General features: G+C 51.2%; 4 protein-coding genes and 1 long non-coding RNA gene across 5 annotated transcripts; 3 read left to right on the top strand and 2 right to left on the bottom strand.

Moving 5' to 3' along the window:
* The first annotated feature begins 13501 nt into the window (after positions 1 to 13501).
* LOC142908938 (protocadherin Fat 1-like) lies at positions 13502 to 45295 on the top strand. Its single transcript, XM_076059611.1, has 18 exons — positions 13502 to 13704; positions 14302 to 14354; positions 18277 to 21633; positions 21772 to 21896; positions 25675 to 25888; positions 26186 to 26247; positions 27149 to 27454; positions 27571 to 27787; positions 29994 to 30133; positions 30766 to 31062; positions 35992 to 36202; positions 36472 to 40197; positions 41074 to 41460; positions 41690 to 41892; positions 42588 to 42741; positions 42869 to 43111; positions 43931 to 44320; positions 44443 to 45295. The coding sequence occupies exons 3-18, from the start codon at positions 18393 to 18395 to the stop codon at positions 44646 to 44648; spliced, it is 10122 nt and encodes a 3373-aa protein (XP_075915726.1). The 5' UTR covers positions 13502 to 13704; positions 14302 to 14354; positions 18277 to 18392; the 3' UTR covers positions 44649 to 45295.
* Positions 45296 to 55943: 10648 nt separating this feature from the next.
* LOC142908939 (uncharacterized) lies at positions 55944 to 65802 on the bottom strand. The gene is made up of 2 exons (XM_076059612.1): positions 65590 to 65802; positions 55944 to 60081 (listed from the first exon to the last, which is right to left on the bottom strand). Exon 2 carries the CDS (start codon positions 60051 to 60053, stop codon positions 59301 to 59303), a length of 753 nt encoding a protein of 250 aa, XP_075915727.1. The 5' UTR covers positions 60054 to 60081; positions 65590 to 65802; the 3' UTR covers positions 55944 to 59300.
* Positions 64017 to 86661, top strand: LOC142908972 (uncharacterized). Its single transcript, XM_076059656.1, has 7 exons — positions 64017 to 64037; positions 70815 to 71453; positions 74712 to 74812; positions 82180 to 82216; positions 83766 to 83949; positions 85203 to 85309; positions 85829 to 86661. The coding sequence occupies exons 1-7, from the start codon at positions 64017 to 64019 to the stop codon at positions 86060 to 86062; spliced, it is 1323 nt and encodes a 440-aa protein (XP_075915771.1). The 3' UTR covers positions 86063 to 86661.
* A 4081-nt stretch (positions 86662 to 90742) lies between these two features.
* On the bottom strand, positions 90743 to 102174 carry LOC116937343 (rho GTPase-activating protein 5-like). The gene is made up of 5 exons (XM_076059657.1): positions 100811 to 102174; positions 98345 to 100699; positions 97718 to 97828; positions 92638 to 92796; positions 90743 to 91185 (listed from the first exon to the last, which is right to left on the bottom strand). Exons 1-5 carry the CDS (start codon positions 101981 to 101983, stop codon positions 91012 to 91014), a joined length of 3972 nt encoding a protein of 1323 aa, XP_075915772.1. The 5' UTR covers positions 101984 to 102174; the 3' UTR covers positions 90743 to 91011.
* A 35492-nt stretch (positions 102175 to 137666) lies between these two features.
* Positions 137667 to 140870, top strand: LOC142909003 (uncharacterized). Its single transcript, XR_012932058.1, has 3 exons — positions 137667 to 137764; positions 140488 to 140557; positions 140786 to 140870. It is a non-coding gene; the product is annotated as an uncharacterized LOC142909003 (long non-coding RNA).
* The last annotated feature ends 3309 nt before the right edge of the window (positions 140871 to 144179 follow it).

Consider the following 144179-nt stretch of genomic DNA (forward strand, 5'->3'; position numbering starts at 1 on the left):
GATTTAAAGCTTTCGTGACTGCAGGGATTCATCTTCTTGGTTCTTTCGGTAAAGTCACGTAGAAGGGAAACGATAAGATAATAAAAATGAAACAATAAAATAAAATTCTCACGACGTTTCGGCTGCTTGCGAACGTCGTGAGAATTTTATTTGATTATTTTATTTTTATTATCTTATTTCCCTTCTACGTGAATTTGTAGGTAATGTTTAGAATGTTATCAAGTTTTGACCGAGATGCCAGCATGCAAATGCAATAGTACGTTGTACATACACTGTTAAGCAGATGGTGCATATTTTTTTAAAAACAGCTTCTTGTTAATACGATGTAACCTGATGCAGTCTATTTCACTGCAGTAATTCAATTTTGTTAAAATGCCTGTCAATAATTTAGAATGAATACTTGTGTGATTGTGCGTGTGCATGTAACATTTTGTCTGAGGGTCAAACATTGAATAAGTGATGTTAGGACAAAGTGTGTGTGTGTTTGGAAGTAACCTGTACAGAGAACTCAGGTGAGACCCGTTGTTCTTGTGATGCAGGTCAAAGGGTACTTTTGTGTTTCACGAAGCGTCGGCCTCTGGAGCAACTCATTGTCTTTGAAATAGGGAGCACGCTCGGATCATTCATCAGTTACAAGGCATACCACTTAAAAGTTACACGTATAGGAGGAGGTACATTCTCTACAACACGAATTGTCTTACGTCTTGACGTAGATTTTGTCTAACTGGGACTAGAAATGCTCCTTGCTGATTGATGTCTGGATGTTCGTACCTATCGGTTGAAGCAAACCCCACTGCTGTTGTTGAGATGCTGTGCACCAATAAGGGTCCAAGCATTTTAGGGCCTTCGGCCAGGAAAGTCACAACGTTTACGGCACACGAAGGACGCATTCACGCAAGCGCCCCGTGCTCCGTTTTGAAGTTTAAAAATTAAACATCTTTGAATCGTGTTGTGTTTTGAATTAGATGATTGTTATTTCTTCATTTAAAAGCTTATTTCATTTTACATCCGGAAGGCTTCGTTGAGAAGGACATTTCGTGTGAATTTTCTCTCGTCGTTAAGTAGACGGCCTTGCCGGGGGTTCGGTTCGATGCGGACTTTCACCTGTTTGGGATTGCGGGATTGAGATGAGGCGACACGGAGCTGCTGGCCGTCTGCAGATCGATTCCAACGTAATCGAGCGTCTATCCCTGCGCGTCCGTCGTTGGTACAGGGGGTGCGTGTCTCCGTTGTGGAGTTTCTGTGTAATGTTTGGAATTGCCCCAATTTTGACCGTGACACCAACATGCAATGTCCTGTGCGTTGCGAATGACACAACGTTATATTTTACATCTGCCGTTTAGCAGACTGCGCATATTGTGGTGAATGTTACTGGGGTAGCCAGGTGTGCCTGTCGGATTTTAACCTTGAACCTCTGCAATAAATAGAGAATGTGCTACAACATTCTTGGTTCTTTCGGTAAAGTCACATAAATAGAAAATAAAAATAAATGCGTTTATTATTTAAATCGTCAATTTATTTTTTTCTTTAATGTAACATTTTAATTTACGGGACTTGACGGAAAAAAACCAAGAACGTTAATTCCTGCGGTCGCGAACGTTTTGAGTCAAAATAGAATGTGCCACCACTCGGCTCGCCTCAATCTGCATGGAGGCGTGGGGGTGGGGGTCAGCCTGAGAGAGTTTCTCACCGGCGCAGAACTTCGACGCAGAGGCTCCACTCAGCTTCGTGCGGAGCGACAGGCCAGGCAGCTCCCACACAGCGTGGTGCAGCTCGTTAACATTTATGGTCTTGCTTCTTTCGGTAAAGTCACGTAGATAGAAAATAACAAAAACAAGAAAATTGGAGAAATAATAAATTGATGAAAAGATGCCCATTGGTCGACTGAGATGACTGTACCCCCCACAGTGTACACACACACAGTGTACACACACAGTGTACACACACACACAGTGTACACACACATTGTACACACACACAGTGTACACACATTGTGTACACACACAGTGTACACACAAACAGTGTATACACACAGAGTACACACAGTGTACACACAGACACAGTGTGTACACACACACAGTGTACACACACACACACAGTGTACACACACACAGTGTGCACACACACAGTGTACACACACGGTGTACACACACACAGTGTACACACAGTGTATACACAGTGTATACACACACAGTGTATACACATTGTATACACACAGTATACACACAGTGTATACACAGTGTACACACACACAGTGTATACACACAGTGTACACACACACACAGTGTACACATACACACACAGTGTACACACAGTGTACACACACACAGTGTACATACACAGTATATACACACACATAGTGTACACACACAGTGTACACACAGTGTATACACACACAGTGTATACACACACACAGTGTACACACACAGTGTGTACACACACAGTGTATACATACACAGTATATACACACACATAGTGTACACACAGTGTATACACACACAGTGTATACACACACACAGTGTACACACAGTGTACACACACAGTGTATACATACAGTGTATACACAATAATGTCCAAGTTGTTGTAGCTGAGCCCACGCACCCAAGGGCGGGAGCAATGTAAAATGAATCTAAATCAACTTAAACTCCAATCCCGCTCTGTGACGTCACCACTCAGCATTACTTCATCGGCGTGAAACGCCAGGGGGAGGTGTACCTCGCTAGTGACGTCATGTCACCAAGGTATTCCACCGCGCTCTTGAGCGTGACGTCACCTCCGCTTGGGTCACTGCCGATTGCGGTCCAGTGCCAATCGTTATTTGGGCAAAGCTACGCCTAGTGACGGCAACTCATTAACATAATGTCTTCGTTAAAGCCGTCGCGAGTTTATTGCGACGGGTTCATTGCCCACGACATATGGGAGGTACATTAACATAATTGATTCATTCTCTAATTTATTTATTTACGGAGCCGCTCATTGTGGGAGGAGCGTGTCTCGTTCCCCGGAAGTGACGTCACGTCACCTGCTGCCGCGTGACGTCACGAGGTAACAGGAAGCGATAGCTTCCTGCACTGGAATCCGAGGTGAGAAATTCTCATTGCGATTGTGGTTGTTGTGGTGGTTGTGGTGGTGGTTGTTGTTGTTGTTTACCAAGGTAGAGCCTCTCTCTCGTAGGGATGTCAGTTGAGTAGCAGCGAGCATGGGAATCGATGTCCAGGTTGGAACTTTACAGCCCGGGGCCTAGCCACGCGGGGCCTTGCCTCCTGCCCTCGCCTGATTGCATTCACTTTAATTATATCGCTTAAGTTTAATTTGTCTTCACCCGGCTCGCCACTTTGTAACTTTATTTTATTGTAAATATTCACGCAGTTTTTATTTTCTTTTGTTAGCAGGCCAAGTCCGCTTGAGCTGCTATACCGCTCTTGTTATCAGAAGCGACCTGCCCACAACAACACAAGGTGAGGCTTTGTCAACGTGTGTGAATGTTTTGACTTAAAACTTTGGTGACTGCAGGAATTAATATTCTTGGTTCTTTCGGTAAAGTCACGTAGATAGAAAATTAAATGAAAATAACAAAAAAAATGTAAAAGCAAAAAAACTCACGTCGTTTTGATCGCAACACAAGTGGTCTTTATTTAATGTAATTGTATTATCTGTTATTGTTATTTTCTATACGTAACTTTACTGAAAGAAACAAGAATACGTGTGTCAATGTCTATCAGTCAAAGACGCTAAACGTAGAGACGCGCAAACTCCAAATATACAGCAGGCGTCAGGGTCGGGATCGAACCCACGACTTCCTGTATACCAGGTGAGGTAGTTAACATCTCACCACGGAGAGAGACACGCAAACTCCAGTTAGCCTCGGCTGTGTTCGTTGATCCTCAATTAATTACTTGGTGAAGTGAGGAAGCATTCATGCCGAAGCAGATGAAGGTGGCCAGGCATGATTCTAGACACGCCACCGCCTGTTTACCCAATGACAGTGTACAGTTTGTGTTTGCAGTAACGTCTATTAACTCTGTTGAACACGGAGGTTATAGCGTAATAATAGTTTATTTTTGTTTTCCTCTGGAACTCTTTGTAAGAATGGAAACAGGAAGTTAACACAGCACACACATTCAGCTGAAGTCGGAACTGTTCATCCCAGCATTTAAGGACATCTGAGCCTGGATTCACACCTCTAAGTTGTGATTGAACAATAATTTATGAATTTCTGCATAACACAAATAGTATTGTTTTCAACACCCTCTGCTATGTCAGCTGAATTGAGCTTTCATAAATATTCCTTTTGCAGCCAGACAGCTTAAATTGTGGGCTCGGAGTTTTGGGTGAACATTCATTTTGAAGATACGAGGGCTTCCCGGCATGTTTATAACCATTTGCCCTCTCATTGTGTGCCATAACAGCCCTGTGATGAATTTGGGACACTTTTTCACTACATCATGAATATATGAATAAGTATAGACGTGTAAGTCACATGTGACTATATATGCATTCCTCTGTGCCTCGATACTGTCGTGTAGATGGTGTGGATATTATTTTTTTCTGTCTGCAGCTGACGCTTTCTCTGACGCTTCCTCCGCAGAATTGGTCTGATGGAGCAAATGCACTCAGCGCAGCTCGGTAGGACAAGTCAACAATGCGACCAGCGTGCATACAGCACGGATCGTACTGGAGATTTCACACGGCACCAGAGAACTCACACAGGAGAGAAACCGTTCAAGTGCAGTGTGTGTGGGAAGGCGTTTTCACGGTCATCTGTTCTTAAGGAACACCAGAGAACACACACGGGAGAGAAACCCTTCAAGTGTACTGTGTGTGGGAAGGCATTTTCACAGTCAACTGTTCTTAAAAAACACCAGAGAACACACACAGGAGAGAAACCATTCAAGTGCACTGTGTGTGGGAAGGCATTTTCACTGTCATCTGTTCTTAAAAAACACCAGAGAATACACACAGGAGAGAAACCCTTCAGGTGCATTTTATGCGGGATGATGTTTGCACAGTCACCACATCTTCAAGTACACCAGAGAACACACACGGGAGAGAAACCCTTCAAGTGCACTCTGTGCGGGAAGGCGTTTTCACAGTCACCACATCTTAAAGTACACCAGAGAACACACACAGGAGAGAAACCCTTCAAGTGCAGTGTGTGTGGGAAGGCGTTTGCACAGTCATCTCCTCTTGTAACACACCAGAGAACACACACAGGAGAGAAACCCTTGAGGTACACTCTGTGTGGGATGATGTTTGCACAGTCATCACATCTTGAAGTACACCAGAGAACACACACGGGAGAGAAACCCTTCAGGTGCATTCTGCAGGAAGGCGTTTGCACATTCATAAAATCTTCAAGTACACCAGAGAACACGGACGCATCAGAAGATCTGCAAGGAGTGGAGTCTGAAATCAGCTTGTGAAAGTCAAAGTGGCACTATAAGCCCATCCCTCATGAAACACGAACCGGAAGAAAATCCCAGCTTGGACACTTTTCAAGGTATCAAGGTGAAATATGAAGAGGTGATGGTGAAGAGGGAAGAAGTGATGGTGAAGAAGGAAGAAGTGATGGTGAATAGCGAAGAAGTATAGGTGAAATGTGAAGATGAAGATTCAACTCCAAAATCGGACCTTCATATTGATGTCAAGCAGGGGGTGAATTCTGACTGTGAGGCAGAGCAAGGCAACTCCCAGCAGTTTGTGGAAGTGTGGGTGGAGTTTCTCCTAGACAATACAACGTCAAGTGGAGACCCGGTAGATGTGTAAGCCAGAGACGATGTCGCTACAATAGATGCACCTTTGTCACAGGCCTTTAATGACAAGAATTTGAAGTTGAACACTCAATTCCTAGATTCAACCTGCAGAGTAAGAGTGGCCAGTCTTTGTGGACCTGTGGGTTGGGTCAATCTCTCACCAGGAGCGAGAGCCAATAAGCTCCCAAGCATTCACGATGCTCTCATGATAATTGCTTTTACGCTTTGCTCGCTTAATCGCTTCGGCAACTCGGAGTTTTGTATCTCCTCTGAGACGCTCTAAGAGCATCCCCAAGTAGCAGCTGCCCCTGTGTGGCTCGGAGTGGTGGCCCTGCACCGGCCTGCATGTGGGCAAGAGCCTGTCAGTAGGGGGCGATGATTGATGCGTCATCTAGGTTGTGTAGTATGTCGGCAATCTTGATTCGAAGCTTTTGTGACTGCAGGAATCCACACTCTCGTTATTTCGGTAAAGTCATCACGTGGGTAGAAACATAACAGACCACGGCGTTTAGATCACAACACAAGCAATCGTCATCAGGTGGGACAACCACAGCAAGAAGAAGACGCTGAAGTAGTAGGCGCCTACTTCAGCAGTTTTGTCTTCTTGCTGCCGTGGTTGTCCCACCTGATGACGATTGCTTGTGTTGCGATCTAAACTACGTGATCTATTATTGTAGCTAATGTTTATAATTTGCTACATTTTTACCCAGAGGCCAGCATGCAATGGCCTACTCGTTTTGAATGACACTGCAATAGTACGGTGTACATACACTGTTAAGCAGGCGGTGCGTATTTTTAAAATAACTTCTTGTTAATACGATGTAACCTGATGCAGTCAATTTCGCTGCAGTAATTCAATGTTAATATGCCCGTCAATTATTTAGAATGAATACTTGTCTGACTGTGCGCGTACATGTAACATTTTGTCTGAGGGTCACACATTGAATAAGTGATGTTAGGACAAAGTGTGTGTGTGTGTTTGGAAGTAACATGTACAGAGAACTCAGGTGAGACCCGTTGTTCTTGTGATACAGGTCAAAGGGTACTTTTGTGTTTCACGAAGCGTCTGCCTCTGGAGCAACTCATCGTCTTTGAAATAGGGAGCACGTCCGGATCATTCATCAGTTACAAGGTATACCACTTGAAAGTTACACGTATAGGAGGAGGTACATTCTCTACAACACGAATTATAGTTTTGTCCTACGTGTTAACGTAGATTTTGTCTAACTAGGACTATAAATGCACCTTGCTGATTCACGTCTGGATGTTCGTTACCTATCGGTTGAAGCAAACCCCGCTGCTGTTGTTGAGACGGTGTGCACCAATAAGGGTCCAACACATTGACGGCCTTCAGGCCAGGAAAGTCACAACATTTGCACACGAAGGACGCATTCACGCAAGTAACCCATGCTCCATTTTAAAGTTTTAAAATGAAGCATCTTTGAAAAGTGTTTTGTTTTTTGAATTAGATGATTTTATCTCTTCATTAAAAGCTTGTATCAATTTACATCTGGAAGACTTCATTGAAAAGGACATTTCGTGTAAATTTTCTCTCGTCATTAAGTAGATGGCCTTGCCGGGGGTTCGGACACAAACAGTGTCACACACACAGTGTACACACACACAATGTACACACACAGTGTACACACACAGTGTACACACAGTGTACACATGCACACAGTGTACACACACACAGTGTATACACACAGTGTACACACACACAGTGACACAGTGTACACACACACAGTGACACACACAGTGTATACACACATAGCGTACACACACACAGTGTATACACAGTGTGTACACACACTGTGTACACACAGTGTATGCACTGTACACATGCACAGGGTATACACTGTACAGACACTGTACACACATACAGTGTATACACAGTGTACACACACAGGGTACACACACAGTGCATATACACACAGTGACACACACAGTGATACACACACAGTGTGCACAGGCAGTGTACACACACACAGTGTACACACACGCAGTGTACACACAGTGACACTGTACACATAGTGACACACACAGTGACACAGTGACACAACAACAATCGCCATTCGCCACTAAGTGGCGGTGACGTCACCACGACGCTTGTGCCAGGCACAGTGACACACACACAGTGACACACAGTGACACACAGCGACACACAGTGACAGTGTCACACAGTGTATACACATAGTGTACACACATACAGTGTACACACACAGTGTATACAGTGTATACACAGTGTATATACGTACACACAGTGTACACACACACAGTGTATACACAATAATGTCCACGTTGTTGCTGAGCTCACACACCAAAGGGAGGGAGCAATGGGAAATTAATCTAAATCAACTAAAACTCCAACTCTGTGACGTCACCACTCTGCATTACCTCATCGGCGTGAAACGCCAGGGTGAGGTGTACCTCGCTAGTTACGTCATCAAGGTATTCACCCCTACCCCGTCCACAGCGCTCTTGAGCGTGACGTCACCTCCGCTCGGGTCACTGCCTATATCGTTCCAGTGGCAATCCTTATTTGGGCAAAGCTACGCCCAATGACTGGCGGCTCATTAACATAATGTGTTCGTTAAAGCCGTCGCGAGTTTATTGCGACGGGTTCAGCGCCCACGCCCCAATCCCTCCACATATGGAGGGATTGGGGCGTGGGCGCTGACCGTTTGAGTCATCATCATGGATGATGATGACCGTTTGAGTTATGGTCGAAACGTCGTGAGAATTTTTTTATTGTTTTATATATATTTTGTTATTTTGTTGTTTCTCTTCAACGTGACTTTACCGAAAAAACTAAGAATATGAATTTCTGCAGTCACGAAAGCTTTAAATCAAAATATAATTTATTCAGTTACAGAGCCGCTCGTGGGAGGGAAGTGACGTCATACTACTTCCTGCTGTCGCGAGGTAACAGGAAGCTGCCGTGTGCGCGCTTGCACTGAAATCCGAGGTGAGAAATTCTCATCGTTGTGGTGGTGGTCGTTGTGGTGGTGGTTGTTGTTGTTGTTTACCAAGGTAGAGCCTCTCTCTCGTAGGGATGTCAGTTGAGTAGCAGCGAGCATTGGAATCGATGTCCAGGTTGGAACTTTACAACGCGGGGCCTAGCCACGCGGGGCCTTGCCTCCTGCCCTCGCCTGATTGCCTTCACTTTAATTATCTCGCTTAAGTTTAATTTGTCTTCACCCGGCTCGCCACTTTGTAACTTTGTTTTATTGTAAATATTCACGCAGTTTTTATTTTCGTTCTTTTGTTAGCAGGCCAAGCCCGCTTGAGCTGCTATACCGCTCTTGTTATCAGAAGCGACCTGCCCACAACAACACAAGGTGGGGCTTTGTCAACGTGTGTGAATGTTTTGACTTAAAACTTTGGTGACTGCAGGAATTAATATTCTTGGTTCTTTCGGTAAAGTCACGTAGATAGAAAATAAAAATAACTATAAAAAATAGTAAAAGCAAAAAAAAAACACGTTTTGATCGCGACAAAAGTAGTCTTTATTTAATGTAATTGTATTATCTGTTATTGTTATCTTCTGTCTACGTAACTTTACTGAAAGAACCAAGAATACGTGTGTCAATGTCTATCGGTCAAAGAGGCTAAATGGAGAGACGCGCAAACTCCAAATATACAGCAGGCGTCAGGGTCGGGATCGAACCCACGACTTCCTGTATACCAGGTGAGGTAGTTAACATCTCACCACGGAGAGAGACACGCAAACTACAGTTAGCCTCGGCTATGTTCATTGATCCTCGATTAATTACTTGGTGGAGTGAGAAAGCATTAATGCTGAGCAGATGAAGGTGGCCAGGCATGATTCTAGACACGCCACCGCCAGTGTGTGACAGTGTCAAGTTTGTATTTGCAGTCAAGTCTATCAACTCTATTGAACACGGAGATTATATCAAAACAATAGTTTATTTTTATATTCCTCTGGAACTCTTACTAAGGATGGAAACAGGAGGTGAACACAGCACACACATGCAGCTGAAGTCGGGACTGTTCATCCCAGCATTCAAGGACATCTGAGTTGCGATTGAACATTAATTCATGCATTTCAGCATAACACAAATAGTATTGTTTTCAACACCCTTTGCTATGTCAGCTGAATTTAGCTCTTATAAATATTCATTTTGTAGCCAGACAGCCGAAATTGTGTGCTTAGAGTTTTGGGTTAACATTCATTTTGAAGATACGAGGGCTTCCAGGCATGTTTATAACCATTTGCCCTCTCATTGTGTGCCATCACAGCCCGTGTGATGAATTTGGGACACTTTTTCACTACATCATGAATATATGAATAAGTATCGACGTGTAAGTCACATGTGACTATATATGCATTCCTCTGTGCCTCGATACTGACGTGTAGATGGTGTGGATATTCTTATTTTCTGTCTGCAGCTGACGCTGGTCTGATGGAGCAAAGGCAGTCAGCACAGCAGCTCGGTACGACAGTCAACATTGCGACCAGCGTGCATACAGCACGGATCGGACTGGAAATTTGACACAGCACCAGAGAACTCGCACAGGAGAGAAACCCTTCAAGTGCAGTGTGTGTGGGAAGGCTTTTGCATGGCCATCTGCTCTTAAAGTACACCAGAGAACACACACGGGAGAGAAACCTTTCAAGTGCAGTGTGTGTGTGAAGGCATTTTCACAGTCATCTGCTCTTGTAGAACACCTGAGAACACACACGGGAGAGAAACCCTTCAAGTGCAGTGTGTGTGGGAAGGCATTTGCACGGTCATCTACTCTTGTAGAACACCAGAGAATACACACGGGAGAGAAACCCTTCAAGTGCAGTGTGTGTGGGAAGGCATTTGCGCAGTCATCTGCTCTTGTAGCACACCAGAGAACACACACGGGAGAGAAACCCTTCAAGTGTACTCTGTGTGGGAAGGCGTTTACACTTTCATCTACTCTTGTAATACACCAGAGAACACACACGGGAGAGAAACCCTTCAGGTGCACGATGTGTGGGATAGCGTTTACACAGTCATAATCTCGTATTACACCAGAGAACACACACGGGAGAGAAACCCTTCAAGTGTACTCTGTGTGGGAAGGCGTTTACACTTTAATCTACTCTTGTAATACACCAGAGAACACACACGGGAGAGAAACCCTTCAGGTGCACTCCGTGCGGGAAGGCGTTTGCACAGCAACCACATCTTATAGATCACCGGAAAACACAGAAGCATCAGAAGATCCACAAGGAGTGGAGTCTGAAATCAGCTTGTGAAAGTCAAAGTGCCACAATAAGCCCATCCCTCTTGAAACAAGAACCAGAAGAAAATCCCAGCTTGGACACTTTTAAAGGTATCGAGGTGAAATATGAAGAGGTAATGGTGAAGAGGGAAGAAGTGATGGTGAAGAGGGAAGAAGTGATGGTGAAGAGGGAAGAGGTGATGGTGAAGAAGTGAAGGTGAAATGTGAAGATGAAGATGAAATTCCAAAATGGGACCTTCACATCGATGGAGGCAACGTGAAGCAGGAGGAGAATTCTGACTGTGAGGCAGAGCGAGGCAACTCCCAGCAGTTTGTGGAAGTGGAGGTGTGGGTGGACTTGCTCCTAGACAATACAAAGTCAAGTGGAGACCCGGTAGATGTGTAAGCCAGAGACGATGTCGCTCCAATAGATGCACCTTTGTCACAGGCCTTTATTGACAAGAATGTGAAGTTGAACACTCAATTCCTAGGTTCAACCTGCAGAGTAAGAACGAGTGGCCAGTCTTTGTGGACCTGTGGGTTGGGGAGATCTCTGACCAGGAGCGAGAGCCAATACGCCCCCAAACATTCACTATGTTATCATAATAATTGCTTTTACACGGTGGTTGCTTAACCGCCTCGGCAACTCGGAGTTTTGTATCTCGTCTGAAACACTCGAAGAGCATCCCCAAGTAGCAGCTGCCCCTGTGTGGCACAGGGTGGTGGCCCTGCACCGGCCTGCATTTATTATTTTTTCCGCCTGAGGACGACCGCTTGTGTTACGATCGAAACGTCGTGATCTATTATTATTTTGTCTACCGACGTGACTTTACTGAAAGAACCAAAGAGTATGTGAACAAGAGGCTGTCAGTAGGGGGCGATGATTGATATTTCATCTCAGTTATGTAATTTGTCGCTAATGTTTAGAATTCGCCAGCATGCAATGGCCTCGTTTTGAATGTCACAATAGTATGTTTTACATCCACTGTTAAGCAGACGGTGCATATTTCTTTTTTCAAATAGCTTCTTAATCAGATGTTATCTGATGCAGTATATTTCACTGCAGTAATTACATTTTGTTAAAATGCCTGTCAATAATTCAGAATGAACACTTGTCTTATTTTGTGTGTACATGCATCGCTTTATTTTTTATAAGGGTCAAACATTGAATAAGTGATGTTAGGACAAAGTGTGTGTGTGTGTGTGTTTTGGAAGTAACCTGTACAGAGAACTCAGGTGAGACCCGTTGTTCTTGTGATACAGGTCAAAGGGTACTTTTGTGTTTCAGGAAGCATCTGGAGCAACTCATTGTCTTTGACATAGGAAGCACACTCAGATCATTCATCAGTTACAAGGCATACCACCTTAAAGTTACACGTAGAGGAGATACATTCTCTGCAACACGAATTATAATTTTGTCTTACGTGTTGACGTAGATTTTGTTGAACTTGGACTAGAAATGCTCCTTGCTGATTAACGTCTGGATGTTCACAACCATGGCTTGAAGCAAGCCCCTCTGCTGTTGAGACATTGTCCACCAAAACCGGTCCACAGTTGGCTTTCACACACAGTGTACACACACACAGTGTACACACACAGTGTACACACACAGTGTACCCACAGTGTACACACACAGTGTACACACACAGTGTACACAGTGTACACACACAGTCTACACACACACACAGTGTACACACACACACAGTGTACACACACACAGTGTACACACAAAGTGTACACACACAGTGTATACACAGTATGTACATACAGTGTATATACGTACACACAGTGTACACACACAGTTTACACACACACAGTGTACACACACACAGTGTATACACAATAATGTCCACGTTGTTGTAGCTGGGCCCACGCACCCAAGGGAGGGAGCAATGTAAAATGAATCTAAATCAACTTAAACTCCAATCCCGCTCTGTGACGTCACCACTCAGCATTACTTCATCGGCGTGAAACGCCAGGGGGAGGTGTACCTCGCTAGTGACGTCATGTCACCAAGGTATTCACACTCCCCCAACCCCGTCCACGGCGCTCTTGAGCGTGACGTCACCTTCGCTTGGGTCACTGTCGATATCAATCCAGTGGCAATCCTAATTTGGGCAAAGGTACGCCCAGTGACTGGCGGTTCATTAACATAATGTATCCGTTGAAGCCGTCGAGAGTTTATTGCGATGGGTTTAGCAGCCACGCCCCCATCCCTCCACATATGGGCCGGCATCATTAACATAATTTATTCAGTTACAGAGCCGCTCATTGTGGGAGGGGCGTGTCTCTTACCCCAGAAGTGACGTCATGTTACCTACTTACCCACGTGATGTCGAGAGGTAACAGGAGGCTGCCGATCCGCGCTTGCACTGAAATCCGACGTGAGAAATTCTCATGCTGGTGGTGGTTGTTGTTGTTGTTTACCAAGGTAGAGCCTCTCTCTCTCGTAGGGATGTCAGTTGAGTAGCAGCGAGCATGGGAATCGATGTCCAGGTTGGAACTTTACAACGCGGGGCCTAGCCACGCGGGGCCTTGCCTCCTGATTGCGTTCGCTTTAATTATCTCGCTTAAGTTTAATTTGTCTTCACCCGGCTCGCAACTTTGTAACTTTGTTTTATTGTAAATATTCACGCAGTTTTTATTTTCGTTCTTTTTTCACCAGGCCATGCCCGCTTGAGCTGCTATACCGCTCTTGTTATCAGAAGCGACCTGCCCACAACAACACAAGGTGAGGCTTTGTTAACGTGTGTGAATGTTTTGACTTAAAACTTTTGTGACTGCAGGAATTAATATTCTTGGTTTATTCGGTAAAGTCACGTAGATAGAAAATAAAATTAAAATAACAATAAAATAAAAAATTGAAAATAAAGCAAAAAACCCACGACGTTTCGATCGCAACACAAGTGGTCTTTATCTTATTGAATTTAATCTGTTATTTTTATTTTCTATCTACGTGACTTTACTGAAAGAACCAACAATACGTGCGTCAATGTATCTTATCGGTCAAAGATGCTAAGCTTGTGCCGCTGCTGACTCTGAATGTGTGGAGGGGAACACCTTCACCACGGGGAGAGAGAGACAGAGACACGGATAGCCTCGGCTATGTTGATTGATTATCGATTCATTACTTGGTGGAGTGAGGAAGAATTAATGCTGAGCAGATGAAGGTGGCCAGGCATGGTGCTGGTCACACCACCACCTGTTTACTCATGGCAGTGTGTGACAGTGTCAAGTTTGTGTTTGCAGTAAAGTCTGTTAACTCTATTGCACACGGAGGTTATATCAAAACAATAGTTTATTTTTGTTTTCCTCTGGAACTCTCCAGATATACAGCAGGCGTCAGTGTCGGGATCGAACCCACGACTTCCTGTATACCAGGTGAGGTAGTTAACATCTCACCACAGAGAGAGACACGCAAACTCCAGTTAGCCTCGGCTATGCTAATTGATCCTCGATTAATTACTTGGTGGAGTGAGGAAGCATTCATGCCAAGCAGATTAAGATGGCCAGGCGTGATTCTAGACACGCCACCGCCTGTTTACCCAGTGACAGTGTACAGTTTGTGTTTGCAGTAACATCTATTAACTCTGTTGAACACGGAGGTTATAGCATAACAGTAGTTTACTTTTGTTTTCCTCTGGAACTCTTTATACAAATGGAAACAGGAGGTGAACACAGCACACACATTCAGCTGAAGTCGGATCTGTTCATCCCCAGCGTTTGTGGGGGCTCATGCCCCCCCCCACTCCCCATTACGTGGGGGCTGATCTCCCTCTCACTCACCACGAGCGGTGGGGGGGGGGGGGGGGGCGCCACGTCTAATGGGTGGGGGCTGATGCCCCCCCCACCCACCCACTCGTGTGTGTCTCACCGTTAACACTGCGGTGCACACACAGACACTAGTGACACTCGCGTGTGTCTCACCGTTAACACTGGTGCACGCACAGACACTAGTGACACTCGTGCGTGTCTCACCGTTAACACTGTGGTGCACACACAGACACTAGTGACACTCTCACGTGTCTCACCGTTAACACTGTGGTGCACGCACAGACACTAGTGACACTCTCACGTGTCTCACCGTTAACACTGCGGTGCACACACAGACACTAGTGACACTCGTGCGTGTCTCACCGTTAACACTGTGGTGCACACACAGACACTAGTGACACTCGCGCGTGTCTCACCGTTAACACTGCGGTGCACGCACAGACACTAGTGACACTCGTGTGTGTCTCACCGTTAACACTGCGGTGCACACACAGACACTAGTTACACTCTCACGTGTCTCACCGTTAACACTGCGGTGCACACACAGACACTAGTTACACTCGCGCGTGTCTCACCGTTAACGCCGTGGTGCACGCACAGACACGCGCCGGCACGGGCCACCGTTGGTATTTTAATATGCGCGCGCGTCACACCCCCACTGATTTATAGTCACCCACACACCGTCGTACGCTGATCGCTGTCCCACCGCTCTTCACACACACACATGCACCACGCGTCACAACGTCAGTCTGTGCTAAGATTTATGTCCCGGAGCGAATAGGGACCCTTGTTTATGGCCCCCTCCAGCCAGCACCCTTCGGACAGCGCCTAACCTCCTGTCACCTGGCCGTCGCAGAGTGCGTCTATCCCCAAAGCTCGAGCTGACTCAATTGGCCCCCCTTCCCGTACCCACTCACCTCTTCAGCTGCCCCATGGGGGCTGGGGAAGATGCTCGCCTCGGGGACTTTTTCTGTCCGACCGTTTCCAGCTCCACCCTGCATTGGTCGCACGGACGCTGAGGACGGCTGGTCTCCTCCGCCGCTCCAGAAGGACTCTGATTCAATCCGCCCCTCCGGCCCCCTTATGTCTCCAAAGCCCCTTAACCCCCGGGGCACATGACGTCATCCTGCGCATCCAATCGAATTCTCTTTGCGGCTGCTTTGAGCGCTCTGGCCGTTGGGGGGGAGGTGGGGGTCGCGTCATCCCCCCCTTCCCATTGTCTCTGTGCCTGCGTTCCTCGCCGTTGACTCATCGATAATCCCCTCGCTCCCTCCAACTTGAGTCAACTCTTATCTGCCTAGGGGCTTTTCCCTCCCACCCCACTGTTTACCCTGCTGCTGGGTACTGGCTGAAGGTCCCACCCCCCCGTGCTGTGTATGCTTCATCGCGGCCGGCCTGTAAAGCTCTATGCCCCCTTCTTGGGGGGGGGCGCCATGTAATCCGGTCTGGGGGGCTCGGCCAATTTCCTGGTCCGGGGAAACCGTGGAACGTCCCTGCTAGTGGGGTCCTCGGGTGAAAACCCATCGCACCAGGTGATCCCTCCTCGCGACCCTACGGGGGTGCATGCGGGTGTTTAGTGGGGCGTGCGTGCGTTCGTGGGATGGGGAGGGGGGTGCGAGGAGAGGGTAGAGCCGGCGGAGTTGCTCCGCTGTGGTGGCGCCACAGTTACGATGGCGATAGCAATATGACAAAATAGCAAAATATTTTTAATTTTGCGCGGCAGGCAAACGCAGCAGCGTGCTACGAGGTACGAGACTGTAACTTGATCATCGCCATCCTCCTCTTCCAACAACTAAGCTAATGTCGCCATCAACAACCTAACATCATTCAAGTGTGCAGACGACGGACAGAATCTTGGTGAGTCCAGTACAATATGATACGTTACGATACGTTCAATGCGTGTATGATAACATAGCTTTAGCGATTTCATTTTAGGGTTACTACGATACATACGTTTAATGCATGTTAAAAGTTTTTATAGCAGAGGATTGTTTCCTGAAAACACTTTCTATGAAATTGCAGTTCACATAGGCTAAGAATTTACCTTGTTTTTTACTTTGAATTTTACTGTGCAATACAGTATTGTAATTAATAAATACATACAGTATATAGTTTATACAGTACGATCCTGTAAATTGCTCTGTTTTGCTAAACTATCACCATTCTTTAAGACTCCTGGGTAGGCTAGGCCATTTTCGCCTTACGATATTTTCGACTTACGATGGGGTCGTGGTAACGCATCTCCATCGTAAGTCGGGGACTATCTGTATATATAATAATGTGGTGTGTGTGGTCTATATGGGGAGCGGTAGTGTAGCGGTTGGCGCGCTGCGCTATGAACCCAGCGACCCGAGTTCGATTCCCGCTCACGGCCAACACAATCAGTGACGATTATCTAAACCGATCCTGGGCCTCCCCTAGGTCGACTCAGCCTCAAATGAGTACCTGTTGCGGTGTGTAAACATCGCCACTGGGGAGACAAAGGCGGTTGGGCGTGGTTGCTGGCCACCCACCCCCTCGTGTACCGTTACCGGCCTTCATAGGCGCTCGCAAACAGCACTTGCCCCTACTGTCTGTTAAGGCTACACGGGGGGGTCTTTGTCTCTCTAACCTATACAATTAATTTTATCGTCTGTCTGTGTCCGTCTGCGCACGCGTGCTTGCGAGGGATTTGGCTACCAAACCGTGGGGTTCACGTGAGAAATGTTTCTGCCAGGAAGCACGCCGTGGGCAAGCGCTGTGCCGTCTTCCCGTCGCTCGCATTCAAAAGAGTTAAAGTTGAGTTGTGTTGGCGATTTCCCTTCAAATATTTAGTTAGGTTTGCGGCTATTTATTTATTTATTTCCCCACGCGCCTCGGCCCGGAGACAACGTCATCAGCTGCGCGCACGTGCACAACGCTCGCACGGTTGGCCCCTGCAAACTCTCACGCACCATCGACGGAGGCGTGCGTCCTTTTTTATTCGCCTGCACACTCTACAAGGCAAGTCGCACACATTGGTATCGTAAGCATTTATATAATTACACTTTGCACCGCTGGCAGGGGTTGCCCCTAGCAATGCACACACGATCGGCACACATTTTCATTCGCGTTAAAACTGCAACAAAAACGCACACAACACGCTGAGGTTGAATGTCCTCTTCTCCCCACTCCACACCAATGCGTCCTGTTACTACTATAGAGCCCCTAGATATTATTATTACTGCGCTTAGATAGTATTATTGTAGCGTGGCCGGGGGAGCGGCCCAGCCCACACCCTACCAAGGTGAGTGGGTCTCTCTGGTCTCGCAGTGGGTGGGTTTCTGTGGATCTCTGTGCCTGTAGAAACGTGCCTTTTCAAGTATTTGGCTGCTGCTGTAATTATAAATGTCCACGAGGTGACGACGACGATGATGAGCCACTTTGTTGAGCTATCGTTCACGACAGCCAATTCGGTTCTCAAAAAGCACTACCCGGTAGCTCAGCGGGGCGCCTTACCTGGCAAAATAAAATAGTTTGGTTTGTGTTTGGTCTTGATCTGACATGTTAGAGGAGGAGGAGGACCGACACCCCATTGGGAGCGCCAGACTTTGGCGTCGCCCACCTCTCCGACCGCGGCTCCGTGTCGTCGGCGGCTCTCGGGCGCAGAGCCTGACGCCCAACACGATGGCCTCGGCGCTCCTCCCGCTGCTGCTCCTGCTGCTGCTGCCGCCGTGCAGGAAATGCCTCGATGGGCAACGGGGCCGGCCGAAGCCCGCCCTGCGCTTCACCAGCTTGTCCTACAAAGCCACCGTCTACGAAAACTCCGCGCCCGGGACGTACGTGGAGAGCCACGACAAGATGGGGATCCACGTCGGCCGCTCGGCCCCCGGGGCCCGGTACGCCGTCGTGTCCGGGGACGAGGGGGCCGCGTTCGAGGCAGAGGGGCTCGTCGTGGGCGACTTTTGGTTCCTGCGCGTCCGCACGAGGGGCGTGCCGTTGGACCGCGAGGAGCGCCGCGGCTACGCGCTGGGGGTGAAGGCGTTCTCCGAGAACGGCCGCGGGGCGGCGTCCGCCACGGTCTTCGTCCAGGTGCTGGACCGCAACGACCTGAATCCGCTGTTTTCGGCTTTGTCGTACGCCGCGAGCGTCGCCAACGACGCGCCGGCGGGCACCACGGTCCTACGTGTCGCCGCCACGGACGCCGACGAGGGCCCCAACGGGCGCTTCAGTTACGCCCTGGCGCGGCACTCGGACGCGTTCGCCGTGCACCCGACGAGCGGCGCGGTGACGCTCGCCAGGAGGCTGACGGAGCCCGGCGACGCGGGGCTGCACGAGTTCAAGGTGATGGCCGTCGACGGCGGCGGGCTGAGCGGCTCGGCGCGCGTCGCGGTGAACGTGAGCCGGGCGAACGCCCACGCCCCGCGCGTCACGGTCGTCGCGACCCGCGGGCAAGGGGCGCCGTTCGCCGACCCCGCTGCCGCGTACGCGGAGCTCGCCGCGGTGGACCGCGACGCCGGCCCCGAGGGGGAGATCGTCGCCGTGGAGATCGTCGCCGGCGACCCCCTCCGGGCGTTCTCTGTCGCCCCGACGGACGGCGCCGGCCCCGCCTCAGCCTACGCGGTGAGGCTCTCGGGGCGGCTGGACTGGGCGGACTTCCCCTTCGGGGTGAACCTCACCGTGCAGGCTCGCGACGGGGGGAGGCCACCCAGGCACTCGCGGCCCGTCACGGTCACGCTCCGGGGGGGCGGCGCCGCCGGCGCGTTCGAGCGGAGCGTCTACGCGGGCGCCGTCGAGCGGCGGTCTCCGCCCCGCGCCGTCGTGCTCGCGGTCCGAGCCTCTTGCGGCGCGCGGGGCTGCCGGTACGTCGTCCGAGGCGGCGCCGACGGCGACTTCTTCGCCGTGAACCCCGCCACCGGGGTCGTCTCCGTCCGCGAGTCCCTGGCGGCGGTCGACAGACGCCGCTTCGAGTTCAACGTTGGCACCGACGCCGGCCCGGGCGTCGCCGGGGTCGCGATCGACGTCGCGGACTACAACGCCCACGCCCCGGTCTTCGAGCGGCCCAACTACTCCGCCTCGTTGAGCGAGGACGTCCCGGCGGGCACGTTCGTGCTCATCCTGCACGCCGCCGACGACGACGAGGGGGACGACGGCCGCGTGACGTACGGCCTGGTGGAGGACGAGCCCGGCCCCTTCGCCGTCGACCCCCGCACGGGCATCGTCGTCACGACGGGGCCGCTGGACCACGAGGAGACGACGGGGGCCTACCGGCTGCGCGTGCGAGCCTCGGACTGGGGGACTCCGTTTCGCCGGGAGGCCGAGGCGACCGTGACGGTGAACGTCACCAACGTGAACGACAACGCGCCCGTCTTCGAGTCCGTAGACTGCGTGGGCGAGATCCCCCGGGACCTCCGGCCGGGCGAGCCGATCTTCACCGCGTCGGCCATCGACGCCGACGAGCTCCGGCCGGTGCTCTACGGCATCGCGTCCGGGAACGGGGGCGGCTTCTTCGCGCTGGACGGCGCCCTCGGCGTCGTGACGCTCGCGCGCTCCCTCGCCGACGTCGCCGCCGGGCCGGCGGGGGCCTTCCGCCTTGGCCTCACGGCCACCGACGGGGAGCTCTCGGCGGAGACGGCATTCCTGAACGTCTCGGTCGTGGACGCCGCTCCCGGACGGGCGCCGTCATGGCGGTGCGTGGAGACGGGGATCGCCCGGAGGATGGTCGCGTGGCTCCACCGGGCAAACCAACGGCGAGACCGCCCGCGCCCCCTCGCCGCCAGCGCCGTCAATCGGCACGCGCCGGCGTTCGCCGCCCCGGCGGTCGCCGTGGAAGTCCGCGAAGATTTGCCAGTCGGGGCCGAGGTCACCCGAATGGAGGCCACGGATCCGGACGACGGCTTCGAGGGGAAGCTGCTGTACGCCCTGACGGATGACGGCGGGGCGAGCGGCCTCGCCGTGGACGCGGAGACCGGCGTCGTGAGGGTCCTGGTGCCGCTGGACCGTGAGGCCGCCGCCTCCTACCTCGTGAACATCGTCGTCCGCGACCTGGGCACGCCGCGGCGCTCCGCGAGCGCCGCCCTCCGCGTCGTCGTCTCGGACGTCAACGACAACCGGCCGGAGTTCTCGCGGCGCGCCTACGAGGCCCGGGTGCCGGAGAGCGCGCGGCCGGGCCGCGAGGTGCTCCGGCTGGAGGCCGCCGACGGCGACGCGGGCGCCGCGGGCGTCGTGCGCTACCGCCTGCTGTCCGACACCGATCTCTTCCGCGTGGACGCCGAGACGGGCGCCCTGGAGGTGGCGGCGCCGCTGGACCGCGAGCGGCGCGCCGAGCACGCGCTGCTGGTGGAGGCGTCGGACCTGGCGCCGGAGGAGAGCCGCCTCTCCTCCGTCGCCGCGGTGACCGTGACGGTGGAGGACGTGGACGACCACGCGCCCGCGTGCGCGCCGGCGCCCCTCCGCCTCCGCGTGCCCGAGGACTTCCCGGTGGGGGCCGTCCTCGGCTGGCTGGACGCTCGCGACCCCGACGCGGGGCCGGCCGGGGAGGTGCGCTACTCCCTGCCGGGCGAGGACGAGGACGGCGGCACGTTCGGGGTGCACGAGACGAGCGGGGCCCTGCGTCTGGCGCGGCCGCTCGACTTCGAGAGGCGGCGCCGCCACGACCTGACGGTGGCCGCGCGCGACGGCGCCCCCGGGGGGCCGCCGCCGGCCGCCTGCCGGGCGACGGTGGAGGTGGTGGACGTGGACGAGAACGACCACGCCCCGCGATTCGCGGAGTTCGCGGCGGCCGCCGCCGTGCGGGAGGACGCCCCCGTGGGCGCCGTCGTCGTCACCGTCACGGCCACGGATGAAGACCGGGGGATCGACGGGGAGGTGCGGTACTCCCTCGTGAATGAATCCGGCCTGGGCGTCTTCAGCATTCATCCAGAGAATGGTAAACCGCACCTACTCCCCCCCCTCCTTCCTCCCTTCCCCCCCCCCATCCTCCTCCTCACGGCTCACGACGCCGACTGACGGCTCACGCCGGCGCCCGTCTCTGCCGTGTGTCGTGCACGGCGCTCCGCGCCGGCAGGGATGATCATCACGGTGCAGCCGCTGGATCGGGAGACTGCTGACAGCTACTGGCTCACGGTGCGCGCGACGGATCGCGGAGTCGTCCCTCGCTTCTCCACACTGCACGTCTACGTGGACGTGCAGGTACGGAAACTCACACACACGTACAGACACACACGTATATACACACACACACACGTATACACACACACACGTATGCACACACACGTATACACACACACACGTATTCACACACGTATACACACGTATATACAACAACAACAACAACCGCCATTCGCCACTAAGTGGCGGTGACGTCACCACGACGCTTGTGCCAGGCTATGTGCACCCTGAGGCCACGTGAAGTGTCGAACGCCCGCTGGCAGGAGATCACGGGGCAGACCCAGGTGCCACGGGTCGACTGACTGAGATGACTGGCTGATGCACCACCTGTACCCCCTACTGTGCCAACCTGCTGTGCTTGAGCCACTCGGCGCTCCGCTCGTTGTTGTGAGCGTCGCTCCTCCGCCCTCCGTTGTTGTTGGATGGCGACTACCTCCAACTGCCCAGTAGCGTCCTTCACGAGCCTCCTCCACAGAGGCCGATCTTGACACCGTTGGTACCAGTCATCGGCAAGTCCACTCAGCTCCACGTCCTCCTGTACCACATCACACTATCTCTTCTCTAGCCCGTGCCGCGCCCGCTTAGCCCCCTCAATCCGGCCGGACAAAAGCTGTTTTGGCATGCGGTGGCTGGGCATGTGGGCTACATGACCCAGCCATCGCAGCCTTCCCCGCCGGAGGAGCTCACCGATTGGACCTTGCCCAGATCTTTCCAGGATTTGTGAGCTCCTCACACAATCCAGTCTGGTTAAACCCAGGATGGATCGTAGGCAGGCCAGCCTAAATGTTTCTAACCGGCGAAGATGTTTCATTAGGGGGGTCCACGTTTCGCAAGCGTAGAGAAGGGAGGGAATGACCGTGGCCGAGAAGACCTGAAGCTTAGTGCGGAGCGACAGACCAGGTAGCTTCCACACAGCGTTACGCAACCGATGAGTCCTCTGCTGTTAAACTGGAGCCAGTCATAAGCACACTGCCCAGGTATGGGAAACTCTCCACTCTCTCCACAACTGCCCCATCACCGATTGGGAGTTGTGGGGGTGGAGTGTCCGATGGTACAAAATACCCAGGCAGGTGCTTAGTTTTGGTGGGGCTGATGGTAAGGCCCCACCTCTTAGTGGCACGCTCCAGTCTCAGCAGCAGCGTCTCCAACTCCTCCTCTGAATGAGCAGCTATTACCAAATCATCAGCATACATAACGTGGTTGAGCAATAGGGAGCCATCCCTTGACCGCACCCGGGCATCGATCAGCCTCTCTTTATATCTGTACCATATGGAAATTCCCTCGGTACAGCTATTGAAGGCTTCACGAACTATGTGGTCAAAATATATGTTAAATAATGTGGAAGCCAGAGGACATCCCTGTCGCACCCCAAGGTGTACAGGGAATGGCTCTGACTCCCGGCCACGTAATTTTACCCGGGCCCACTCACCATCATGAAGGTCCTTAATGATCGTGAGCAGAGGGTCAGGTACTCCAAAAGCAGGAAGAACAACCCAGAGCCCAGGCCTACTGATGGTATCATAGGCCTTGACCAGGTCAATAAAGCAGATATGTAGGTCTTGTTGGAATTCCCTACACCTCTGCTGTAGCAGACGGACAGAAAATATGGCATTTGTGCAGGACCGCCCTTTCCTGAAACCGCATTGGGGCTCCGCAAGCCTCTCCTCAGCGTGCCTGGCAAGGCGATGCTGAATAATCCTTGCCAGGACCTTTCCCGGCACACTGAGGAGTGAGATGCCCCTGTAGTTGTTACAGTCTGTGCGGTCCCCCTTCTTAAAAAGGGGGACCACCAGGGCATCCTTCCAATCCTGCAGAACCCGTCCAGTGGTCCAGATCGTTGTTATGATGTCATATAGGGCAGTCTGTGCATAAACGCCACCCTCCCTCAGCATTTCGCTTGGGAGATCATCTCTGCCCGCTGCCTTTCCTGGTCTCAGACTCCGGATTGCCTTCAGGACTTCCTCAACAGATGGCACCTCAGCCAGCCACTCACAGGGGGTGACTTCTTCCAATATTTGAGGCACCGCAGCCTCAGCAGGGTCATCCTCACTTTGTGCCACGATGTTTTTCTGGCTGAGGGATTTTCCCTCCCCCAGGACCTCACAGAAATGCTCAGCAAATCTGAAAACCTGTTCCTGGGGGTCGGAGATTGGATCACCGTTTTTTCACCTAATGATGGTAATAGGTGTGGCGCTGCAGGTTACTTTTTTGATGGAGTTAAATAGAGATTTGTGATCACGGGCCACTGAGGCAGACTCCATCTCCTCAGCAACCCGCGACCACCACCCATCCTTGCAGTGCCTCACGGCTCTCCGAACCTCCGAGCGAAGGCTGCGGTAAGTCTCCTCATTCTCTGACGTGGGATTCTGTAGCCGATGACAGTGGGCCTGTCGCTTTTTCTCAATCATCCTGAACACCTCCTCTATCAGCCAGGGTCTCTGGGGAGGTCTGGACCGTGTACCCAAAGCAGCCATTGCAGCTGCATGAGTCACAGTCCTAAACCTCGCCCATTTACCCTCGACATCAGGAGGAGTCGGGGACGATGCCAATCCCAGCCGCAAGCGATGATGAAATTCTCGCTTGCAACTTTCATCAGATAACTGAGACCAGGCCACTTTAGGTTGGAAAGGGGTCCTGGGTGTACACCCACCACCGGAGTGGAAGAATGGCAGGCGCATCTTACAGATGACTAGTCGATGGTCAGAGGGCAGATCAGCTCCACGGTAGGTCCTGGTGTCAAGGACGAGGGCTCACATCCGCTGGTCCGTCACTATGTAGTCCAGCAGATGTTCTTGCTTGGACCCGGCATGCAACCATGATGTTGTGTGGATGCGCCGATGCCGGAACAGCGTGTTGGTAATTACAAGCCCATGGGCTGCACAAAAATCTTGCAGCCTCCTACCGTTGTTATTGAGCTGATCTGGCCCATGCCCTCCAGTCACTCCATACCAGGTGCCAGTATCATGACCAACTCAGGCATTGAAGTCACCCAACATGATGACTCTATCCCGAGGGGCCACTTTAGCCAGCACCTGTGACAGGAGGTCATAGAAGGCATCTGACTCATCGGCTTTGCCTGCATCCCTCCACGGATGTTCATCTTCGGTGGGGGCATAAGTAACCACGACCACCATGCCTTGCCTCCGGTTGATGGGAAGGCCAGCCCAAAGTAGCCTGGGGCTTACAGCTTCCCACACCTCACCGCCACGCTCCCACACCCCCTTCATTTTTTTGTTCAAAAGAAGAGGCACACCCTGTTGTTTGGCAGTCTGCTGCCACGAGTAGAGGACTGTCCACCCCTCATGGTGGCAGGAGCCAGAGCCGGTCCACCGGACCTCCTGAATGCCACATAGATCCAGGTGGTACCGGTCCAGCTCCCGACAGAGGAGTGGCAGCCTCTCCTCCGCTGTGAGCATTCGAATATTCCACGTGGCCACCCGTAGTGGCTTTTCGTTGTTTCTGGAGGACACACACACGTATACACACACACACACGTACACACACACACGTATACATACACACACGTATACACACACACGTATACACACACGTATATACACACACACACGTATATACACACACACGTACACACACACACGTATACACACACACACGTACACACACACACACACGTATACAAACACACGTACACACACACGTATATACACACACACACGTACACACACACGTACACACACACAAGTACACACACACATACACACACATGCGTATGCACCGCTGCATTTTAAAACGACACACAATGCGAGTACCGTGTGTCTCTCCCCCCCCCCCCCCCCAGGACGTTAACGACAACCCCCCGCGGGCATCGCGTCCGTGGTACCAGGCCGCGGTGGCGGAGAACTCCCGTGGGGGCGTCAGGGCAGTGCAGGTGGACGCCTGGGACCTGGACAACGCCGCCGCCATGTCCTCCAACGATGCCCGGGGCAGGGGCCTCACGTTCAACATCGTCAGCGGAGACCCACAGGGATTCTTCACCATAAACAACGCGACAGGTGGGGGTTGGTGGTGGTGGAGAGCAAATCCAGAACATTTACAATTATAGTGTAGTGTAGAAAGCAAATCTATAACATTTACAATTATAATGTAGTGTATAGTGTACACTACATTATGCACGACACAACTATACACTACAGAATGTGCCAATTCGTTACTAGTACAGCACTAACCGGTGTGTTGGTGAGCAAATCCAGCAACATTTACTATCCACGTTGGCCCCCACCCCACTGCGTGCGTGTGCCGGCCGGCGTGGGATGGTTGTTGTTGACCTCCGGTGAACGGACTCGTTGCAGGCGTCATCCACACCACCAGCAGGCGGCTGGACAGAGAGAGGCAGGCGGAGCACGAGCTGGAGGTGAGAGTCACCGTGATGGTGGTGGTGGTGGTAGTGGCCTTCAATAGCTGTACCGGAGGAATTTCCATCTGGTACAGATATAATGGGAGGCTCATCGATGCCCAGGTGCGGTCAAGTGATGGCTCCCTATTGCTCAACCTTGCCAATGATCTGGTAATTGCTGCTCACTCAGAGGAGGAGTTGGAGGCGCTGCTGCTAAACGTGGAGCTTGCCACTAAGAGGTTGGGACTTACTATCAGCCCCACCAAAGCTAAGCACCTGCCTGGGTATTTTGTACCATCGGACAATCCACCCCCACAACTCACAGGGCAGTTGTGGAAAGAGTGGAGAGTTTCCCATACCCTGGCAGTGTGCTCATGACTGGCTTCAGTTTGACAGCGGAGGTCTCACTCCGAATCAGTCGAGCGGCATTATCTTTTCATCGGTTGCATAACGCTGTGTGGAAGCTACCTGGTCTGTCGCTCCGCACTAAGCTTCGGGTCTTCTCGGCAAATCATTCCCACCCTTCTCTACGCTTGCGAAACGTGGACCCCCCCTAATTGAACATCTTTGGCTGGTTAGAAACATTTAGGCTCACCTGCCTACGATCCATCCTGGGTTTAACCAGGGTGGATTGTGTGAGGAGCTCACAAATCATTAAAACATCTGGACAAAGACCCATCGGAGCGCCGGGTGGCTAAAGCACAGTAGGGGGCACAGGTGGTGCATCGGCCACTCATCTCAGTCAGTCGACCCGTGGCACCTGGGTGTGCCCCGTGACCTCCTGCCAGCGGACGTTCGACACGTGGCCTCGACGTGCACATGGCCTGGCACAAGCGTCGTGGTGCCGTCACGGCCACTTAGTGGAGGTCGTTGTTGTTGTTGCGCGTGTGTCTGCGTGCGTCCCGCCCGCCGGCGCCAGGTGTCCATCGTGGACGGCGGCGTGCCCCCGCGTGAAGCGAGGGTGGCGGTGACGCTGAGCGTCTCCGACGAGAACGACAACGCCCCGCGCTTCCGCAGGAACCTCACGCGCGTTTACGTGGTGGCGGCGAAGGAGCCGACGGTGGTGGCCATCGCCCGCGTCTACGCCGCCGACGCCGACTGGGGCAACAACGGCATGCTGTTGTACACCGTCCGCGGGTGGCAACACAATTACTATTCCGATGAGCACGGAGTCGTCTACAGCCGGAGCGACTTGCACCGTGCGGGGACATCCCACTCCATCCTGGTACTGGGCACACTCCCCTCGCGGTCCTCCCCCCTCATCCTCACGGACACGCTTCACAATGTTGACCCCCCACCGTGAAGCAGAACTCGCCGATCTCGCCGTTGCCCGCCCCGCAGATCGAAGCCAGAGACTCGGGGCAACCGCCGACCTTGCCGTCGACGGCCGTCATACACGTGGAGTGGATCGCCGCTCCCCGGCCGCCGGAGACGCCCGCGGCCTTCGGCCTGAGCCGGCACGCGGTCACCGTGTCGGAGACGGCCGCCGTGGGCTCCGTGGTGATCGCGCTGCCCACGCAGAGCACGGCGGGGAGCCTCCTCTGGTTCAGCATCACAGGTCACGTGGTGCCACCACACACATTCCACATCCCACCCCACATCATGATGGTGTGTTAATGGTGACATCATGATGATGGGTTAACGGTGACATCATGATGATGGGTTAACGGTGACCTCATGATGGTGTGTTAACGGTGACCTCATGATGATGTGTTAATGGTGACCTCATGATGATGGGTTAACGGTGACCTCATGATGGTGTGTTAACGGTGACCTCATGATGGTGTGTTAATGGTGACGATGATGGTGTGTTAATGGTGACCTCATGATGATGAATTAATGGTGACCTCATGATGATGTGTTAACGGTGACCTCATGATGGTGTGTTAATGGTGACGATGATGATGTGTTAATGGTGACCTCATGATGATGGGTTAATGGTGACATCATGATGATGTGTTAACGGTGACGATGATGATGTGTTAATGGTGACCTCATGATGTGTTAATGGTGATATCATGATGGTGTGTTAACGGTGACGATGATGATGTGTTAACGGTGACATGATGGTGTGTTAATGGTGACGATGATGATGGGTTAATGGTGACGATGATGTGTTAGCGTTGACCTCACGATGGTGTGTTAACGGTGACATCATGATGGTGTGTTAATGGTGACCTCATGATGATGTGTTAATGGTGACCTCACGATGATGGGTTAACGGTGACATGATGATGGGTTAACGGTGACATGATGATGGTGTGTTAATGGTGACGATGATGATGGGTTAACGGTGACGATGATGGTGTGTTAATGGTGACAATGATGATGTGTTAACGGTGACGATGATGGTGTGTTAATGGTGACGATGATGATGGGTTAACGGTGACGATGATGTGTTAACGGTGACGATGATGATGATGTGTTAACGGTGACATCATGATGGTGTGTTAATGGTGACATCACGATGATGGCTTAATGGTGACCTCACGATGATGGGTTAATGGTGACGATGATGGTGTGTTAATGGTGACCTCACAATGATGGGTTAACGGTGACATCACGATGGTGTGTTAACAGTCACATGATGATGGTGTGTTAATGGTGACCTCATGATGATGGGTTAACGGTGACCTCACGATGATGGGTTAACGGTGATATCATGATGGTGTGTTAACGGTGACGATGATGATGTGTTAATGGTGACCTCACGATGATGGGTTAACAGTGACATGATGATGGGTTAATGGTGACATCATGATGGTGTGTTAACGGTGACATCATGATGATGGGTTAACGGTGACATGATGGTGTGTTAACGGTGACATCATGATGGTGTGTTAATGGTGACGATGATGGGTTAACGGTGACATGATGATGGTGTGTTAACGGTGACAATGATGGTGTGTTAACGGTGACATCATGATGGTGTGTTAATGGTGACGATGATGGTGTGTTAACGGTGACATGATGGTGTGTTAATGGTGACGATGATGATGGGTTAATGGTGACGATGATGTGTTAGCGGTGACCTCACGATGGTGTGTTAACGGTGACATCATGATGGTGTGTTAATGGTGACCTCACGATGATGGGTTAACGGTGACATGATGATGGTGTGTTAATGGTGACGATGATGATGTGTTAACGGTGACGATGATGGTGTGTTAATGGTGACAATGATGATGTGTTAACGGTGATGATGATGGTGTGTTAATGGTGACGATGATGATGGGTTAACGGTGACGATGATGTGTTAACGGTGACAATGATGGTGTGTTAACGGTGACATCATGATGGTGTGTTAATGGTGACGATGATGGTGTGTTAACGGTGACATCATGATGGTGTGTTAATGGTGACATCACGATGATGGCTTAATGGTGACCTCACGATGATGGGTTAACGGTGACATCACGATGATGGGTTAACGGTGATATCATGATGGTGTGTTAATGGTGACGATGATGATGTGTTAACGGTGACGATGATGATGTGTTAATGGTGACCTCACGATGATGGGTTAACAGTGACATGATGATGGGTTAATGGTGACATCATGATGGTGTGTTAATGGTGACATCATGATGGTGTGTTAACGGTGACATGATGATGATGGGTTAACGGTGACATGATGGTGTGTTAACGGTGACATCATGATGGTGTGTTAATGGTGACGATGATGGTGTGTTAACGGTGACATGATGATGGTGTGTTAACGGTGACGATGATGATGACGTTAGGGGGGCGCCGCGTGTTGACAGGCGGTGACGTGGAGCACAGCTTCCACGTGACGGAGCACAGCGGCGTTGTGGAGGTGGCCAAGCCGCTGGATGCCGAGCGGTGCTCCTCCTACCGGCTCACCGTGACGCTCACCGACGGGACCAACGCTTCAACCACCCTGGTGGGCGGGCACGCGTGTCTGTGTGTGTGTCTGTGTGCGTGTCTGTGTGTGTCTGTGTGTGTCTGTGTGTGTCTTTGTGTGTGTCTGTGTGCGTGTCTGTGTGCGTGTCTGTGTTTGTGTGTCTGTGTGTGTGTCTGTGTGTGTGTCTGTGTGTGTGTGTCTGTGTGTCTGTGTGTGCGTGTCTGTGTGTGTGTCTGTGTGTCTGTGTGTGTGTCTGTGTGTCTGTGTGTGTGTCTGTGTGTCTGTGTGTGTGTCTGTGTGTGTGTGTCTGTGTCTGTGTGTGTCTGTGTGTGTCTGTGTGTGTCTGTCTCTGTGTCTGTGTGTGTGTCTGTGTGTGTGTCTGTGCGTGTCTGTGTCTGTGTGTGTCTGTGTGCATGTCTGTGTGTGTGTCTGTGTGTGTCTGTGTGTGTCTGTGTGTGTGTGTCTGTGTGCGTGTCTGTCTGTCTGTCGCACAAGGTGGGCGTGACGAGGCCGTCAGGGCGACGCGGTGACGTCACGAGGCCGGGGGTTGCCGCGGTGGCCGCGTGAGACGTGCCGGGTGCATCGGCACCTCTTGCCAATTCCTCCTCACCACCACCACCACCGCCACCCGCATCACCACTTTACTCACCCCCCCCCCCCCCCCCCGCTAGGTGGTGGTGACGGTGCAGGACGTGAACGACCACCGGCCCCGCTTCTCCCGTGACCTCTATGAGGCGACCGTCACCGAGGACGCCTCTCCCGGCGCCTCCCGGATCCTGCGGCTGGAGGCGACCGACGCCGACGCCGGCGCCGCCGCCGCCCGGCTCTCCTTCTTCCTCGTCGGCGTGGGCGGCGGCGACGCCGTGGAGGGCCGGCGTCTGTTCCGCGTAGACCCCGTCACCGGCGAGGTCACCGTCGCCGAGAGGCTGGACCGAGAGGCCAAGTGGAGCCACGTACTCACCGTCATGGTGAGTACGTGGCTCCACGCCGGGTGTGCGCGTGTGTACGTGTGTGTGTACGTGTGTGTACGTGTGTGTGTGTACGTGTGTGTACGTGCGCACATGTGTGTGTGTACGTGTGTGTGTACGTGTGTGTACGTGTGTGTGTACGTGTGTGTGCGTGTGTGTACATGTGCACGTGTGTGTACGTGTGTGTGTGTACGTGTGTGTACGTGTGTGTGTGTACGTGTGTGTACGTGTGTGTGTGTCCGTTGAACTTCGTCCGCAACTGTACGTAGCCAACTGCTGATCGAAGGCGACGATGATGACGACGACGACGCCGTGACCACCGTCTTGCGTGGTGACCACAGTGTGCGGTGTACTTCATAGTAATGCGTATAGTGTAGTTTGTCACGTAAACAAGCCGTGTAACTAAATCGCCACATTTTGTTTGGGTGACACAAAACCTTGCCGACCGGCCGTGTCAGGCGGCGGTGGCACAGTCGGATGACGACACGTTGCACGCGACCAGCACGTCCCTCCACCGAGAATGGCGTCTGCCGCGAAAGCCTCCTGTCCGGGGGCGTTCGGAGCGAGCGCTCCGCTCAGCCCTCTCTCTCTTCACTCTCTCACTCTCTCTCACTCTCTATCTCACTCTCACCCTCTCACTCTCTCACTCTCTCACTCTCTCTCTCACTCTCTCACTCTCTCTCTCTCTCTCACTCTCTCACTCTCTCTCTCACTCTCTCTCTCTCACTCTCTCACTCTCTCTCTCACTCTCTCACTCTCTCGCTCTCTCGCTCTCTCACTCTCTCTCACTCTCTCGCTCTCTCACTCTCTCACTCACTCTCACTATCACTCACTCACTCTCACACTCTCTCACTCTCACACTCTCTCTCTCTCTCTGCGCATGCGTGGAGGAGGCTGCGTCCAGGTGAAGTTCCGCGCTGCTCACCTGGATCAATGGGGGCCTGATTTTCCATAAATTAGGCCAAGCCTGAGAGAGGTTACAATGGGGAGTTTAAACATCGCTCTTCCCCTCGTTTTGTAATGGTTTATTCCCTTTGATTTCTTCTTTATTTTTGCTCACTGAGTCGTCCCGGAAAATTTATTCCGAGCGGCTCGTGGGCTGAACAGAGAACGGCAACAACGACGACAACAACAACAACGACGACGACAACAACAGCGAACACGTGCGCAGGTGTGGCTGCTGCCGACCACCACCATGGTGCAGCGCACCGCGCTGGAGACTCTCACGAGGAGGAACGGTTTCGCCACCTTTCCGCCGTCCGGGATCGCCGTCGTCGCCGCCGCGGTGGCCGCGACGACGTCGGCTATGCCGGCGTCGTCGCGGCCCAGCGGCAGAGCGGAGGGGTCACGGTGTACGTGGCGGAGGAGGCGATGGCGGCGCGCCTGGTGGAGACGGGGCTCACCGTGGGTGAGCTTCACCTGCGGTGCGCCCCGCTCGCCACGCCCGCCGTCAGGGTGGCGCTCTCGGGCACGCCGCCCTTTCTGAGCGGCGCCGACCTGCTGCGGGACCTCCAACGCTACGGGACGGCGGTGTCGAAAGTCACGCTGCTGCCTCTACAAACGAGGGACCCCGGGTCGGCGCACGTATTGTCGCTTCAGCGCCAGGTTTTTATGGTCCTGAAGGACGGCAACACGGACTTAGACATTAACTTTAAGTACACGGTGCAGGGCCACGTGTACACAGTACACGCATCCACGGCGGGGATGCGTTGTTCCGGGTGCGGATGCAGCGGCCACGCCCGGAGGAACTGCCCGAACAGGGCGAGCGAGTCCGCCGCGCGTGCTGCTCCGCCCGCAACGGGGCGGGCGGAGCAGCAGCAGACACAGCAGCAGCGGCCGCAGCAACAGCACCGCCATCAACTACAACAAGAAGAACACCAAAATCAACAACAGCAGCAGCAGCAGGGAGGGCAGCGGGGTGATCTCGCCGTCCTGGCAGCTGACTGCGGGGCACGGACGACCGAGGACGAGGGAGACGTTTTCGTCCGCCCGTCCGCCCCTCCCTGGCGGAGGAAGCGGAGGGCAAGGAGCGACCCCGCGTCAGCGGGATGCGTCGGGGCCCCCGCGATGCGGACGGTGGTCGCCGGCGACCACAGCGAGCCAGAGGACCGCACGGAAGCGGCGACGGGGAGCGACGGCGAACCCGGGCCGCGGGACGGGATGAGCAACGACGGCGGACTCCACCTGCCGGACGACGTCGCGGTAGCAGAGCGACCGTCGGAGCCGGACCCAGCCTTGGCCGCTCCGGAATTGCAGACCAACAACAACAACAACCGCCATTCACCACTAAGTGGCGGTGATGTCACCACGACGCTTGTGCCAGGCTATGTGCACACTGAGGCCACGTGAAGTGTCGAACGCCCGCTGGCAGGAGGTCACGGGGCAGACCCAGGTGCCACGGGTCGACTGACTGAGATGACTGGCTGATGCACCACCTGTGCCCCCTACTGTGCCAACCTGCTGTGCTTTAGCCACCCGGCGCTCCGCTCGTTGTTGTGAGCGTCGTTCCTCCGCCCTCCGTTGTTGTTGGAGGGCGACTGCCTCCAACTGCCCAGTAGCGTCCTTCATGAGCCTCCTCCACAGAGGCCAATCTTGACACCGCTGGTACCAGTCATCGGCAAGTCCACTCAGCTCCACGTCCTCCTGTAACACATCACTCCATCTCTTCTCTAGCCCGTGCCGCGCCCGTTTAGCCCCCTCAATCCGGCCGAACAAAATCTGTTTCGGCATGCGGTGGCTGGGCATGCGGGCTACATGACCCAGCCATCGCAGCCTTGCCCGCCGGAGGAGCTCACCGATGGGACCTTTCCTAGATCTTTCAAGGATTTGTGAGCTCCTCACACAATCCAGTCTGGTTAAACCCAGGATGGATCGTAAGCAGGCCAGCCTAAATGTTTCCAACCGGCGAAGATGTTCCATTAGGGGGGTCCATGTTTCGCAAGCGTAGAGAAGGGTGGGAATGACCGTGGCCAAGAAGACCTGAGGCTTAGTGCGGAGCGACAGACCAGGTAGCTTCCACACAGCGTTACGCAACCGATGAAAAGATATTGCCGCTCGACTGATGTGGAGTGAGACCTCTGCTGTTAAACTGGAGCCGGTCATAAGCACACTGCCCAGGTATGAGAAACTCTCCACTCTCTCCACAACTGCCCCATCACCGATTGGGAGTTGTGGGGGTGTAGTGTCCGATGGTACAAAATACCCAGGCAGGTGCTTAGTTTTGGTGGGGCTGATGGTAAGGCCCCACCTCTTAGTGGCACGCTCCAGTCTCAGCAGCAGCGTCTCCAACTCCTCCTCTGAATGAGCAGCTATTACCAAATCATCAGCATACATAACGTGGTTGAGCAATAGGGAGCCATCCCTTGACCGCGCCCGGGCATCGATCAGCCTCCCTTTATATCTGTACCATATGGAGATTCCCCCGGTACAGCTATTGAAGGCTTCACGACCACCACCACCATCACCTTCACCGGCGCCGCCGTGCCTGACGGTGCCGCGGCGCTCGAGGGTGCCGTGACACCTGACGGTGCCGCGGCGCACGCGAGAGACGAGCAGCCCGCCTCCCCGTCTGACGGGGCGATGGCTGCTGGACCCGCGGAGGTACACCACCCCAAGCCCAAGAAAAACCCGGCTCGGGGTGGCCTGACACGAGAGGCGGCCGCCAAGCCCCAAGAGAACATACAAGGCGACTGTAAAAACAACAGCAACGAAAATAACGACAACAACAACACCTACAGGGACGACGGGTGGTTAAGGTCCAACGTTGTTGAGAACACAAGTGAAACGAGCCGCCCGCGAGTCCGGAGGGGGATAGAGTACAACCCAGGGGCCATCATTGACTATGTACGACACCCCTTCAAGGGGCGCGCGGGCACCTTCAGAGAGCAATTCCCCGACGCGCTGGCCTTCATGCAGGCCGCGCGACCACTTTGCAAGGATCCGCAAAGGTAAGTCTGCAGCCGGAAGGAGGCCGACAAGGTGGAGGCTCTAGTACGGAAGGCAGAGAGGAGGTATTCCTCCCAGCTAAAGGGCCCCCCCCTGCGGCCACCGCCAACACCAACACCTAGCGTTGTGGCCTCGGGATTTAAAAGGGCAAGGTGCGCGATGACGCGCGCGGACTCGAAATGGTTTCCTCTGCGCACGCGATCACCAGAGGCTGGCGGTGGACCGTGAGCCACCTAAGCTGGCGGTGGCCACGCCAGGAGGTGTGCTGTGCGTGCCTCGTGTGCAGCACGTCCACTGAGGCGGTCTGTATACCTACCTGCATTGGCGGCGATCAGCTGCGTCATTTGGATGTGCACGCGGTGACACGTGCGGACCGATTTTGATTTGGTTTTGGTGGTTGGGTTCACCCGTACCGTGGGGGGGGCGGCGCGTGGTTCGCACTTTGGACCAGGTTTTTTTCCCGCTTCTGTGTCATTGCAGAACGGTGTTGTTTTTCGATATGTGCGCTTGTGTTGACGGTGACGAGGTTGTTGCCTGTGGCTGGTGTCGATGGTCTTGCGCGCAATGACGCGCACGGACATTGTTGGCTTTTTTATTGGCGACTCTCGCAATGGAGCACCGGAACCGTCCAGGGCATTTGCTGCTGGACAATAAAGTTTATTTAAAAGTCAAAGTCTCTCACTCTCTCTCTCTCACTCTCTCTCTCTCACTCTCTCTCACTCTCTCACTCTCTCGCTCACTCTCTCACTCTCTCTCACTCTCTCACTCACTCACCCTCTCTCACTCTCTCTCACTCTCTCTCTCACTTTCTCTCACTCACTTTCTCTCTCTCACACTCTCACTCTCTCTCTCACTCACTCTCTCTCTCTCACTCTCTCTCACTCTCTCTCACTCTCTCTCTCACTCTCTCTCTTACTCTCTCTCTCTCACTCTCTCACTCACTCTCTCACTCTCTCACTCTCTTTCTCTCACCCGCGCGAGCAGGTGCAGGACGGCGGGGTCCCCGTGAGGCGAGCGTACGCCACGCTGGCGGTGAGCGTCAACGATGCCAACGACCACGCGCCCCGCTTCACCGGCGGCCCCTACGAGGCCCGCGTGGCCGAGTCGGCGGCCGTGGGCTCCGCCGTGGTGCGCGTCACGGCGACGGACCGCGACGACGGCCCCAACGCCGACGTCAGATATAGCATCAGATACGGTGACCGCCGCTTCCGCCGCCGCTCCCGCCACCCCTCCCAACCGCCCCGGGGGGGGGGGGGAGTTTCTGCACAGGGGCACGTTTCCAGCGTCGTGGTTTCTCCGTCGCGTCCCTCTCCCCGAGCAAGTCGCGAGCCGCGGGTCCAACTCGGATCGCTCGGGAGCCGACGGGCGCCGCGGTTTCCCCCGCGTCGTTTGCCCTCGGCGTCTCCCTCCGGATTCGGTGACGTGAACTCGCGCCCGTCCCGCTCCTCCGAATTCTCCCGGCAGGAAACGTGGGGAATTCCTTCGCCGTCCACCGCGCGCTGGGCGTCGTCTTCGTGGCGAGGAAGCTGAACGGCTCCGCGGTGGAGGCCTACGAGCTGACGGTGAGGGCGGTGGACCGGGGGCGCCCGCGCCGCGTCACGAATGCCACCGTCCGCGTCGTCGTCGTCGCCGCCGACGCCGACGCCCCCCCCAAATTCGCCTCCGGAGGCGGCGGCGGCGGCTACTCGGCAGAGGTCGCCGAAGGGGCCGCGCCCGGGAGCTTCGTGCTCGCGGTGAGCGCCTCTGGCCGGTCGACGGTCGCCTACGAAATACGGGAGGGCGATCCCGAAGGCGCCTTCGACATCCACCCGACGTCCGGGGTCGTTGCCGCCAAACGGCCGCTGGACCGCGAGCGGACGCCGTCGTTCCAGCTGACGGTGCGGGCCACAGACGCGGCGGGCCTCTCGACGGACGCGTCGGTGACGATCCTCGTGCTCGACGAGAACGACAACGGGCCCGTCTTCGACCGCCCTCGCTACCGCGGGGCCGTCGGCGAGGAGGCGGCGGCGGGGACCCCGGTGCTGGACCTGGACGGCGTCCCGCTCGTCGTCAGGGCCGCCGACGCGGACGACGGCGAGGGGCGCGCGACGGTCGCCTACGGGATCGTCGAGTTCGGAGCCAGGAAGTACTTCTCCGTCGACCCGCGCACCGGGGCCATCAGGGTCGCCAGGGCCCTCGACCGCGAGACGACGGCCGAGTTCCGCTTCCGGGTGACCGCCTCGGACGGCGGCAGCCCGAGGATGTCCGCCGAAGCTCCGGCCAAGGTGACGGTCGCCGTGCTGGACGCCAACGACTGCCCGCCGGCGTTCTCGACGGCCGCGTACGAGACGACGCTGACCGTGCCGACCCGCGCCGGCGTCCGCCTGCTGACCCTGGCGGCCTCCGACCCGGACGTCGGTGCCACGCTGACCTACCGCGTCGCCTCGGGAAACGTCGGCGGCGCGTTCGCCGTGGACGCGCGCACCGGGGACGTCGAGGTGCGAAACGCCTCCCTCCTCGCCACCGGCTACGACCTCGGGGTCGAGGTGTCCGACGGGAAATTTCGGAGCGCCGCGCGGGTGAAGGTCTCCGTGCGGGCGTTCGGCGGCAGGCTGCGGGTTCCGCCAAAGATCTCGGCGCGCATCCCCGAGAACGGCGCGGCGGGCGCCGTCGTGGCCGCGGTCGTCGCGACGGGGGGGGACCTCAACGAGCCGCTCGTCTTCGACCTGCTCGACCCGAGCGGCGCGTTCCGGATGAGGCCGACGGCGGGCGTCCTGGAGACGGCCGGCGTCGCGTTCGACAGGGAGGAGCGCGATCACTACGAGCTGCTGGTGGAGGTGAGGGGCGGCTCGCGGGCGCGCCCGAGCGTCGCTCGCACCGTGGTCGAGGTGGCCGTCGAAGACGTCAACGACAACACCCCGGCGTTCGTCGGCCTGCCGTACCGCGCCGTTGTCGGGGCGGCGGCGGCGCCGGGGAGCGCCGTGCTCACCGTGGCGGCCCTCGACCGGGACGTCGGCGAGAACGCCAGGGTGAGGTACTCGTTGAGGGACGACCGCGACGGCCGCTTTCGCGTCCGCCCTTCCGGCGGCGAGATCTTGCTGAGGACGAGCTTCGCCCCGGGCGCGTCGGGCAAGGACTTCGTCATGACCGTGGTGGCGACGGACTGCGGGACTCCTCCGCTGTCGTCTGCGGTCGGCATCACGGTCACGGTGCTCGACGAGGACGCGCCGGCGTTCGAGAGCCTCTCCCACGTCGCGTGGGTGCCCGAGGACGTCGGGCCGCCCGCGCCGATCGCTCACGTCCGCGCGGCGGGTCCCGAGGGCCTGCCGCTCGTTTTCTCCATCGTCGACGGCGACCCCTTCGACCAGTTCTCCGTCGACTTTGGCACGGGCGTCGTGAGCGTTGTCGGCTCGCTGGACCGCGAGACGCGGGCCAACTACCGCCTCGCGGTGCGGGCCGCCTCCCCGGCGACGGGCCTGCATGCCGACGTGAGCCTAGACGTCGTCGTCGGGGACGTCAACGACAACCGGCCGCTCTTCGCGCGGGGCGCCTACGCCGCCACGCTGTCCGAATCCGCGCCCCCGGGGACCTCCGTCGTCCGGGTGAGCGCCGTCGATGCCGACGCCGGCCCCAACGGGGCGCTCCGCTACGAGATCGTGGACGACGGGGAGAAGGGCGGCGAGGGATTCTACGTGGACCCGGACGGCGGGCTGGTCGTGACCACGGCGCCCCTGGACCACGAGCGGAGCAGGCTCCATCGTTTCTCGGTGCGGGCGACGGACGGCGGCTCCCCTCCCCTCGCCTCCGACGTCACGGTGACCGTCGCCGTCGAGGACGCGAACGACAACGCGCCGGTGTTCGAGCGGCCGCTGTACGAGGCGTCCGTGAGCCGGCTGTCTTGGCCCGGGCACTTCGTGGCCGCGCCGAGGGCGTTGGACGCCGACGCGTCGGACGCCTACCGGCTGCGGTACGCCATCGTCTCCGGCGACGACGACCCAGCGAGCTTCGCCATCGATGCCGAGACGGGCGTCGTCTCCGTCGCCATCCCGCTTGAGCGGAAGAAGCCGGCCGCCTGCTACCGCCTCCGAGTCTCGGCCACGGACGGCGCGTTCGTCGGCGACGCCACGCTGGCGGTCGACGTGCGGCCCACCAACCGGCACGCCCCCGCCTTCGAGCGGGCCGAGTACGCGGCGGAGATTCCCGAAAACTCCGTGGCGGGGACCCCGGTGGCCTCGGTGCGGGCCACGGACGCCGACGCGGGCGCGTTCGGGCGAGCGTCGTACTCCATCGCGAACCGGTTCGCCCGCGAGCGCTTCACCATCGACGGGAGCGGGCGGATCTTCGCGAGGGCGCCCCTCGACAGGGAGGACCCCTCGCAGAGGGCCGTGGACGTCCGCGTCGTGGCCCGGGACGGCGGAGGCAGGGCGGCCTTCGCCACGGTCAGGGTCGTCGCCACGGACGAGAACGACAACGCGCCCCGGTTCGTCGCCGCCGAGTACTCCGGCGGAGTGCCGGCGAGCGCCGCGAAGGGGACCACGGTCCTGCGGGTCGCCGCCACGGACCGCGACGAGGGGAGCAACGCGGCCGTCGTCTACTCGCTCCGGAAGGGGTGGGAGCCGGACGCCTCCGAGGACGTCCTGGAGGTGGAGCCCCTGACGGGCCGCGTCATCACCAAGGGCGGCCTCGCCGGCCTGGAGGGCTCGCGGCTGTCGTTCTTCGTCGTGGCGGAGGACGGCGGCGGGCGCGCCACCGCCGTCCCCGCGTCCGTCGCCGTGCTGCCCGCCGGCACGGCGGCGCCGGCCTTCGCCCAGGCGGCCTACGAGCTGACGGTCGCAGAGGACGTGCGGGCGGGGAGCGAGGTTGGCGCGGTGGCGGCCGCGCTCGCAGGCGACGAGGCGGCCGCGTACGCCGCAGTGCCTGGCGGCGGCGGCGGGGTGGCGGATGACGGCGCCGGGGGCGGCGCATTCGCGGTGGTCGCCGGCGACGGGCGGATCGTGGTGGCGAGGGCGCTCGACCGCGAGGCCGCGGGGAGCCACCGCTTCGAGGTGAGGGCCACGTGGCGGCGGGGCGGAGCCGACGTCACGGCGCAGGTCCCGGTGACGGTGCGTGTGGAGGACGTGGAGGACGAAGCGCCCGTGTTCGAGTCGAGCGTCTACGAGGCCACCGTGTTGGAGAACCTGCCAGGCGGGGTGCTGCTCGTTCAAGTGAGAGGTAACGCAACCGTGTGCGGCGCTGGGCTCACTCGGTCAACAAACGCGTCTTTGTGTGGGTATCTGTGTGGTGTGTCTATGGGTTTCTGAGCGAGTAGTCTATGGGTCACACAGATAGCTCCAAATGGTAGGGGCTGCCACTCTTCGGTAACCAATTTAACCAATTTACTGGGAAAATATCACGGCGGGAGGAAGTGTCCGCAGGGACGAGGCCTGGAAACAGCAGGGCAGGTGGGGGACCCCGCCTGACGCTGTTGACGCAGCGGCGTGCTCTCCCCTGGCGGTGTCGATTGCGCGTGCCGCTGGTTCTCTGCGATGCTGGCTCGGTCGATGCTTGGCGCTTTCCGCCCTTTCTCGACGTTGATGGCTTGACATTGCAGAACTCTTTGGTGACTGATCGACCTCGGTGGCTGGCCGTCGTCTTCGCTAGTTGGTCGCCGTCTTCTGCCGCCGGTAGCTGTGATGACGATGTATGGCTCGTGTCTCTCTTCTTATGCCAAATTTCTTCCTCTGCCGCCTTCTCACCAAGGATCGGAACTTCCTTTGATTTCACTCTGTGCTGTGGGGGGGGGGGGGGGGGGTGGGGGGTTGGTTGTACGTGTGTCCGTGTGTTCTGATTTATTAAGCCATCTGTCTGTTCAGTCTCACCCTGGTTTGATTCTTTTATGGCTTATCTCCGTCCCTCGGTTGTGTGTGAGAAACTGTTGCTGTGAGGGGAGGGAGGGGTGTTCACCTCACCCCATCTGGCCTCCAAGCGACACCATGATTGATAAAAAAAAAATATTGGCAAAATCATTCTTAATATCAATTTGGAAAAAAGGCCTATATACAACACCCCCCCCCCCTCCCCCCATCCTCCCCCTGACCCGTCCCTCAGCGACGGACCGAGACGGCGGTGCCCAGCCGGTGTACAACCTGGTCGAGCCGCGCGAGAGCGGCGACGCCGGAGAAGCGGAGCCGCTCTTCATGGTGGACGCCCGCAGCGGCTGGGTGAGCACGCTGAGCCGGCTGGACTGCGAGGCCCGTGACAGGCACCACCTCCTCGTCAAGGCTTTCGACCCGGCACGCCCCGAGCGCCCGCCGGCCGTCGCCAAGGTGCTCGTCATCGTGAGCGATGCCAACGACCACCCCCCGCGGTTCTCGGCCTCGGTGATCGACGTCCGAGTGCCGGAGGACGCCGCGCCCGGCCTGGCGTTGGCTGTCGTCCAGGCGGACGACGCGGACGCCGCGCCGGAAAACCGGGATCTTACGTACCACCTGACAGGTAGTGTGCAGTAGTGTATAGTGTAGTCTACTAGTACGCCACTACACCTGTTGTGTTGGAGTGAACCCACCACCGCATTCACAGTTGGTCGCGGAAGCCTCTGCATTAAACCGACTCTCGTCATCATACTCTCGCCATCATACTCTCTTCATCACACTCTCTTCGTCACACTCTCCGTCTCGACGGCGAGCGACGTCCGCGTCCCACCCCCCGTCCACGCTGGCCACAGGTGGCGACCCGCTGGGCCACTTCTCCCTCGGCCCCGTCAAGAGGGGGGGCGAGTGGACGCTGCGCCTGGAGCGGCCGCTCGACCGGGAGGAGCAGGAACGCCACCACGTGCTGGTGATGGCCACCGACGGCACCTTGGTGAGGACGGTCGTCGTGGCCGTCACCGTGCTGGACGTCAACGACAACGGCCCCGTGTGTGACAAGGTATCCGTAACCGTAGACTCGCCACACAGGCTCACAGACTCGTCATACCCTACCACACCACCGTACTGCTGTAACGCCATGAACACACGGTATACTTACCTGCACTGGTGGACAGACGCCAGTAGGGGGTGGTATGTGGGCCACCGGGGTTCCCAAGACCCCAATAAGGGGGCTGTGGGAATATTCTAATATCCCCTGGAACACTCTGGAAGGAAGGCGTGGCCAGGGGCAGAGAGGGCGTGGCCAGGGGTGGAGAGGGTGTGGCCAGGGGCGGAGAGGGCGTGGCCAGGGGCGGAGTATAAAAGCCGGACCCCTGAATGGGTTCCGCAGTTCTCAAGTTGAAGACTGGAGACCGGGCTTAGAGTAGGACCCTGGGAACCCCCAGACCCACTGTCCTTGTAAGGGCCGGGGCTGTGAGGGAAAGTGGTCGGACCCAAGGACCTTGGCCGGGTTGAGTCAAAGTAGCCTCCCCCTAGGGCCCCTAGCCGCAGGGCTGAGAGTGTACGTGGTCCCAGTCGATAGGACACGATAGCCCGGAGGCCACACCTCCCCAGATGGCGGGCGTAAGGGGCCGTCACCCCCTTTGTGTTAGAGGCCCTGTGCTATAGTTACTGTTAAATAAGTGTCGCCTCGACTACCGGCTCTCCCTCACCTTTGGGCTCACTGCACTACCGCTGTGCCCCACGGTGCCCCAGCTGTGGTACAACGTCACCGTGCGGGAGGACGTCGCCCCACAAGTCTTCCTGCTGAGGGTTTCAGCCCGTGACTCCGATTCCGGCTCTAACGGAACCATCGGGTACTCGCTGCACGGTGCCGGAGCGAATCTCTTCCGCTTGGACCCCGTCAGCGGTAACGCTCATCGCGCTCTCTCCATCGCGCTCTCGCAGCCGTCGGGGTTGTGATCAAATTTCACGTCCACCTCCTGTGTAGCGGGCGAGGTGGTTAACGTCTTTCTCGTCGGCGTGGCCCCGCGTAGGGGAGCTCTTCACGCTGGCGCCGCTGGACCGCGAGGCCGCCCCGGCCCACGCGCTCGCCGTGGCCGCGACCGACGGCGGCGGCCGCTCCTGCCGGGCGGAGGTCCTCGTGAGGGTGGAGGACGTGAACGACTCGGCCCCGCGCTTCCTTACGGGGTCGCCCCCCCGCGCCGTCGCCCTGCGCCTGAGCCACGCCAGTGTAGGGACGGCGGTGACGAGCGCGCGCGCCGTCGACGCCGACCTGGGTACGACGGTGGCGACGTACACACGCGCCCGCGCGTGACTTTGAGTGTGTATGTGCGCGTGTGTGTGTACATTATGGGTAGCGGTTAGCGCGCAGCGCTACGAACCTGGCGAACATCGCCACTCGAGAGACAAAGGCGGCCGGGCGTGGTGCTGGCCACCCACCCCCTCGTGTGCCACGGTGCCGGCCTTCATAGGTGCTGCTCTCTTACAGCACTTGCCCCTACAGCCTGAGGCTACACATGGGATCTTTGGCAATCTAGACATGTTCTTATCGGTGAGTTCCGGCAGGCAAGACTGCGTTGGCTCGGTCGTGTAGCCCGCATGGCCCAGCCACCGCAAGCCCAAGCAGCTCCTGTTTGGCCGGATATAGGGGGCTGAACGGGCGCGGCACGGGCTAGAGAAGAGATGAAGTGATGTGGTACAGGAGGATGTGGAGCTGAGTGGACTTGCCGATGACCGGTACCAGCGGTGTCAAGATCGGCCTCTGTGGAGGAGGCTCGTGAAGGACGCTACTGGGCAGTTGGAGGCAGTCGCCCTCCAACAACAATGGAGGGCGGAGGAGCGACACTCACAACAACGAGCGGAGCGCCGGGTGGCTAAAGCAAAGTCGGGGGCACAGGTGGTGCATCGGCCACTCGTCTCGGTCAGTGAACCCGTGGCACCTGCTGGGTCTGCCCCGTGACCTCCTGCCAGCGGGCGTTCGACACTCCACGTGTCCCCAACGTGCACCTGGCCTGGCACAAGCGCCGTGGTGACGTCGCCGCCACTCGGTGGCGAACGGCCGTTGTTGTTGTTGTTGTTGTCGCCGTGTATTGTAGGCCCCCACCGCAAGGTGACTCACTCTCTGCTGAACTCTGCCGGCGACCGCTTCGCCATCGACGGCCGCTCGGGTGTCATCACCGTCAAGCGTCCGCTGGAGAGCCGCGACGTCTACAGCCTCATGGTGCTCGCCCACAGCGGCGGCGGAGCCTCGGCGACGGCGTCCTCCACCGCGGTGATTTCCGTGTCCCTGCACGACAACAATGAGCGCGGCGTCGCCGCCGCCCCGGCGTTCCGGCGGCTGGCCTACCGCGCCACCGTGCCGGAAGACGCGGCGCCGGGCACCGCGGTCATCGCCGTGGCGGCCGTCCTCGGCGGGGGGGGCGCGGTGAGCTACGGCGTCGCCGGCGGCAACGAGCTCGGGGCCTTCGACGTCGACCGGAGGCTCGGTGAGAGACGCGGCGCAGGGCGCAGGCGGCGGTCCCCTCGGGCCGTGGGGGGGGTCCCCCCGTCCGTGTGTCTCCGTCTCTCCGTCTCACAGACGTGCGTCGCGTGTGCCGCGTGTGCCCAGGCGTAATACGCGTCGCGGCGAAGGCCCTGGACTACGAGAAGCGCCGCCACCACTACCTGACGGTGTGGGCGGCCGCCGCCAGCGACGACGACAACGACGACGCCGCCGGAGGGGCGGCGACTTCGCCGAGCGCCGTCACCGTGGTGACCGTGGACGTCACCGACGTCGACGACGACGCGTCCGCGGTTCCCCCAATGGGCTCGTGAAGCGCCGTCGTCGGGGAGGACGCCCTGCCTGGCGACGCCGTCGTCGGGGAGGTGGTGGCGTTGACCCGTAACGACGCGGTTACGTTGTCGCTAGACCGTCGGCAAATTTACATTTCAACGGGATCATTTGGCCAAACGGTCATCGTCCCTCGTGGTCGTCATCGGCAGCTGGCAGCTAGCAGCAGCAGCAGCTCAGCGAGCGGGGGGGGGGTCTTCACCTGCTGACCGTCAAAATGCACCGTTGCTTTTGTTTTGCACGAGCAGGATTTAAATTCGCGAACTCTTCCCGTTGCCGAGCCGCTCACCGTCACGCCCAGCCGCCTGCGGGGCTACCGTGGGGTGCCAGGACGCGGCGACATCATGGTGACCATGGTGGCTGGTAGTGTTCGTTGTTCAGTTGAAGAAGCCGTCTCCCTACTGTGTTTGTGCTGCGCCGTTGAAGCCGCCTCCTTCGCCGTTTCGGCATCCGTTGAGTGGAGCGGCAACGACAGCAGGGAGGAGATGCTGCGTCCTCGCCACAGCTGGCGTGTGGGCGGCGAGTCCACGTTCGACTGATGGTGCCCCCCTCTCTCCTGTTTGTTTGGTTTAGACCCTCGCCCCCTTCAAAGTTGCGTTCGAATAAAAGAAACCACGCGGTTTGAAATGGCGTTGTGTTGTGCGGTGGCCCTATATACTCGCACACGCACAGACTCGCACGCACGCACACAGGCAAACGTACATACTCGCACGCACACACACACACACGCGCTCTGTGTGGTCACCACCTGGCTAGCTACACCAGTCACGTGGTGCCTAGTGTAGTCAGCCTGGTGGTCACCACCTGGCTAACTACACCAGTCACGTGGTAACTAGTGTAGTGAGCCTGGTGGTCACCACCTGGCTAGCTACACCAGTCACGTGGTAACTAGTGTAACTAGCCTGGTGGTCACCACCTGGCTAGATATACTAGTCACGTGGTAACTAGTGTAGCTAGCCTGGTGGTCACGACACACTCCACGGGGTTCCAAGCAAGTTCCCACGGGGTTCCAAGCAACTTCCCAGGGGTTCCCAAGCAACTTCCCACGGGGTTCCAAGCAACTTCCCACGGGGTTCCAAGCAACTTCCCACGGGGTTCCAAGCAACTTCCCACGGGGTTCCAAGAAAGTTCCCACGGGGTTCCAAGAAAGTTCCCACGGGGTTCCAAGAAAGTTCCCACGGGGTCCCAAGCAAGTTCCCACGGGGTCCCAAGCAAGTTCCCACGGGGTCCCAAGCAAGTTCCCAGGGGTTCCAAGCAACTTCCCACGGGGCCCCAAGCAAGTTCCCACGGGGTCCCAAGCAACTTCCCGCGGGGCTCCCTCCACAGCCGACTGCTGCCCCGTGCTGCCTCCTCGTGGCCAGCGTGGGATCAGCCAATCACGGCCGGCCACGAGGAGCCCCGCAGCCACCTCCAGCCCCGGCGCTGTTCCCCGACTCCTCCTGTGACCCCGTGACCCCCTGACCCCGTGACCCCTCCGCTCCACCCAATGCTATCAGTAGCAGCCACCACCACCACCCGCTATCAGCAGCAGCCACCACCACCACCCGCTATCAGCAGCAGCCACCACCACCACCCGCTATCAGCAGCAGCCACCACCACCACCACCCACTAGCAGCAGCCCTCACCACCACCACCACCCACTAGCAGCAGCAGCCACCACCACCCACTATCAGCAGTAGCAGCCCTCACCACCACCACCACCCACTATCAGCAGTAGCCACCACCACCACCCGCTATCAGCAGCCCTCACCACCACCACCACCACCCGCTATCAGCAGCCTTCACCACCACCACCATCACCCGCTATCAGCAGCCCTCACCACCACCCGCTATCAGCAGCCCTCACCACCACCACCATCACCCGCTATCAGCAGCCTTCACCACCACCACCCACTAGCAGCAGCCCTCACCACCACCATCACCTGCTATCAGCAGCCTTCACCACCACCACCCGCTAGCAGCAGCCCTCACCACCACCACCACCACCCGCTAGCAGCAGCCACCACCACAACCACCCACTATCAGTAGTAGCAGCCCTCACCACCACCACCACCTATTATCAGCAGCAGCCACCACCACCACCACCCGCTAGCAGCAGCAGCCACCTCCACCACCCGCTATCAGCAGTAGCAGCAGCCACCACCACCCACTATCAGCAGCCACCACCACCCGCTATCAGCAGTAGCAGCAGCAGCCCCAGGTTAATGTCGCTCTATGTAGCTTGAGTCGGCCACACCCCTTGTCAGCATGCGAGCTCGCATGCTGACACGGGGTCTGTATGCGTCTGCGGGTTATATGCGGGAAAATACGGTGCTCATATTACAGGAATACACACGCTTCTCTTTTTACGCATTTAGACCTGAGGGCTAAGGTAGTTTACCTCACTTAATTTTTTAATTAAATATCATGAGTTTAATAAAAAATAAACGTTGTAATTACTGTCCGGATCTGCGCACCTTCTTCATACGTAAATGGAATTGTAAATCACGAGGCGGGTAGAACTCGTAACAGCCTTTATTATAAATCACTGTGGAACGTCAATCTCAGTGGAGTGCTAATACAACTCACATGATAACCACCACCACCATCATAACCACCACCACCATCATGACCACCACCATCATAACCACCACCACCATCATAACCACCACCACCATCATAACCACCACCACCATCATAACCACCACCATAACCACCACCACCATAACCACCACCACCACCATCATGACCACCACCACCATCATAACCACCACCACCACCATCATAACCACCACCACCATAACCACCACCATCATCATAACCACCACCACCATCATAACCACCACCATAACCACCACCACCATGATAACCACCACCACCATCATCATAACCACCACCATCATAACCACCACCACCATAACCACCACCACCATCATAACCACCATCACCATCATAACCACCACCACCATCATGACCACCACCACCATCATAACCACCACCATCATAACCACCACCATCATAACCACCATCACCACCATAACCACCACCACCATCATGACCACCACCACCATCATAACCACCACCACCATAACCACCACCACCATCATAACCACCACCACCATCATAACCACCACCACCATCATAACCACCACCACCATCATCACTACCATCATAACCACCACCACCATCATAACTACCACCACCACCATCATAACCACCATCATCACCACCACCGCCATCATAACCACCACCACCATCATAACCACCACCACCATAACCACCACCATAACCACCACCATCATAACCACCACCACCATAACCACCACCACCATCATAACCACCATCACCATAACCACCACCACCACCATAACCACCATCATCACCACCACCACCATCATCACCACCATCATCACCACCACCACAGAGCTGTGCCGAGCGGTTCACTTGTGCGGCGATGTTGAAGGAGCGGTCGAGTGCGGCGACGTCGTTACAGACGAGGGCGTATTTCAGGACGGCTCGTAGAAGCAGCAGCGGCGGCGGCGGCCGTGGTCGTCCCCGTCGCCACAATCACCAACACCGTCGTCACCGTCGCCGCCGCCGCCGCCACCGCCACCAGGGATGCGTGGGCACCGACGGTGTGAGCGGCGGCGCTTGAGAGCACCGCAACCGGCGGGATGCCGGCGGGGGGTGGCCGGGCGACGGCGCAAACCGGCGGGGAACCACCAGGAGCCCCCCCTCCGCACGTTTGAGGCCGGGTCGACCTAGGGGAGGCCCGGGTGCCGTTCAGATAATCCCCGTCACTGTTACAGCGACGGATGAACTTCGACCTTTGAATTGATGCCGTGGTGCAGGAACGGTGCAGGAGGGGGGAGGAACATGGGGAAGGAGGAGGGTGGGGGTGGTGGTGCAGGTGATGGGGGTTGGACGAGGTGGAGTAGATGGAGGTGCAGGAGGTGGGGTGGATGGAGGTGGAGTAGATGGAGGTGGAGTGGATGGAGGTGCAGGAGGTGGAGTGGATGGAGGTGGAGTGGATGGAGGTGGAGTAGATGGAGGTGGAGTGGATGGAGGTGCAGGAGGTGGAGTGGATGAAGGTGGAGTGGATGGAGGTGAAGTAGATGGAGGTGGAGTGGATGGAGGTGGAGTCGATAGAGGTGCAGGAGGTGGAGTAGATGGAGGTAGAGTAGATGGAGGTGGAGTGGATGGAGGTGGAGTAGATGGAGGTGGAGTGGATGCAGGTGGAGTAGATGCAGGTGGAGTAGATGGAGGTGGAGTAGATGGAGTAAATGGAGGTGCAGTAGATGGAGCTGGAGTAGATGGAGGTGGAGTGGATGGAGGTGGAGTGGATGGAGGTGGAGTGGATGGAGGTGGAGTAGATGGAGGTGGAGTAGATGGAGGTGCAGGAGGTGGAGTAGATGGAGGTGGAGTAGATGCAGGTGGAGTAGATGCAGGTGGAGTAGATGGAGGTGGAGCAGATGGAGGTGGAGCGGATGGAGGTGGAGTAGATGGAGGTGGAGTAGATGGAGGTGGAGTGGATGGAGGTGGAGATGCAGGTGGAGTAGATGCAGGTGGAGCGGATGGAGGTGGAGTAGATGGAGGTGGAGTAGATGCAGGTGGAGTAGATGCAGGTGGAGTAGATGGAGGTGGAGTGGATGGAGGTGGAGTAGATGGAGATGGAGTAGACGCAGGTGGAGTAGATGGAGGTGGAGTAGATGGAGGTGGAGTAGATGGAGGTGGAGCGGATGGAGGTGGAGTGGATGGAGGTGGAGTAGATGGAGGTGCAGGAGGTGGAGTAGATGCAGGTGGAGTAGATGCAGGTGGAGTATATGCAGGTGGAGTAGATGCAGGTGGAGTGGATGCAGGTGGAGTAGATGGAGGTGGAGTAGATGGAGGTGGAGTAGATGTAGGTGGAGTAGATGGAGGTGGAGCGGATGGAGGTTCTGGTGTCTGTACGCCGGTCACCTTGGCGGTGCTGGCTCCCACGTGGGGGTTGGCGGAGCGCGTGTGGATCTCGCGCTTCACCTGCTGCTGCTGCTGCCTCTGCCTGTAAATGTGGAGGCGGAGGTTTGGCCGCTGCTCTAACGACGGCACTACACGCACCTCTATGAGTCTCCGTGAGTCTCTATGCGTCTCTATGTATCTCTATGTATCTCTATGAGTCTCTCTGTATCTCTAAGTCTCTATGTATCTCTACGAGTCTCTATGTATCTCTATGAGTATGTATCTCTATGCATCTCTATGTATCTCCATGAGTCTGTAAGTATATCTATGAGTCTATGTGTCTCTATGCGTCTCTATGTATCTCCATGAGTCTATGTGTCTCTATGAGTCTCTATGCATCTCTAGGTACCATAGAGACTCATAGATACCTAGAGACTCATGGAGATACATAGAGACTCATGGAGATACAGAGACTCCACGCGATCACGGCGATTATCTATGCAACCTCCTGTAGACCAAGTGAGGTAGTCAACATCTCATAGCCACCGTGATGAGACACGCAGACTCCAAATATGCAGCAGCAGACATCGTCAGGATTGGTATCAAACCCACGACCTCCTGTACACCAGGCGAGGTAGTCAACATCTCATAGCCACCGTGATGATGATGACAGACGCAGACTCTAAATATACAGCAGCAGGCATCGTCAGGATTGGTATCAAACCCACGACCTCCTGTACACCAGGCGAGGTAGTCAACATCTCATAGCCACCGTGATGATGATGACAGACGCAGACTCTAAATATACAGCAGCAGACATCGTCAGGGTTGGTATTAAACCCACGACCGCCTGTACACCAGGCGAGGTAGTCAACATCTCATAGCCACCGTGATGATGATGATGACAGACGCAGACTCCAAATATACAGCAGCAGGCATCGTCAGGGTTGGTATCAAACCCACGACCTCCTGTACACCAGGCGAGGTAGTCAACATCTCATAGCCACCGTGGGTCCCATGAGTGTGAGGCGAGTCAAGAGCTGCAAGGCTGAACTTGTCCGTTCATCGACGTGGGATGGATGACGCCTCGCTTGGACGCTCTGTGGACGCTCACCATTCACCGCTCGATGCTCACCGCTCTCCGCAGACTCGCAGAGCGAGCCGATGCCAATTACCGGTTCATTGCGGCCGTGGTGGTGGTGACGGTGGTGGTGGTGGCCGTGGCGACGGTGACGCTGGTGGCCGTGGCGGGGGTGATGGCGTCCGTGGCGACGGCGTTCCTGGCTTCGGTGACGTGCGTCGTCCACGCCGCTTCCTGCTCCAGCCGTCGCCACTTGGCTCGTCGGTTTTGGAACCAACCCTTGACCAGGACCGCAATAACAAAATCATCCAGCGGTGTGCGTGGTGTCTGTGTGTGTCTACATGTGTCTGTGTGTGTCTGTGTGTCTACGTGTGTGTCTACGTGTGTCTGTGTGTCTACGTGTGTCTGTGTGTGTCTGTCTGTGTCTGTCTGTGTCTGTGTGTCTACGTGTCTGTGTGTGTCTGTGTGTCTACGTGTGTCTGTTTCTACGTGTCTGTCTACGTGTGTCTGTGTGTGTCTACGTGTGTCTGTGTGTCTACGTGTTTGTCTACGTGTGTCTGTGTGTGCCTACGTGTGTCTGTGTGTCTACGTGTTTGTCTACGTGTGTCTGTGTGTGTCTACGTGTGTCTCCGTGTGTCTGTGTGTCTACGTGTGTGTCTGTGTGTCTACGTGTCTGTGTGTCTGTGTGTTTGTGTGTCTACGTATCTCCGTGTCTGTGTGTCTACGTGTGTCTGTGTGTGTCTACGTGTGTCTGTGTGTGTCTGCGTGTGTCTGTCTGTGTCTGTGTGTCTACATGTGTCTACGTGTGTCTGTGTGTGTCTACATATGTCTGTGTCTACGTGTGTCTGTGTGTGTCTGTGTGTGTCTACGTGTGTCTGTGTGTCTGTGTGTCTACGTGTCTCCGTGTCTGTGTTTCTACGTGTTTGTCTACGTGTGTCTGTGTGTATCTACGTGTGTCTGTGTGTGCGATGGTCTAGCAACCAGACATGACCACCGTCTCCGGTAAGATCGGTCACTAAAGCCAACGACTACTTCTGCTCCTCCCACCCTAGCGTTGAGATTACCACCACGTGGTTGGTGGGGGGGGGGACTTACCTTGACCTTCCTCACCGAGATGTTGGTGGCAAGAGCGAGCATCAGCTGTCGATGTGGGTCCGGGTAGGGCTCGTCCACGAATGCCTCCTCCAGCCGGGCAAGCTGAGCTGCGCTCCGTCGGGGGTTTAGACCGTTAAAATCTCGTCCCGTCCGGCACATCGTAAAAAAAAATCACGCGGGAGATTTGGTTTAGAGCGCAGGGGCGAGAGTCTCGGTCGCCCGTCGAGTTTGTCAGTGGCCGACGACGAGCAAGATGGGGGGGGGACGCGGGGTGCGGAGGTTGGGAAGGGGTGGTGGGGGAGGGTGGTGATAGGGAGAGGGGTGAGGCGAGGTGGATGGTGGGGGAGGGTGGTGAGGGTGGGTGGTGGAATCAACTGAATCAATTGTGAATTGTCCTCGCCAATTCAGCATCATAATATCCATACTTCAGCAGCGGGAGGGGGAATCCGAAGAGCTGTGAAGCTCTTAGTGCATCACAGATGTCCAGTAGTAGGGGCCATGGGGTAAGAACGTTACAACAGAGACAAATATCCCCCGCCGTGTCGCCTGTGGCAGACTTAGGGGCGAGTGCTGGTAGTGGCGAGTAGCAGCACCCATGAAGGGCGGCACGACACAGCAGAGGGTGGATGGCTCACACCACCACGCCTTAGTCTCCCCGGCGGCAACGTTCACTACATACCGCCGCACCAGGTACTCATTTGAGGCTGAATCGACCTAGGGGATGCCCGTTGACCGGTTCAGACAATCGTCACCCGGTGGCGTTGGTGGCCGTGAGCGGGAATCAAAACCCCGGCTCGCCGGGTCGCTAGTGCAGCGAAGCGCCGAACCGTTACCATGCCACAACAACTACGGCGACGAGGCAGCGACACGCAAACAGGACGGGAGTGCAGCGTGTGTGGCACGGGTGGCCACGTCGCTCAGCGGTAGCAACGTCGCGCCAACGACGGGGTCGGGGAATCGGAATCTTTAAGCCGCGGCGGGAGGAATCCAAAGGGCCGCAAAGTGCTTCGCGCGTCACGGATGTCCAGCTTTTTAAGTGATGAAATTAAATATTTTTTTTGCATTTATATATATACCGGGGACTACCTCTACTTACGAATGAGTCAGGTTCCAGAGATCTGTGTTCGTAAGTCGATTTATCCAACTTTACTCCTCTAGATTTGTACGGCATGTACATCTACATCTGCGGAACGTGAAGAACCAGTGGCATCTACATCTGCAGAACGTGAAGAACCAACATATTTAATTTCATCACAGTACAACTATACATGACACTACTATACACACTACGCTACTATATACTACATTACTATATACACTACACTACGATACACACTACACTACTATATACAACACTACTATACATATTACAATACTATATACACTACTATACACACTACACTACCATAGATACTATACTACTATACACACGACGCTACTATATACATTACTATTTACACTACACTACTATATACACAACATTACTATACATATTACAATATTATAAACACTACTATTCACACTACACGACTATACACACTACACTATACAGGGACTTACCTCTACTTACGAACGAGTTAGGTTCCAGAGGGTCTGTGTTCGTAGATGTAGATGCCACTGGTTGTTCACGTTATGCAGCTGTAGATGTCACTGGTTCTTCACGTTCTGCAGATGTAGATGCCACTGGTTGTAGGAAACATGATGCCTTGAATAAAGGTGTCAGTTTTTGTGCCAGTTAAAAGGGTAAAACCTATTCCTATATCTTGCTACTGGCAAAGGAGGTCTCATAATGTAAATGCTCACTCCGAGCCCTCAATACTCTGATAGTGCGCTGTTTCTGAGTTGTACGCCTTTTGGCGTCTTCTGGTCCAACACCAATGGAGACTAGGCTCTAAGAAAAGCCGTCTCGGGTGTGGACCAATCAAATTCAAGGACAGTGCATATTATTATCAGAGTTGTCTTTTTTGTTTGCATGTTGACTGCTTGTGTTGTGGTTATTGCAAACATGATGCCTTGAATAAAGGTGTCAGTTTTTGTGCCAGTTAAAAGGGTAAAACCTATTTCTATATCTTGTTACTGGCAAAGGAGGTCTCATGCCACTGGTTGTTCACATTCTGCAGATGAAGATGTCATTGGTTCTTCGCGTTCTGCAGATGTAGATACCACTGGTTCTTAACGTTCTGCAGATGTAGATGCCACTGGTTCTTCGTGTTCTGCAGATGTAGATGCGAATGGTTCTTCATATTCTACATATGTAGATACCAATGGTTCTTCATATTCTAAAGATGTAGATGTCACTGGTTCTTCACGTTCTGCAGATGTAGATGCCATTGGTTCTTCGCGTTCTGCAGATGTAGATACCACTGGTTCTTAACGTTCTGCAGATGTAGATGCCACTGGTTCTTCGTGTTCTGCAGATGTAGATGCGAATGGTTCTTCATATTCTACATATGTAGATGCCAATGGTTCTTCATATTCTAAAGATGTAGATGCCACTGGTTCTTCACGTTCTGCAGATGTAGATGCCACTGGTTCTTCACGTTCTGCAGATGTAGATGCCACTGATTCTTCACGTTCTGCAGATGTAGATGCCACTGGTTCGTCATGTTCTACAGATGTAGATGCCACTGGTTCTTCATGTTCTGCAGATGTAGATGCCATTGGTTCTTCACGTTCTGCAGATGTAGATGGTACTGGTTCTTCACGTTCTAGAGATGTAGATGCCACTGTTTCTTCACGTTCTGCAGATGTAGATGCCACTGGTTCTTCACGTTCTGCAGATGTAGATACCACTGGTTCTTAACGTTCTGCAGATGTAGATGCCACTGGTTCTTCGTGTTCTGCAGATGTAGATGCGAATGGTTCTTCATATTCTACATATGTAGATGCCAATGGTTCTTCATATTCTAAAGATGTAGATGCCACTGGTTCTTCACGTTCTGCAGATGTAGATGCCACTGGTTCTTCACGTTCTGCAGATGTAGATGCCACTGATTCTTCACGTTCTGCAGATGTAGATGCCACTGGTTCTTCATGTTCTACAGATGTAGATGCCACTGGTTCTTCATGTTCTGCAGATGTAGATGCCATTGGTTCTTCACGTTCTGCAGATGTAGATGCTACTGGTTCTTCACGTTCTAGAGATGTAGATGCCACTGTTTCTTCACGTTCTGCAGATGTAGATGCCACTGGTTCTTCACGTTCTGCAGATGTAGATGCCAATGGTTCTTCACGTTCTGCAGATGTAGATGCCACTGGTTCTTCACGTTCTGCAGATGTACATGCCACTGGTTCTTCATGTTCTGTAGATGTAGATGCCACTGGTTCTTCACGTTCTACAGATTAGATGCCACTCGTTCTACATTTTCTGTAGATGTAGATCCCACTGGTTCTACATGTTCTGTAGATGTAGATGCCACTGATTCTTCACGTTCTACAGATGTAGATGCCACTGGATCTTCACGTTTTGTAGATGTAGATGCCACTGGTCTTCGTGTTCTACAGATGTAGATGCCACTGGTTCATCACGTTCTGCAGATGTAGATGCCACTGGTTTTTCATGTTCTGCAGCTGTAGATGCCACTGCTTATTCACGTTCTACTGATGTGGATGCCACTGGTTCTTTACGTTCGGCAGATGTAGATGCCAATGGTTCTTCTCGTTCTGCAGATGTAGATGCCACTGGTTCTTCATATTCTATAGATGTAGATGCCACTGGTTCTTCACGTTCTGCAGATGTAGATGCCACTGGTTCTTCATGTTCTGCAGATGTAGATGACACTGGTTCTTCACGTTCTGCAGATGTAGATGCCACTGGTTCTTAATGTTCTGCAGATGTAGATGACACTGGTTCTTCACGTTTTGCAGATGTAGATGCCACTGGTTCTTTATATTCTACAGATGTAGATGCCACTGGTTCTTCACATTCTGCAGATGTAGATGCCACTGGTTCTTCACGTTCTGCAGATGTAGATGCCACTGGTTCTACATGTTCTGCAGATGTAGATGCCACTGGTTTTTCATGTTCTGCAGCTGTAGATGCCACTGCTTATTCACGTTCTACTGATGTGGATGCCACTGGTTCTTTACGTTCGGCAGATGTAGATGCCAATGGTTCTTCACGTTCTGCAGATGTAGATGCCACTGGTTCTTCATATTCTATAGATGTAGATGCCACTGGTTCTTCACGTTCTGCAGATGTAGATGCCACTGGTTCTTCATGTTCTGCAAATGTAGATGACACTGGTTCTTCACGTTCTGCAGATGTAGATGCCACTGATTCTTCATGTCCTGCAGATGTAGATGACACTGGTTCTTCACGTTTTGCAGATGTAGATGCCACTGGTTCTTTATATTCTACAGATGTAGATGCCACTGGTTCTTCACATTCTGCAGATGTAGATGCCACTGGTTCTTCACGTTCTGCAGATGTAGATGCCACTGGTTCTACATGTTCTGCAGATGTAGATGCCACTGGTTCTTCATGTTCTGCAGATGTAGATGCCACTGGTTCTTCACGTTCTGCAGATGTAGATGCCACTGGTTCTTCACGTTCTGCAGATGTAGATGCCACTGGTTCTTCACGTTCTGCAGATGTAGATGCCACTGGTTCTTCATATTCTACAGATGTAGATGCCACTGGTTCTTCACGTTCTGCAGATGTAGATGCCACTGCTTCTTCATAGTCTACAGATGTAGATGCCACTGGTTCTTCACGTTCTGCAGATGTAGATGCCACTGATCCTACATGTTCTGCAGCTGTAGATGCCACTGGTTCTTCACGTTCTGCAGATGTAGATGCCACTGGTTCATCACGTTCTGCAGATGTAGATGCCACTGGTTCATGTTCCTCATATGTAGATGCCACTGGTTCTTCACGTTCTGCAGATGTAGATGCCACTGGTTTTTCATGTTCTGCAGCTGTAGATGCCACTGGTTATTCACGTTCTACTGATGTGGATGCCACTGGTTCTTAACGTTCAGCAGATGTAGATTCCAATGGTTCTTCACGTTCTGCAGATGTAGATACCAATGGTTCTTCATGTTCTGCAAATGTAGATGCCACTGGTTCTTCATTTTCTATATATGTAGATGCCACTGGTTTTACATGTTCTACAGATGTAGATGTCACTGGTTATTCACGTTCAACAGATGTACAGTGAGGGAAAAAAGTATTTGATCCCCTGCTGATTTTGTACCTTTGCCCACTAACAAAGAAATGATCAGTCTATAATTTTAATGGTAGGTTTATTTGAACAGTGAGAGACAGAATAACAAAACACTCCGAAAAACGCACGTCAAAAATGTTATAAATTGATTTGTATTTTAATGAGGGAAATAAGTATTTGACCCCTCTGCAAAACATGATTTAGTACTTGGTGGCAAAACCCTTGTTGGCAATCACAGAGGTCAGACGTTTCTTGTAGTTGGCCACCACATTTGCACACATCTCAGGAGGGATTTTGTCCCACTCCTCTTTGCAGATCTTCTCCAAGTCATTAAGGTTTCGAGGCTGACGTTTGGAAACTCGAACCTTCAGCTCCCTCCACAGATTTCCTATGGGATTAAGGTCTGGAGACTGGCTAGGCCACTCCAGGACCTTAATGTGCTTCTTCTTGAGCCACTCCTTTGTTGCCTTGGCCGTGTGTTTTGGGTCATTGTCATGCTGGAATACCAATCCACGACCCATTTTCAATGCCCTGGCTGAGGGAACGAGGTTCTCACCCAAGATTTGACGGTACATGGCCCCGTCCATCGTTCCTTTGATGTGGTGAAGTTGTCCTGTCCCTTTAGCAGAAAAACACCCCCAAAGCATAATGTTTCCACCTCCATGTTTGACGGTGGGGATGGTGTTCTTGGGGTCATAGGCAGCATTCCTCCTCCTCCAAACACGGCGAGTTGAGTTGATGCCAAAGAGCTCCATTTTGGTCTCATCTGACCACAACACTTTCACCCAGTTGTCCTCTGAATGATTCAGATGTTCATTGGCAAACTTTCTTGAGCAGGGGGACCTTGCGGGTGCTGCAGGATTTCAGTCCTTCACGACATAGTGTGTTACCAATTGTTTTCTTAGTGACTATGGTCCCAGCTGCCTTGAGATCATTGACAATATCCTCCTGTGTAGTTCTGGGATGATTCCTCACCGTTCTCATGATCATTGCAACTCCACGAGGTGAGATCTTGCATGGAGCCCCAGGCCGAGGGAGATTGACAGATCTTTTGTGTTTCTTCCATTTGCGAATAATCACACCAACTGTTGTCACCTTCTCACCAAGCTGCTTGGCAATGGTCTTGTAGCCCATTCCAGCCTTGTGTAGGTCTGCAATCGTGTCCCTGACATCCTTGGAGAGCTCTTTGGTCTTGGCCATGGTGGAGAGTTTGGAATCTGATTGATTGATTGCTTCTGTGGACAGGTGTGCTCCTAATCTCAGCTCGTTACCTGTATAAAAGACACCTGGGAGCCAGAAATCTTTCTGCTTGAGAGGGGATCAAATACTTATTTCCCTCATTAAAATGCAAATCAATTTATAACATTTTTGACATGCGTTTTTCTGCATTTTGTTGTTGTTATTCTGTCTCTCACTGTTCAAATAAACCTAGCATTAAAATTATAGACTGATCATTTCTTTGTCAGTGGGCAAACGTACAAAATCAGCAGGGGATCAAATACTTTTTTTCCCTCGCTGTAGATGCCACCACCACCATCTGTTGCGCGCCGGTTGAACTTACGACTCTCGGTACGAGCAGCTGCAAGTGGACATACGGACCAGGTTTGTTCGCATCTCTGAAAGTTCGTAAGTCGAATGTTCATAAGTAAGGAAGTCCCTGTAGTAATGTTCGTACATAGAGTACATGCTGTGATGTCCGTAGGTAGGGGAATCCACGTCGTAGCGCTCTTAAGTATGGGAATCTCTGAAGTAATGTTCGTAAGTAGGGGCGTCTCTATAATAATGCTTGTAAACAGGGGCGTCTTGCGGTAATGTAAGGGAATCCCTGCAGCAGTGATAGTAAATAGAAGAATCCCTCTGGCGATGCTCATAAGGGAGTATCTGCGGTAATGATTGTAAGTAGGGAAGTCCTCGCAGTAACGTTCATAAGTAGGGGATTATCTGAAGTGATGTTTGTAAGTAGAGGAGTTCCCTGCCTTGGTGATTGGCTTCACTTCTCCATCTTGCACCCCGAGTCAAACGGGGAGACGCGGCCGCGACCTCCCCGAGGCTATCGTCGTCGTCCCCGCCGCCGCCGCCACGCCAGGCGTTTTCTATCAGCTTGAAAATAACGAGATCCGACTCTGTCCAGGAGGAGCCCCCTCGGGTCGCGTCGTCGATGGCCTCCGAGGGGAGACCTCCGAGAGTCGACGACGTCGAAGTGGAGGCGGTGGAGGAGGTCACGGCGGAGGCGACGTCAAAGATCCGTTCCCAGGGGTCCCCTCCGTCGGAACACGGCAAAGCCTCGTCTCCAATCGACTCCATGGGAGAGCACTTGTAGCCTACGTCCTCCACCTCGTCTAACTCATCACACGGGACACGCTCCCCCACCTCGTCTAACTCATCACACGGGACACGCTCTCGTCTAACTCATCACACGGGACACACTCCCCCACCTTGTCAAACTCATCCCACAAGACACGCTCCCCCACCTTGTCAAACTCATCCCACAGGATACGCTGCACTTCATCTTCCACCTCGTCTAACTCATCCCACGGGACATGCTCCCCCACCTCGTCTAATTCATCACATGGGACACGCTCCCCCACCTCGTCTAACTCATCACACGGGACACGCTCCCCCACCTTGTCTAACTCATCACGCGGGACACGCTCCTCCACCTTGTCAAACTCATCCCACGGGACACGCTCCCCCACCTTGTCAAACTCATCCCACAGGATACGCTGCACTTCATCTTCCACCTCGTCTAACTCATCCCACGGGACACGCTCCCCCACCTCGTCTAACTCATCACATGGGACACGCTCCCCCACCTTGTCAAACGCATCCCACAGGACACGCTCCCCCACCTCGTCTAACTCATCACACAGGACACGCTGCACCTCATCGTCCAGCTTGTCGAACTCATCCCACGAGGCACACTCCAGCTTGTCTAACTCATCCCACGGGTCACGTTCCACCTGCTGTCCCTCCTCCTTTTCCTCCGCCTCTTCCTCCTCCACCTCCTCCTCTTTCTCCTCCACCACCACACAAAGCCCTTCCAAGGTAACGCTCCGCTGGGCTAAGTGGAGCTGGGTGTGAGCGCCGCCGCCGACGTGGTGAGTCTCCACGTCGTCTGGAAGATCCATTGCTTCAACATTCACGGCATTCTCTTTCCTGGGGGGCGGGGGGTTTGTTTAAAATAAAATATAAGAGTTATTATCATACTCTTGGTAAAGTCATGTAGGTAAAAAATAAAACAACAAAAATCACGACGTTTCGGCCACAACACAAGCAGCCTTCATCAGGTGAAGGGACCAGACTTTCTCGAGGACAGCGCTGGAGTGAAACACAGCCACGCTCAGACCGTGACCTTTAAGCTGCGTGAGAGTAATTAAGGTGCCTTGTCATTATCTGTATCGTTATAATATCTTTATCACGATTATCCGTATTATCAGTATCTGTATCATTGTCATTATCTGTATCATTATAATATCTTTATCACAATTATCCGTATTATCAGTATCCGTATCAGTCATTATCTGTATCGTTATAATATTTTTATCACGATTGTCTGTATTATCAGTATCCGTATCATTGTCATTATCTATATCGTTATATCTTTATCACGATTGTCCGTATTATCAGTATCCGTATCATTGTCATTATCTGTATCGTTATAATATCTTTATCACGATTATCCGTATTATCAGTATCCGTATCATTGTCATTATCTGTTTTGTTATAATATATTTATCACGATCATCCGTATTATCAGTATCCGTATCATTGCTATCATCATTACGATTATCATAAATTGATAAAATTATCCTTGTTATCCTTATTGTTCATTATTGTTAATGTTATCATTGTTACCATTATTGTTCTTAATCTGTCATGATAATTATCATTATTAAACGAGGTCATTTAATATTCTTGGGTCTTTCGGTAAAGTCACTTAGATAGGTTCAAAGAAAATAACAAAAAAATGTTTCGTGTTAAAAAAATATTTTTGTTATTTCAAAATCAGTGAAGTTGTTAACAACACTTTAGGTGGGTAAACAAATTAAAGATTAAAGATGACTCTTGGAAAACATAAACCAAATAATGATTATTAGAGTTAAGCCAAGGGTCACCCAGAGGAGATGGAGCGAGATGGGTTGATCACGGGACCGAGAGAAAAGGATTCCATAGAGGAAGCCTATCGGCCGCCTTTTTTCCCAGCCACATGCGGTAGCAATAAAACGACAAAGGGAGAGAACACGACTCCCACCGAGATAGACAAAGGCGACACCCGACCGCGAAGGAAGGAGCCAGGCCTTGATGAGACATCTCATCACCACAATAAAATAGAACAAACACACATACATCAGACGAAATAGGACAAAACTCAGCAACAAGAATAAGTCTTCTTTGGTTCTTTCGGTAAAGTCACGTAGAATGAGAATAAAACAATAAATTAATAAAATAAAATAACACAATAAAATTCTCACGACGTTTCGGCCACAACACAAGTGGCCTTCATCAGGTGAAGGGACGAGACTGTCTCGAGGACAGCGCTGGAGCGAACACAGCCAAGCTCAGACCGCGACCTTTAAGCTGTGTGAGAAGAAACAGAGCGCCTTGACAAAGGAATTAGCATTTGGTATTACCTTAGAGTCGCGGCATCTCTTCAGAAAGGTGAGAGACTCGATTAGTTGAGCCTTCTTATCCCGGAGTCTGTTGAATGATCTTAAGGTTATGTGGAATCCCTCCCCGTATAGGCGGTTAAATTGCGATTTAAAGCCGCGACTCTAAGGTAATACCAAATGCTAATTCCTTTGTCAAGGCGCTCTGTTTCTTCTCACACAGCTTAAAGGTCGCGGTCTGAGCTTGGCTGTGTTCGCTCCAGCGCTGTCCTCGAGACAGTCTCATCCCTTCACCTGATGAAGGCCACTTGTGTTGTGGCCGAAACATCGTGAGAATTTTATTGTGTTATTTTATTTTATTAATTTATTATTTTATTCTCATTCTACGTGACTTTACCGAAAGAACCAAAGAAGATGAATCATTGCAGTCACGAAAGCTTTAAAGAATAAGTTGACATTATAGGAATCTACACACTCGCTACGATAAAAAAACAGACTACAATCTACATAGTGGGTATTACTTCTCGTACATAATACTGATACTAACGTTATTCACCTTAAATTACACTACATCTTGCCATTTACGTGACTTTACAAAAACCATAGAAATTAATTCCAGCAGTCAAGAAGCTTAACCGAAACTAAGTTATACCTCTAAAACTGAGGACACCAATAAATTACTCTAGTATAACAGCACGGGTCCGCGGATACTGACAGGGGGACGAAATAAAAAAAAAACCCCTAAGAAATACGTGGTGATTACAATGTTAAATCACAAATCTTGGGAAACATTAACCAAATAATAATTATGCATTATTAAACCGAGGGTTATCCAGAAAAGATGAGGCGAAATAGGTCACACACAACCAAGATAAACTGTATCCCATAGGAAAAGACCCTCCCAACCGTCTTTGTCTTCCCGCAGCACGGCATAGCAAAGAATGTAACGCCCAGAGCGAGGGAAATTACTCTTGTATTGCAGGGGGGCATCTGTGTTCCACAGATGAAAAGATGGCTTGGGGAGAGACACAGATGGCTTAATAAATGACACACACACGGACACACATACAACTCCCCCCCCCCCCCCCCCCACAACACAGAGCGAGATCATAGAAAGTTCCGGTCCTTTGTGAGAAGGCGAGTAGAGAAATAAATTTTGGCATAAAAAGAGAGACACGGGCCATACATTGCAACACAGCTACCAGCGGCAGAAGACGGCGATCATCAGCTACCGAAGATGACCAGCTACCGAAGATAACAGCCAGCCACCGACGCAGGAGATCACCGCCGACGCAGAAGAAGACTCCGCAACTCATCCAGGATGGTGAGGCTCGCCGAGTAGTGACATGCTACGCCGTGCGAATTCAGCGCCGTCCGAAGAAGTATCGCTCGAAAATCATTCTGCTCTGGGCGTCGACTCACAAGAGCCACTGCAGTTCGAGCTAAGCTGACCAGAATTCCAGCGTCATCCATCGACGAACGAAAGCATCGTTCGTCGCCAGAGAGCCGGAGCCGGCGCGCACCAAGCAAGGGTGTCAGCTGCCAGCGGAAGAGCTGTGGGTGCTACCTGAAGACGGGATCATCGCGTCGTGCCGACTCTTCGGACTGGCTGCGGACCGAACTCCGGCCGCCCGTGTGAGAGAACCCAGCTATCCGTATGACATGCACGCCGCCACACATTGCAACGCATCACCTGGCATCTGCTTGACGCAAATAATTGATCAACAACACATCCCCACTCAACCCATACCATGCCCACTCAACACATATACACGAATCATTACTAAGAAGACTCATGATAAGTGCGTCAAGTATCAACTGATAACGAAGAACACGGTTGCCATTGGGTTACGGGGAAACGGTCGTGTAGAAGTATTTTTAGTAGTTATGTTTCTTTTTGATTTGCATAAATATTATCAACGAATTCATTGATGAAAACTAAACGTTTAAAAACATAAGTTACAAATTCACACACTCACAGGGAGAACACTGCGTTGAAATCTTCCTTTGATCACAGAATCTGGCCCGTGAATGTATTGAAACCTCAGCCAATTAATAAGTATTTGCTGAAGCAGGCCTACTGCTGCACACCATGGTTTCAACATTTCGTTAACTTACGTAATCTTGCCCATGGATTCATTGCCGTATACGTTTTGCCTTCGGGATAAGTTTCTTTATTGCCTTCGTGTGAATGTCGTTGCATGAATTTTTTAAGGACTTTTATTCCTTTTGATTTAAAGCTTTCGTGACTACAGTAATTCATATTCTTAGCTCTTTCGGTAAAGTCACGTTGAAGGGAAACAATAAAATAATAAAATATATATAAAACAATAAAAATTCTCACGACGTTTGTGTTATGGTGGAAACGTCGTGAGAATTTTTATTGTTTTATATATGTTTTATTGTTGCCCTTCAACGTGACTTTACCGAAAGAGCTAAGAAGGACTTTTATTAGTATTTGCCGTATATGCTCATGTTACTCTGATGAAGCAATCGTTTGTTCCGGTACCCAGTAAACAAACGTGATCATTGAGGGTTAAATGTATGAATCCATGAAGCCTTAGCCAATTGATGAGTATTTGCTGAAGCAGGCGTACTGCCACACACCCTTGTTCCAAGACATTTCGCAATTACGTAATCTTGCTCATGCATTAATTACCGTGTACTTTGCCTTCAGGACATGTTTCTTTATTGCCTTCGTATGAATATCGTTGCACGAATTTTTAAGGAGTTTTGTTCCCTATCGCCGTATATGATCGTGTTACTCTGAGGAAGTAATCAATTGTTCTGGTACCCAGTTAACAAACGTGATTATTGAGGGTTAAATGTATGGATCAATGAGGGGAACATCTCCTGGAATACTGTGTTGACAATTTCAAGCATAAGAATTCGCATATTAGAGTGTTAAAGTTTTGTTTAGAAATTAAAATTGCTTAACACAGCAGTGTTTGAGTGTTTATTTCCTAAGTTAATTCTTAATTACAAGAACTGTATCCTGCGGTGAGATTTGAATTTGGAGACCTGAGATAACACACTAATACATAATCAGTAAATGCTAAAGCGAGAATAATTGTATCATAGCGATCGATAATACGAACCTAGACAACAAAGCCGAGCTCAATCTGGCATACTTACAGCACACCTGCATAACTTCATACAATTAATTGTATGATGCCGATTGATGATACGACCCTGGGCAACGAAGCTAAGCCTAATTATCATAACTGTATACATTAGCATAATAGCATGCGTTCGCATAAATTAATACGTCATATCTCCACTTAGCATAATTTATGCACATAATTGAAACATTAACATAACTTTGGATAATTACGCATAAAATTAAATTAAATTTTATTATTTACATCAACATTTTCATACAATAATCCTCAAATTAGTAAAAAAAAATGCACTTACAGTTTAAGGGGTGACTGAAGATTTGCCATCTAACGATCTCTGTATAATTAAATTATTAAACACCTTAGGTGGGTGAACAAATTAAAGATTAAACCTTTAGGCCTAAGGCTTGAGGCCTACTAACATGTTACTAGGCGAAGCTTTCGGCGTGAGAATCCTCTAATTAGTTAAAAATGCACTTACAGTTTAAGGGGTGACTGAAGATTTGCCATCTCACGATCTCTGTAAAATTTAATTATTAAACATCTTAGGTGGGTAAGTAAATTAAAGATTAAACCTTTAGGCCTAAGGCTTGAGGCCTACTAACCTGTTACTAGGCGAAGCCTTCGGCGTGAGAATCCTCTAATTAGTTAAAAATGCACTTACAGATTAAGGGGTGACTGAAGATTTGCCATCTAACGATCTCTGTATAATTAAATTATTAAACACCTTAGGTGGGTGAACAAATTAAAGATTAAACCTTTAGGCCTAAGGCTTGAGGCCTACTAACCTGTTACTAGGCGAAGCCTGAATCCTCAATTACGTTTAACTTATAGGTTAAGGATGTTTCATGAGAACATTTATTACCGGAAGAAATCCGATTATCTATGAAGCTCTTCACCGCCGCACATACACAAAGACACATTTAAACGATTCTTACTTTTTTGGGTGACGATATTCCCCCACGTGCTAAGAGACTCTCTCGCTCCTCCCAAGGCTCTCAGCTCAACGTCGCCTTTCCCAAGACGCCGATTCTGCCGAGTCGAGCAGAGAACTTTAAACTCCTTCACCACGTCCGAGGGGATCAATAACCAACAACCCCCTCAACGTAAAACTTGTTTACAAAACATCGGGCGGTCACCCGTGGGTCAACCCATGTTGAATGGAGGTGGTGGGGGGGTAGGGGTGTAACCCCGTTTACAATCATCCTTGTCAGTAATATTATGATTGTCATTGCTATTTTCATTGTTGTTACAATTATTATAACTATTTTTTATTGCACTTAAAGGTGACTGCCAACCTACCATGGAAGATATCTGACCGTGTCTGAGCCGACGGAGGGGGCCGACGGAGCCGAGGGGGCCAACGGAGCTGGGGGGGCCGGGGGGGCAACGGAGCCAGGTGGGGTCGACGGAGTCGGGGGGGGGGCGACGGAGCTGGGGGGGGCCGACGGAGTCAAGGGGGGGGGGCGGGGCGATGGCGCAAGCAGAGGGAGCCGACACTGACTTTCTCACACATCATGCACTGACTCACTCACACCATGCACTGACTCACACATCATACACTGACTCACTCACACATCATACACTGACTCACTCTCACATCATACACAGACTCACTCACACATCATACACTGACTCACTCACACCATGCACTGACTCACTCACACATCATACACTGACTCACTCACACCATGCACTGACTCACTCACACATCATACACTGACTCACTCACACATCATACACTGACTCACTCACACATCATACACTGACTCACTCACACAATGCACTGACTCACTCACACATCATACACTGACTCACTCTCACATCATACACTGACTCACTCACACCATGCACTGACTCACTCACACATCATACACTGACTCACTCGCACATCATACACTGACTCACTCACACATCATACACTGACTCACTCACACAATGCACTGACTCACTCACACATCATACACTGACTCACGCTCACATCATACACTGACTCACTCACACCATGCACTGAATCACTCACACATCATACACTGACTTTCTCACACATACACTGACTCACTCACACCATGCACTGACTCACTCACACATTATGCACTGACTCACTCACACATCATACACTGACTCACTCACACATCATACACTGACTCACTCACACCATGCACTGACTCACTCACACATCATGCACTGACTCGCTCATCATGCGCTTACTCACTCACACATCATACACTCGCACAACCACTGACCCATTCACTCATCATACACAGGTTCACTCATTGTTTGCTGGCTCACTTGCACATCATACACTGACTCACTCATCATGCGCTAACACATCGTGCGCTGACTCACACATCATACACTCACACTGCCACTGACTCGCTCACACATCATACACTCGCTCACACATCATTCACTAACTCACTCTTCATACGCTGACTCGCACATCATACACTCACTCACTCTGCTGCTGACTCACTCACACATCATACACTGGGAGTGTCGTGCTGCCAGCTATGGCTGCAGTTTTTTTGTCGTACGTGTTATGTATATCGTTTATTGTTAAATTTAAATTCACAGTTCCTATGATTACTGTTGTTACATTGTTTTTACAGCTTTATTTTGGTGATTCGAAAACATATGGTTAATCTAAATTGTCTTATGGTTGTTGTTGTTGGCTTGCACCACATTGATTTTAACACACAGCGTTTTAACATGTTTTTTTGCGTGGAATATTTGCTGGTTTATTCCAGAATGTTTCTGTTACGCATTGTCGCTTTAAGATGTTCTGTGTTCAAATTTAGTTTGTTGCGGTTGCACCTGACTTAAGAGCCGCATGGCTCACAGGGCTATACCTAATAAATGAAACTTGAAAACTTGAAACTCTCTCTCTCACGCAAATGCCAGACACAACGCAGATGATCGCCACTGAACGCTGCCACCGCCCGATGTCGACCACCACCCCCGGGTTGAAGTCTTCAAGTGGTTTTGCCCGTGGCCATGGCAACGGGGGCTGCTGGAGGCTCCACGAGGCTTGGAGGTCGTCGTCATGGAGATTAACACTCGTCATCATCATCGTCGTCATGGAGATTTACAAACTCGTCATCATCATCATCGTCATCATGGAGATTAACAAACTCATCGTCATCGTCATGGAGATTGACAGACTCATCATCATCATCATCTTCATGGAGATTTACAAACTCGTCATCATCATCGTCGTCATGGAGATTGACAAACTCATCGTCATCATCATCATCATGGAGATTTACAAACTCATCATCATCATCGTCATGGAGATTTACAAACTCATCATCGTCGTCATGGAGATTGACAAACTCGTCATCATCATCGTCGTCATGGAGATTGACAAACTCGTCATCATCATCGTCGTCATGGAGATTGATAAACTCATATTCTTAGCTCTTTCAGTAAAGTCACGTTGAAGGGAAACAAAAAAATAATAAAGTATATATTATATATATTTTATTATTGAAGGGAAACAATAACATAATAAAATATATATAAAACAATGAAAATTATCACGTTTCGACCATAACACAAATGGTCGTCATCAGGTGTGCCGGTTTCGCATTTATTTATTTATATAAACCGGTGTATTTATTTATTTATATTTAAAAAACGCCAGCGCCACGCGCAGCGATTTGGCAGTTTATTTAGAAGGACTAGTCCATCTATTTTCTGAAAAGAGGAGGGGGGAGACGAAAAATTAATGTATGCTGTCTGAAAGCCACTGTAAGCGTGAACAATCAATTAAGACCTGAAATGGTTTATCAAATCTTTCCAATGATTGCTAAGCCAGAATCCATCTTCTCGGTTGAAATTGTCTCTGTGCTTGTATATGTGGATAGCCTCATGAACGAATCTCTCATGGTAGCCAGATGGCTTACAAAGAACCTGTCTTGGAAAAGTCAATGTCATGTGAGCCTACTGAATTATAACAATGATCTGCCACGGCCGAGGTGTTGGTCCTATCGTGTTTAAGGTCTGCTTTGTGTTCACGGATGCGGTCCGAGATGTGGCGTTTGGTTTCTCCAATGTAACTACTACCACAGAGGCAACTTAGTTTGTAGACACCAGGGTACTGTATGTCCAGAATCACATCTTTTACAGACGGAACCAGATCACCGATTTTATGTAATGTGTTGAAACGGACCTGGATCTTGTGTTTATTCAAGATTTTGGAGATCTTTTTTGTGATCCCCGCAATGTAGGGTAAAGTGATGGTTTTGAAAGGCTCCTCAAGAGGGTCCTTCTTCATGGTTTGAGTGATAGCTTTGCGGATTGTATAGTCGGAGTAACCATTAGCCTTAAGAGCTTGGTGTACGTGCTTGAGTTCACTGCCTATGTGTTCCTGGTCGGATATGCATTGGGCTCTATGATACTCTTGATGAGAGAATTCTTCTGTGATGGATGGTGGTGGGAATCCGGTTTCAGATAAGCATCCGTATGGGTAGCTTTCCTGTAGACAGAGTGGCTCATTGAACCATCAGGTCTCTTTTTAATTAGGACATCCAAAAAAGGCATCTTGCCATCTATTTCGACTTCCATGGTAAATCTGATGGCTGGGTGTATGGAATTGATGTGGTCGAAGAATTGGTCTAGAGCAGGCCGGCCATGTGGCCAGATGACAAAGGTGTCATCCACGTACCTTTTCCATAAGGTTGGGTGCAGAATGGCAGTCTGGATGGCGTCAGTCTCAAATTTCTCCATGAAAATGTTAGCTATAACCGGAGATAGGGGGGAGCCCATTGGGGTGCCCTCAGTTTGTTTGTAGAAAGTTCCATTCCATTGTTAAGATGTTCAAACACCAACTAGAAACCTTCTTCAAGGAATCAAGTTCTGCTTTTACCACGTACTTGTTAACATGCAAACAAACATGCTCTGATAATTATATATACAATGTCTTTGAAACTGATCAGCCTACACCAGAGAAGTCCTTCTTGATGGCCTAGTCTCATCCGTTTACAGACCAGAGAATGCTGCGTGGTGACGTCACCACGCTCAGGTTCATCTTCTTTGGTTCTTTCGGTAAAGTCACCACCACGTAGAATGAGAATAAAATAATAAATTGATAAAATAAAATAACACAATAAAATTCTCACGACGTTTTCGGCCACAACACAAGCGGCCTTCATCAGGTGAAGGGACGAGACTGTCTGGAGGACAGCGCTGGAGCGAACACAGCCAAGCTCAGACCGCGACCTTTAAGCTGTGTGAGAAGAAACAGAGCGCATTGACAAAGGAATTAGCATATAATGTAGCATTGAAATAGCTGAGTGATTAGCTTGTGACTGGTCACAGAAATGGCTATGTTAAAGTCAAAGCCTACACATCCACAGAGGCACCCCTTGACAAAGGAATTAGCATAGAATTTAGCATTGAAATAGCTGAGTGATTAGCTTGTGACTGGTCACAGAAATGGCTATGTTAAAGTGAAGACGCTGTGTGTGAAGACGCTGTGTGTGAAGACGCTGAGTGTGAAGACGCTGTGTGTGAAGACGCTGAGTGTGAAGACGCTGTGTGTGAAGACACTGAGTGTGAAGACGCTGAGTGTGAAGAAGCTGTGTGTGAAGACGCTGTGTGTGAAGACGCTGAGTGTGAAGACGCTGTGTGTGAAGACACTGTGTGTGAAGACGCTGAGTGTGAAGACGCTGTGTGTGAAGACACTGTGTGTGGTGACGCTGAGTGTGAAGACGCTGAGTGTGAAGACGCTGTGTGTGAAGACACTGTGTGTGAAGATGCTGAGTGTGAAGACTCTGTGTGTGTAGACGCTGTGTGTGGTGACGCTGAGTGTGAAGACGCTGAGTGTGAAGACGCTGTGTGTGTAGACGCTGAGTGTGAAGACGCTGTGTGTGAAGACGCTGAGTGTGAAGTCGCTGTGTGCGGAGTCGCTGAGTGCGGAGTAAGCGAAGTAATAGTGGGGAGTGGAGAGACAAAGGTGGCGAGCGAGCCGTGGCGACCTGGATACTGTGGAATGTGGAGGACGTGCTGAGAGTTGTAAATAAAGCGGCGTTCGAAGAAAGACAGAAGTTGTCTGAGTGAAGTCGAACACTACAAGTCTATAGGCGGTGCTTATCAGCTGTACGAAATCTGAGCCTCGCCAAACACGTGATCGCCTATCCGCGCTACGTTTTTCTAAAAGCGCCCCAAGTGGCCAAAAGCGCGCGAAATTTTTTTTCATTTAACGGCCTTCACCACCACCATCACCACCTCCACCTTCACTACCACCACCACCATCACTACCTCCACCACCACCTTCACTACCACCACCTTCACCACCACCTTCACTACCACCACCTTCACTACCACCTTGATCACCTTCACTACCACCACCACCACCTTCACTACCACCACCACCTCCTCCTTCACTACCACCACCTTCACCACCACCACCACCCCCACCACCTTCACCACCACCACCTCCACCACCACCTCCTCCACCACCTCCACCACCTTGACCACCACCTCCACCACCTTCACTACCACCACCACCACCTTGACCACCACCACCTTCACCACCACCACCTCCACCACCTTCACCACCACCTTCACCACCACCACCACCACCTTCACCACCACCTTCACCACCACCACCACCACCTCTACCATCACCACCACCACCATCACCACCACCACCACCATCACCACCACCTCCACCATAACCACCACCACCTCCACCACCCCCCAGGGAGTCGTTATTGCCGGCGTCACCTTGCCACGACAGAGCAACAAGACCCTCAAGACCCCCCCATCCCCTGGACATCTGCGGAGCGTTGCACCGGTGAGTCTGGGGAGACCCACAGACTCACCACACAGAGACTCATAGACTCACCACATAGAGACCCATAGACTCATCACACAGAGACCCATAGACTCATCACACAGAGACCCATAGACTCATCACACAGAGACCCACAGACTCACCACACAGAGACCCATAGACTCACCACACAGAGACCCACAGACTCACCACACAGAGACCCATAGACTCACCACACAGACCCATAGACTCATCACACAGAGACCCATAGACTCACCACACAGAGACCCATAGACTCACCACACAGAGACTCATAGACTCACCACACAGAGACTCATAGACTCACCACACACAGAGACCCATAGACTCATCACACACAGAGACCCGCAGACTCACCACACAGAGACCCATAGACTCACCACACAGAGACCCATAGACTCACCACACAGAGACTCATAGACTCACCACACAGAGACCCATAGACTCACCACACAGAGACCCATAGACTCATCACACAAATACTCATAGATTCTTCTAGATTTGAAGCTTTCGTGACTGCAAGGATCCATACTCTTTGGTTCTATTTGGTAAAGTCACGTAGGTAAAAAATAAAACAACAAAAAATCACGACGTTTCGGCCACAACACAAGTTGCCTTCATCAGGTGAAGGGACCGGACTGTCCAGATGACAGCGTTGGAATGAAAACAGCCAAGCCCAGGTCGCGTCCTTTAAGCTGTGTGGGAGGAAACAAAAGCGCCTTGACAAAGGAATTAGCATAACAATGAGCACGATGTACGTAGGAGGTACATGATGGACCGGCGCGGGGGTGGGGGAGTTTAAGTAATGTTGGTTTGAAGGGAAAATAAGCAGCTGTGAAAGTTTGGGATACCACTACTTGAAAAAAGATACTGTACCATTGAAAATTAGTTTAATGTTTGGTTTGATTTATAAACATCTTTCCAATGATTGCCTAATTTGAAACCATCCTCTCGGTTGAAATTGTGTCCGTGTTTGTAAATCTGAATTGCCTCGTGAACAAATCTCTGATAAAAAAAAAACCCGTGGTTTTGCAGAGAACCTTGGTATTGAAGAAAACTATATCGTGATCACCCACAGCGTTGTAACAGTGATCAGCTACGGCAGAAGAATTCGTTCCGCCGTGTTTCAAATCTGATTTGTGCTCGCGAATTCGGTCAAAGACATGTCGTTTCGTCTCCCCGATATAGCAATCACCGCAGGTACAACTCAATTTGTAAACCCCGGGGTACTGTAAGTCAGGAATGACATCCTTCACGGATGGGATCAGATCACGGATTTTGTGTACTGTATTGAACCGGACCAGGATCTTGTGTTTGTTTAGAATTTTGGAGATCTTTTTAGTAACACCTGCTATATATGGTAGTGTGATGGTTTTTATCAGAGTATCAAGTGGTTCAACTTCATTGGGTGCTTTCGTGACTGCAGGAATTACTCTTTGGTTTTCTTCGGTAAAGCCAGAACATGCGTTAATTGTGTTTTGACCGACCCTCTGTGCTGCATTATATTGTTTCCAAATTTTTACTAAATCTTGTCCAATTTGATGCGCTTCTCCATCTCTCTGTGTTTCCTCTCTCTCTTAAATTTAGCTCTGTCCCATGTGTGTGTCTCTCTCTGTGTGTCTCTGTGCTGGCTCTCTCTGCTTGGATGTCTGTAATATGTGTCTGTGATCTGTACTCTATCACTCTTAACCTATAATTTAGCAATGTTTGAAATAACTTAATCAGCCAGAACATGCGTTAATTGTGTTTTGACCGACCCTCTGTGCTGCATTATATTGTTTCCAAAATTTTACTAAATCTTGTCCAATATCATGTGCTTCTTCATCTCTCTGTGTTTCCTCTCTCTCTTAAATTTAGCTCTTCTATACCTGATGATGATTGCTTGCATTGCAATCGAAACGTCGTATGCTATTATGTTATTTTATATTATTATTTCTTATTTCTACGTGACTTTACCGAAAAAAACAAAGAGTATCAAGTGGTTGTTTCTGTATGGAGGGAGAAACAGCTTGGCGAATGGTACGGTCAGAGTATCCGTTCCTCTTGAGGGCCAGATGTACATGTTTTAATTCACTGGTCAGGTGGTGTTGGTCCGAAATGCAATGAGCCCTGTGGTATAACGTTTTGATGAGATAATTATTTTGAGCTGGGTGGTGGTGTGAATCAGGTTTCAAGTAGGAATCTGTGTGGGTGGGTTTCCTGTAGACAGAATGCCCCAATGAGCCATCAGGTCTCCTCTCAAACAGAACATCCAAGAATGGCAGCTTGCCATCTTTCTCCACTTCCATGGTGAATTTGATGGCGGGGTGTCTGGAATTGATGTGGTGTAGGAAAAGGTTCAAAGCTGGGAGGCCATGTGGCCAAATGACAAAAGTGTCGTCTACATATCTCTTCCACAGGGAAGGTCTGAGGGTGGAAGTCTGGATGGCGTCTGATTCAAATTTCTCCATGAAAACGTTAGCTGTCACTGGTGACAAGGGGGATCCCATGGGGGTACCCTCATTTTGTTTGTAGAAGGAGCCATTCCAAGTAAAGTAGGTATTGGTGAGGCAGTGCCTAACCAGCGCAGGTGTATCGGGGTCTAGTCCATGTTGGACCAAATTTTCAATTATTTCAATGGTATCGGGAACTGGGACCTTGGTGAACAGAAAGACCACATCGAAGCTGACAAGGATATCGTCAGGGGACAGTACAACGTCTTTGACCATAGAGACCAATTGGGCTGAGTTAAGTACTGCTGAGGTGGTCTTGCCAGTGAAAGGCAGCAAGGTATCTGACAGAAAACGGGCTAGCCTGTAGGTAGGGGAGTTGATCGTGGATACGATGGGTCGTAGTGGGGTGCCTTCTTTGTGAATCTTGGGAAGACCATAGAATCTAGGGGGTCTTGCAGCAGAAGGTTTTAGGGAGGGACGTTTAGTTGGGTCGATTAGGGAGGTCGAACTTGTGATGATCTTGTTGGTTTTCATCGCCTTCTGTTGACCAGGGTGGTACTGTGACCCCTCCACAGTCACCTCCACGTGACCCAGCCTTTTGTTGACCAGGGTGGTACTGTGACCCCCCCCCCCAAAGTCACCTCCACGTGACCCAGCCTTCTGTTGACCAGGGTGGTACTGTGACCCTCCACAGTCACCTCCACGTGACCCAGCCTCCTGTTGACCAGGGTGGTACTGTGACCCTCCACAGTCACCTCCACGTGACCCAGCCTTCTGTTGACCAGGGTGGTACTGTGACCCCCCACAGTCACCTCCACGTGACCCCGCCCCCCTCCGCCTGGCAGCCCGGGTTCGGAGTTCAACTCGTCGGCGTGGATCCTGCACCATGTTGACGCTCCTCCTGCTGCTGTGAGTCAATGTTACATTAATCTCCCATAGGTATCAATGTCACTGGTAGAAACCTGGTTATTAGACCACCAGCCCACAGGGGAGTATTGTTGTGTCCATCCGTCGGTCATGCATCCAAAAATGGGAGGGGTGGGGCTGGGTGGGGAGGGTGGGGAGGGGAGGGGAGGGGCTGGGTGGGGAGGGAGGGGCTGGGTGGGGAGGGTGGGGAGGGGAGGGGCTGAGTGGGGAGGGGAGGGGTGAGGATGACCCTGCTGAGACTGCGGTGCCTGAAATATTGGAAGAAGTCACCCCCTGTGAGTGGCTGGCTGAGGTGCCATCTGTTGAGGAAGTACTGAAGGCGATCCAGAGTCTGAGACCAGGAAAGTCACCGGGCAGAGATGATCTCCCAAGCGAAATGCTGAGGGAGGGTGGCGTTTGTGCACAGACTGCCCTACATGACATCATAACAACAGTCTGGACCACTGTACGGGTTCTGCAGGATTGGAAGGATGCCCTTGTGGTCCCTCTGTTTAAGAAGGGGGACCGCACAGACTGTAACAACTACAGGGGCATCTCACTCCTCAGTGTATTGGGAAAGGTCCTGGCAAGGATTATTCAACATTGCCTTGCCAGGCACGCTGAGGAGAGGCTTGCGGAGCTCCAATGTGGTTTCAGGAAAGGGCGGTCCTGGACCAATGCCATATGATCTGACCGTTTGCTAAAGCAGAGGTGTAGGGAATTCCAACAAGACCTACGTCTCTGCTTTATTGACCTGGTCAAGGCCTATGATACCATCAGTAGGCCTTGGCTCTGGGTTGTTCTTCGTGCTTTCGGAGTCCCCGATCTGCTGCTCATGATCAGTGAGGACCTTCATGATGGTGAGCGTGCCCGGGTAAAACTAGGTGGCCGGGTGTCAGAGCCATTCCCTGTACACCTTGGGGTGCGACAGGGATGTCCTTTGGCTCCCACATTATTTAACATCCATTTTGACCACGTAGTTCGTGAAACCATTGATGGCTGTACCAGAGGAATTTCCATCTGGTACAGATATAATGGGAGGCTGATCGATGCCCGGGTGTGGTCAAGGGATGGCACCCTATTGCTCAACCACGTTATGTATGCCGATGATTTGTTAATAGCTGCTCATTCAGAGGAGGAGTTGGAGGCTCTGCTGCTGAGACTGGAGCATGCCACTAAGAGATGGGGCCTTACCATCAGCCCCACCAAAACTAAGCACCTGCCTGGGTATTTTGTACCATCGGACACTCCACCCCCACAACTCCCAATCGAGTGATGGGGCAGTTGTGGAGAGAGTGGAGAGTTTACCCATACCTGGGCAGTGTGCTTATGACCGGCTCCGGTTTGACAGCAGAGGTCTCACTCTGAATCAGTCGAGCGGCATTAACTTTTCATCAGTTGCGTAACGCTGTGTGGAAGCTACCTGGTCTGTCGCTCCGCACTAAGCTTCAGGTCTTCTCGGCCACGGTCATTCCCTCCCTTCTCTACGCTTGCGAAACATGGACCCCCCTAATGGAACACCTTCGCCGGTTAGAAACATTTAGGCTGGCCTGCCTACGATCCATCCTGGGTTTAACCAGACTGGATTGTGTGAGGAGCTCACAAATCCTTGAAAGATCTGGGCAAGGTCCCATCGGTGAGCTCCTCCGGCGGGGAAGGCTACGATGGCTGGGTCATGTAGCTCGCATGCCCAGCCACCGCCTGCCGAAACAGCTTTTGTTCGGCCGGATTGAGGGGGCTAAGCGGGCGTGGCACGGGCTAGAGAAGAGATGAAGTGATGTGGTACAAGAGGACGTGGAGCTGAGTGGACTTGCCGATGACTAGTACCAGTGTTGTCAAGATCGGCCTCTGTGGAGGAGGCTCGTGAAGGACGCTACTGGGCAGTTGGAGGTAGTCGCCCTCCAACAACAACGGAGGGCGGAGGAGCGACGCTCAGAACAATGAGCGGAGTGCCGGGTGGCTAAAGCACAGCAGGTTGGCACAGTAGGGGGCACAGGTGATGCATCAGCCAGTCATTTCAGTCAGTCGACCCGTGGCACCTGGGTCTGCCCCGTGACCTCCTGCCCGTGGGCGTTCGACACTTCACGTGGCCTCAGGGTGCACATAGCCTGGCACAAGCGTCGTGGTGACGTCACCGCCACTTAGTGGCGAATGGCGGTTGTTGTTGTGTCGGTGAGTGTGTGACCGAGCGTGTCTTCGTGTGCCTCTGTGCGAAGGGGGCGGTTGCTGTTATTTTATGGATTTGTGGGCATTCGACACTTCACGTGGCCTCGACGTGCACCTAGGCTGGTCCTCGAGCAAGCGAGCAAGCAGTTTGGCGGCACGGCATGGTTCACCGCCTGCGCGGGGCGTCTGGGGCCGGGCCCGAGCGGTGGAGGTGAACGCCAGCGGCACTTGCCTCAACAGTCCACGTAGGCTGTACGTGGGTGTAAGTGTGTAAGTGTGCGCGTGTGTACGTGTGTGTGTGTACGTGTGTGTTTACGTGTGTGTGTCCGGCAAAACAACCCCCTACCTCCTCGCGGTGCCGGACGGGCAACTCTGTCGTGGACAGTGCTGTGGGGGGAGATCCAATTTTGATTGGCTCCTCCCCTCATGGCATATGTGTCCACCACAGGGGCTAAACGGGGGCTCTGGACGGGTGCGAGGGGCTGGTAACCCCTCCACCTTCAATTAATTACCACGAAACCACGAGTTAAACTGAAATATGTAACTAATAAGCTTGTGCCGGAGGCCCCGGGGGGCCAGGCGTCTATGACGTCTCCTGGCCAAACCCCAATTGGCGGAGCCAGGAGATTGAATATCTACCCTCGGGGCTCCTCCAGAAACAACGAAAAGCCACTACAGGTGGCCACGTGGAATGTTTTAACGCTCACTGCGGAGGAGAGGCTGCCACTCCTCTGTCGGGAGCTGGAACGGTACCGCCTGGATCTATGCGGCATTCAGGAGGTCCGGTGGACTGGCTCTGGCTCCTGCCACCATGAGGGGTGGACAGTCCTCTACTCGGGGCAGCAGACTGCCAAACAACAGGATGTTGCTCTTCTTTTGAACAAAAGAATGAAGAGGGCGTGGGAGCGTGGCGGTGAGGTGTGGGAAGCTGTAAGCCCCAGGCTACTTTGGGCTCGCCTTCCCATCAACCGGAAGTGAGGAATGGTGGTCGTGGTTACTTATGCCGCCACCGAAGATGAACATCCGTGGAGGGATGCAGGCAAAGCCGATGAGTCAGATGCCTTCTATGACCTCCTGTCACAGGTGCTGGCTAAAGTGGCCCCTCGGGATAGAGTCATCATGTTGGGTGACTTCAATGCCCGAGTTGGTCATGATACTGGCACCTGGTCTGGAGTGATTGGAGGGCATGGGCCAGATCAGCTCAATAACAACGGTAGGAGGCTGCTAGATTTTTGTGCAGCCCATGGGCTTGTAATTACCAACACGCTGTTCCGGCATCGGCGCATCCACACAACATCATGGATGCATGCCGGGTCCAAGCAAGAACATCTGCTGGACTACATAGTGACGGACCAGCGGATGCGAGCCCATGTCCTTGACACCAGGACCTACCGTGGAGCTGATCTGCCCTCTGACCATCGACTAGTCATCTGTAAGATGCGCCTGCCATTCTTCCACTCCGGTGGTGGGTGTACACCCAGGACCCCATTCCGACCTAAAGTGGCCTGGTCTCAGTTATCTGATGAAAGTTGCAAGCGATAATTTAATCATCGCTTGCGGCTGGGATTGGCATCGTCCCCGACTCCTCCTGATGTCGAGGGTAAATGGGCGAGGTTTTGGACTGTGACTCATGCAGCTGCAATGGCTGCTTTGGGTACGCGGTCCAGACCTCCCCAGAGACCCTGGCTGACAGAGGAGGTGTTCAAGATGGTTGAAAAAAAGCGACAGGCCCACTGTCATCGGCTACAGAATCCCATGTCAGAGAATGAGGAGGCTTACCGCAACCTTCGCTCGGAGGTTCGGAGAGCCGTGAGGCGCTTCAAAGATGGGTGGTGGTCGCGGGTTGCTGAGGAGATGGAGTCTGCCTCAGTGGCCCGTGATCACAAATCTCTATTTAACTCCATCAAAAAGTAACCTGCAGTGCCACACCTATTACCATCATTAGGGGAAAAAACGGTGATCCAATCTCCGACCCCCAGGAACAGGTTTGCAGATTTGCTGAGCATTTCTGTGAGGTTCTGGGGGAGGGAAAATCCCTCAGCCAGGAAAACATCGTGGCACAAAGTGAGGATGACCCTGCTGAGGCTGCGGTGCCTCAAATATTGGAAGAAGTCACCCCCTGTGAGTGGCTGGCTGAGGTGCCATCTGTTGAGGAAGTACTGAAGGCGATCCGGAGTCTGAGACCAGGAAAGGCAGCGGGCAGAGATGATCTCCCAAGCGAAATGCTGAGGGAGGGTGGCGTTTGTGCACAGACTGCCCTATATGACATCATAACAACGGTCTGGACCACTGGACGGGTTCCGCAGGATTGGAAGGATGCCCTGGTGGTCCCCCTCTTTAAGAAGGGGGACCGCACAGACTGTAACAACTACAGGGGCATCTCACTCCTCAGTGTGCCGGGAAAGGTCCTGGCAAGGATTATTCAGCATCGCCTTGCCAGGCACGCTGAGGAGAGGCTTGCGGAGCCCCAATGCGGTTTCAGGAAAGGGCGGTCCTGCACAGATGCCATATTTTCTGTCCGTCTGCTACAGCAGAGGTGTAGGGAATTCCAACAAGACCTACATCTCTGCTTTATTGACCTGGTCAAGGCCTATGATACCATCAGTAGGCCTGGGCTCTGGGTCGTTCTTCGTGCTTTTGGAGTACCTGACCCTCTGCTCACGATCATTAAGGACCTTCATGATGGTGAGCGGGCCCGGGTAAAACTACGTGGCCGGGAGTCAGAGCCATTCCCTGTACACCTTGGGGTGCGACAGGGATGTCCTCTGGCTCCCACATGATTTAACATCTATTTTGACCACGTAGTTCGTGAAGCCTTCAATAGCTGTACCGGGGGACTCTCCATATGGTACAGATATAATGGGAGGCTGATCGATGCCCGGGTGCGGTCAAGGGATGGCTCCCTATTGCTCAACCACGTTATGTATGCTGATGATTTGGTAATAGCTGCTCAGTCAGAGGAGGAGTTGGAGACGCTGCCACTAAGAGCTGGGGCCTTACCATCAGCCCCACCAAAACTAAGCACCTGCCTGGGTATTTTGTACTATCGGACACTCCACCCCCACAACTCCCAATCGGTGATGGGGCAGTTGTGGAGAGAGTGGAGAGTTTCCCATACCTGGGCAGTGTGCTTATGACTGGCTCCAGTTTAACAGCAGAGGTCTCACTCCGAATCAGTCGAGCGGCAATATCTTTTCATCGGTTGCGTAAAGCTGTGTGGAAGCTACCTGGTCTGTCGCTCCGCACTAAGCGTCAGGTCTTCTCGGCCACGGTCATTCCCTCCCTTCTCTACGCTTGCGAAACGTGGACCCCCCTAATGGAACATCTTCGCCGGCTAGAAACATTTAGGCTGGCCTGCCTACGATCCATCCTGGGTTTAACCAGACTAGATTGTGTGAGGAGCTCACAAATTCTTGAAAGATCTGGGCAAGGTCCCATCGGTGAGCTCCTCCGGTGGGCAAGGCTGCGATGGCTGGGTCATGTAGCCCGCATGCCCAGCCACCGCATGCCGAAACATCTTTTGTTCGGCCGGATTGAGGTGGCTAAGCGGGCGCGGTACGGGCTAGAGAAGAGATGGAGTGATGTGGTACAGGAGGACGTGGAGCTGAGTGGACTTGCCGATGACTGGTACCAGCGGTGTCAAGATCGGCCTCTGTGGAGGAGGCTCGTGAAGGACGCTACTGGGCAGTTGGAGGTAGTCGCCCTCCAACAACAACGGAGGGCGGAGGAGCGACGCTCAGAACAACGAGCGGAGCGCCGGGTGGCTAAAGCACAGCAGGTTGGCACAGTAGGGGGCACAGGTGGTACATCAGCCAGTCATCTCAGTCAGTCGACCCGTGGCACCTGGGTCTGCCCCGTGACCTCCTGCCAGCGGGCGTTCGACACTTCACGTGGCCTCAGGGTGCACATAGCCTGGCACAAGCGTCGTGGTGACGTCACCGCCACTTAGTGGCGAATGGCGGTTGTTGTTGTTGTGTACGTGTGTGTACGTGTGTGTGTGTACGTGTGTGGGGCAGTTGTGGAGAGAGTGGAGAGTTTCCCACACCTGGGCAGTGTGCTTATGACCGGCTCTGGTTTAACAGCAGGGGTCTCACTCCGAATCAGTCGAGTGGCAATATCTTTTCATCGGTTGCGTAACGCTGTGTGGAAGCTACCTGGTCTGTTGCTCCGCACTAAGCTTCAGGTCTTCTCGGCCACGGTCATTCCCTCCCTTCTCTACGCTTGCGAAACGTGGACCCCCCCTAATGAAACATTTTCGCCGGTTTAGGCTGGCCTGCCTACGACCCATCCTGGGCTTAACCAGGCTGGTTTGTGTGAGGAGCTCACAAATCCTTGAAAGATCTGGGCAAGGTCCCATCGGTGAGCTCCTCCGGCGGGCAAGTCTGCGATGGCTGGGTCATGTAGCCCGCATGCCCAGCCACCGCATGCCGAAACAGCTTTTGTTCGGCCGGATCGAGGGGGCTAAACGGGCGCGGCACGGGCTAGAGAAGAGATGGAGTGATGTGGTACAGGAGGACGTGGGGCTGAGTGGACTTGCCGATGACTGGTACCAGCGGTGTCAAGATCAGCCTCTGTGGAGGAGGCTCGTGAAGTACGCTACTGGGCAGTTGGAGGCAGAGGAGCGACGCTCACAACAAAGAGCGGAGCGCCGGGTGGCTGAAGCACAGCGGGTTGGCACAGTAGGGGGCACAGGTGGTGCATCAGCCAGTCATCTCAGTCAGTCGACCCGTGGCAACTGGGTCTGTCCCGTGACCTCCTGCCAGCGGGCGTTCGACACTTTACGTGGCCTCAGGGTGCACATAGCCTGGCACAAGCGTCATGGTGACGTCACCGCCACTTAGTGGCGAATGGCGGTTGTTGTTGTGTTGTGTGTGTCTGTGTGTACGTATGTGTGTGAGCGGTGGTGCAGCGGTTAGCGCTACGAACCCGGCGACCCGGATTCGATTCCCGCTCACGGCCAACACCGGTGGCGATTATTTGAACCGGTCCTGGGACTCCCCTAGGTCGACTCAGCCTCAAATGAGTACCTGGTACGGTGGGTAAACGTCGCCACTGGGAAGACAAAGGCGGTCGGGCGTTGTGCTGGCCACCCACCCCCTCGTGTGCCTTTCCGGCCTTCATAGGTGCTGCTTGCTAACGGCGCTCGCCCCTACAGTCCGTTAAGGCTACACGGGGGATCTTTACCTTTGTCTTTGTGTCCCTAGGTGTTCGTTGTCACCCGCGCTCTACCTGCAGGTGCAGGTGAGCGAGAGCGCCCGGTACTGACGCACGTGTCCCTCTACACCTGTCCGTGTCCGTGCCGTCAAATCCTTACGCCGTCCCGGGCGAGGGCGTAGATCTTCACGCAAGGGGATCCCGGCTTAGTCTCTGTGATTCTCCACAGAGACCCACAGACTCACCACACACAGAGACTCATAAACTCACCACACAGAGACCCACAGACTCACCACACAGAGACCCACAGACTCACCACACAGAGACCCACAGACTCACTACACAGAGACCCACAGACTCACCATACAGAGACCCATAAACTCACCACACAGAGACCCATAGACTCATCACACACAGAGACCCATAGACTCACCACACAGAGACCCATAGGCTCACCACACAGAGAGACCCACAGACTCACCACACAGAGACCCATAGACTCACCACACACAGAGACTCATAGACTCACCACACAGAGACTCATAGACTCACCACACAGAGACCCATAGACTCACCACATAGAGACCCATAGGCTCACCACACAGATACCCACAGACTCACCACACAGAGACCCACAGACTCATCACACAGAGACCCACAGACTCACCACACACAGACCCATAGACTCAGCACACAGAGACCCATAGACTCATCACACAGAGACCCATAGACTCACCACACAGAGACTCATAGACTCACCACACAAAGACCCATAGACTCACCACACAGAGACCCATAGACTCACCACACAGCGACCCATAGACTCACCACACAGAGACCCATAGACTAACCACACATAGACCCATAGACTCACCACACAGAGACCCATAGACTCACCACACAGAGACTCATAGACTCATTACACAAATACTCATAGACTCACCACACAGAGACCCATAGACTCACCACACAGAGACCCATAGGCTCACCACACAGAGACCCATAGACTCACCACACAGAGACCCATAGGCTCACCACACACAGAGACCCATAGACTCACCACACAGAGACCCATAGACTCACCACACACAGAGACCCATAGACTCACCACACAGAGACCCCTAGACTCACCACAACACAGAGACCCATAGACTCACCACACACAGAGACCCATAGACTCACCACACACAGAGACCCATAGACTCACCACACACAGAGACCCATAGACTCACCACACACAGAGACCCATAGACTCACCACACAGAGACCCCTAGACTCACCACAACACAGAGACCAATAGACTCACCACACACAGAGACCCATAGACGCAGCACACACAGAGACCCATAGACTCACCACACACAGAGACCCATAGACTCACCACACACAGAGACCCACAGATTCACCACCGTCTACGTCCACGAGTCTCCGTGTACCTCCACGAGTCTCCGTGTATCTCCACGAGTCTCCGTGTACCCCCACGAGTCTCCGTCTACCTCCACGAGTCTCCGTGTATCTCCACGAGTCTCCGTCTACCTCCACGAGTCTCCGTCTACCCCCACGAGTCTCCGTCTACCCCCACGAGTCTCCGTGTATCTCCACGAGTCTCTGTGTATCTCCACAACCCCCCCCCCAGCTGACCGAGTCCACGTCCTCCTCGGCGAAGTTTGAGCGCCACGTGTTGGAGGCTTCGCGTGTCAGCGACGAGCTGTCGCGGCGCCGCGTGCGCACCTACCAGCTGTACTCACGCGCCAGCGGAGCCCACGTGCAGGTGCTGGGCACACACGTCGTGGCCCGCGGGGACGACGGGGACCCCTACGGTGAGACGGGGCGGCGGGGCCCATAGACTCAGCACACACAGAGAGAGACTCATAGACTCAGCACACACAGAGACTCATAGACTCAGCACACAGAGACTCGTAGACTCAGCACACACAGAGACTCATAGACTCAGCACACACAGAGACTCATAGACTCACCACACACAGAGAGAGAGCCATAGACTCACCACACACAGAGACTCACTACACAGAGACCCATAGACTCATCACACACAGAGACCCATAGACTCACCACACACAGAGACCCATAGACTCACCACACAGAGACCCACAGACTCACCACACAGAGACCCATAGACTCACCACACAGAGACCCATAGACTTACCACACAGAGACCCATAGATTCACCACACAGAGACCCATAGACTCACCACACACAGAGACCCATAGACTCACCACACAGAGACCCACAGACTCACCACACAGAGACCCACAGACTCACCACACAGAGACCCATAGACTCACCACACAGAGACACCCACAGACTCACCACACAGAGACACCCACAGACTCACCACACAGAGACCCACAGATTCACCACACACAGAGACCCACAGACTCACCACACACAGAGACCCACAGACTCACCACACAGAGACACCCACAGACTCACCACACAGAGACCCATAGACTCACCACACAGAGACCCACAGACTCACCACACAGAGACCCACAGACTCACCACACAGAGACCCATAGACTCACCACACAGAGACACCCACAGACTCACCACACAGAGACACCCACAGACTCACCACACAGAGACCCACAGATTCACCACACACAGAGACCCACAGACTCACCACACACAGAGACCCACAGACTCACCACACAGAGACACCCACAGACTCACCACACAGAGACCCATAGACTCACCACACACAGAGACCCATAGACTCACCACACACAGAGACTCATAGACTCACCACACACAGAGACCCATAGACTCACCACACATAGAGACCCATAGACTCACCACACATAGAGACCCATAGACTCACCACACACAGAGACCCACAGACTCACCGCACAAAAGTTGAAGCGAAATAAAATTGTATTTTTGCGAGGCTGACACCAAATAATAGTCAGCGTCCACCAACGAAATGACGAGGCCCCTCTCCAGCTGGTGGAGGCCCCTGGCCTGACTCCGGCCCTGCCTCGTCGTCGTAGCGGCCCGCCGTAGATGACTCCGAGCGCGAACGCCACGGTGACGACTCCATCCCTGCTGCAGCGCTGCTCCAGGCCGAGATGGATTCGTTTGGCGGGAACATTCGGCTCCGCGGGGTTCGCACCAAGTACCACATCTGCATGGACAGGAATGGCAAGCTGGTGGGCAAGGTAGGCGGAGGCGACACTCACTCAACCACTCACTCACTCACTCGCTCACTCGCTCACTCACTCACTCGCTCGCTCAACCACTCACCCACCCACTCACTCACCGACCCAACCACTCACCCACTCACTCACTCGCTCACTCACTCACTCAACCACTCACCCACTCACTCACTCAACCACTCACTCACTCAATCACTCACCCACCCACTCACTCGCTCACCCACTCACCCACTCACCCACTCACCCACTAACTCTCTCAACCACTCACCCACTCACTCGCTCACCCACTCACTCAACCGCTCACTCACTCGCTCACCCACTCACTCACTCACTCATCTACTCACTCGCTCGCTCCCCCACTCACTCACTTGCTCACCCACTCACTCGCTCACCCACTCACCCACTCTACTCGTTCACTCGCTCACGCACTCATCCACCCACCCACTCACCCACCCACCCACTCACCCACCCACCCACCCACTCACGTCCTAACCTCCGCCCCGCCCCGCCCATCGCGGGCAGCTGTCCGGGCGCTACCGAGGCTGCGTCTTCAGCGAGCTCTACCTTGAGAACCATTACACGGCGCTGCGGTGCGCCCTGCTGCCAGAGCGCTACGCCGCCTTCGACCGGAGCGGGCGCGCCAAGAACGGCGGGCGGACGACGAGCCGCTGGCTGGTGGCTCACTTCCTCAAGAGGCCCGCGAGGGGCCAATCACAGAGGCCGCCCTCGGCCACCTTCTGGGTGGTGGGGTCGTGACCGCCGTGAGTCTGTGGGTCTCTGTGTGGTGAGTCTATGGGTCTCTGTGTGTGATGAGTCTGTGGGTCTCTGTGTGTGGTGAGTCTATGGGTCTCTGTGTGGTGAGTCTATGGGTCTCTGTGTGTGGTGAGTCTGTGGGTCTTTGTGTGGTGGTGAGTCTGTGGGTCTCTGTGTGTGGTGAGTCTGTGGGTCTCTGTGTGTGGTGAGTCTATGGGTATCTGTGTGGTGAGTCTGTGGGTCTCTGTGTGTGGTGAGGCTATGGGTCTCTGTGTGGTGAGTCTATGAGTCTCTGTGTGTGGTGAGTCTATTGGTCTCTGTGTGGTGAGTCTATGGGTCTCTTTGTGTGGTGAGTCTATGGGTCTCTGTGTGTGGTGAGTCTATGGGTCTCTGTGTGTGGTGAGTCTGTGGGTCTCTGTGTGTGGTGAGTCTATGGGTCTCTGTGTGGTGAGTCTGTGGGTCTCTGTGTGGTGAGTCTATGGGTCTCTGTGTGTGGTGAGTCTGTGGGTCTCTGTGTGGTGAGTCTATGAGTCTCTGTGTGGTGAGTTTATGAGTCTCCGTCTGTTCTTGTTTGCGTTCAATAAAAGTCAACGAATTGGTTGGTAAAACGATGGTCAAGTGTCTCTTTGTATTGAATGTTGCGTTGTGGTTTTTGATGTTTGAAATGAAGGTTTAGCGTGGGAGAGGGGGGAGAAAAAAACATAGAGGGGGGAGAGGGGGGAGGGAGGTGGGAGAGGAGAGGGAGGAGAGGGAGGGGGGAGAGGGGGGAGGGAGAGGGAGGGGGGAGAGGAGAGGGAGGGGAGGGAGAGAAGATAAGGGGGAGAGGGGGGAGGGAGGGGGGGCAGGAGGCGCCTCGCCCCTCCCCCCCATGTCGGGTGACGTCACCCACTAATTATTAATGGCGGGGGGCTGGTCCATGTGGAGTGACATCACCTGCTCATGATTATTAATGGAGGGGCGGGTCCACGTGGAGGCTGTAACCTTTTCATTATTGAGAGGGGGGCTGGTCCATGTGGAGTGACGTCACGGGCATTAAGGACAGACATTCCTGGGTGATTAGAGGTGGCATGACTTACTCGACGAGCCATACCAACGTCGCTACGGATTGACGAGTCTGTGAATTCACAGGCGTGCAACGATCGGCAAAACGTTAACAGTTGAAGGTTTCGTTAGGCCAAGGACTTATCAAGCGCTGGCACATCTCGCAGATTGTCGCAACTCGTCAATCTTCGCGCGAACTCGCGAGGGACACGTCGCTTGTTTGCCGTTCGTACACGCCACGCTCCATTCACAAACGGGGGTTTTCGAATTAAAATCTTCGTTGGCGGCTTACAATGCGAACGTCTCTCCGACGTGAGAAAACCGGAACCGCTTTGCCGTGCTCGCCGTGTGGAGATGAGGCACCGCTAGACGAACGTGGAATTGCCGCCACGCTCCGTCTCATCGCCCCCGTCCGAACAGCTGAGATGCGTGACGGGGGTCAAGTTGTTCGGAGCGAGGAGAAGTCGAGGTTTCGTTTGGAGCTTGAGAGATTGGTGTTCCCGTCCTCCGTGCTTGAATACACAATTCAGTGCCCCCTCGGGCGCCTTCACAAGTTCCTGGGAGGTGCCCGTTCACACGCCACGCGCTTCACTTACCTCTCTCCGTTCCTCAGCAAGCCGCTCGCGTCTCGACGGGGGTAATCCAAGCGGGCTTTTGTAGAAGCGTAAAGTGTGAAGTTTTGAATATAGAATCGTGCAAATTATCGCGAGCATAAGCAACGCCGCCATTTGCAATGTGGGTCGGTAGGTGGGGATTTCCACGCTGCAGATGGTGGTCCAGAGTCTGCGTCGATTACGTGGAGGTGCTGTAGGCCAGGGGTTAACTCGCGTTACCCCTTAGTACTTTGATTTAAAGCTTTCGTGACTGCAGTGATTCATATTCTTAGCTCTTTCGGTAAAGTCACGTTGAAGGGAAACAATAAAATATATATAAAACAATAAAAATTCTCACGTTTCGACCATAACACAAACGGTCATCATCAGGTGTGTTATGGTGTTACAGTCGAAACGTCATGAGAATTTTTATTGCTTTATAATATCCGCAGTACATAAAATATAAAATGTACTAAGGGGTATATTCTGAGCTCTTTCGGTAAAGTTACGTTGAAGGGAAACAATAAAATAATAAAATATATATAAAACAATAAAAATTCTCACACCTGATGATGACCGTTTGTGTTATGGTCGAAACGTCGTGATAATTTTTATTTAACACGTAGGCTTTCGCGACCAATATTATTCATAACAAAGGTTTTTGGGTTAGGTCGACCTAACCCAAAAACCTTTATCATGAAGAATTTTTATTGTCTTATATATATTTTATTGTTTCCCTTCAACGTGACTTTACCGAAAGAGCTCAGAATAAACCCCTTAGTACATTTTATATTTTATGTACTGCGGATATTATTTACGAGTCAAATGTATCTTTTATTGTCATAGACTATAATAATACGTACTTTTCCCCTGTAAAATTTAAGTCAGCTGGGGGTCATATCAATCTGTCCACATGGAGTGCGAGTGGGGGGAGCTCAAGTCCATTGGTTCTCGATAACAATACAAACACGACTCCTTGTCAAAAAGGTGTCAGTTTTGTTGCCAGATAAAAGGGTAAAAAAACAATGATCATATTTTGCTCCTGGCAAATGAGGTTTCCAATGTTGTGTAAATGCTTCACCCCGAGCTCTCATACTCTGATGGTGGTGCATTGTCCTTGAGTTGTGTGCCTTTTGACGTCATCAGGTCCAACACCAATGTGAGACTGGGCTCTAAGGAAAGCTGTCTCGGGTGTGGACCAATCAATTTCAAGGACAGTGCCACATACATTATCAGAGTTGTTGTTTTGTGTTTGCGTTCCGACCGCAGGTATTGTGGTCAATGTAAACACGACTCCTTGTCAAAAAGGTGTCAGTTTTGTTGCCAGATAAAAGGGTAAAAAAACCAATTATCATATTTTTGCTCCTGGCAAAGGAGGCTCCAATGGTCTTATTGGTTCTACCTCCAGGCTGCCAAGTCACAGAGGATGTTGCCAATGCAGTGCCAACTCTGGATGCCAGAGGGTGTTGCAGTTCGCGGGGGCAAAACGTGTGCAGGGTGGATGAGTGGCAGGTGATGGACACGGGCACGAGAGCAGAGGGCCGAGATAGGAGAGCAGCAAGCTGCAGACGCTCACCGATGCAAGGCGACACGAGTATCAGAACCAACTATTTCATGCACGCCAACGACACGCTCACGTCACACTGAGGCTGATCGAGTGAACAAAAACTGTAAATTGGAGGCAGAAAAAGCAACGACACAAACGAGTAAGGTAAATGAAAGAAGACGAAAACTTTATTTTCGAATCAAATCGCGGTCCTCTACATTTCGAAAACGGATCGATTCACTGCGAAGAATGAATCGGGACTCAAAAATGTAGCCACTGTGTGCAACACAAGAGGATTTTTTAACATCCACAGGTTAGAGAAATCATCGGTAAATTAACACGTTATATCAGGACTAATGCTTCTTGTTTGACATAAGTGTCTTCTAGTGCTGCATAAATAATACTGTGTAGGAACCTGGTTATTACACCACCAGCCCACAGGGGATTATTGTTGTGTCAGTCCGTCGTGCATCCACAAATGGGAGGGGTGGGGCTGGGTGGGGAGGGGAGGGTGGGGAGGGGCTGGGTGGGGAGGGGCTGGGTGGGGAGGGGCTGGGTGGGTAGGGGATGGGTGGGGAGGGGAGGGTGGGGAGGGGAGGGTGGGGAGGGGCTGGGTGGGGAGGGGCTGGTCACCCCGTGGTGCCCTTATAAACTCAACGTTTCACCTACTCACCCCGGCTTGTGCCTGCCCTCACAGTCGTGCATATTGTGCTGAATACACCACGTGGTGCTGAATACACCACGTGGTGCTGAACACACCACGTGGTGGTGCCGCCGTTGTTGACCCTGGCCATTGACCGAGCAACCCAACACGTTCCTACTAGCTCCCTCCCTCCGCAGGAGAATGTTGTAACAGAGAGCGTCCAATGGCACTTGGAGCGTGACGAGACATTGCTCAGCGCGAGCCCGATGAACTGTGTAGACGTGCCAGCCGCAATGCAATCTGCTGCAGCTGTGGACCAATTTGGTTGAACCACAACGATACATCACAAAGCTTCCAAATTGACTTACGGCCGGCGACTTGGCTGAGGCGAGTGAGACGTGGGAAACCGTGCGCGGCACTCGGCACGTGGGGGCGCAGTTAAAAGTGAACACGTGAATGACATTAACAAAACAACTTATTTGGTTCTTTCGGTAAAGTCACCACGTAGAATGAGATTAAAATAATAAATTGATAAAATAAAATAAAATTCTCACGACGTTTCGGCCACAACACGAGCGGCCTTCATCAGGTGAAGGGACGAGACTGTCTGGAGGACAGCGCTGGAGCGAACACAGCCAAGCTCAGACCGCGACCTTTAAGCTGTGTGAGAAGAAACAGAGCGCCTTGACAAAGGAATTAGCATTGGATGTGTATGCTTTGACTTTAACATAGCCATTTCTGTGACCAGTCACAAGCTAATCACTCAGCTATTTCAATCCTAAATTCAATGCTAATTCCTTTGTCAAGGCGCTCTGTTTCTTCTCACACAGCTTAAAGGTCGCGGTCTGAGCTTGGCTGTGTTCGCTCCAGCGCTGTCCTCCAGACAGTCTCGTCCCTTCACCTGATGAAGGCCGCTTGTGTCGTGGCCAAAACGTCGTGAGAATTTTATTGTTATTTTATTTTATCAATTTATTATTTTATTCTCATTCTACGTGGTGACTTTACCGAAATAACCAAAGAAGATGAATCCTTGCAGTCACGAAAGCTTTAAGTCGAAAATTAACAAAACAACTGGCACAGGCGCGGCACACACCAACTACAACAACGACAACAACAAAACAATCGGCATTCACACCTGTGCATTCCCCCAGTTCGGCGTGGACCGGGGGGGTATCACCGAGGGCAACGCCGAGTGGACCGCCCGTGTCAGAGGAGGCGTGGAGGCGGCGGCGGCGGCGTCGTCGGCGGCGCCCTCCGGGCGAAAGGTTTCCCTGGAGAAACGGCCGCCGGGCCGAACTCGAAGCTGCAACGAGGAGAACGATAAAACCCACCAATCGCTGTGAGAATTTCGATTTAAAGCTTTCGTGACTGCAAGGATTCATCTTCTTTGGTTCTTTCGGTAAAGTCACCATGTAGAATGATAATAAAATAATAAAATAAAACAATAACATTCTCGCGACGTTTCAGCCACAACACAAGTGGCCTTCTTCAGGTGAAGGGAACAGACCTGACAAAGCCTCAACTTTAGCACCACGGATAGCAACGAGCTATGAACTCGTCCGTCTGAACGGGGCTCGTAGCTATCCATGGTGCTGAAGTTGAGGCTCTGTCGTCCCGACAGGTCCGTTCCTTTCACATGAAGAAGGCCACTTGTGTTGTGGCCGAAACGTCGTGAGAATTTTATTGTGTTATTTTATTTTATTAATTTATTATTTTATTCTCATTCTACGAGGTGACTTTACCAAAAGAACCAAAGAAGACGCTGTGAGAGCCGCGAGGCTCGCGATACTTTTGGTGGCCTTGTTTTAAGATAGATTTTTGACTTTCTGCCGGGGTGACGATCTCTGAATTAATTTAAGACCAGCTGCATTTGAAAAAACGCGAATACGTCGCGATCGGCCGTGTTCTAAATGGTCTCCCCTCCCACGGCTAACCGATCCTTCATAATCCTGCAATGCCAGAACTGCGCTCCTGCGCATGAGATCATCTCCATCTGGCTCCACGGTCACTGCTAAAGGGGAGCGTTTTCTCCTTTGGGTGCCATTCCATCAATCAAGTCTTGTGCGAATGCTATCATCCTACGTCATCCTGGCCAAGAGCCCCTCTTGCTTTGAAGTCAACAAGATGCCACTTTATTTATCCCAAGCCCCAACAGCTTCATCTTGACCCGCGCTGGTTCCGTCAACCCAACCGAGAACGGCTCAAAGCTCGGTGGGAGGGGGTCACCTCCGCTCGTCGCCGCGACCTCTCACCCCGGTGATGAAGGCCGCTTGTGTTATGGCCGAAACGTCGTGAGAATTTTTATTGTGTTATTTTATTTTATCAATGTATTATTTTACCGAAAGAACCAAAGAAGATGAATCCATGCAGTCACGAAAGCTTTAAATCGAAATTTAACCGCCTCTACGGGGAGGGATTCCACACAACCTTAAGATCATTCAACAGATTCCGGGATAAGGAGGCTCAACTAATCGAGTCTCTCACCTTTCTGAAGAGATGCCGCGACTCTAAGAGCTTAAAGGTCGCGATCTGAGCGTGGCTGTGTTCGCTCCAGCGCTGTCCTCCAGACAGTCTCGTCCCTTCACCTGATGAAGGCCGCTTGTGTTGTGGCCGAAACGTCGTGAGAATTTTTATTGTGTTATTTTATTTTATCAATTTATAATTTTATTCTCATTCTACGTGGTGGTGACTTTACCGAAAGAACCAAAGAAGATGAATCCTCGCAGTCACGAAAGCTTCAAATCGAAACTCTCACCCCGGGTCGAGCTCCCCGGGCGTGCGGCCATCGGGGCCGCGGCACGCCGGCCGGAGCGCGACGAGCCGCTGGTTCACGAGCGCCGGGGGGGTCGACGCCCCCGGCGACGTCGGTCAGCCGATCCGGGTCGCCGGTCGTGTCGTAGGCTCGGACAAACTCCTGTGGGGAGGGGGGGGGGGGGGGCGGGCAGCGAGGAGGTGCAGACAAATATTCTTCGGGTCTTTCGGTAAAGTTGACGCTGGTAGAACGATAAAATGATAACATAAATTAAATGAACAAAAAAAATATGATAATTGGTTTTTTACCCTTTTATCTGGCAACAAAACTGACACCTTTTTTTACGAGGAATCATGTTTACATTGACCACAATACCTACGGTCGGAACGCAAGATAAAAGGTGTTGTATATGAGCCTTTTCCAAAATTGATATTAACAATAATATTTGCGATATATATTTTTTTAACAAACAAACAAAAATAATCAATAAAACCTGTAAGCCAGGCACACGAAAAACCAGATGTCGATCATAAACAGACCATTAAAAAATAAAGAAATAATAAAACTCTCGAGGCGAGTATGTTAGCAGCTATCTGCGAAGATCTCCAGATGAACAAGAGTTTGATGTGCCCTAAGGGAGGTCACGCAGAGGGAAGCCCTCTGCAAGCCAGAAACGAGGACGCCCACGGGTTAAACCATATATATTTTTTTCCTTTGTCATTAAAACAACGGTTCAAATTTAAAATGCAATAACAAGAATATGCTAAAGTTAGCGGTCCTCGCGCTCACTCCAATCAAGACCAGGCCACCAGATACATCAGTGAATTATTATCCAATAATTAATTCGCTATCAAATGATTTTCCCCTTGAATACTTTTACTGTTAAAACAAAGCTTGGAGACAAAATACCGAGTCACATCAAAGGTTATCGAGAAGGAATGAGGCGAACGGGCAAACTTACGAAAGAGTTTAAACAATATCCCAAGCAACCCCGACCACCTTTGTCTCTCTCACAGCACGGAGAAGCAGGAATTACACCTTATCACAAGGGGCCATCTGGAAAAGCCAGCCGGGTTTGATGAGGAGACACACCCCACCCCACACACGGCAACCAGGCAAACAAAGTTTTAAAGAAAATTGCAATATAACATTAATAATGTGTTAGCCTTAAACGATATTCCATTATAGAACCTTACAGAACCAAGGGATATGGATTCCAACAATCTGGAAACGGACCTCTTAAACTCAGGATGAAAATTATTTTTCTTTCTAATAACTCCATCATATCAATGCGAACCTCGGTAACCCGAGAGGGGTGTCGGGAGGACGTAGTTACAAACACGAGTCTTGGCGAACATGGGACCAAATTGTATTTGAGAAATATAAAGTCCAAAGTATAAAGAGATAGGTACTCCCGACCACCTTTGTCTTTCCCGAAGAGCGCGAGAGAGGAATTTCACGCCAGGACAAACAGATCGTTATCGCAGGAGCCATCTGTACACACACACACGAACTCACACACACAGACCCCGACCCCCCCCCCCCCTTTTCCACTGCGCAGAGAGAATTGTCTTTTGAATATAACGGTCAGCCGCATTTTCAAAAGTCAGTGAAGTTAAGTCAAGAGTCAAGACAGATCAGCGAGTCAAGACGTCCACAGGACGAGCAGTCGCATGGAGCGGCTGGCTCCAAGCCTCGCTGAGTAGCGAGGATCGCATGAGTCGCGATGTATCAACAAAAGTTAGTCATACAGCAGTGGAGGAAACCTGCTGTCAGCGAACCAGCACGGGCACGTTCGCGCACTTCAACAGAGAGAGCACGTGCGACTCAACTCACTCAGCAGAAGAAAAACTTGACCTGTCGCCCGCGAGCGCAGTGTCAGATACTACAGCAGCGGAAAGAGCGCGCACCGGCGCAGCTCATCCAGCAGTAGAGGAAACTGCTATCAGCGAATCAGCACGGGCGCGTTCGCGCATCTTCAAGGAGAAAGAGCGCGGCCAGCAACGCCAAGCAAGAGCGTGCAGCAGCTCAGCCAGCAGTGGAGAGAAACTGCTATCAGCGAACCAGCACGGGCGCGTTCGCGCATCTTCAAGGAGAGGGAGCGCGCGCCACCAGCGTGCCATCAGCACCAGCACCAGCGCGTGCCAACAGCGCGCCACCAGCGTGCCACCAGCACCAGCACCAGCGCGTGCCAACACCGTGCCACCAGCGTGCTACAGCGCGCAACTTCGCGTCACCAGGGCTGAGAGGGAAGCGGCCCCGCACTCAACACCCATCGGCGTGACGACGGCGAGCGTCGTGCTGACTCTTCCAGCCAGCGGTGGACAGAAACTGGCAGTCGTTCGTATGCCCCTCCCCCACACTCCCTCCTCACTCAATGAACGAACATCGCCGTGGTACTGTGCTGACGATTTCAAGCATAATAATTTCGCATATCAGAATGTGTTAAGGATTGGATACGAATCAAAGACCGAGTGCCGTGTTGTGTAATCATTCAAGAATACGAGTTTGCATATTATAAGGTTAAGGTTTTGATAGAATAGTTCGCTTGTTTTTAATCTCTCTCTCAACAACCGATCGATTGCGTTACGCGTCGGGAATTAACCACAGGTGCCGCTATCGAGGTGAAACAACGCAATCGTGATGGTATCATGTTAACGCTGTGTTGAAATTCCAACATCCCGAGATTGAGTTTTCATATTATCCAAAAATTTAAGTTAGCTAGAAAATAAAATTGATCAAAGCAGAAGGTTTGTGTGTGATTCTTCCTGAAATTCTGCATAATATTGTTCTGTGTATGAGATCTGAATCCTGGGGACCTATCATAAGCACACTATCACCACACATAATCCATAACACACATAATTCATAATGTTCAATCGAGAGTAATCGTATCCTTATCGATAATACGGAATTAAAGAGCAGAGTCGAATCGACTCTCTCTCATTCACGCTCACAATGCCTGCGTCACTGCATACGATTAATTGTGTTATTCCAATTCATAACACAATCCTCGTCACCGAGGCTCGACCTGATAATCCATAACGACCTGCATTATCATAACCACGCCCACTCGCATAAATTAATACGATTATCTCTCGAATCAGCATAATTTATGCGCATAATTACACTGATTAACATAATTTTGGATAAATTATGCAAATCTCAAATTTCATTTAATTTTAATTATTTTCATCAATTTTCATAACGCCTATATATACAACAAAGGGTAAAAAAAACAATTATCATATTTTGTTACTGGAAAATGAGGTTTCCAATGTTGTGTAAATGCTTACCCCGAGCTCTCATACTCTGATGGTGCATTGCCTTTGAGTTGTGCGCCTTTTGGCATCTTCTGGTCCAACACCATGTGAGACGAGGCTCTAAAGAAAGCTGTCTCGGGTGTGGACCAATCAATTTCAAGGACAGTGCCACATATATTATCAGAGTTGTTGTTTTGTGTTTGCGTTCCGACCGCAGGTATTGTGGTCAATGTAAACACGACTCCTTGTAAAAAAAGGTGTCAGTTTTGTTGCCAGATAAATGGGTAAATAAAACAATTATCATATTTTGTAACTGGCAAATGAGGTTTCCAACGGTGTAAAAAAATATATCGCGACATTTCGATCGCAACGCGAGCAAGCAAATCGTCGTCAGGAGAATAGGAGTGGGGGGAATCTGCCGTGCCGCTGTGCTTGGGGATTGCTGCGTTGCATTAAGCGGCGAGCTCAAAATCATTCGCCCACGAAAGCCTCTTTCTTCTTCATGTACGTCTCTGTGCTTGGGAAGTCGGTGGCAATATCCCAGCCGTGCCCATGTGGCGTTCCACGCCATCGTCAAATACCACACACACACCATTCAACTTCCACGTCAACTGCCTCAGACGCAAGCATCGCGTTGTTGTTTATTAAAGTAGGTTCCGCTTACAACATTGGGCCATATTGTTAGCTCTTTCGGTAAAGTCACGTCGAAGGGAAACAATAAAATAATAAAATATATATAAAACAATATTTTATTGTTATTATTGATGGAACCAGTGCAGATCAAGATGTTTATTGTTTCCCTTCAACGTGACTTTACCAAAAGAGCTAAGAATATGAATTACTGCAGTCACGAAAGCTTTAAATCAAAATTCAACATTGAGCCAATTGAGATGATTTTTTTTTTCACTTGAAAGGAAACCGCAATGCCCGGAGAAAGCCCCGACACACAAGGGGAGAATCCTTAATCGCTAAACTTGTTAACCTACTTGCTGTACCGCCTCCAAATGGCACATCGCTTTCCATGTGGTGCACTAGAAACTCGGAGCAGAATTTCTTTAATACAATATTTTAATGTATTCAGTTGGCGATCTACAATAAAAAAAAATTACTCTTAAAAACATGTTATGTTAATTGCACTGTTAAAAATAGTTGTCGTAAATTCCCCCATTCGAACCAGCACTGAGCAGCTCTCTGTCTCGGTAAACAATGGAGGTGGAATAATTTAATAACGTAGTTTTAATGTCATCAGGCCTGGAAGGGACGATGTTCTAAATAAATGTACAACCTTCTCATTGCGAGTCAAGAGCGAAAAACCGCAGCGATACCCAAAAGATCACTGCGCCAGGATCTGTGGCTTTCTCCATTTGCCAACACCAGACAGATCACACTGCCCTTAGACAAAGCGTGAGGTTGCCTTGTTACGCCTCTTGCGCAGTGTGTACGCGCCTATGTGGGGTAGCTGCTGGCGCAGCGGGTTATTGCACTCTGCCACGAACCCGGCGACCCGAGTTCAATTCCCACTCGGGAGCAAAAAACCTTGGCGGATATCCGACGAGGTCTTGAAGTCGACTCAGCCTCAAAGAAGTGCCCGCTACAATGTGTTAACATCACCACTTGGGGTGACATTGAAGGAGGCCCGGGCGTGTCGCTGGCCCACCCACCCACGTGCCATGCCATGCCGGCCTTCATTAGGCGGTCGCGAGCACCGCTTGCCCCAAACGTCTATTGTGGCTATAAGGGGGATCTCAGTCTTGCATATGTGCCAATGCCTGCCTCCGTTGGGATGGGGGTGGGTGGGGGGTGGTGGTGCGTTTCATCACCTCCGTGTCGGCGAACTCGCAGTACTGCAGGTTGGCGGAATGGGAGAGGGTGCGCACGCACGCGCACGCGTCGCCGGTCGAGTCCTCGCGCACGCAGTCTGGGAAGCGGTGCTGGGAATGGAACCGTGCAACATTACCGCGAGACGAACGCCTGCGACTGGCAAAATAGTGCAAAATACGTCTCCCCCTGCCTCGTAGCCTCACATCCATTCATTCTCTAAAGGGAGGTCTGATGACGAAATAGTTGAAGGTTAAGAGGTACGGCACCTTATAATGTTACTTCCTCGTGCTAGACCTCGCGGCTGTCACGCGGCGAGCACGTGGTGCGCGTTCATTTTCACTGAATCGGCAAATCATTCAATCAATTAATTATTAAACCACGTTTACAAAAATGTATATTGATCGCCTTGAAAATGACACCCCGCATGAATTTAATCATTTTTAAGTTGTCCAATTTGTGAAACTGCCCACCACAACACTGCCTCGCATTTGCCGTGACTAGACAAGGCAACATTTTTTTCACAAGTAAATACAACGTCATGGGTATGAGCCCTGAAATGTATGGCGTGTGATGGGAGAAAGAAAATCTCACGAGGGACGCAGCAACAAAAACATCGCACCACTCACTTTGGCCTCGCCTCCCCTCTCGTCCTGTGCACCTTTCTCTCTTCTCGTCCCGCCGCCGCCGCCGCCGGATACTTCGTCATGGAACTGCGCGGCGGGGTTGTCAAGGCCCGGACGGTCGCGCTCCGAGGGCAACAGAAGCGGCTCGGAGTCGCCGGCATCGGAGGGGCGCGCGGCGTGCCACCGGATTGCGTCTGCGGGGTCCGCCTGCTTTCTCCTGGACTTGAACCCGCACGGGCGGTTTCTCCTCGCCTGCCGCCGGACTCTCGGCCTACGCTCAAGTGGGCCGCCGCCGTCGGCACCGTCTCCGTTCGGCCCCGCCGGTTTGGCACGACCAAACGGCTTCGCCATCGACCGCATCTCGCCACCCTGCACTGGCGGAAGCTCGGTTGACTCCGAGTCCGCCGGTGACGTCACGGGAGCTTTCGGAGGGCCCTGAGGTCTCACGGGTGCCTTGCGGACGCTGCCGTTTATCTTCTCGAGAAGTTTGGGCTCCGATTTGTTTACCTGCGGCCTCTCCATAACGGGTTTGGGTTTCGGAGGAGGGAGCGACTTCTTGCGTGTCCTCTCGATGTCTTGGCTCGTTATGTTGGCGCACGTGAGTGGATTCATATTCCCCGTGGATTTTACACGGGGCGTGGTGCTTGGAATAAGCTGAGCTTCATCGCTCGTTGTGCCGTACCGAGGCTGGCCCTCGTCATCGTCGCTCTCGGGTGGCGACGTCAATGACGGCAATGACGCATGCCGCGGCGTTTCGTTGCGCGATTCCAAAGTGCGGCCACTCTTGTAGTCGTCTTCAACCACAGCCTTCGTCTCCAAAACTTTGGTGAAAAACGTCTTTAGATATTCCTTCTGTCGGTGAAAATGCGGCTGTGCGGGTGCGGCAATGGACTCGGCTCCGATCTCATTCGCAATACGGCTGCCCTCGGGGAAAAGTTCTCTTGCCAGCGCATTTTCCAGAAACTCTGCGGAGCTGTCAGTGATGGCCACGAGCAGAACCGGAATGGCCTCTGTTACGTCGGAGAGGAATGCTCGAAGCATTGCAAAGGAAGCTTTTCTTTTGGCAGAATACACCAAAACGTAGCCATGGGTGAGCTCTTCACGCTTCAGCATTGCTGCGTGGTAAGAGATGACGGTAACCTTGATCCTTCTGCTCTGCATTCCCACAGACATTTCTAGATTCATGCAGTCGTTGCCAGCAGGATGCCCACTGCTGCAGAATTCCAGAAAGGGCGTTAGGACCGTGCCAATGTCGAAAGGGTCTCCACACATCAGACACATGGTGATGTTCACGTCGGGCGCGCCAGACTCTGGGCTGCTGAATGGGTCGGGCAGAAGGGTCGTGTTCTGGCAAGCATTCACGATCTGACTCAGGGCACGTTTGATCTGTGTTTCATGGAATTGTTTTCGAGATGACATCTCAGAAGGGCAATCGATAAAAGAGACTTGTAGCTTGTCGGCCGCTTGCTGGGCTTGCTGCCGTAGCAAAGGCAGCTTTCTGTCTGTAACGTCCTTCTGATTTGCCAGCATCAAAGCAACAGGAATGCAGCTCGAGAGGCCATCCTTCTTTATGAAGGAAGCACAAGAATTCACTCTTCCTAGGCTGTCTACGATGTAATTTAACGATTTCAATGAGTTGAAAGCACACAGACATCCGCTGGGCTGAGAAACGTTACTCTGCATGATGTTTGCAAAGCCCGTCACATCTCCATCCATTGCTTTCAGTTCCAACTCATAAACCTTCCCATTCACCGTGAACTCATTTCCGGCCGATTGCTGTTTGATTTCGCTGCAAAGTTTGCTTGCGAGGCCATCTCTACCGAATATTATGACATCAAATGCATCCGCACTGTCAAAATTGATTAAAGATTCCGAACGTTTGCTTACCAATTTGGGAATAGCACTTGAGAGAAGCAGCGGAATTTGCAGGTCAGTGCACTTATCTTTGCTGAAGCAAGACTCCCTGGTTGGGTGACGAACAGAGAACACGTGTTTCAGGATCAGCGCATCTCTCAAGGCAGGCGCCCACTTGAGCGTCTCGTGGCGACCGTCACGTTCCAGGTCCTGGTGAATCTCCGCTATCTCGTTGCGGTCAAACGCTTCGTTTCTGTCCACGCCGGCGAACGTTTCCGAGCGCTCGAGGAGCAGCTCCTGGTATTCGTCTTTCGCTTCATCCGTCATCTTGCCTCGGCACTCTCGGTAGATTAAAACGCGCCCTCGCCCGCACGGCGTCCGCAAGCCCTCCTCGTCGATAAGGAACGACCGTGCGTCATCCCACGGCCTCCCTGGCAACACCTCGCCAGAATTCTCCAACGTGTCGCGAAGGGCTCCCTTCATTTCCTCCTTCTTCCTCAGCACCTACAATTTCCGCACGTGGGCTTGGAAATGCGAAGGGCCGAACTCTCGCAAAAACGCAACGGGGACACGCCCGTCGGCGACGGCGTTGACGTGACCGCTGTCGGTCCAAACCCCATCGGACAGCTCGACAAACCACAATCCAAACTCTGGTTTCTTCCGCAAGAGCAGCAAAGCCTCGTCCCAGCTGAGGGATACAATGTCCGTGATGTCAGGGCTCATTGAGTTAAAAGCGTCGGGCAGAGAGCTGATGTATTGTGCCACCTTTCCTTCGATATGTGCAGCCTTCAAACGCGTGATGTGTTCTCGAAAGTAACTTTCAGCCCTGTTAGCACCCAGCAAGTCCACAAGCTGGACGTACTCCGGGCAGTCATCCAGTTGCTTGCCGGTCACCTGCCAGGTCACGCGGTAGTCTGTGACAATTTTTGTCAACCGAGAATTATAATCCTTAATGGCACTTTGGTGGTGTTCCTTGACTTGCTTGGCGGCCTTCTCAAACGGCACCAACTTTGGCTTTCCTTTCGGCTTGTCAATCATCTGCGCAAGAGTCAGAAATGCTGCCGACACATTCACATTGTCACTTGCTGACGTCTCGACTATCGGCAGGCGAACTTTTTTCTCAGAGGCAAACGCTCGAAGTTCCTTCAGGTGCTGCTCATCCAACACGTCACACTTTGTGGCAACCAACAAAATGGGCTTCTTTAATTTCACAAGTTGCGACACCAACTCCTCCAGAAACCTCAACTGATCTCGCAGCGTTCTCTGCGCGGAAACGCTTACATCGAAGCACGCCAGGAAGCCGTCAATGTGCAGCTTACCGTCGGGCATTGGATACTGCTCAAAATCTTGCTCGACTCCCAGTTGGTCAGTGCAAATGTACATGAGCTTTTCGGCCGAGGCGAGCCTGGTGGCGGCCGCGCGTTTGACGTAATGCCGGGAGTCGGAGCTCCTGTGTGGCTGGAAAGTGGCGTCGTCAACAAATTCGGTTTGTTCGACGACGTTGAAGACGTACTCTCGTCCCCCGTCAGCGGTGCGCGTTGCCCCGCCCCAGTATAGGTAGTGGTCGTTATTCATGACCCGACCGCCGAAATCAACTTGGCTCAGTATCGAAGTGTGTTCCGTGTGGTGATAGTCATCCGCTCTTGGCCTTGAGAACCTGCTGCTGAGGCACGACTTGCCTATTCCACAGCTTCCCTTCTCCTTCTCGGTCCCGGAAAGTCCAACGACACTGATGTTGTAGGTCCGCGTTTCCTTGCTGTCTTGACATCGCCGCGCTGCGTGTGACATCGCGCCGCTATTGCACGAGAACAAGGGCAGTTACGGTTCCGTGCGACACGTCGTGATGATTACTTTGGCTCTTTCGTTGCACTTGCAAAACAATATTTTCCCACGTGACTGGCGGTAATAGCAATTACTTGAACAAAAAAAATGTTCACCAACAACGAGGTCCTTTAAATGTTTATTTTTTTTTCCAGATGAGCAATTGTTTCTGAAAGACACAAAAAAACACAGAGGACATTTAAAATATTACAAAAAAAATAACGTTCCACTTGCATTGAGAGCTTAGTTATTTAACGCGGTGAAATCGATGGAAAATAAACACGATTGTCACAATGATTATGTGACGGCAATGTTTAAAATACACCGATGATGTGCCGAGGTGAGTCCAGGAAAAATAAAACGTTGTTCTCAAACAAGCACATGTAAAGCTGTGAGTACAGGCAGGGAGATGTCTGATCGCCTCATACCGGCACCGATAAATTCCCAGTTGGGACATCACAGTTGACGTTCTGACGGTAGACGTCACTACAAGACGTCAAACAAGCCTTTAGCAGGATTACAATGTTTTGATTTAAAGCTTTCGTGACTGCAGTAATTCATATTCTTAGCTCTTTCGGTAAAGTCACGTTGAAGGGAAACAATCAAATAATAAAATACATATAAAACTATAAAAATTCTCACACCTGATGTCGACCGTTTGTGTTATGGACGAAACGTCGTGATAATTTTTATTGTTTTGTATATATTTTATTATTTTATTGTTTCCCTTCAACGTGACTTTACCGAAAGAGCTAAGAATAAGGATCACAATGGTTTTGTAACGTGGAACCGCACGTGAGGTAAATCGTACATCAGGATTTTAACAGAACTTTATTTTAAAACGCGCGCGCATGCTAAGCCACGTGACCTTCGTGCTAAGCCACGTGACCTTCGTGCTAAGCCACGTGACCTTCGTGCTAAGCCACATGACCTTCGTGCTAAGCCACGTGACCTTCGTGCTAAGCCACGTGACCTTCGGTGGGCAGGGCTGCCTGGGAAATTAGCGGTGATGTTATTTGGGGTGGTACGGCACAAACAAACGCTCACCAAACAAAAAAATATAACGAAATAAAATAAAACAAAAGGCCAAACATGTTTAGAACAAACCACCCCACCCCACCCTGCCTATCAGAGTTTCCCTGAAGAAGAAGAAACCGCTGTGGATACGTCTAAGAAGCTTGCGTTCTGCACATCGGCACAAATGCTGGCGTTATGTGGCAAGGCCCCTATCGCTGTCTGTGGGCTGACTTACGTGTCGCTCTCTGCGTTGTTGACAGACAAGGCCCCTTGCTCACGCACGGTCAAGTTAAACAAATTAAATACGTGTCCAATGCAAAACATTTGGTGGATTATGAGCCGGGAAATCGCCTTTTGGTCAAACCTAAAGCACGGTAGAACAATGGTCCCACGATCAACGTCCTCATTGAGAAAAAAAAACGAGTCAAAATGTATCACTTTAAAACAAGCTGCACTGGTCAAGTTTGTAAACAGTTGTCTTGGCAAATTTATTTAATTATTAACTTATTAATTAACTTAACCCCCCTCCTCCCTCGCGTGTGACCCTCACGTGACCCCCCCCCTCACGTGACCCCCCCTCCCCCCGCAGCCGGGGGTTGAGCAGACCTGGCGAGTAAACTCAACACGCAGCAGTAGCAGCAGCAGTAGACACAACACGCAGCAGTAGACACAACACGTAGCAGTAGACACAACACGTAGCAGTAGCAGTAGACACAACATGCAGCAGTAGACACAACACGTAGCAGTAGACACAACACGTAGCAGTAGCAGTAGACACAACATGCAGCAGTAGACACAACACGTAGTAGTAGCAGTAGACACAACACGCAGCAGTAGACACAACACGTAGCAGTAGACACAACACGTAGCAGTAGCAGTAGACACAACATGCAGCAGTAGACTCAACACGCAGCAGTAGACACAACACGCAGCAGTAGACACAACACGTAGCAGTAGACACAACACGCAGCAGTAGCAGTAGACACAACATGCAGCAGTAGACTCAACACGCAGCAGTAGACACAACACGCAGGAGTAGCAGCAGCATTAGACACAACACGTAGCAGTAGACACAACACGCAGCAGTAGCAGCAGCAGTAGACACAACACGCAGCAGTAGACACAACACGCAGCAGTAGACTCAACACGCAGCAGTAGACACAACACGCAGCAGCAGTAGACACAACACGCAGCAGTAGACACAACACGTAGCAGTAGACACAACACGTAGCAGTAGACACAACATGCAGCAGTAGACACAACACGTAGTAGTAGCAGTAGACACAACACGCAGCAGTAGACACAACACGTAGCAGTAGACACAACACGTAGCAGTAGCAGTAGACACAACATGCAGCAGTAGACTCAACACGCAGCAGTAGACACAACACGCAGCAGTAGACACAACACGTAGCAGTAGACACAACACGCAGCAGTAGCAGTAGACACAACATGCAGCAGTAGACTCAACACGCAGCAGTAGACACAACACGCAGGAGTAGCAGCAGCAGTAGACACAACACGTAGCAGTAGACACAACACGCAGCAGTAGCAGCAGCAGTAGACACAACACGCAGCAGTAGACACAACACGCAGCAGTAGACTCAACACGCAGCAGTAGACACAACACGCAGCAGCAGCAGTAGACACAACACGCAGCAGTAGACACAACACGTAGCAGTAGACACAACACGTAGCAGTAGCAGTAGACACAACATGCAGCAGTAGACACAACACGTAGTAGTAGCAGTAGACACAACACGCAGCAGTAAACACAACACGTAGCAGTAGACACAACACGTAGCAGTAGCAGTAGACACAACATGCAGCAGTAGACTCAACACGCAGCAGTAGACACAACACGCAGCAGTAGACACAACACGTAGCAGTAGACACAACACGCAGCAGTAGCAGTAGACACAACATGCAGTAGTAGACTCAACACGCAGCAGTAGACACAACACGCAGGAGTAGCAGCAGCAGTAGACACAACACGTAGCAGTAGACACAACACGCAGCAGTAGCAGCAGCAGTAGACACAACACGCAGCAGTAGACACAACACGCAGCAGTAGACTCAACACGCAGCAGTAGACACAACATGCAGCAGCAGCAGTAGACACAACACGCAGCAGTAGACACAACACGTAGCAGTAGACACAACACGTAGCAGTAGCAGTAGACACAACATGCAGCAGTAGACACAACACGTAGTAGTAGCAGTAGACACAACACACAGCAGTAGACACAACACGTAGCAGTAGACACAACACGTAGCAGTAGCAGTAGACACAACATGCAGCAGTAGACTCAACACGCAGCAGTAGACACAACACGCAGCAGTAGACACAACACGTAGCAGTAGACACAACACGCAGCAGTAGCAGTAGACACAACATGCAGCAGTAGACTCAACACGCAGCAGTAGACACAACACGCAGGAGTAGCAGCAGCAGTAGACACAACACGTAGCAGTAGACACAACACGCAGCAGTAGCAGCAGCAGTAGACACAACACGCAGCAGTAGACACAACACGCAGCAGTAGACTCAACACGCAGCAGTAGACACAACACGTAGCAGTAGACACAACACGTAGCAGTAGACTCAACACGTAGCAGTAGACACATCACGCAGTAGCAGTAGACACAACACGTAGCAGTAGCAGCAGCAGTAGACACAACACGCAGCAGTAGTAGCAGCAGCAGTAGACACAACACACACACAGTGTATACACACAGTATACACACAGTACACACAGTGTACACACACACAGTACACACAGTGTACACACACAGTGTATATACACGGTGTACACACACACAGTGTATACACACAGTACACACAGCGTACACACACACAGTGTACACACACACAGTGTACACACACACAGTACACACAGTGTACACACACACAGTGTATATACACGGTGTACACACACACAGTGTACACACACAGTATATACACACACAGTATACACATAGTACACACACACAGTGTACACACACTGTACACACACAGTGTACACACACAAAGTACACACACAGTGTACACACACACAGTGTACACACACACAGTACACACAGTATATACACAGTGTACACACACACAGTACACAGTGTACACACACACAGTGTACGCACACACAGTACACACACAGTGTACACACACACAGTATACACACACAGTACACACACAGTATACACACACAGTGTACACACACACACACAGTACACACACAGTGTACACACACACACAGTGTACACACACACAGTAGACACAGTGTACACACACAGTATAGACACACACAGTACACACACAGTGCGCACACAGTATACACACACACAGTGTACACACACACACAGTGTACACACACACACAGTACACACACACAGCACACACACAGTGTACACACACACAGTATACACACGCACAGTGTACACACACACAGTGTACACTCACACAGTGTACACACACAGTGCACACACAGTGTACACACACACAGTACACACACACAGGGTACACACATAGTGTACACACACACAAAGTACACACACACAGTGTACACACACACACAGTGTACACACACACACAGTATACACACACACAGTACACACACAGTGCACACACACAGTATACACACACAGTGTACACTCACAGTGTACACACACAGTACACACACAGTGTACACACACACAGTACACACACAGTATACACAGTATATACACAGTGTACACACACACAGTATACACGCACAGTGTACACACACAGAACACACACACAGTGTACACACACACAGTACACACACAGTATACACACAGGGTACACACATAGTGTACACACACAGTACACACACCCAGTGTACACACACACACAGTGTACACACACACAGTATACACACAGTATACACACACACAGTACACACACAGTGCACACACACACACAGTGTAGACACACAGTGTACACACACACACAGTGACACACACAGTGTACACACAGTGACACAGTGTACACACACAGTGTAGATACACAGTGTACACACACACAGTGACCCACACAGTGACACAGTGACACAACAACAACCGCCATTCGCCACTAAGTGGCGGTGAAGTCACCACGACGCTTGTGCCAGGGACAGTGACACACACAGTGACACAGTGACACACACAGCGACACACAGTGACACACACAGTGACACAGTGACACACACAGCGAGACACAGTGACACACAGTGTATACACAGTGTATACAAACAGTGTACACACAGTGTACACACACACAGTGTACATACACAGTGTGCACACAGTGTACACAAACAGTGTACACACACAGTGTATACGCACACAGTGTACACACACAGTGTACACACACAATGTACACACACAGTGTACACACACACAGTGTATACACATAGTGTACACACACACAGTGTACACACACAGTGTACACATACACAGTGAATACACAGTGTACACACACACAGGGTATACACAGTGTACACACACAATGTACACACACAGTGTACACACACACAGTGTATACACATAGTGTACACACACACAGTGTACACACAGTGTACACATACACAGTGTATACACAGTGTACACACACAGTGTACACACACACAGGGTATACACAGTGTACACACACAGTGTACACACACAATGTACACACACAGTGTACACACACACAGTGTACACACACAGTGTACACACACACAGTGTACACACACACACAGTGTATACACAATAATGTCCACGTTGTTGCTGAGCTCACACACCCAAGGGAGGGAGCAATGGAAAATGAATCTAAATCAACTTAGACTTCAACTCTGTGACGTCACCACTCTGCATTACCTCATCGGCGTGAAACGCCAGGGGGAGGTGTACCTCGCTAGTGACGTCATGTCACCAAGGTATGCACCCCTCCCTCGTTCACCGCGCTCTTGAGCGTGACGTCACCTCCGCTCGGGTCACTGCCGATAGCGTTCCAGTGCTAATCCTTATTTGGGCAAAGCTACGCCCAGTGACTGGTGGCTCATTAACATAATGTATCCGTTAAAGCCGTTGCGAGTTTATTGCGACGGGTTCAGCGCCCACGTCCCCATCCCTCCAAATATGGGCCGGCCTCATTAACATAATTTATTCAGTTAGAGAGCCGCTCGTTGGAGGGAAGTGACGTCATACTACTTCCTGCTGTCGCGAGGCAACAGGAAGCTGCCGTGTGCGCGCTTGCACTGAAATCCGAGGTGAGAAATTCTCATCGTTGTGGTGGTGGTCGTTGTGGTGGTGGTTGTTGTTGTTGTTTACCAAGGTAGAGCCTCTCTCTCGCAGGGATGTCAGTTGAGTAGCAACGCGGGGCCTAGCCACGCGGGGCCTTGCCTCCTGCCCTCGCCTGATTGCATTCACTTTAATTATCTCGCTTAAGTTTAATTTGTCTTCACCCGGCTCGCCACTTTGTAACATTGTTTTATTGTCAATATTCACGCAGTTTTTTTTATTTTTTTCACCAGGCCAAGCCCGCTTGAGCTGCTATACCGCTCTTGTTATCAGAAGCGACCTGCCCACAACAACACAAGGTGAGGCTTTGTCAACGTGTGTGAATGTTTTGACTTAAAACTTTGGTGACTGCAGGAATTAATATTCTTGGTTCTTTCGGTAAAGTCACGTAGATAGAAAATTAAATGAAAATAACAATAAAATAAATGAATAATTCCAAATAAAGCAAAACAACTCACGTCGTTTTGATCGCAACACAAGTGGTCTTTATTTAATGTAATTGTATTATCTGTTATTGTTATTTTCTATCTACGTAACTTTACCGAAAGAAACAAGAATAAGTGTGTCAATGTCTATCGGTCAAAGACACTAAACGGAGTGACGCGCAAACTCCAAATATACAGCAGGCGTCAGGGTCGGGATCGAACCCACGACTTCCTGTATACCAGGTGAGGTAGTTAACATCTCACCACGGAGAGAGGCACGCAAACTCCAGTTAGCCTCGGATATGTTCGTTGATCCTCAATTAATTACTTGGTGGAGTGAGGAAGCATTCATGCCAAGCAGATGAAGGTGGCCAGGCGTGATTCTAGACAGTTTGTGTTTGCAGTAACGTCTATTAACTCTGTTGAACACGGAGGTTATATCATAACAATAGTTTATTTTTGTTTTCCTCTGGAACTCTTCATAAGAATGGAAACAGGAGGTGAACACAGCACACACATTCAGCTGAAGTCGGAACTGTTCATCCCAGCATTCAAGGACATCTGAGCCTGGATTCACACCTCTAAGTTGCGATTGAACGTTGATTTATGCATTTCTGCATTACACAAATAGTATTGTTTTCAACACCCTTTGCTATGTAAGCTGAATTTAGCTCTCATAAATATTCGTTTTTTAGCCAGACAGCCGAAATTGTGTACTTAGAGTTTTGGGTTAACATTCATTTTGAAGATACGAGGGCTTCCAGGCATGTTTATAACCATTTGCCCTCTCATTGTGTGCCATCACAGCCCGTGTGATGAAGTTGGGACACTTTTTTACTACATAATGAATATATGAATAAGTATAGACGTGTAAGTCACATGTGACTGTATATATGCATTGACGTGTCGATGGTGTGGGTATTTTTTTCTGTCTGCAGCTGACGCTGGTCTAATGGAGCAAAGGCAGTCGGCACAGCTCGGTACGACAAGTCAACAATGCGACCAGCGTGCATACAGCACGGATCGGACTGGAAATTTGACACAGCACCAGAGAACACACACGGGAGAGAAACCTTTCAAGTGCAGTGTGTGTGTGAAGGCATTTTCACGGTCATCTGATCTTGTAAAACACCAGAGAACACACACAGGAGAGAAACCCTTCAAGTGCACTCTGTGCGGGAAGCCGTTTGCACTTTCATCACATCTTCAAGTACACGAGAGAACACACACGGGAGAGAAACCCTTCAAGTGCAGTGTGTGTGGGAAGGCGTTTGCACAGTCATCTGCTCTTAAAATACACCAGAGAACTCACACAGGAGAGAAACCCTTCAAGTGCAGTGTGTGTGGGAAGGCGTTTGCACAGTCATCTCCTCTTGTAACACACCAGAGAACACACACGGGAGAGAAACCCTTCAGGTGCACTCCGTGCGGGATAGCATTTGCACAGCAACAACAACTTCAAGTACACCAGAGAACACAAAAGCATCAGAAGATCCACAAGGAGTGGAGTCTGAAATCAGCTTGTGAAAGTCAAAGTGCCACCATGACCCCATCCCTCATGAAACAAGAACCGGAAGAAAATCCCAGCTTGGACACTTTTAAAGGTTTTGGGGTGAAATATGAAGAGGTGATGGTGAAGAGGGAAGAAGTGATGGTGAAGAGCGAAGAAGTGAAGGTGAAATGTGAAGAAGTGATGGTGAATAGCGAAGAAGTGAAGGTGAAATGTGAAGATGAAGATTCAACTCCAAAATCGGACCTTCACATCGATGGAGGCAACGTGAAGCAGGAGGAGAATTCTGACTGTGAGGAAGAGCGAGACAACTCCCAGCAGTTTGTGGAAGTGGAGGTGTGGGTGGACTTCCTAGACAATACAAAGTGAAGTGGAGAACCGGTAGATGTGTAAGCCAGAGACGATGTCGCTACAATAGATGCACCTTTGTCACAGGCCTTTAATGACAAGAATGTGAAGTTGAACACTCAGTTCTTAGGTTCAACCTGCAGAGTAAGAGCGGCCAGTCTTTGTGGACCTGTGGGATGGGTCAATCTCTCACCAGGAGCGAGAGCCAATAAGCTCCCAAGCATTCACGATGTTCTCATGATAATTGCTTTTCCGCTTTGCTCGCTTAATTGCCTCGGCAACTCGGAGTTTTGTGTCGTATCTTGTCTGAGACACTCGAAGAGCATCCCAAAGTAGCAGCTGCCCCTGTGTGACACAAGGTGGTGGCCCTGCACCAGCTTGCATGTGGACAAGAGCCTGTCAGTAGGGGGCGATGATTGATGCGTCATCTCGGTTGTGTAGTTTGTAGGCAATCTTGATTCGAAGCTTTTATGACTGCAGGAATCCACACTGTCTAGTTATTTCGGTAGTCATCACGTGGGTAGAAACATAACAGACCACGGCGTTTAGATCACAACACAAGCAATCGTCATCAGGTGGGACAACCACAGCAAGAAGAAGACGCTGAAGTAGGTGCCTACTTCAGTTTTGTCTTCTTGCTTGTCCCACCTGATGACGATTGCTTGTGTTGCGATCTAAACTCCGTGATCTATTATTTGTAGCTAATGTTTATAATTTGCTACATTTTGACCCAGATGCCAGCAGGCAACGGCCTACTCGTTTTGAATGACACTACAATAGTACGTTGTACATACACTGTTAAGCAGGCGGTGCGTATTTTTAAAATAGCTTCTTGTTAATACGATGTAACCTAATGCAGTATATTTCATTGCAGTAATTAAATTTTGTTAATAAGCCTGTCAATAATTACGAATGAATACTTGTCTGTGCATATTTTAAATGTTATTTTTTTATAAGGTGCTGTTGATATCGAAAACTGACACATAACTGGCATGCCATAAATAGGAAATTAACACTGCTTATTCGAATCAATGTATTCATATATGTTGATAAACTCTTTTCAAGCAGATTTTGTCTCTAACAGCGACTACAGGGACCACGTGATTGTTCAAAAATGTCTTTGATTATAACTATAATTGCCTACAATTCGTCATGTGTAGCTTATTTAGACTAATTTATTCACTACCCAAAATGTATTTACTTGAAAACATAGAGCTGATATTTGTAAGCAGTCTTTTTTATTTATACGTTTGAAAAAAAATATTTGCACAAATTGAACTTGTTCAGATACAAGGTGAATTCACAAGGCTTTGTAAAAAATCCAATATTTCAGAATTTTGCCTTAACGGAGAATATTTTTTTAAATGTTGGTAAAAATAAAGATTCAGAAATATATATTGTGCCGTGTCTACAATTTTATTGTAAAGTGGAATTGGTAAAAAAATTGATGGTTCAATGAGCAACTCTGTCTACGGGAAAGCTACCCATACGGATGCTTACCTGAAACCGGATTCCCACCACCATCCATCCCAGAAGAATTCCCTCATCAAGACTCTGCACCATAGAGCCCAATGCATATCCGACCAGGAACACATAGCCAGTGAACTCAAACGCCATGTCTCGGACCTCATTTATGAACACAAAGCAGACCTAAAACACGGTAGGACCAACACCTCGGCCGTGGCAGATCATTGTTATAATTCAGTAGGCTCACTTGACATTGACTTTTCCAAGAGAGAGGTTCTTTGTAAGCCATCTGGCTACCATGAGAGATTCGTTCATGAGGCTATCCACATATACAAGCACAGAGACAATTTCAACCGAGAAGATGGATTCTGGCTTAGCAATCATTGGAAAGATTTGATAAACCATTTCAGGTCTTAATTGATTGTTCACGCTTACAGTGGCTTTCAGACAGCATACATTAAACAAATTTCGTCTCCCCCACTCCTCTTTTCAGAACATAGATGGACTAGTCCTTCTAAATAAACTGCCAAATCGCTGCGCGTGGCGCTAACGTTTTTTAAATAAATAAATAAATACACCGTTTAAAAATAAATACATTTATGCAAACCGACACACCTGATGACAACCGTTTGTGTTATGGTCGAAACGTCGTGATAATTTTTATTGTTTTATATATTGTATTATTTTATTGTTTCCCTTCAACGTGACTTTACCGAAATAACTAAGAATATTAATTACTGCAGTCACGAAAGCTTTAAATCAAAATGCATATTAAAATTAATTAGCATGCCAAAATTAGCATAGGACAACCGTTGACCAATCGCTGTGCACCATCGCCGGAGACGCTCCCAGGTTTGCTTCTCGACCAATCGGATCGCTGGCCCTCCCCCCCTCCCCACTTTGGCACGCGGCGACCAATCAGATCGCGGGAGGACGCTACCATTTTTAATGCCCTACACGCTGAACGCCGCGCGCCCATGTGCGTGTGAGTGTTTAGTTTTGTTTTAATTATTTTAATCATTAAAGTTCGCGAGTGTCAAGGTAAGCTACGTTGACTTTATTTTTTAAAGCATTTTCTCAAGAGAACCATTGTTGCTGCTGCTGCGGCTGTTGTTGTGAAAGGCCCGGTACACCCTGAGGCCTTGCCTAGACTAGGACAGCCTTGATGTCACGTGGACCCACACTCTTTGCTTCTTTCGGTAAAGTCACGGAGGTAGGAATTTTTTTATTTATTTAATTTAATTACATTTTACTTTATACCTACGTTAAATTTAATTTAATATTTTAATTAAGTTAATTGAAACTTATTTTATACATACGTATTTTTTTTATAAATGAATATTTTTTTAATTTAAATTAAATTTATTTTATGTTATACCTACGTTAAATTTCATTTAGTAAAAAATTAAATTTTATTCACATTTATTTTATTTCATACCTACGTAAAATTAAATTGAATTTTTAAATAAATTTATTTAAATTCATTTTATTTTATACCTACGTAAATTTTTTTTTTATATATATAAAAATTACATTTATTTTATTTAAATAAAATGTATTTTATACCTACATTAAATTTTTTTATAAATTATTTTTTAAAATGTATTTAATCTTATACCTACGTTAAATTAAATGTTTTAATAAATTAAATTTATTTTATTTAAATTACATTTATTTTAGTTAATACCCACGTTTAATTTAATTTTTTTTAATAACTAACATTTTATTTAAATTAATTTTATTTTATACCTACGTTAAATTAAATTCTTAACAAATTAAATTATTTTATTTAAATACATTTTTTAAAATAAATTACATTTATTTTATTTAAATTACATTTATTTTATACCTACGTAAAATTAAATTAAATGTTTTAATCAAATTTATTTTACATGTACAGTCATTTTAACTGCTCTGACTGCCACAAGCTAAGTGCGGCCTGGAAGCGTATTATTAAGTAATACATTTTACAATTACAATTCCTTATAGAGGAACCCCATACTAATGAACTGACTACGTATCTATACAATTAAAAGACCGCACGCAGATTTCGCAAAAGCGGACCCCGTTGTCAATGATATAATTTGATGTACGTACAGCAGTTGCTGTACAGCAGTTGCTGTACGTACATCATTAAAATTACATCGATTGTAATACGTCACCAAAGACACAATTTTAATTTGACCCCCGGGTCTGATCGCGTTAACTGTGCAGGTGGCGGGTCGAGAGGTTACTTGCATGTGTGTGCAGCTTATTGAATATTGACGTGCGATGACTTGTGGAGAGGAAGAATGATGATGATGATGTTGATGGCGATGCAAGTCTTGAAGTCTGACGTTGTTCTCCGAGTCGTGTAGCCTACCGCGTGCAACTTTGGGGATTGCGTAATGTCATTTTAGTTTCCTCTGTGGAACTTTTTATTTTGTTGATTCTAACGCTTTAACTAACGTAGGGCGGGCTTGGGAGCGGCGTTGACGATGTGTTTTGGCGTTACACCAACCAGCACCTTTGCATTCATTTTTTATTTTTTTTATTTTTTTATTGTTTTATATATATTTTGTTGTTTCTCTTCAACGTGACTTTACCGAAAAAACTAAGAATATGAATTACTGCAGTCACGAAAGCTTTAAATCAAAATTTAAGTTGGAGGTGCTTTGATTGTTACAGCGAGAGGTGGAATCATCACCGTTATGGGTTTAAGTGGGCACGGAGCCTGTCAAGGGAATGGGTAGGTAGAGGAATGGGGTTGGAGAGTATACACAACTTGCATTTCTAGTCATTTCAACAATTTATGGGCATGCGCATCATTAACAGTATCCTGATTGATGAGCAAAACAAAATCATCAATCTATTGTCATAAATGAGTCCGAAATATCAAGTCATGCTCAAAACCGCATTCCTATTGTTATAAAAATCATTGCACCCCCATTCATGATGACAATTCCAATATGGTCATTATGATGCTCAGAATTACACTTATATTCTCAGAATCATGAACATTTATTAAAACAGCAGTGTGCTCAAAATGCTCATTTAACAATTTCAACATGTACACAATTCCAAGATTATAATCAAAGTAAGTCCTATGTATCGTGGTGTTTTTATGCTTATCCATTATTGCGCGCCCCCCCCAAAAAATATTCAAAAGTCTATTTTTATAATGTTTGCACGGTGTACAGTCTGGAAATTACCCACATGGCAAATTTCCAGCTTGGTGCGTGTCGGGAATTACGCTAAACATTTTGAACAGACGCACACATTCACAACTTTGCCTTTGGTATATATGGAGATTAGTAATAAATTGTTAATTTAACTACTTTCATGTTGACTGATTCGAAATAGGAAAAGCACTGGCTCACCACGGGGCTTATCGCGTGGTATCTGGGGACTTTATTTGAAACGTAAACCCCACAGTGTGTGAGTACAATTCCTCGCAAGTTGCGTCCACAGAGACAGACAGACAATAACGTTTCTAGGTAAGAGTAAGAAATGAATCTACGTGTCGAGGAGAGACGAGAGAGCAAAGAGGTCACCTCGGGAGACGGGGCGGCGCGTCAACCTTAGTCACATGACGGAAGGAGTGTGGGCGTGCCGTGCGTGTGTGTGTACCGTGTGTGTGTGTGCACCGTGTGTGTGTACTGTGTGTGTGTGTGCTGTGTGTGTGTGTACTGTGTGTGTGTGTGTTACATATTTCAGTTTAATTCGTGGTTTCGTGGTAATTAATTGAAGGTGAAGGGGTTACCAGCCCCTCGCACCCGTCCAGAGCCCCCGTTTAGCCCCTGTGGTGGACACATATGCCATGAGGGGAGGAGCCAATCAAAATTGGATCTCCCCCCACAGCGCTGTCCACGACAGAGTTGCCCGTCCGGCACCGCGAGGAGGTAGGGGGTTGTTTTGCCGGGCAATATCTTTTCATCAGTTGCGTAACGCTGTGTGGAAGCTACCTGGTCTGTCGCTCCGCACTAAGCTTCAGGTCTTCTCGGCCACGGTCATTCCCTCCCTTCTCTACGCTTGCGAAACGTGGACCCCCCTAATGGAGCATCTTCGCCGGTTAGAAACATTTAGGCTGGCCTGCCTACGATCCATCCTGGGTTTAACCAGACTGGATTGTGTGAGGAGCTCACAAATCCTTGAAAGATCTGGGCAGGGTCCCATCGGTGAGCTCCTCCGGCAGGCAAGGCTGCGATGGCTGGGTCATGTAGCCCGCATGCCCAGCCACCGCATGCCAAAACAGCTTTTGTTTGGCCGGATTGAGGGGGCTAAGCGGGCGCGGCACGGGTTAGAGAGGAGATGGAGTGATGTGGTACAGGAGGACGTGGAGTTGAGTGGACTTGCCGATGACTGGTACCAGCGGTGTCAAGATCGGCCTCTGTGGAGGAGGCTCGTGAAGGATGCTCCTGGGCAGTTGGAGGCAGTCGCCCTCCAACAACAACGGAGGGCGGAGGAGCGACGCTCAGAACAACGAGCGGAGCGCCGGGTGGCTAAAGCACAGCAGGTTGGCACAGTAGGGGGCACAGGTGGTGCATCAGCCAGTCATCTCAGTCAGTCGACCCGTGGCACCTGGGTCTGCCCAGTGACCTCCTGCCAGCGGGCGTTCGACACTTCACGTGGCCTCACGGTGCACATAGCCTGGCACAAGCGTCGTGGTGACGTCACCGCCACTTAGTGGCGAATGGCGGTTGTTGTTGTTGTTGTGTGTGTCTACTGTGTGTGTGTGTACTGTGTGTGTAACGTGTTCGGCGGTAGTCCAGCGTGACGTCACCTCCGCTTGGGTCACTGCCGATATCAATCCAGTGGCAATCCTTATTTGGGCAAAGCTACGGCCAGTGACTGGCGGTTCATTAACATAATGTATCCGTTAAAGCCGTCGAGAGTTTATTGCGACGGGTTCAGCAGCCACGCCCCTTCCCTCGACATATGGGCTGGGCTCATTAACATAATTTATTCAGTTACAGAGCCGCTCAATGTGGAAGGGGCGTGTCTCTTGCCCCGGAAGTGACGTCATGTTTCTTGCTTACCCGCGTGACGTCGCTAGGTAACAGGAGGCTGCCGATCCGCGCTTGCACTGAAATTCGAGGTGAGAAATTCTCATGGTGGTGGTCGTGGTGGTTGTTGTTGTTTACCAAGGTAGATCCTCTCTCGTAGGGATGTCAGTTGAGTAGCAGCGAGCATGGGAATCGACGTCCAGGTTGGAACTTTACAACGCGGGGCCTAGCCACGCGGGGCCTTGCCTCCTGCCCTCGCCTGATTGCATTCACTTTAATTATCTCGCTTAAGTTTAATTTGTCTTCACCCGGCTCGCCACTTTGTAACTTTGTTTTATTGTAAATATTCACGCAGTTTTTATTTTCTTTTTCACCAGGCCAAGCCCGCTTGAGCTGCTATACCGCTCTTGTCATCAGAAGCAACCTGCCCACAACAACACAAGGTGAGGTTTTGTCAACGTGTGTGAATGTGTAGTGGGTTCCAGGACACGGAGACGGCAGAATAGAAGCAGCACTATTTATTTAAACCTTAACAAGGGTTACACTAGAAGGGGTAGCGGCCCCTCCACCCGTATAACTCAGGAACACACCCCAGGCTCTCTAGCCTAAGCTCTAGGCTCCCAGTTCCTCCTGGTAGGGCTCTAAGGGAGGCTATCAGATCCGGCCCTGGTTAGGCACAGATCTCGGCACCCCGCCGACCAGACCGGCCCTTAGAAGGACTCTGACTCTGGGGCTCTGGGGCCGCACCACTGGCTTGCTGTGCCGGCCCTGAAAAGGGCAGCGGTCACAGGAGTTCCAGGGTCTCACCTAGCTGGCCTTCTTTCTTCACTGGTTGCTTCAGCCTCGGGCCCCACACTCTGCCCCGAGCTCCCTGGCTCCCCGCACTTTATACCCACTGGAGCCTTAGCGGACGTTGTTGTAGCCACCAAGGTGTGGGTGAACCACACCTTCCCGTGTCATGTGTTTATTCCCCATAGCACCCCTACATCACCCCCTCCCGTGTAACCCGCAGCCGTCCCGGCTGCAACAATACTCGAACAATAAACACAACAAACCCCCACCCGTGCGTGCCTCATAAGAACGAACACCCCAATAAATAACCCAACCCACCTATACAAAATTACACTATATACACATATACATTGTACCCGCCCCCCCCATCAACGCAGCAAGAAAACTTAACAGTGAACAACAAGAGTAACAAGAACCATTTTTACAACAAGCGGCGCATTTTGGCGCGAGTCCGATTTGCGGGTCCATCGTAGGGGGAGGGTCCGGTCGGCCCGGCAGTGGGCACCGGCTGTGCAGGTGCACCGTCTTCCGTCACCCCGGAAGGGCAAACTCCGTCCCCACCGGGTGGCGCAGGCGCGCTGGAAGCCGTCATTCTTGAGGCGCCTGAAGGTGGAACAGTTAGCGAAGCATCAAGGGCAGGTGACGAAGACGCCGTCCGGGAGTCAGCGGAGACATCACATGCTCGGCCTGTGTAATGTGGTGGAGGGACGCGCGGCGCCACAAACGGCTTCAGACGCGAGGGGTGTACGTACCAGCGGCGTTTCCCCCACTGGATACGAACGCACTGCGGCCGCATAACCTTCACAATAACCACAGGGCCCCTCCAAGGCCGCAACAATTTCGCCGAGGTCGCCAACGGCACCTGAGGGCAGTGCAGCCAGGCTTGATCGCCTGGCTTCCACGCATGTGTGCATGATTGGCGCGATCGCAACCTCTCGTTGGCCTTCTGCCGAGAGGAAGAGTTTTGGGCCGCTGCCTCCCGCGCCTCGGTCAACCTCAGGATATTAAATTTAACGTGGTCGGCCAATTTCGATTTTCTGCTGGTTTCCGAGACGCGGAGCTGATTCGCAATTGGTGGGTCAACGTCGCGACCGTACATCAAAAAGAACGGCGAGAAGCCGGTTGCCGCGTGAGGAGCCATTCTATAGGCGGCCAAAACCCCCGGAATGTGAAGGTCCCAATCGGTCTGGGAGTCACACACCTGGTGACACAACATAGATGTGAGCGTCCTATGCAGCCGCTCCACCATGCCATCGGTTTGTGGGTGATAGGGGGAAGTGCGAATCTTTTTCGTACCAAGAAGCGCACACACCTCGTGCAGAAGGACGCCAGAGAAGTTCTTCCCTTGGTCAGTCAGCAGCCGTTCGGGAGCACCCTTGTCGAGGACATAGCCCTGGACAAAGGCCTCGGCAACGGCTGCTGCTGACTGGTTAGCAAGAGGCCATGCCATAGGCCATCGGGTGAAATATTCCACGCCAACCAGCAGGTACTTGTTACCCCTAGGGGTCGCAGGGAAGGGCCCCAATATATCGAGTGCGACGAGTTCGTTAACCCGAGAGACCGTGATAGATTGTAGCGGTGGGCAGGCGCCTTTCGCTGGTGGTTTTCGTTGGGCGCACTGAGTGCATGCACCCAGGAGGTCATCCACATCCCTTGCCATACCCGGCCAGAAGAAATCCAGCTGGAGCACGGCAAGGGTCTTGTGGGTCCCCAGGTGCAAAAGTCGCTCGTGTGCGGCCCAAACGGCCTTACCCCGCAAAGCGGATGGCACCACAAGCCTGTGACGGCAGGCCCTCCCATCCCAATGCATTAGGAGCCCCTGGAGCAGCCCGTACGAATCAATCCCCGCGACCCCCCGCACGGAACCCCCTGCGCGACGACGCAACGCGAGGAGGGATGCGTCCTCCATCTGGAGGCGCCCCCATTCCGCAACGGACAACCCCAGCAAGGAGTCCGCACCTCCCTCCCCGACAGGACCCTCAGGCAAGGGGTCCTCAGTGGCAGCAGCGAGAACCGGGATATCTAAGGGGGGGCTATCCTCTGGCGGCTTACAACGCCCCGATCCCCTGAGACAAGCGCAATCTGAGGCGGGCGGCAGGCGAGACAGCGCATCCGCATTAGTGTGCCGAGCACCCTTCCGATATGTGGTCGTGAAATCATAATCCTGAAGGATTTCGAGCCATCGGGACAATTGCCCCGAAGGCTGTGTCACCCGCAAGGCATATTGTAATGCCGCATGGTCCGTACGGACAGTGAAATGCCGACCGTACAGGTATGGGCGATACTGTTGCATAAAAAATACAATAGCCAAGAGTTCCCGACGCATGACGCAGTATCTCTGTTCTGCCGGAGACAAAACCCTACTGCCATAAGCCACGACGCGTTCCACACCACAGATCACCTGTGAGAGCACACCCCCAATGCCCGTATTGCTGGCGTCTGTATCGAGCAGGAAGGGTTCCGAAAAATCGGGGTAGCTCAATGGAGGGGCCCGCACGAGAGCGTCGCGAAGGGAACAAAAAGCGACCTCCTCCTCCTGGCCCCAGTGAAATTTCACTCCCTTCGCCGTCAGAGCGTGTAAGGGCTTAGCAATGGTCGCGAAATCCGCGACGAACCGCCGGTAATAAGACGCAAATCCAATGAAACTCCTGACCTCAGCCACCGAGGTGGGGGTTGGCCAGGAGTTGACACACTGCGTCTTTGCGGGATCGGTGGATATGCCCGAGCGGCTGACGATGTGCCCCAAATAGCGTACGGATTCCCGTAGCAGGTGGCACTTTTGCGGCTTAAATTTCAAATTCGCAGCACGCATTTTGAGGAACACGGCGCGCAAGCGCAAAAGGTGTTCGTCAAATGTCTTGCTGAACACGATGACGTCATCCAGATAGATCAAACAGACGTTCCACTGTAAGCCAGCCAAAACCAGTTCCATAAGGCGCTGAAATGTCGCCGGAGCGGAGTGTAATCCCATAGGTAACCGGTTAAATTGGAATAGGCCGTGTGGTGTGCGAAACGCAGTCTTTGGCTTGGACTCATCATCCAATGGGAGTTGCCAAAATCCGGATAACAAGTCCAACGTAGAAAAAAAACGTGCGCCAGCCAGAGCATCCAGAGATTCGTCCATCCGGGGAAGTGGATACGCGTCGGCCACGGAGATCTTATTAAGGCGGCGAAAATCCACACAGAATCGCAAGGACCCATCGTGCTTTTTGACAAGCACTATGGGTGCTCCCCATGGACTGGTGGAAGGGGCTATAATGTCTGCAGCCAGCATGTCATCCACTGCCAATTTGACATGATCTTTTTCGGCCGGACTTAACCGAAAAGGATTCTGGCGTACCGGGGCATTGTCACCCGTGTCAATGTGGTGACGCACCAATTTCGTGCACCCAATGTCATATTTGTGTTTACTAAAAACATCGGAAAATTCCGTCAGAAGGGTGCGTAGGCCGGCACGCTGGGAGTCGGACAGATCACTCGTGCCCGAACATAGTGTGTCCATCCAACTATCGTCCCCCTCAGAATGCGGTTGAGCCAGAGGATCGGTCCCCACATTACCCATAACCGTGTCTACCACGGGGACCGGTGTCGCGTGCGCGAGCACAGTTCCCTGAGGAACGACGGCCGTCTGTACGCCAACGTTAAGGACGAGGATAAACGGGTCATCGCTCCCCTTAACGAGCGTTTGAGCGGCCACCAGATCCAGCCCGTTTTCCCCAGCCCTCGAGGGCCCTAACAGAATTCCCTGGTCCAGAACACCGGGCACGAAAGGCCGACGCAAGCGAAGGGGCACGAGCATTTGCGCCCCGGGAGGTACACGCACCGTCCGAGTGACGAACGCTTGTATCGACGCGCACGCTGCCCTTGAGGTGACAGGGGAAGGCAGGAATGTTACCCGTCGGCCCGAGGGAAGCTCGATGCAACCCTGATCAATTAGAATTTTAATCGGCATTTTGCCCAAAAAGTCCGTCCCCAACAAGCACGGAACCGCCAGCGAGGACGAGACTAATATCGGCCCGGAGAGTTTGATATCGCCAATGCAAATTTGTGCTCGAATTTGGCCTATGATACCCAGCGAACCCCCGTTTGCTGCGTAACACGGAACGGTGACTGGGAGCAAGGGGCGGCTTTGAACGGGAAGAATATTATAAATCAAGTCTGACACAATGGTCGCCGAAGCTCCCGTATCGACGAGGATACGCACCTCGACCCCGTCAATGCGACCCGCGACCACGGACGAGCCTGCCGACGCAGCAACAATGCGGTGGGCCAATTCCGTCCACTGCCCCGGCCCGAGCACCCTCTCGACCCCGCCGCCACCCAACAAACCAATGGGCGTACCCCGAGGCCCGTACACCGAAACGCGCGAGGTGGGGACAGGTGTGTGCACAGGCCGAGCATGTGGGGTGCCGCGACTTGCCGGGTTGCGATGCGGAGGCCTGTAGGCTGGAGCGCCGTCCGACCGTCCCGGCTGTCGTTGACGAGGCGCCCGGCATTCCGCAGCCATGTGGCCCTTGCGGCCACAGTTGTAGCACGTGATGAGCGCCTTGGGGTGCTCCTGGCGATCCGGTGTGGTCCGAGCCGGCCTCCCTCCGGATCTCCACTCCACCGGGCGACCCGCCACGAAGACCTCCTCGGAGGGGGGGATGGTCGGCGTCCCAGCGCACACCGCAGCTGCGCCCTTGGGGACGAAAGGTGATCGACGCTGCGCTATCAGGTGCGCGTGGATGTGTCTTGCTGCCCGCAAGGAGCACATGTCCGCGTCGTCCTCTGCGACGATGACGATCTGTAGCTCCTGGGCCAACGCCAGGAGCTTCTCCGTCACCATCGCGTCCACCCCTTCGCCGTCCATCCGCGGGAAAGCCGCTTTTGCGAGGGCCAGGAGAGCCGTGCGATACGCCAGCGGTGGCTCCTTCTGGCCCCTGCACCGCTCGTGGAAGAGTTTGCGGCAGTCCGACGATGGCCCGTAGACTATGGTGAGGACCTGGAGCGCCGACTGTAGCGTAGATCGCGTTGATCTGGGAGCTGTGATGAGCGTAGCAAGGGCGTCATCGTCCAGCATGGCCGGTAGCGCACTCAACGCCTCGTTGTCCGTCCAGCCGGCCATCTCTTGATGAGCGAGAAAGCGGCGTTGAAAGGCCCCCCAGTCGCCGCCGTCTGAAACGAACTCCTTCAACACCGGCAGGCGTTGTTGAAACGATGGCTTCGTCTCTGAGAGGTGCCGCGCGCCATTTCCGGCCTCTCCACCGGTGTCTGAGGGGCTGGGGACACCCATCGGCGGTCGCGCAGGTGATGACGATGCGCCCGCCGATTGGTCCTGACAGCGGGCGTCCGTTGGTGATGACGTCACCACCGCTGATTGGCCCACAGCGTCCACGTGGCGCTGCGACCCTCCAATCGCCGTGGCGGACACTGTCATGGCGGCAAATCCGAAATCTGGTGGCTGTGTTTCGGCGGGAATGGCCGTTGAACGGCGTTCGTCTCTCTGCCGCCTTTGCGCCCGCAGCCCCGCGCGGTTGATTTCCTCCAGCGTGGAAGCCGCGGCATACAGCAGCTCAGCCAGTCGAGAGTGAGCCGCCTGCAACCCGTCCTCCATCGGCGGCCACTCCTCCAGCGGCGGCTGCTGTTGGGGCGTCTGGGACATCCCAGGATCGTCGGCCGCGGCCTCTGGCGCAATCCCAGGCGAGCCGTCCTCCTCCTGGGGTTCCTGTGATCGGTTTGTACTCCTTGTGTCCATTTTAAGACCACTCCTGACACCAGTTGTAGTGGGTTCCAGGACACGGAGACGGCAGAATAGAAGCAGCACTATTTATTTAAACCTTAACAAGGGTTACACTAGAAGGGGTAGCGGCCCCTCCACCCGTATAACTCAGGAACACACCCCAGGCTCTCTAGCCTAAGCTCTAGGCTCCCAGTTCCTCCTGGTAGGGCTCTAAGGGAGGCTATCAGATCCGGCCCTGGTTAGGCACAGATCTCGGCACCCCGCCGACCAGACCGGCCCTTAGAAGGACTCTGACTCTGGGGCTGTGGGGCCGCACCACTGGCTTGCTGTGCCGGCCCTGAAAAGGGCAGCGGTCACAGGAGTTCCAGGGTCTCACCTAGCTGGCCTTCTTTCTTCACTGGTTGCTTCAGCCTCGGGCCCCACACTCTGCCCCGAGCTCCCTGGCTCCCCGCACTTTATACCCACTGGAGCCTTAGCGGACGTTGTTGTAGCCACCAAGGTGTGGGTGAACCACACCTTCCCGTGTCATGTGTTTATTCCCCATAGCACCCCTACAAATGTTTTGACTTAAAACTTTGGTGACTGTAGGAATTAATATTCTTGGTTCTTTCGGTAAAGTCACGTAGATAGAAAATTAAAATAAAATTAAATGAAAAATTGAAAATAAAGCAAAAAACCCACGAGGTTTCGATTGCCACACAAGTGGTCTTTATCTTATTAAATTTAATCTGTTATTTTTATTTTCTATCTACGTGACTTTACTGAAAGAACCAACAATACGTCTGTCAATGTATCTATCGGTCAAAGACGCTAAGCGCGTGCCTCTGTTGACTCTGAATGTGTGGAGGGGAACACCTTCACCACGGGGAGAGAGAGACAGAGACACGGATAGCCTCGGCTATGTTGATTGATCCTCGATTCATTACTTGGTGGAGTGAGGAAAAATTAATGCTGAGCAGATGAAGGTGGCCAGGCATGGTTCTGGTCACACCACCACCTGTTTACTCATGGCAGTGTGTGACAGTGTCAAGTTTGTGTTTGCAGTAAAGTCTATTAACTCTGTTGAACACGGAAGTTATATCAAGACAATAGTTTTTTTGTTTTCCTCTGGAACGATTTATAAGAATGGAAGCAGGAGGTGAACACAGCACACACATGCAGCTGAATTCGGAACTGTTCATCCCAGCATTCAAGGACATCTGAGCCTGGATTCACACCTCTAAGTTGCGATTGAACATTAATTTCTGCATAACACAAATAGTATTGTTTTCAACACCCTTTGCTATATCAGCTGAATTTAGCTCTCATTAATATTCCTTTTCTAGTCAGACAGCCGAAATTGTGTGCTTAGAGTTTTGAGTTAACATTCATCTTGGAAGATATGAAGGCTTCCAGGCATATTAATGACATTTGCCCTCTCATTGCGTGCCATAACAGCCTGTGGAGAGAAACCCTTCAGGTGCACTCTGTGCGGGAAGGCGTTTGCACGTTCATCAAATCTGATGAATTTGGGAAACTTTTTCATTACATCATGAATATATTAATAAGTATAGACGTGTAAGTCACGTGTGCATTCCTCTGTGCCTGACGTGTAGATGGTGTGGATATTATTTTTTTCTGTCTGCAGCTGACGCTTCCTCTGCAGAATTGGTCTGATGGAGCAAAGGCACTCAGCGCAGCTCGGTACGACAAGTCAACAATGCGACCAGCGTGCATACAGCACGGACCGGACTGGAAATTTGACACGGCACCAGAGAAGTCACACAGGAGAGAAACCCTTCAAATGTACTGTGTGTAACAAGGCATTTGCATGGCCATCAGTTCTTCAGACCCACCAGAGAACACACACGGGAGAGAAACCCTTCAGGTGCACTCTGTGCGGGAAGGCGTTTGCACAGTCACCACATCTTAAAGTACACCAGAGAACACACACGGGAGAGAAACCCTTCAAGTGCAGTGTGTGTGGGAAGACATTTTCAGATTCATCTGCTCTTGTAAAACACCAGAGAACACACACGGGAGAGAAACCCTTCAGGTGCAGTGTGTGTGGGATGGCGTTTACACAGTCATATAATCTCGTATTACACCAGAGAACACACACGGGAGAGAAACCCTTCCAGTGCAGTGTGTGTGGGAAGGCATTTTCACGGTCATCTCTTAAAAAACACCAGAGAACACACACGGGAGAGAAACCCTTCAAGTGCACTCTGTGCGGGAAAGCGTTTGCACAGTCATCACATCTTAAAGTACACCAGAGAACACACACGGGAGAGAAACCCTTCAAGTGCAATGTGTGCGTGAAGGCATTTGCACATTCATCAAATCTTCAAGTACACCAGAGAACACAGAAGCATCAGAAGATCCACAAGGAGTGGAGTCTGAAATCAGCTTGTGAACGTCAAAGTGCCGCAATGAGCCCATCCCTCATGAAACAAGAACCGGACGAAAATCCCAGCTTAGACACTTTTAAGGTATAAAGGTGAAATATGAAGAGGTGAAGCTGAAATATGAAGAGGTGAAGGTGAAATGTGAAGAAGTGATGAGCGAAGAAGTGAAGGTAAAATGTGAAGATGAAGGTTCAACTCCAAAATGGGACCTTCACATCGTAAAGCAGGAGGAGAATTCTGACTGAGGCAGAGCGGGGCAACTCCCAGCAGTTTGTGGAAGTGGAGGTGTGGGTGAACTTGCTCCTAGACAATACAAAGTCAAGTGGAGACCCGGTAGATGTGTAAGCCAAAGACGATGTCGCTACAATAGATGCACCTTTGTCACAGGCCTTTAATGATTAGAACGTGAAGTTGAACACTCATTTCTTAGGTTCATCCTGCAGAGTAAGGGTGGCCAGTCTTTGTGGGCCCGTGGGTTGGGTAGATCTCTAACCAGGAGCAAGAGCCAATAAGCTCCCAAGCATTCATGGTGCTTGCTTAACCACCTCAGCAACTCGGAGTTTTGTGTCGTACCTCGTCTGAAACACTCGAAGAGCATCCCCAAGTAGCAGCTGCCCCTGTGTGGCACAAGGTGGTGGCCCTGCACCGGCCTGCATGTGGACAAGAGCCTGTCAGTAGGGGGCGATGATTGATGTGTCATCTCAGTTGTGTAGTTTGTAGGTAATGTTTAGAATTTGCTACATTTTCACTCAGACGCCAGCATGCAATGGCCTCGTTTTGAATGACACAATAGTATGTTTTACATACACTCTGAAGCAGACTGCAACTTTTTTTTCAAAGCTTGTTAATACGATGTAATGTGATGCAGTATATTTCGCTGCAGTAATTCAATGTTAATATGCCTGTCAATAATTTAGAATGTATACTTGTCTGGTTTTGTGCATACTTGTAACATTTGATCTGTAAGGGTCAAACATTGAATAAGTGATGTTAGGACAAAGTGTGTGTGTGTTTGGAAGTAACCTGTACAGAGAACTCAGGTGAGACCCGTTGTTCTTGTGATACAGGTCAAACGGTGTTTTTGTGGTTCCACGAAGCATCTGGAGCAACTCATTGTCTTTGAAATAGGTAGTACGCTCAGATCATTCATCAGTTACAAGGTATACCACTTAAAGGTTACACGTATAGGAGGAGGTACATTCTCTACAACACGAATTGTAGTTTTGTGTTACGTGTTGACGTAGATTTTGTCTAACTGGGACTAGAAATGCTCCTTGCTGATTAACGTCTGGATGTTCGTTACCTATCGGTTGAAGCAAACCCCACTGCTGTTGTTGAGACGCTGTGCACCATTTAATGGTCCAACACATTGACGGCCTTCAGGCCAGGAAAGTCACAACATTTGCACACGAAGGACACATTCACGCAAGTACCCCATGCTCTGTTTTGAAGTTTTAAAATGAAACATCTTTGAATTGTGTTGTGTTTTGAATTAGATAATTTGTATTTCTTCATTAAAAGCTTGTTTCAATTTACATCTGGAAGACTTCATTGAAAAGGACATTTCGTGTGAATTTTCTCTCGTCATTAAGTAGATGGCCTTGCCGGGGGTTCGGTTCAATGCGGACACAAACAGTGAACACACACACAGTGTACACACACAATGTACACACAGTTTATACACAGTGTACACACAATGTACAGACAGTGTACACAGACAGTGTACACACACACAGTGTACACAGTGTGTACACAGAGTGTACACACAGTGTACACACACACTGTATACACAAAGTGTACACACACACAGTGTACACACACAGTGTACACACACAGTGTATACACAGTGTACACACACAGTGAACACACAGTGTACACACACAGTGTCTGTACACAGTGTACACACACAGTGTATACACAGTGTACACACAGTGTACACACACGCACAGTGCACACACACAGTGTACACACACAGGGTACACACAGTGTATACACAGTGTACACACACAGTGTACACACACAGTGTACACACAGTGTACACACACACAGTGTACACACACTGTACACACAGTGTACAAACATACAGTGTACACACATAGTGTACACACCGGGTACACAGTGTACACACACACAGTGACACATACACACAGTGACACACACAGTGACACACAGCGACACACAGTGACACACACAGTGTACACACACAGTGTACACACACACAGTGTATACAAACTGTACACACAGTGTATACAAATAGTGTACACAGTGTACACACACTGTACATACACAGTGTGCACACACAGTGTACACAAACTGTACACACACAGTGTACACACACAATGTACACACACAGTGTACACACACACAGTGTACAAACACGCAGTGTACACACACAGTGTATACACACAGTGTACACACAGTGTACACACACGCAGTGTACACACACAGTGTATACACAGTGTACACACACACAGGGTATACAGTGTACACACACACAGTGTACACACGGTGTACACACAGTGGATACACCCAGTGTACGCACACAGGGTACACACACAGTGTATATATACACACAGAGTGTACACACACAGTGACATAGTGACAAGCACACTGACACAGTGACACGCACACAGTGACACAATGACACACACAGCGACACACAGTGACACAGTGTATACACACAGTGTACACACACACAGTGTACACACACACAGTGTATACACAATAATGTCCACGTTGTTGTTGCTGAGCTCACACACCCAAGGGAGGAAGCAATGGAAAATGAATCTAAATCAACTTAAACTCCAACTGTGTGACGTCACCACTCTGCATTACGTCATCGGCGTGAAACGCCAGGGGGAGGTGTACCTCGCTAGGACGTCATGTCACCAAGGTATTCACCCCTCCCCCGTCCACCGCGCTCTTGAGCGTGACGTCACCTCCGCCCGTGTCACTGCCGATATCGTTCCAGTGGCAATCCTTATTTGGGCAAAGCTACGCCCAGTGGCTGGTGGCTCATTAACATAATGTATCCGTTAAAGCCGTTGCGAGTTTATTGCGATGGGTTCGGCGCCCACGCCCCCATCCCTCGACATTTGGGCCGGCCTCATTAACATAATTTATTCAGTTAAAGAGTCGCTCGTGGGAGGGAAGTGACGTCATACTACTTCCTGCTGTCGCGAGGCAACAGGAAGCTGCCGTGTGCGCGCTTGCACTGAAATCCGAGGTGAGAAATTCTCATCGTTGTGGTGGTGGTGGTCGTTGTGGTGGTGGTTGTTGTTGTTTACCAAGGTAGAGCCTCTCTCTCGTAGGGATGTCAGTTGAGTAGCAGCGAGCATGGGAATCGATGTCCAGGTTGGAACTTTACAACGCGGGGCCTAGCCACGCGGGGCCTTGCCTCCTGTCCTCGCCTGATTGCATTCACTTTAATAATCTCGCTTAAGTTTAATTTGTCTTCACCCGGCTCGCCAATTTGTAACTTTGTTTTATTGTCAATATTCACGCAGTTTTTATTTTTTTCACCAGGCCAAGCCCGCTTGAGCTGCTATACCGCTCTTGTTATCAGAAGCGACCTGCCCACAACAACACAAGGTGAGGCTTTGTCAACGTGTGTGAATGTTTAGACTTAAAACTTTGGTGACTGCAGGAATTAATATTCTTGGTTCTTTCGGTAAAGTCACGTAGATAGAAAATGAAATATAACAATAAAATAAATGAATAATTCCAAATAAAGAAAAGCAACTCACGTCGTTTTGATCGCAACACAAGTGGTCTTTATTTAATGTAATTGTTTTATCTGTTATTGTTATTTTCTATCTACGTAACTTTACTGAAAGAAACAAGAATACATGTGTCAATGTCTATCGGTCAAAGACGCTAAACGGAGTGACGCGCAAACTCCAAATATACAGCAGGCGTCAGGGTCGGGATCGAACCCACGACTTCCTGTATACCAGGTGAGGTAGTTAACATCTCACCACGGAGAGAGACACGCAAACTCCAGTTAGCCTCGGCTGTGTTCGCTTATCCTCAATTAATTACTTGGTGGAGTTAGGAAGCATTCATGCCAAGCAGATGAAGGTGGCCAGGCATGATTCTAGACACGCCACCGCCTGATTGCCCAGTGACAGTGTACAGTTTGTGTTTGCAGTAACGTCTATTAACTCTGTTGAACACGGAGGTTATAGCGTAACAATAGTTTATTTTTGTTTTCCTCTGGAACTCTTTGTAAGAAAGGAAACAGGAAGTTAACACAGCACACACATTCAGCTGAAGTCGGAACTGTTCATCCCAGCATTTAAGGACATCTGAGCCTGGATTCACACCTCTAAGTTGCGATTGAACGTTAATTTATGCATTTCTGCATAACACAAATAGTATTATTTTAAACACCCTTTGTTATGTCAGCTGAATTTAGCTCTCATAAATATTCCTTTTGAAGCCAGACAGCTGAAATTGTGTGCTCGGAGTTTTGGGTGAACATTCATTTTGAAGATACGAGGGCTTCCAGACATGTTTATAAACATTTGCCCTCTCATTGTGTGCCATCACAGCCCGTGTGATGAAGTTGGGACACTTTTCCACTATATCATGAATATATGAATAAGTATAGACGTGTAAGTCACGTGTTACTGTGTATATATGCTTTCCTCTGTGCATCGATACTGACGTGTAGATGGTGTGGATATTCTTTTTTTTATGTCTGCAGCTGACGCTTCCTCTGCAGAATTGGTCTGATGGAGCAAAGCCACTCAGCGCAGCTCGGTACGACAAGTCAACAATGCGACCAGCGTGCATACAGCACGGACCGGACTGGAAATCTGACACGGCACCAGAGAAGTCACACAGGAGAGAAACCCTTCAAATGTACTGTGTGTAACAAGGCATTTGCATGGCCATCAGTTTTTCAGAACCACCAGAGAACACACACGGGAGAGAAACCCTTCAGGTGCACGATGTGCGGGATGGCGTTTACACAGTCATGTAATCTTGTAACACACCAGAGAACACACACGGGAGAGAAACCCTTCAAGTGCAGTGTTTGTGGGAAAACATTTTCAGGTTCATTTGTTCTTAAAACACACCAGAGAACACACACGGGAGAGAAACCCTTCAAGTGCAGTGTGTGTGGGAAGGCATTTTCATGGTCATCTGCTCTTAAAAAACACCAGAGAACACACACAGGAGAGAAACCCTTCAAGTGTACTCTGTGTGGCAAGGCGTTTTCAGATTCATGTCATCTTGTAACACACCAGAGAACACACACGGGAAAGAAACCCTTCAGGTGCAGTTTGTGTGGGAAGGCATTTACACAGTCATCTGCTCTTGTAGAACACCAGAGAACACACACGGGAGAGAAACCCTTCAAGTGCAGTGTGTGCGTGAAGGCATTTGCACATTCATCTGCGCTTGTAAAACACCAGAGAACACACACGGGAGAGAAGCCCTTCAGGTGCACGATGTGCGGGATGGCGTTTACACAGTCATATAATCTCGTAATACACCAGAGAACACACACGGGAGAGAAACCCTTAAAGTGCAGTGTTTGTGGGAAGGCGTTTTCATGGTCATCTACTCTTAAAACACACCAGAGAACACACACGGGAGAGAAACCTTTCAGGTGCACTCTGTGCGGGAAGGCGTTTGCACGTTCATCAAATCTTGAAGTACACCAGAGAACACACACAGGAGAGAAACCCTTCAAGTGCAGTGTGTGCGGGAAGGCATTTGCACGTTCATCAACTCTTCAAGTACACCAGAGAACACAGCATCAGAAGATCCACAAGGAGTGTAGTCTGAAATCAGCTTGTGAAAGTCAAAGTGCCACAATAAGCCCATCCCTCATGAAACACGAACCGGAAGAAAATCCCAGCTTGGACACTTATGAAGGTATCGAGGTGAAATATGAAGAGGTGATGGTGAAATGTGAAGAGGTGATGGTGAAATGTGAAGAAGTGATGAGCGAAGAAGTGAAGGTAAAATGTGAAGATGAAGGTTCAACTCCAAAATGGGACCTTCACATCGTAAAACAGGAGGAGAATTCTGACTGAGGCAGAGCGGGGCAACTCCCAGCAGTTTGTGGAAGTGGAGGTGTGGGTGGACTTGCTCCTAGACAATACAAAGTCAAGTGGAGACTCGGTAGATGTGTAAGCTTGATATGATGTTGCTCCAATAGATGCACCTTTGTCACAGGCCTTTAATGACAAGAATGTGAAGTTGAACACTTTGTGGGCCCGTGGGTTGGGTAGATCTCTAACCAGGAGCAAGAGCCAATAAGCTCCTAAGCATTCACTATGTTATAATAATTGCTTTTACACGGTGCTTGCTTAATCGCCTCAGCAACTCGGAGTTTTGTGTCGTTCTTGCCTGAAACACTCAAAGAGCATCCCCAAGTAGCAGCTGCCCCTGTGTGGCACAAGGTGGTGGCCCTGCACCGGCCTGCATGTGGACAAGAGCCTGTCAGTAGGGGGCGATGATTGATGTGTCATCTCAGTTGTGTGGTTTGTAGGTAATGTTTAGAATTTGCTACATTTTCACTCAGACGGCAGCATGCAATGGCCTACTCGTTTTGAATGACACAATAGTATGTTTTACATACACGGTGAAGCAGACTGTGCAACTTTTTAAAAAAGCTTCTTGTTAATACGATGTAATGTGATGCAGTATATTTCACTGCAGTAATCCAATTTTGTTAATATGCCTGTCAATAATTTAGAATGTATACTTGTCTGGTTTTGTGCATACATGTAACATTTGATCTATAAGGGTCAAACATTGATTAAGTGATGTTAGGACAAAGTGTGTGTGTGTTTGAAAGTAACCTATACAGAGAACTCAGGTGAGACCCGTTGTTCTTGTGATACAGGTCAAAGGGTATTTTTGTGTTCCACGAAGCATCTGGAGCAACTCATTGTCTTTGAAATAGGTAGCACGCTCGGATCATTCATCAGTTACAAGGCATACCACTTAAAAGTTACACGTATAGGAGGAGGTACATTCTCTACAACACGAATTGTAGTTTTGTCTTACGTGTTGACATAGATTTTGTCTAACTGGGACTATAAATGCTCCTTGCTGATTAACGTCTGGATGTTCGTTACCTATCGGTTGAAGCAAACCCCACTGCTGTTGTTGAGACGCTGTGCACCAATAAGGGTCCAACACGTTGACGGCCTTCAGGCCAGGAAAGTCACAACATTTGCACATGAAGGACGCATTCACGCAAGTACCCCATGCTCCGTTTTGAAGTTTTAAAATGAACATCTTTGAATTGTGTTGTGTTTTGAATTGGATGATTTTATTTCTTCATTAAAAGCTTGTATCAATTTACATCTGGAAGACTTCATTGAAAAGTACATTTCGTGTGAATTTTCTCTCGTCGTTAAGTAGATGGCCTTGCCGGGGGTTCGGTTCGATGCGGACTTTCACCTGTTTGAGATTGCGGGATCGAGATAAGGCGACACGGAGCTGGCCGTGAGAGAAGACCGCCGTCTGCAGATCGATTCCAACGTAATCGAATGTCTGTCCCTGCGCCTCCGTCGTCCATGCAGGGGGTGCGTAGGTTTGCAGCGCCCCCTGCATGAAAACAACGGAAAGTGCAGCGCTCATCACAGATAGATAAAGTTGTGCGCTTATATTTTAAATGTTATTCTTTTATAAGGTGACGTTGAAATCGAAAAGTGTTTGGCCAGTTCATGATTTCAATCAGATTGATTCATTTATTATGAACCGCATATCTGAGCTTTTGTGGTCCTGTTGAGCTAAAGTTGGAAAAAGTCCGTGACTATAACTTCGCTCAATATTCTAAACGTGTTTCTATTATTTAGTTATTGTTGTTTGATACCAACTACTTCAGATAATGGGTTTCAAGATGTACTTGAATGGCACGTTCGTTGTTCCGGTGTTTAATGGCTTGGACGTCATGGCAAATGGCTTCCATCGATGTGGAAGTCAATGGTGGATGATAATTTGAGATTTCGGTGTTGATTTGGAGTAGATTGTTTAACTGTTGCATACCGGGTGGTGAAATGCTTTGCCGAGTACCTGAACTGTTTGACCAAGTGAATTCATGAAGAGTTCGATAAGAGTTTGAGCGTTAATATTCTTGCGGAACGACAAAGGTCTGATATTTTAAAGATTCCTGATCGTACGTTTATTGCGACAATGTTCAAGGGGAACACGTGTGGAGGAGTGTTCCGGGTGAAGTCTTCCCTTACCTGGCAACCATGGTGGCTGTCCGCTGATCACTCTCGCTCCGTCACAGCTACGAGCTGTAAGGACGGGACGCTCCACCCTGGCGCTGTTTTAATTCACAGCACCAAGAGCGGAGAGCCTCATCCCTGCAGTTCCCTCCTGTTGTGCCGCAGCATTTACCGCGTAACGAGGCAACGTTTTCATGAGCAGTGCGTTTCACTACACACCCACACGAGCGAACCATGTGCAACAGTGTGCGTACATACAGACACGAGCAAACACGCGGGTGCACATACACACACGAGCGCTTACTTGCAAACACGGACGAGTGGAGATGCACGCACGAGTGTGGTCACCACCTGGCTAGCTACACTAGTCACGTGATAACTAGTATACTAAACTATACACTACACTATACACTACACTATACACTACACTACTATGCACTACACTATACACTACACTAAACACTATTATACACTACACTATACACTACTATACACTACACTATACACTACTATACACTACACTATACACTACAATATACACTACTATATACTACACTATACACTACACTACACACAACACTATACACTACACACTACACTATACACTACTATACACTACACTATACACTACAATATACACTACTATACACTACAATATACACTACACTATACACTACACTATATACTACACTATACACTACACTATACACTACACTACTATACACTACTACACACTAGTGCTGCACTAGTCCCCAAACTGCAAAGACAAAGGCTCCCCAATGTAGACTGACGCATCCACAGACCCACACATGGACCCACGGACTCACACAGAAACCCACGGACTCATCGACTCCCACTGGGCGTGCGCTGTTAGCGAGCACCGGTGAGGGTGGCAATGGAACACCACCAGGGGCTGGTGTGGACAGAACCATGGCTGGCCGCTCGTCTCTCAAATTCTGATGTTAGCACCCCCACCCACCTCACCACCTCCTTAATTATGGCTGAGTCCACCTAAGTGACGCTCAGGACTGCTTCAGGTAAGGGGCCGACCTTAAATGACGTCACGCGATTTTAGAGGATTTTTGACCCTCCCCCCCCCCCATCGTCACACGACGTCACAAAGTCAGACCCCTCCCCCATCAATTATGACGTCACAAAGCTCTGCCCCCCCCCCAAAAAAATATTAAACATGCTTCAAATCGCTTTAAACTATTGTTGGCACTGTAGTGTGTCGTTAATGTGGCGCTGCACTCTGATGTAGGTAGAAAACATTTATTACAAAGTCTAAGTAGAACGTGTTGTCTATTTAAAGTTGCGCAATTTGATGTGACGTCACATTTCTCAAACCCCCCCCCCCTTGTCACATCGTCACAAACGTCTGACCCCGCCCCCCCTAGGTGCGTGACGTCATTCACGGACGGCCCCTAATTGTCGCTGGTATTGGCCGTGAGCGAGAATGGCGCAGCGCCGCTAACCGCTACGCCGTGATGGTGCCTTTACCTGCATGAACGGAAACGCGGTCGGACGATGGGTGAGCCGTTGGTGCGGGCAGGATGAATGATCTCTGGCGTACCTCCTGACGTGGAAGGCGAGGGAGGTCGGAGTGCGCGTGTGAAGAGAGACGGCAAGGGGCGGGAGGAGAGGGGGGCGATCGGACGGAGCGGAAGCAGGAGGACGAGGGCAGGAGAGACAGCGGAGCCGTGGAGGAGTCTGGGCGCGCTTGATGGTGAAAGTTGATGTGGACGCACGGTGTGGAAGAGAAGAAAATCTTCACGCTCGGCGCCACACACAGCCAGACGTAGCTCACCTCATCCGTCTTGCTGACGATGTGTAGGACGACTAGACTCTGATTGTCTTGTAGCTCTGTGGAAAGAAGGAGAGGTGTCTTGGGTCAAACAAGGCCCTCTGCCACCGGTGTGGGCGGGGGGGGGGGTACCCTAGTGGAGGGCTGAGCGTGGGAGTGAGTCGAGGGGAGGGTGAGTGGTGGTTGACATGAATTTGAATTCTTATACATCCTATGTATTGTAACATTTATTGTCGTATGGGTTTACATATGGTAAAACATATAGGCTATTAGACGAGGACCAATTCAGTGCTAACATCGTTAACACGGACCCACATCGTCATCAGGGACCCACATCGTCAACAGGGATGCCTCGTCAATAGAGACCCACATCAAAAGGGACGCTCACCTCTTTAATCCGGACCCATATCTTCAATCGGGACCCACATCGTCAACAGTGACCCACAACATGAATATGGACACTCACCTCGTCAGTAGGGACCCACATCGTCAACAGTGGCCCACAACATGAATATGGACACTCACCTCGTCAGTAGGGACCCACATCGTCAACAGTGACCCACAACATGAATATTTTCACGTTTTTGTTTGTTGCGGTTGCACCCGAGTCAAGGGCCGCACGGCTCACAGGACTCTACACCTGACACGTGAAACTTAAATTAAACGGAAGACGACGTCTCGCCAGCATGCATCTATCTTCCACTCGTGGCCTCTGTCACGCGACTTCCACGATTTCGCCTGAGAGTCTCCCGCCGCGTGCCCCCATAGGTCTTCTCCATCGGTCGCTCGACTCGCGTAGACCATTCATCCGCGTGGGCCACGTGGTCAAAGAAGAAGTTGGTACCAGCCGAGGCAGCACAACGCCAGTAACACAGACTTATGTTAATGGTCGATAAGAGTGAAGTACAGTACGTCATAACCCACTCATTTCAAATGTTTTGCCACATAATTCCTTGCTATTGGTCACATAAAGAACTTGGAATTGCTACTGCTGTGCCACCTCAGGTTCTAAGGCAAAGTGAAATGTCTGCTCTGGGCCAGTCAAGGACACCATTTCTGGGATGAAACTATCACATTCACGACACGTGATAAAGCATATAAGCGGTATGCACTGCTGTAACCTTAGCAGGTCCCACCACAGTCAGTATGCACTGCTGTAGTGAAAGCAGGTACCACCACAGTATGCACTGATGTAATCATAGCAGATACCACCACAGTCAGTATACCTGCTGTAATCATAGCAGGTACCACCACAGTATGCCCTGATGTAATTATAGCAGGTACCACTAGTCAGTATGCCTGCTGTAAACATAGCAGGTACCATTATGGTCAGTATGTACTAATGTAATCATAGCAGGTACCTCTAGTAAGTATACCTGCTGAAATCATAGCAGGTACCACCACAGTATGCACTGCTGTTATAGCATGAAAAAAGATATAACGATACTATCATAGAATGTTAACTAAACGAGCATAAATTTGTAACTAATTTAGGATAAACATTAAACTTAATGAGTATGGATAAATATACCGCATTAGCATTCAGATTAAATTAATTAGCATACCAAAATTAGCATAGGACAACCGTTGACCAATCGCTGCGCACCATCGCCGGAGACGCGCCCAGGTTTGCCTCTCGACCAATCGGATCGCTGACCCTCCCCCCCTCCCCACTTTGGCACGCGGCGACCAATCAGATCGCGGGAGGACGCTACCATTTTTAATGCCCCACACGCTGAACGCCGCGCGCCCATGTGCGTGAGTGTTTAGTTTTTTTAAATTATTTTAATCATTCAAGTTCGCGAGTGTCAAGGTAAGCTACGTTGACTTTTTTTTTAAAGCATTTTCTCAAGAGAACCGTTGTTGCTGCTGCTGCTGTTGTGAAAGGCCCGGTACACCCTGAGGCCTTGCCTAGACTAGGACAGCCTTGATGTCACGTGGGTCCACACTCTTTGCGTCTTTCGGTAGAAAATAAAATTAATTTAAGTTATGATTTAATTTAATACCTACATTTAATTAAATAATTTAATTTCTTTTATACCTACGTATATAGGTACGTTAAATTTAATTTAAATTTCTTTTATTTCATACCTACGTTAAATTAAATTGAATTTTTTAATACATTTATTTTATTTAAATTACATTTATTTAATTTAATACCTACGTTTAATTTTAAATTAATTACATTTATTTAAATTTATTTTATTTTATACCTACGTTAAATTAAATGGTTTAATAACTAAAATTTATTTAATTTAAATTAAATTTATTTTATTTCATACCTACACATGTACAGTCATTTTAACTGCTCTGACTGCTACAAGCTAAGTGCGGCCTGGAAGCGTATTATTAAGTAATACATTTTACAATTACAATTCCTTATAGAGGAACCCCATACTAATGAACTGACTACGTATCTATATAATTAAAAGACCGCACGCAGATACCACAAAAGCGTACCCCGTTGTCAATGATATAATTTGATGTACGTACATCATTAAAATTACACCGATTGTAATACGTCACCAAAGACAATTTTAAATTGACCCCCGGGTCTGATCGCGTTAACTGTGCAGGTGGTGGCGGGTCGAGAGGTGACTTGCACGTGTGTGCAGCTTGTTGAATATTGACGTGCGATGACTTGTGGAGAGGAAGAATGATGATGATGGCGATGCAAGTCTTGAAGTCTGACGTTGTTCTCCGAGTCGTGTAGCCTACCGCGTGCCACTTTGGGGATTGCGTAATGTAATTTTAGTTTCCTCTGTGGAACTTTTTATTTTGTTGATCATAACGATGTAACTAACATAGGGCGGGCTTGGGAGCGGCGTTGACGATGTGTTTTGGCGTTACACCAACCAGCACCTTTGCATTCAGAAGTTGGAGGTGCTTTGATTGTTACAGCGAGAGGTGGAATCGTCACCGCCATCGTCATGGGTTTAAGTGGGCACGGAGCCCGTCAAGGGAATGGGTAGGTAGAGGAATGGGGTTGGAGAGTATACACAACTTGCAGTTCTAGTAATTTCAACAATTTATGGGCATGCGCATCATTAACAGTATCCTGATTGATGAGCAAAACAAAATCGCAATTTAATCGTGAATCTATTGTCATAAATGAGTCCGAAATATCAATAGTCATGCTCAAAACCGCATTCCTATTATAAAAAAATTATTGTACCCCCATTCATGATGACAATTCCAATATGGTCATTATGATGCTCAGAATTACACTTATATTCACAGAATCATTAACATTTATTAAAACAGCAGTGTGCTCAAAATGCTCATTTAACAATTTCAACATGTACACAATTCCAAGAGTCTTATCAAAGTAAGTCCTATGTATCGTGGTGTTTTCATGCTTATCCATTATTTCGCCCCCCCAAAAAAAAATATACAAAAGTCTATTTTTATAATGTTTTCATGGTGTACAGTCTGGAAATTACCCACATGGCAAATTTCAAGCTTGGTGCGTGTCGGGAAGTACGCTAAACATTTTGAACAGACGCACACATTCACAACTTTGCCTTTGATATATATGGAGATTAGTAATAAATTGTTAATTTAACAATTTTCATGTTGACGGATTGGAAATAGGAATAGCACTGGCTCACCACGGGGCTTATCGCGTGGTATCTGGGCACTTTATTTGAAACGTAAACCCCACAGTTTGTGAGTACAATTCCTCGCAAGTTTCGTCCACAGAGACAGACAGACAATGAGGTTTCTAGGTAAGAGTAAGAAATGAATCTACGTGTCGAGGAGAGACGAGAGAGCCAAGAGGTCACCTCGGGAGACGGGGCGGCGCGTCAACCTTAGTCACGTGACTGAAGGAGTGTGGGCGTGCCGTGCGTGTCGTGTACTGTGTGTGTGTACTGTGTGTGTACTGTGCGTGTGTGTGCGTGTGTACTGTGAGTTTGTGTGTACTGTGTGTGTGTGTACCGTGCGTGTGTACTGTGTGTGTGTGTACTGTGCGTGTGTGTGTGTACTGTGCGTGTACTGTGAGTTTGTGTGTACCATGTGTGTGTGTACTGTGCGTGTGTGCACCGTGTGTGTGTACTGTGTGTCTGTGTGTACCGTGCGTGTGTGTGTACTGTGCGTGTGTGTGTGTGTACTGTGCGTGTGTGTGTACTGTGTGTGTGTACTGTGTGTACACTGTGTGTACTGTGTGTGTGTATCGTGTGTGTGTGTACTGTGCGTGTGTGTGTGTAACGTGTGTGGCGATAGTCTAGCGGTTAGTACGCTGCTTACGAACATAACGACCCGAGTTTGATTCCCGCTCACAGCCAACACCCAGTGACGATTATTTGAACCGGTTCTGGGCCTCCCCTAGGTCGACTCAGCCTCAAATGAGTACCCGGTGTGGTGTACAAACATCGCCACTTTGGGAGACAAAGGCGGTCGGGCACGGTGCTGGCCACCCACCCCCTCGTGTACCGTTCCGGCCTTCATAGGTGGCGCTGCTACTTGCTAACAGCACTTGCCCCAACAGTCTGTTAAGGCTACACGGGGGATCTTTGTCTTTGTATCACCACCCAGGAGTCACGGAGCTTTTGAGGCTCCGAGCCACGTGGGGATCCACAACAGCGTGAGGCGGTGCCACTCACAGGTGAGACTCGGGGGATATGTGATTTCTAATCGATAGCCATCCGTCGGTTAACCCATCGCAACTGCTGAGTCTGTCACGCGACTTCCTCCTTTCAGCGAGCCTTTGACGCTTCACGTGGCCTCAAAGTGTACCTGGCCTGGCACGGGCGCCACGGCGATGTCACTGCCACTTACTGGCGAACGGCGGTCGTTGATGTCGGTGTTGACGGCGGCCATTTTCGCGGTACAGGTGCGCGTGGTGCATCGCTACCCCCGGCAAGACGCTGCGGGAGGGGCCAGGAGGAAGAGCGCAATCGGAGTACCACGATGGAGAGAGAGGGGAGAGGCGGGGATGGGGGAGGACAGAGAGGACCAGGGGGTGGGGGGGATCGACCAGGGGGAGAAAGATGGGGTGAGATGAGAGAGCTCCTGAGGCAGAGGGCACAGAGGGAGATGGCCAGAATTGAGAGGGGCGGAGGAGAGGGTGGAGAGAGGCCACGGAGAGTGAGGGAGAATGTGGAGCGGGGGCGGGCGGGAAGAGAGCGTGAGACGCGGGCGAGGGAGGGGGCAGGAGGAGGTGGACGGTTGGAAGAGGGGGTCATGGGGCTAAAGGAGGAGCAGTGGGCTCGGAGAGAGCTTGCTCGACGTAGGGGAGGGAGAGACGTGCGCGGGGAACGGGAGGATGGGGGCGGGGCTTTGGGAGCGAGGGAGAACGTGGACCGGGGGGGACAAGAGAGGGAGATGCGGGCGAGGGAGGGCGAGAGGGGTGGATGGGGGGAGAGAGGCGGGGGGAGAGGGACCCGGTCAGGCAGAGGGGAGTGGGAGAGGTGGTTCGGGGAGCAGAGCGGCGTGTGTGGGACATGGAGGGGGCCAGATTGAGGGCAATTAGAGAGGTAGATAATAGAGTGGAGAGGATGTTAGTAAACAGGCCTCGATTGGAGAGAGAGGCGGCCAGATTGGGTGCAGAGGGAGAGGTGCGTAGGCCAATAGACAGGGGAAGAGCGGAGGTGGACATTGTCAGAGGGGCCGGTGGCCCTGGTGGAGAGCAGCAGATAAGAGAGAGAGTGGGAGAGATGCGAAGGTGGGAGAGAGAGGGAGCACGAAGGAGAGATAACAGAGGGGTAGATCGGGGAGCAGAGAGGGAAAGAGCGGAGGCAGACATTGCCAGAAGGGCCGGTGGTCAGGGTAGAGAGCAGCAGATAAGAGAGAGAGCGAGAGAGATGCTAAGGTGGGAGAGAGAGGGGCTTGGAAGGAGGGGAGGGAGAGAGGTAGATAGAAGAAATGAGAGAGAGGTGGCACACAGGGGCATGGAGGGGGCTGGAAGGATCAGAGGTGGCAGAGAGGTAGAAGTGTCGATCGAGAGGGTTAGGCGATACTTGGACAGAGCGTGGAGAGTCGTGGAGGCCGAGAGGGGTCGAGACCGGGGGGCGGGGGGGGAGGCGGTCGCGAGAGACAGAGGAGTCGCGGAGAGAGACAGACGGCATAGGGAGAGGGGGGAGGGGGGGATGAGAGAAGGGGGAGAAGGGGGAGGGAGGGGACAGTTGATGCACATGATGCGGCATATCGCGAGAGAGAACCGCTTGGTGGGAGTGGTAGATAGGGTGCTGGGTATTGGCAACAGGGGGCGAAGGTCGGTGGACAGAGAGAGAGGGAGAGAGAGCGACAAGAGCCCGGCTTGTCGTTGCATCAACGACCGCTGATAGATGATGTTTGCAGGGAGGGGGGACGAGGAGGGGGGTGAGGAGAAAGCAGCGGCGCAGAGATTCAGGCTACACTGCACTACCACCACGGCAGAGACCCCAGTTCGATTCCCGCTCCTGGCCAACAACAACGGTGATGATTATCTGAACTGGTCCCGGGCCACCCTCCTCTAAGCGCTGACTCGGTTTCAAATGACTGGCGGTGTGTTTATGAACATTATTTGGAATTTAAATGCAGCGGGTGTGTGTGGCGTGGGACTCACACGAAGAAGAATGGAAATATTAAGGATATGTTTTTCAAACGAACGGTTGTTTGGGTTGCGCTGTGTTCATTGAAGTTACTTGCAATTCAAATACAGGTGTGTTGTTGGTGGTTGTGATGCCAGACGATAACATTGTGAGGAGCAATGCCTGAATCCTTACCCTTGGGGTTCCTCTAGAAATGACAAAAAGTCACTGAGAGTGGCCACGTGGAGGAGAGGCTGCTACTCTGTACAGAGCTGGACCGGTACCGCCATGGATCTCTGGCATTCAGGAGATCCAGTGGACCGGCTCTGACTCCAATCATCATGAGGGGTGCAGAGTCCTCCACTCAGGGGGCAGGAGACTGCCAAACAACAAGGAGTGGCTCTTATTCTGAAAAAAAGAATGAAGGCGGCGTGGGAAGGTGGCGGCGAGGTGTGGGAAGCTGTAAGCCCCAGGCTACTTTGGGCTCGCCTCCCCATCAACAGGAGGCAGAGAATGGTGGTGGTGGTGGCTGCTTATGCCCCCACCGAAGATGAACATCAGTGGAGGGATGCAGGCAAGCCCGTGGATTCAGATTCCTTCTATGACCTCCTGTCACAGGTGTTAGCTAAAAGTGGCCCCTCGGGATAGAGTCATCCTGTTGGGTGACTTCAATGCCCGAGTTGGTCATGATGCTGGCACCTGGTCTGGAGCGATTGGAAGGCATGGGCCAGATCAACTCAATAACAATGGTAGGAGGCTGTTAGACTTCTGTGCAGCCTATGGGCTTGTCATTGCCAACACGCTGTTCTGGCATCTGTGCATCCAGACAACATTGTGGATTCACGCCGGGTCCAAGCAAGAACATCCGCAGGACTATATAGCAGTGGACCCGCTAATGCAGGCCCATGTCCTTGACACCAGAACCTACAGTGCTGCTGACCTCACTGACCATTAGCTTTTCATATGTAAGATCTGTGGGCTGGGTAAATCTGTGAGCAGGAGCGAGAGACAATTAAGCTCCCAAGCATTCACTACGTTATAAACAACATATTTGCACTCATAAGTCGCTTGCCTAATTGCCTCAGCAACTCGGTGTTTCGTATCGAATCTCATCTCAAACAATCGAAGGCCGCCCCTAAGTGGCAGCTGCCCCTGTGTGGCACAAGGTGGCCCTCCTCCGGCCTGCACGTGGCATGAGTCTGTCGGTAGGGGGCGATCATTGACGCGTCATCTCCCTTGTGGAGTTTCTGGATAGTGTTACTGGAATTGCCACAATTTTGACCGTGACACCAGCATGCAATGTGCGTTGTGAGTGACACAATACTCTGTTTTACATCCACCGTGAAGCAGAACAGCGCATATTGTGGTGAATGTTACTGGGGTAGCCAGGTGTGCCTGTCGGATTTGAACTTTGAATCTCTGCAACAAATAGAGAATGCGCTACGATATTCCTGGTTCTTTCGGTAAGTCACGTAGATAGAAAACAAAAAATAAATAAAATAAAAGATGAAAAAATGTAATACAAATAACAAATAAAAATAATAAATTTTATAATTTTTTATTAAAAGATGCCATGGGTCGACTGACTCAGATGACTGGCCAATGCACCGCCTTTGCCCTCCACTACACACTGTGTGTGTGTATGTACGTACACTGTGTGTACGTACATACACATACACTGTGTACACACACACACTGTGTACGTACACACAGTGT

The sequence above is a fragment of the Petromyzon marinus genome, unplaced genomic scaffold (genome assembly GCF_048934315.1).
Source record: "Petromyzon marinus isolate PM22_M1 ecotype Great Lakes invasive population unplaced genomic scaffold, UKy_Petmar_22M1.pri1.0 PM_G_Scaffold_11, whole genome shotgun sequence".
In the NCBI taxonomy this organism is placed as follows: domain Eukaryota; kingdom Metazoa; phylum Chordata; class Hyperoartia; order Petromyzontiformes; family Petromyzontidae; genus Petromyzon; species Petromyzon marinus.

Excerpts from the sequence above, each read along its gene's own strand:
- LOC142908938 (XM_076059611.1), top strand. The coding sequence starts at position 18,393 with ATGGCCTCGGCGCTCCTCCCGCTGCTGCTCCTGCTGCTGCTGCCGCCG. Across the intron at positions 27,455-27,570 it reads GGACATCCCACTCCATCCTG|ATCGAAGCCAGAGACTCGGG; the intron begins GTACTGGGCACA and ends CCCGCCCCGCAG. Across the intron at positions 31,063-35,991 it reads GCCACGTACTCACCGTCATG|GTGCAGGACGGCGGGGTCCC; the intron begins GTGAGTACGTGG and ends CCGCGCGAGCAG.
- LOC142908939 (XM_076059612.1), bottom strand. The coding sequence starts at position 60,053 with ATGGATCTTCCAGACGACGTGGAGACTCACCACGTCGGCGGCGGCGCT.
- LOC142908972 (XM_076059656.1), top strand. The coding sequence starts at position 64,017 with ATGAAGCAATCGTTTGTTCCG. Across the intron at positions 71,454-74,711 it reads ATCTGCGGAGCGTTGCACCG|TCACCTCCACGTGACCCCGC; the intron begins GTGAGTCTGGGG and ends GACCCCCCACAG. Across the intron at positions 85,310-85,828 it reads ATGGCAAGCTGGTGGGCAAG|CTGTCCGGGCGCTACCGAGG; the intron begins GTAGGCGGAGGC and ends CATCGCGGGCAG.
- LOC116937343 (XM_076059657.1), bottom strand. The coding sequence starts at position 101,983 with ATGTCACACGCAGCGCGGCGATGTCAAGACAGCAAGGAAACGCGGACC. Across the intron at positions 100,700-100,810 it reads TTGTCGAGCTGTCCGATGGG|GTGCTGAGGAAGAAGGAGGA; the intron begins GTTTGGACCGAC and ends CGGAAATTGTAG. Across the intron at positions 97,829-98,344 it reads AGAGGGGAGGCGAGGCCAAA|CACCGCTTCCCAGACTGCGT; the intron begins GTGAGTGGTGCG and ends TTCCATTCCCAG.